At 52.9% G+C, this 141,622-nt stretch overlaps 3 protein-coding genes and 1 long non-coding RNA gene across 8 annotated transcripts in view; 1 reads left to right on the top strand and 3 right to left on the bottom strand.

Moving 5' to 3' along the window:
- The window catches only part of LOC127037191 (uncharacterized), a 2,133-nt gene extending 1,739 nt beyond the window's left edge, over nt 1–394 (bottom strand). Inside the window, exon 1 of the long non-coding RNA XR_007770307.1 lies at nt 316–394. This is a non-coding gene — a long non-coding RNA (uncharacterized LOC127037191). The remainder of the gene's footprint in view (nt 1–315) is intronic.
- Nucleotides 395–37,317: 36,923 nt separating this feature from the next.
- On the bottom strand, nt 37,318–87,029 carry PPP5C (protein phosphatase 5 catalytic subunit). The gene is made up of 13 exons (XM_050928542.1): nt 86,894–87,029; nt 67,623–67,864; nt 66,643–66,790; nt 62,449–62,570; nt 61,984–62,049; nt 57,875–57,973; nt 56,469–56,574; nt 54,061–54,203; nt 53,042–53,129; nt 44,334–44,374; nt 43,432–43,610; nt 42,104–42,185; nt 37,318–39,592 (listed from the first exon to the last, which is right to left on the bottom strand). The coding sequence occupies exons 1-13, from the start codon at nt 87,012–87,014 to the stop codon at nt 39,530–39,532; spliced, it is 1,500 nt and encodes a 499-aa protein (XP_050784499.1). The 5' UTR covers nt 87,015–87,029; the 3' UTR covers nt 37,318–39,529.
- A 9,398-nt stretch (nt 87,030–96,427) lies between these two features.
- On the bottom strand, nt 96,428–118,851 carry HIF3A (hypoxia inducible factor 3 subunit alpha). 5 transcript variants are annotated; one of them, XM_050928443.1, is made up of 15 exons: nt 117,071–117,216; nt 109,305–109,498; nt 108,730–108,866; nt 108,329–108,413; nt 107,792–107,898; nt 106,907–107,118; nt 106,003–106,109; nt 104,863–105,010; nt 104,111–104,271; nt 102,907–103,139; nt 102,251–102,328; nt 101,593–101,975; nt 101,140–101,251; nt 100,761–100,857; nt 96,428–100,221 (listed from the first exon to the last, which is right to left on the bottom strand). In XM_050928443.1, the coding sequence occupies exons 1-15, from the start codon at nt 117,214–117,216 to the stop codon at nt 100,070–100,072; spliced, it is 2,352 nt and encodes a 783-aa protein (XP_050784400.1). In that variant the 3' UTR covers nt 96,428–100,069. The 5 variants fall into 5 exon arrangements, with proteins under 5 accessions (XP_050784400.1, XP_050784401.1, XP_050784404.1 ...); XM_050928444.1 differs by lacking the exon at nt 117,071–117,216 and adding an exon at nt 118,780–118,851 and having other exon boundaries at nt 96,429–100,221; XM_050928447.1 differs by lacking the exon at nt 117,071–117,216 and adding an exon at nt 116,058–116,187 and having other exon boundaries at nt 96,429–100,221.
- Nucleotides 118,852–136,595: 17,744 nt separating this feature from the next.
- LOC127036837 (forkhead box protein G1-like) lies at nt 136,596–137,743 on the top strand. The gene has a single exon (XM_050928087.1). The coding sequence runs from the start codon at nt 136,651–136,653 to the stop codon at nt 137,473–137,475; it is 825 nt and encodes a 274-aa protein (XP_050784044.1). The 5' UTR covers nt 136,596–136,650; the 3' UTR covers nt 137,476–137,743.
- The last annotated feature ends 3,879 nt before the right edge of the window (nt 137,744–141,622 follow it).

Raw genomic sequence — 141,622 nt, 5'->3', positions numbered from 1 at the left:
GGCTGGTGGATGGGGGGCGGTGTCAGGGCTTGGGGGCAGGGGTGTGTGGTAGATTAGGGAGACAAAGACCCTTAAAGCCTGTCCTGGAGGGCAGTAAAATCAAGCTATTCTGCATGGCAAACAGCCAGCCAGCAGCATCTCCCGCCACGGGACCCCGGCTCACGACCCCCTGACCCCAGCCAGGCAGGATGGCCCAGAGGGAGAGGCTGTCTCTCAGGGAGATCCCAAGCCACTTGGGCTTTGTAGGTCCAAACTACCGCCTGAGCTTTCACCCCAAAAGGCAGATAGCTGCTAGCCCAGAGGTCCTCTATTTACCCATGCAGCAGGTCCGGCCCAGGCTGGGCACGTCGCTCGCTGGCAGCTCCAAGCCCGAACGTTGTCCGCAGCATGTGCCTGGTTAACACTGCCTGGCCCCTTGGCCTGCCACAGGCTGGGTGTCTCTAGACTGCTGCGTGGGCCGGCAAGCTGGCTGGCTTCCACGGTTTCCTGAAGCACGCACGAATCTGTCTCCATCTGCTCCAGCCACCTCTGGAATGTGCTGGAGCCCAGCCAAGAATCACAGTGCCCTACAGAACAAGCCGGGGGTAAGGGCCGGTCCCTTTCCATATTGTGATAACAGCCAGAGGGCTCAGCTGAGATCGGGGGCCCACGGAGCCGGGCGCTGCCCGGACCCCACCCAAGATTAGGGGCCCCACAGAGCCGGGCACTGCCTGGACCCCAACTAAGATCGGGGGCCCCCATAGCACGGGTGTGGCACAGACCCCGGCTGAGATCAAGGCCCCACTGTCCAAACCCAACTGAGATTGGGGTCCAATTGTGCTGAGCGCTGCTCAGGTTCCTGACCGTGCCCGGAGCTGCCCAGACTCCAGACGAGATCAGGGCCCCGTCGTGCTGGACGCTGCCCAGACCCAGAGTCGGAGACAGTTTCTGCCCCAGAACACTCACAAACCAATCTGATGACAGAGGGTGGGGGACCGATGGGGTATTCTCCTCACTCACGTGGGTGTCACAGGAATAAACCATTAGTGCTTGCGAGGTGCTTAGCTACTGCTCCGCTGGGAGCCCGTCAAACCACGACAAGAACGCTAGGCAAGCCGGTGAGCTGTTTCACTTCGGGCTGTTTTCCTGGCTAGGTGTGGTCACCGACTCGTGGGATGGGGAGGTGAGCCCGACACCGTATCTGATCTGACTGGGGCACTGCCAGCCTCCCTCCAGGGTGGCACACGCCAGTGCTGTGATCTGACCTCCTGCCCGGGCTGTCTTCACCTTCCCTCCCCAGGGGCATTTTTTGTTTCCCACGTTGTAACAGGGGCGTGGCCTCGTCCCACTCCAGCGCCTCCTATTGGCCCATCTGGGGATTAGCTCACCCCCTGGTCTGATGCCCTGTCCTGCAGTTGCTGACCTTGTCATGCGTCCTAGCTCCCCACCAGGTGCAGGCTCTGGCTAATTGGTCTCTCTTGCCTATATTAACCCTTCCAGGGCTAGCATGGGGGTGAATAGCACCTGTTCCCTGACTGTGGGGTGGCTGCCTCACATCACCTGTGACAGGTGTGGAAGAGGAAGCTAAGCAGAGAAGAGGTCATCACCACCAAGTCAGAGACAAGGCAACCGAGCCAAGAGAGGCAGCGATTGAGTCCCGCAGGACACATGGACGGCATGAAACCAGGACTTCCCCAGCCATTTCCAGCCCCACAACACCAGCCTTGGAGATATCATCATGGGAACTCCTTCAAAGCCGGTGGAAGAACTGGTGGCTCACTGGGCACTAACAACCTCCCCGGTCTTTGCTCCTCACCGGTAATGCTTCTCCAGCCGTTTGCCTAATGACCTATGGCCCAAAGTCAACATTAGAGCCAGGATCAACCCACCTGCGAGACTTGGGCGGGGACACCTGCTGTTACCCGCACACTCTGGGACACCCCACCTTTACCCTTCCATGGGCTCAAGACCTACCCCAATTAATTTAGGCACCTCGAGGTGTACCCAGTTCCTAGGGCTCAGGGCGTACTCTTCTGTGGGTTTGCAGGGCCTTTTCCCAGTGAAAGAGCCTTACACAGTAATATTCGTAACCTCTATTTATTAACAATCACCACACGCTAAGCATACACCCAGCATGAGCATGCAGACGGACTTTCCTTGTTGGCCAGGCAAGGTTGGGCTCATCTGGGTTCTGGTCACGGTCGTGCAGAGGATTCTAGCAGTTCTGATCTTGGGCTGTGTCTTGGAGATGGGTTTTTCTTCTTCATCGTCTTCCAGATCTTCCCTTCTTTTTTTCTTTTTCTTTCTTTCCCAGCTGGTCTCCTTCTTGGACCCCAGTTTATATAGTGAAACTTGAGTACCGCTCAGCTCTCCCTGAACAAATCATTTCCCTAAACTATTACGAAAAAATCCTTTGACCAATCCTAACATCTTGTGAAACAATTATTTAACTAATCCTAGCCCACTTCCTTAGTTTATTTAAATCTGACAAAATTATTTATGCAACAGACAAATAGTGAATAAAACCAGACGGAAACCATTCAGATCAACGACAGCGAAGTAGGGACCATAAAGAAGGAGAGATTTCACATTCACACTGTTGATAAGTGATTCCTTGCCGGACAGGATGCCGTCAAACCAAGTTTTCTTTCAACATCTTAAGATCTGTTTCCAGAGGCGTCAACTTCCCCAGTTCATAGGGGGGTTGGGCGGATGGGGCTTGACCCCCGTTCCACCCCTTCCCCCAAGCCCTCACCCTACCACACCTCTTCCTGCCCCTACCTGCCCCATCCTCTCCCTCCGCCCCAGCGACTCCTGCCCACCGCTGAACAGCTGAACACTGGCGGGCAAAAGTAGCTGGGAGAGGAGCTGATCTGCAGGGCTGCCGGTGGATGTTGAGCATCGATGTCTGTTTCTTTGCCTGGTGATGGTGGGCATTGTTAGGACAGGGGCCTTCTAAACAGGCCGATTCTACGTTGTTTTAATGGAATTTAGGTAGACTGTGAAGATGTGACTTTCTGCTTTTTAGCTCACGGCTGCTGCTGTCGTACTGTAGCTGCAGAAAAAGGCCTCAGGCCTTACATCTGAGACTGTTTGGGTGACTCTGGGTGACCATCTCAGAGGGGCATCAGCCAGCACCTGGCGTGTTTGGGGCACCCAGCTGAAGACACCTGATATTCCAGAAGTGCTGAGCACCCACCACTCTGGGAATCAGGCCCATGGCCACCCGGGGGCGGGGGGACTAGAGGGGCAATTTGCTGCAGGCCCGCGGCCCTGCAGGGTCCCCCATAAGAGTTTTTCGGGGCCCCTGGAGTGGGGTCCTTCACAGGCTCCCAGGTCCCAGGAAAACTCTAGTGGGGCCCAGGCCACCGGAGCTTCTTCCGCTTCGGGTCGTTGTTGGCAATTTGGCGGCGGGGGGTCCTTCCACTCCAGGACCCACCACCGAAGTGCCCTGAAGACCCATGGTGGGGGGTCCTTCTGGCACTTCGGTGGCAAGTCCTGGGGTGGGTCTTCGGCAGCAATTCGGCGGCGGGGGGTCCTTCCGCCCCGGAATCCACCGCCGAATTGCCGGGTCTTCAGCGGCGGGGGCCCCCTGCCGCCGAAGACCCCAGACCCCCTAAATCCTCTGGTCAGCCCTGATCAGGCCTTTTTCAGGCAGCTCAAGCAGGGAAACCTGCGTAGACTGGATACACCCAACCTCACAAGCTGCCTGTTGAGAATCTTGGCTGCTGTTAGCATCACAAAGCCCTGGAATGCAGCAGTGGAAAAGTCCTGTTAAGCCATCTTGCTCCTGCCCCTGTCTGGGATTGCTCTCTGCAGTACATTTGCTCCAGATTTCCCCAGAGGAAGGCCACCTCCACGGTAAACGGCGTCTCATGCACTGTTTACCATGGGGGTGGCTTTTCCCTGGGAAAATCTGGAGAGAATGTGGGGAATGTTCCTCTGGCACTCAGCTAACATTCTCCGAATTCTGCAGTGCATTCTTCAGTTCCCACTAGCTCTGAACCACCTACGAGTCTTCCCTCAAGCCTTCCTGAAATCTGCAGATGCATTTCCATCACCTCCCCAAAATACCACACAGGATTCCTCTACACTCTGTTCCCCCCCTCCCCCCACGCCCCGCTGTGACAAAGTGGGGATTTTCCCTTGTTAGGTTGTATGTGAGTCTTACTGTTTGAGTTTTACTGTTCTGCATGAATAATGTGGGTGCCTCAGTTTCCCTGTGTGCTGGACCAATAACCCGGTGGTGGGAATAGGGGTGTGTGATTTTGGTTGAGACCTCTGGGGTGGGTGAGGCTGCTCCAACTGTCTGCATGGATGGTATGACTGGGGCCCTTTGTAACCCGAGACCCAGGAGGGGGACGCAACCAGGTGATGACCAGGTGCATCTTTGCCCAGGAAACGAGATAAAGCCAAGGAGGAGAAGCAATGGGGGTGTCTGAGGTCAGGTTGCTGGAAGCTGGGCAGTCTGCTTGGGGGGACTGAAAGAGGGGGAGGCCATGCCGCCTGGCCCAGGACTTCCCAAGATGGACTTGGCTGAAAGTCACTGATTTCTATGCTAACGAGTTCTGTTCTACACTGTGTTCCTCTTGACTAATAAACCTTCGGAGGGTCACCAAAAGAAATGACACCATCTGCTCAAGAAACTCCCTGCTATAGCACAGGAACAAATCTACAGGGACACCCCTAGAGCCCCGAGCAGGGGTATTCTATCTGCTACCAAGATCCACAAACCTGGAAACCCTAGATGCTCCATCATCTCAGACGTCGGCACTCTCACAGCAGGATTATCTGGCTATTTGGACTCTCTCCTAAAACCCTACACTACTAGCACTCCTAGCTATCTTCGAGACACCTCTGACTTCCTGAGGAAACTACAATGCATCGGTGAGCTTTCTGAAAACACCATCCTGGCCACCATGGATGTAGAAGCTCTTTGCACTAGTATTCCACACAAAGATGGACTACAGGCTGTCAGGAACAGTATCTCTGATGTGGCCATGGCACACCTGGTGGCTGAGCTTTGTGACTTTGTCGTCACCCACAACCATTTCAGATTTGGAGACAACTTATACCTTCAAGTCAGTGGCACTGCTGTTGGTACCCGCATGGCCCCTCAGTACACCAACATTTTTATGGCTGACTTAGAACAACGCTTTCTCAGCAATCGTCCCTTAGCGCCCCTCCTCTACTTGCGCTACACTGAGGACATCTTCATCATATAGACCCATGGGAAGGAGGCCCTTGAAGAATTCCACCTGGATTTCAACAATTTCCACCCCACCATCAACCTCAGCCTGGACCAGTCCACTCAAGAAGTCCACTTCCTGGACACTAAAGTGCAAATAAGTGACGGTCACAAACACCACCCTATACTGGAAACCTACTGACCTCTATACTTACCTACATGCCTCCAGCTTCCATCCAGACCACATCATACAATTGTCTACAGCCAAGCCCTAAGATACAACCGCATTTGCTCTAATCCCTCAGGACAGAGACAAACAATATTCATAGATTCACAGACTCTAGGACTGGAAGGGACCTCGAGAGGTCATCAAATCCAGTCCCCTGCCCTCATGGCAGGACCAAATACTGTCTAGACTATCCTTGACAGACATTTATCTAACCTACTCTTAAGTATCTTCAGAGATGGAGATTCCACAACCTCCCTAGGCAATTTATTCCAGTGTTTAACCACCCTAACAGTTAGGAACTTTTTCCTAATGTCCAACCTAAATCTCCCTTGCTGCAGTTTAAGCCCGTTGCTTCTTGTTCTATCCTTTAGAGGCTAAGGTGAACAAGTTTTCTCCCTCCTCCTGATGACACTCTTAGATATCTGAAAACTGCTGTCATGTCCCCTCTCAGTCTGCTCTTTTCCAAACTAAACAAACCCAATTCCTTCAGCCTTCCTTCATAGGTCATGTTCTCAAGATCTTTAATCATTCTTGTTGCTCTTCTCTGGACCCTCTCCAATTTCTCCACATCTTTCTTGAAATGCGGTGCCCAGAACTGGACACAATACTCCAGTTGAGGCCTAACCAGCGCTGAGTAAAGCGGAAGAATGACTTCTCATGTCTTGCTCACAACACACATGTTAATGCATCCTAGAATCACGTTTGCTTTTTTTGCAACAGCATCACACTGTTGACTCATACTTAGCTTGTGGTCCACTATGACCCCTAGATCTCTTTCTGCCATGTTCCTTCCTAGACAGTCTCTTCCCATTCTGTATGTGTGAAACTGATTGTTCCTTCCTAAGTGGAGCACTTTGCATTTGTCTTTATTAAACTTCATCCGGTTTACCTCAGACCATTTCTCCAATTTGTCCAGATCATTTTGAATTATGACCCTGTCCTCCAAAGCAGTTGCAATCCATCCCAGTTTGGTATCATCCGCAAACTTAATAAGCGTAATTTCTATGCCAACCTCTAAGTCGTTGATGAAGATATTGAACAAAGCCGGTCCCAAAACAGACCTCTGCGGAACCCCACTTGTTATAGCTTTCCAGCAGGATTGGGAACCATTAATAACTACTCTCTGAGTACGGTTATCCAGCCAGTTATGCACCCACCTTATAGTAGCCCCATCAAAATTGTATTTGCCTAGTTTATCAATAAGAATATCATGTGAGACCATATCAAATGCCTTACTAAAGTCTAGGTATACCACATCCACTGCTTCTCCTTTATCCACAAGACTCGTTATCCTATCAAAGAAAGCTATCACATTGGTTTGACACGATTTGTTCTTTACAAATCCATGCTGGCTATTCCCTATCACCTTACCACCTTCCAAGTGTTTGCAGATGATTTCCTTAATTACTTGCTCCATTATCTTCCCTGGCACAGAAGTTAAACTAACTGGTCTGTAGTTTCCTGGGTTGTTTTTATTTCCCTTTTTATAGATGGGCACTATATTTGTCCTTTTCCAGTCTTCCGGAATCTCTCCTGTTTTCCAAAGATAATAGCTAGAGGCTCAGATACCTCCTCTACTAGCTCCTTGAGTATTCTAGGTTGCATTTCATCAGGCCCTGGTGACTTGCAGGCATCTAACTTTTCTAAGTGATTTTTTACTTGTTCTTTTTTTATTTTATCTTCTAAACCTACCCCCTTCCCGTAAGCATTCACTATGTTAGACATTCCTTCAGACTTCTCAGTGAAGACCGAAACAAAGGGCAGGTCCAGACTAGAGCTTTAAATCGATTTTAAGAGCGCTAAATCGATTTAAAGCTGTAACCGTCCACACTACAGAGTGCATAAAATCGATTTTAAGGGTCCCTAAAATCGATTTTGGAACTCCATCTAAACGAGAGGAGTAACCCCAAAATCGATTTTTTAAAATCGATTTTATGATAGTGTGGACGGATATCAAAGTTAATGGCCTCCGGGACGTATCCCACAGTGCTCTAGTGGCCGCTCTACACAGGTAAAGTAACTCTACTGCTGGCCAGGTAAACAGGAAAAGCCCCGGGAACTTTGAAATTCCATTTCCAGCTTGCACAGCGTGGAGCTCTCAGCAGCAGAGAGTAGAATGCAGTCTCCTGAAAATAGGAAAAGAGCTCCAGCATGGAGCACACAGGAGTTACTCGATCTGATAGCTGTATGGGGAGAAGAGTCAGTGCTTTCAGAACTGCGCTCGAGCAGACGAAATGAGAAAACCTTTGAAAAAATTTCTAATGCCATGCGGGAGAGGGGACATACCAGGGACTCGTTACAGTGCCGAGTGAAAGTGAAAGAGCTCAGACAGGCGTATCAGAAGACCAAAGCAGCAACGGGCAGGTCAGGCTCTGCCCCCAAAACATGCCGGTTCTACGACGAGCTTAACGCAATATTGGGGAACAGCGCAACGACGAACCCCCCCTTGTCTGTGGATTCAGAGGTGGGCGTCGTGATTCCTGCAACTACGGAAGATTTATTTGATGGCGATGATCAGTATGATGAGGACCAAGAGGAGGAGGCTCCAGCAGAGAGCAAAGAGCATTTTATCCCCCCAAACAGCCAGGATCTTTTCCTCACCCTTAGTGAGGTTCCCTGCCAGCCATCTCAAGGCAGTACTCCAGAAAATGAAGCTGAGGGACCGTCCTCTGGTGAGTGTAATTTCTTTTAATAAAAGCTTCGGTTTAATGTAAGCCTTTTTTACTGGGTGCTTCAAATCACTACCTGTACTTAGAGTCACTGGAACAGCCTGTTAACATGTCTGGGGATGGAGCGAAAATCCTCCAGGGACATCTCTATGAAGCACTCCTGGAGGTATCCAAAAAGCCTTTGCAGAAGGTTTCTGGGTAGGGCGGCCTTGTTCCGTCCGCCATAAAAGGAAACTTTACCACGCCATGCCTGCAGCACATACTCAGGAATCATCGCATGACAAATTCTAGCTGCGAATTGCCCTGGTGACTGCTGACATTCAAGAAGCATGATTTCTCTTTCTCTGTCTGTTATCCTCAGGAGAGTGATATCCTCCAAGGTCACCTGTTAGACATTAATGTACTTTTAGTAAAAGGGAACAGAGATGTGCATACAGTCGGTCCTTCTGTGCTGACCAAGTAGATTAAAAACCTTTCCTAAAACAGTGACCCATGAGGTGGTTTTTAGAAAAGTCTCCATTGTAACAGGGCGGATTCATCCTGCACTTGGCCATCATGACTCACGGCAATTTGTTGCCATGGTAGAGGGGGGATGGGGTGAGGTACATGGATTTCATGCGTGCTGTGAAGTGCAGCACAAGTGGGAGGGAAGTGGTAGCATGTCCCTGTCCATGGCTTAAGAAAAGAAAGCAATGTTGTTCCTTAAGGCACTTTGCTCCGTTCATGCTACCTGACAGTACAATCGACTACAGGGATTACTAGCCATTAACTTACCATTTTCTCCGGACACGGTCTGTGTGCTCCCCTGACCTGCGTCTGAGCAGAACTCTCTGTCCTCAGCCACAAGCAATAAGTATTAAAGGAATCCTAAGGCGACCTTGTGGTAAAGTAACATGTTCAAGGTTCGGTAACAGGCACAGGTCAGTGAGGAGAAAGACTGTATGCATTGTTGTGTGAAATGTGTCTCTTATGATTCTTTTATCACTCTTTCCTATCCCCACCCCCCCACACACAGCTGCACATTTCTCCAGCCTCCCTCTCCCTTCTCCTCTACATGGGGGGGGGTATCATAAGAAGACTGAGGAAAAGGAGGACGCGTGAGGACATGTTCACCGAAATTATGGCAGTAACCCGTACAGAGAGAGCTCAGCAGGGGGACTGGAAACAATTGGTCGCAAAGTACAGGGAGGCTGCCAGTCAACACGAAGACAGGAGGGACCAACGCGAAGACAGGAGGGACGCCAAAAATGATGTCAGGTGGCAGGAAGATCAGCGCTGGCGAGCAGCAACGGTGGATCTTCTTCGTGATCAGACTGACATCCTCCGCGATATGCTGCAAGAGCTCCGTGGTTTCAGAATGCCCCTACAGCCCGTGTATAACCTCCCTCAGTACTCACCCTGTCCCACACCTTCCAGAACCAGGCGTGTAAGAACGCGTGGGGGAAGGCTTTCTGCACCAGCCCCCTCCACCGCTGCGGACACTCCAACCAGAAGGCTTTCATTAAATTGAAAAGCCCTTTGTGTCCTGTTTTTTCCCTCCTCTAATGATCCAAACTTCTCCCATGGCACCTTTGCCTATTTTTACTCTCAGGTCATGCTATTAAGGCAGTGTGACTGTAGTTTGGTACTGAAGTAAAGCAAGCAGCTTTGGAAAGCTGCACGGAAGCTAGTTATCAGCATCAGGATTTGACAATTGGGGATATGGGTAATAAAGGGAAAACAAAGAAAGCAGCCATACCGTACCCTGGTCCATGAGAATTCTTGTTCTGTCTTCTCTGATGCACTTTCTTCTTTCCAACCTCCCTCCCCCTTCCTCCAAACCTCCCTCGCTCCGTCCCCCATAGAACGCTGAGTTATGAAATTTCATGCACAGTATTGTAACAACAAGCATGATGCTTGATTGCTCAAAGGGTCTGATTTTAAATAAAGAACACAATTCTTTTAACAAATAATAGTAACTTTATTTTCAATAAAAAAGCAGTTAAGGAAGGTTGCAGGTACGGTGCCTTGCAGCAGACGGAAGCAGCTAATGGTGGAGGTAGGTAATAATTGGGAAATACAGAATTATATGTTTTTCAATGGACAGCTCTAGCAAGTAACCTAAGCAAGCAGTTGAGGAATGCTGCAGGGAAAGTATCTTGCAGCAGCAAGACTGCATAGACGGGGAGGGCAGCAATCAATTGAAAGGAAAATCAGCATTCAAACTGTACCCTGGCCCATGAGGAAGCTACTTTTCAGTGCTTCTCTGAGGCGCACAGCATCCTGGTGTGATCTTCTAATTGCCCTGGTGTCTGGCGGCGCATAATCAGCGGCCAGGTGGTTTACCTCAGTCTCCCACCCCGCTATAAAGGCCTCCCCCTTGCTCTCACAGAGATTGTGGAGCACACAGCAAGCAGCAATGACAAAGGGGATATTGGTTTGGCTAAGATCTGAGCGAGTAAGAAGCGTTCGCCATCTCGCCTTAAGCCTGCCAAATGCACATTCTACCACCATTCTGCACTTGCTCAGCCTGTAATTAAACAACTCCTGAGCACTGTCAAGGCTGCCTGTGTATGGCTTCATTAGCCAGGGCATCAAGGGGTAGGCTGGGTCCCCAAGGATAACTATAGGCATTTGGACATCTCCGTTATTCTCTGGTCAGGGAAGTAGGTCCCTTGCTGCAGCCGTTTAAACAGTGTAGTGCTCCTGAAGACACATGCGTCATGAACCCTTCCTGGCCATCCCACGTGGATGTTGGTGAAACGTCCCTTGTGATCCACCAGGGCTTGCAGAACCATCGAAAAGTACCCCTTGCGGTTTATGTACTGGGCACCCTGATGTTCCGGTGCCAAAATAGGGATATGGGTTCCATCTATGGCCCCCTCACAGTTAGGGAATCCCATTGCAGCAAAGCCATCCACAATGGCCTGCATGTTTCCCAGAGTCACAACCTTTCGAAGCAGCAGCTTAATGATTGCTTTGGATACTTCCAGCACAGCAGCCCCCACAGTAGATTTGCCCACTCCAAATTGATTACCGACTGACCGGTAGCTGTCTGGCGTTGCAAGCTTCCATATGGCTATTGCCACTCGCTTTTCCACTGTGAGGGCTGGTCTCATCCTGGTATTATGCCGCTTCAGGACAGGAGAAAGCGAGTCACAAAGTTCAAAGAAAGTGCTCTTACGCATGCGAAAGTTCCGCAGCCACTGCGAATCGTCCCACACCTGCAGGACTATGCGGTCCCACCAGTCTGTGCTTGTTTCCCGTGCCCAAAAGCGGCACGGAACGGGTAGAACCTCACCCATAACCGTCAGGAGCTCCAACGTGCAGGGGCCCGGGGTGTCAGAAAACTCGTTCTCCAGTTCGTCATCGCTGTCGTCCCCGCATTCAAGCATTCTCTCTGGCATTTCTGCATCATGGGTCAGCATTGATAGAACGAGAATGCGTGAAGTATTTACAGCATTCGCGATCAAGGACAAGAGCAGACCTGGATCCATGCTTGCTGCAAAATGGCGTTTCCCTCACTGCAGCCAGTAAAAACAGCGCGAACTGACTGTGTGCCGTTTACAGGAAGAGGGGGGGTGAAGCTGTACCCAGAACCACCCACGATGGGGACTTTGATTCCATCATGCACTGGGCTAGTAACCCATAATTCCTAAGGGCAGGGACCCGTGCAGGAACTGTGGGATAGGTACCCAGAGTGCAACGTTCAAGCAAAAAATGGACGCCAGGGAAAATGGATGCTCAACATCGAGGTAAGTACCTCTAGTGTGGATGCACAAAATCGATTTTATAAAACCTGCTTTATAAAATCGATTTTAAGCACATCGATTTTAGGCTGTAGTCTGGACGTGGGCAAAGAAGTCATTAAGCATCTCTGCCATTTTCAAGTTTCCTGTTACTGTTTCTCCCTCCTCACTGAGCAGTGGGCCTACCCTGTCCTTGGTCTTCCTCTTGCTTCTAACGTATTAATAAAAAGTCTTCTTGTTTCCGTTTATTCCCATAGCCAGTTTGAGCTCATTTTGTGCCTTTGCCTTTCTAATCTTGCCCCTGCATTTCTGTGTTGTTTGCCTATATTTATCCTTTGTAATCTGACCTAGTTTCCATTTTTTATATGACTCCTTTTTATTTTTTTAGAACATGCACGATCTCATTGTTAAGCCAAGGTGGTCTTTTGCCACATTTTACCCAGTGGAATAGCTTGCTTTTGGGCCCTTAATAGTGTCTGTTTAAAAAACTGCCAACTCTCCTCAGTTGTTTCTCCCCTCAGTCTTGATTCCCATGGGACCTTACCTATCAGCTCTCTGAGCTTACCATAATCCGCCTGAAATTCCTGAAATCCATGGTCTCTATTTTGCTGTACTCCCTTCTACCCTTCCTTAGAATTGCAAACTCTACGATTTCATGACCACTTTCACCCAAGCTGCCTTCTACTTTCAAATTCTCAATGAGTTCCTCCCTATTTGTTAAAATCAAGTCTAGAACAGCTTCCCCACTAGTAGCTTTTTCAACCTTCTGAAATAAAGAGTTGTCTGCAATGCAGTCCAAGAACTTATTGGATAGTCTGTGCCCCGCGGGGTTATTTTCCCAACATGTATCTGGATAGTTGAAGTCCCCCATCACCACCAAATCTTGGGCTTTGGATAATTTTGTTAGTTGTTTAAAAAAAGCCTCATCCACCTCTTCCACCTGGTTAAGTGGCCTGTAGCAGACTCCTAGCATGACATCACCCTTGTTTTTTACCCCTTTTAGCCTAACCCAGAGTCTCTCAACACTTCTGTCTCCTATGTCCATCTCCACCTCAGTCCAACACCTCCTCCCTTTTTCCCCTGTCTATCCTTGTTTTTTACCCCTTTTAGCCTAACCCAGAGTCTCTCAACACTTCTGTCTCCTATGTCCATCTCCACCTCAGTCCAACACCTCCTCCCTTTTTCCCCTGTCTATCCTTCCTGAGCAAGCAATACCCATCCACACCAACACTCCAATCACGTGTATTATCCCACCACGTTTCAGTGATGCCAACAATGTCATAGTTGTATTTATTTATTAGCACTTCCAGTTCTTCCTGCTTATTACCCATACTTCTCGCATTTGCATACAGGCATCCAAGATACTGGTTTGATCTTGCCTCTCAGTTTTGCCCTGACCCTCCTTTCTCTCTGCCATTATAGCCCACGCTCCCTCTTATTTCCGACCCATCTCCCATGTCTCCATGTTCCCCACTTACCTGTGGGCTTTGCTCACCTGTCCCCATCGAAACTTGTTTAAAGCCCTCCTCACTAGGTAAGCCAGTCTGTGTGCAAATAGGGTCTTTCCCCTCCTCGAAAGGTGAACGCCATCTTTATCAAGCATTCTTAAAACTACAATAGCCACCTGTGGAAGTGAGGAAACAGATTGACAGAGCAAGACAGGTATCCAGAAGTCACCTACTACAGGACAGGCCCAACAAGGAAAATAACAGAACACCACTGGCCATCACGTACAGCCTCCAGCTAAAACCTCTCCAGCACATCATCAACGATTGACAACCTATCCTGGAAAACGATCCCTCACTCTCACAGACCTTGGGAAACAGACCAATCCTCGCTTACAGACAGCCCCCCACCCGGAAGCAAATACTCACCAGCAACTACACACCACACCACAGAAACACTAACCCAGGAACCAATTCCTGTAACAAACCCCGTTGCCTACTCCATCCCCATATCTACTTTGGCGACACCATCATAGGACCCAACCACATCAGCCACACCATCAGGGGCTCGTTCATCTGCACATCTACCAATGTGATCTATGCCATCATGTGCCAGCAATGCCCCTCTGCCATGTACATTGGCCAAACCGGACAGTCTCTACGTAAAAGGAGAAATGGACACAAATCAGACATCAGGAATGGTAACATACAAAAGCCAGTAGGAGAACACTTCAGTCCCCTGGCCATTCAACAACAGATTTAAAAGTAGCCATCCTTCAACAACAGAACATTCAAAAACAGACTACAAAGAGAAACTGCAGAGTTACAATTCATTTGCAAACTTAACACCATCAATTTAGGCTTGAATAAAGTGGCTGGCTCACTACAAAAGCAGTTTTGCCTCACTTGGTATTGACACCTCCTCCTCAAATATTGGGAGTGAACCACATCCACCCTGACTGAATTGGCCTTGTGAACGCTGGTTCTCCACTTGTGAGGTAAGCCCCTTCTCTTCAGGTGTCAGTATATAATGCCTGTATCTGTAATTTTCACTCCATGCATCTGAAATGGGTTTTTTACCCACAAAAGCTTATGCCCACATAAATCTGTTAGTCTTTAAGGTGCCACCGGACTCCTCGTTGTTTTTGCAGATACAGATTAACATGGCTACCCCTCTGATGATAAACCTTCCGTTTTACCAGCTGGCTGAGAGTCACATCTGATTGTGGAACTGGGGTGCAGGGCCCTCGGGCTTCCCCAGGAGCCCTGCACGGGAAGACTCACTGCAGGAAGTGCTCAGGAGAAAAGCAGTGAGGAGTAGAGGTAGTGGAGAGGGAGCCTGGAGTACAGGACCTGGGGCAAGACAGCAAAGCCAGGCCATGTTAGGAGCCAAAGTCAGGTCCTGTCTAAAGCAGATGCTTGCTTAGAAGTTCACCGTTTGGCACATGAACTTGGCAAAGGCACGGCTAGCAGGGCTAGCCAGCAGGGCTAGCCAGGAGCTCCTAAGGACTAGGCCCTGGGTGTTCGTGAAACCTCATCCCAGAAGGTGGTTGGCCCAGGTTCACCCCGGCCCAGAGGTGCAGTACACACACACTCCTGGGAGATGGCACAGGGAAACAGCGACCTCAGGTCAGACCAGCATGGGAGGACAGGACGGTGCACCGGGAGATCTGGTACAAGGCCTCGGGTTGGAGTGTAATATGTGATGTGTTTGTAGCAACGGGTACAAGGAGAAGTCATGGGCGGGACACCTTTGTCCAGCGGCGAGGGGGCAGCTGCGGACTGAGCTGGTACCAGTGTTGTGGGCACACATGCGTTGGCGTACCTGAGTGCTCGGGCTGTGCTTCGTCGGCATTAAACCTGGCTGAGTACCTTCATCGCCCAACCGAGGCTTTGGTCTTTCTGTGTAGTGCTATCGAGGTCTGCTGGGCCGGCACCTGGAGACAACTGACAGCATAGAGTAGGTCAAACCTTGGCTGCCAAGGAGAGGGCCCCAAGCCTTGCCTACCTCTCTGTCTCTTCTCATTCTCCGGGTCTGCCAAGCCCCAATCCCTCCTCCCAGGGAATAACAGTAGGCTACTTCCCTCCAGATCCAGACACCCCACTCATCCCTCCAGACCCTTCTGTTGCCAGCTTCCCCTGGCTTATCTAGGCCCCTCCAGTGGAGTCTGTTTCCAGTCAATTCCTGGCTGTCTCCTTCTCCAGATGCAACCTGTGGTGTTAATTGGCCCATTTGGCCATTTTAACCCCTTCCAGTCCTGTGGATGGGGTGGATACCTCATTGCAGTACCCCTGATAAAACGAGAGACTCTATCCTGGAGCGCCATGACTCGGGAAAAGACCCCGGGGGCCGGGGAGGACAATGAGAGGAGCGGTTAGTGGAGGTGCCGGCTGAAAGCAATAAGAGCTGGACAAGAGAAATGAAATCATGAGCTGGAGACATCTCAAGAGACATTGGGTGGCTTCTCAAAAGACAACTCGCTGGCAGACATAAAATCTTCAATGAAACAGAAGCTACCAAGTCTCTGACTGGACTTGGAAAGCCCAGCTGCAACATTCCCAGCCTGGCCTGGCAGGACAGATCGACAAGGAAACCGGCTGGATGGCTGGGAGTTATCCAGGAAATAAGTGTGGCTATGAAAGCATTGATCATCTGGGTACTTGCTAACAGACCAGGGCATTGTCTGTGCCTTTCCCAGCCCCTAGGACACATTCAGTAGCCAGCTCCTGCTGGGATCGTTGGACTGCTCAGATCCAGGCCGTGGGTTGAGGGGAGAAGGCTGGGGCCAGACTGCTGTACTGCTTGCAGGGTTAAGGAAGCCACCCCAAGGAGTGGGCCACGTACAGTGTGTGTTGGGGGAGGGTTTGTGCCACAGGCTGGGAGTGGTAACTTCTCACAGGCAAGCCCAGAACCACAACCGATCCAGATTGTTACCAACCAAAGGGAAGGGGAGGGGGTGAGCCTCTATGGGGAACATCCTTAATAATAATATGCTCTTACCTAGCGCTTTTCAGCTACAGATCTCAACATGTTTTACAAAGGAGGTTGGTACCAGCACCCCTATTTGATACATGGGGAAACTGAGGCAGAAAGCAGGGACGTGACTTGCCCAAGGTCGGCCAAGCCAAGAGTCCTGAGTATCAGACTGTTGCACTACCCACTAGGATCCTGTAACAAAAAGGAGACTTTTGCTGTAATATTTTTATGAACTGTCTGTCCAACTCTGTGCCTAACCCTTGGCATTGCAACCCCTTGGGGTGGGGAGCAATGGATTTACTCCCTGGGACATGAGAGATCAGGACTAGGTGTTTGAGGCATGTAGCCACTGGGGGTACGTCTACAAAGCAATCACACACCCGCGACTGGCCCGAATCAGCTGACTCCAGCTCAGGCTGTGGGGCAATGAAATTGCAGGGCAGACATTCGGCCTTGGGCTGGAGCCCGGGCTCTGGGACCCTCCTGCCTCATGGGATCTCAGATTCCCGGCTCCACTGCAGTTACTCAGCCCCAGAGCATGTGCCCCACAAGCCCAAGTCTGGAGAACCAGGCTCGGAGACAGTCATGGAGCCCATGTGGCCTGCCTTGGTGGGACCACGTGGCTGCTTCGGCTCCAGCACGTGGCGGGGGCTAACCCCCAGAGACCAGGCACAGGGCAGGCACTTAGCAGCGACTCCTGGCTCTCGCGTCAGCTAGGGCTGTCCAGGTCAGGGCTTGCGCTGCTCTCAGCTGTGCATGGCTGGGATGGGAGGTGGGAGGGGACTGGCTTGGCAGCTTTCATTTAAGGCTGGATGGTACCTGGCAGATTCCTGGCTGAATCCTAAAACTCTGGCTCTTGTCTTCACCCCTCCCTGCCCCCCAGCCTCAACAGCTCTAGGGCTGGAAGGTTGAACATGAGATCTGGCCTGAATCGTGCAGCCCTCGATGGAGCCCGTGCGCAGGACCTGGGCGGGAAATGGGAGCGGGGACGGGCGTTCTGTGGAGAGGAGCAATTGGGAGGGAACACACTTACAGCCTTGAGTCTCCCTGATCACACACACACACAAGCCCCAATTCTCCCCTGGTGTCTCCCTCTCTCTCTCTCTCTCTCTCACACACACACACACACACACACACACCCCTGATTCTCCACTGGTCACACTCTCTCTCTCTCTCTCTCACACACACATATACCCCGATTCTCCCGTGGTCTCACACACACAGCCAGGAGTCTCCCCAGTCTCTCCCACACACGCACTCCTGCCCACTCCATACCAAGGTGAGAGGCATGAGTGGGCAGGAGTGTGTGTGTGTGAGACCGGGGAGACACCTGGCTCTGTGTGAGAGACCAGGGGAGAATCGGTTGCGTGTGTGAGAGAGAGAGAGAGAGAGCGTGACACGTGGAGAATTGGGGCTGTGTGTGTGTGTGTGTGAGTGTGAGACCAGGGGAGAATCGGGCCTGTGTGTGTGTGTGTGTGTCTGTGTGCATGCACATGCATGAGAGACCAGGGGAGAATAGGGGCTCTGTGTGTGTGGGTGTGACCAGGGGAGGTGTGTGTGTGCGAGCAAGAGAGAAATAGACCAGGGGAGAACTGGGGCTCACTCAGGGCTGTGTGTGTGTGTGTGTGCAAGAGACCAGGGGAGAATCAGGGCTGTGTGTGCATGTATGTACATGTGTTTAGAAAGCAGGACTGGTGTGTGTTAAGCACGTGGGTCGTGCTGCAAGAGGAGTGTGACGACATGTGTGTGCACAGTGTGTGCAGTGGAGCCTGGCCATGTGGCGCACAGCTGGACAGTTTTGCTGACTCAGCCCACTGCTCCGCATCCAGGATCACCGACAGCCTCTCCGCTGCCCCGTGGGCAAAGGCACCTCCGGGGGTGGGTAGCGCATTGAGGTTGGCACTGAGTGGCAAGGGGGAAAATTGGGGGCGAGCTATCAGGGAGCACTGGGGTCAGTTTGGTGTAGAAAATGCAGTGGAGTTTCTTAACTTGTGTTGGTGTCAGTCAGGTCCACCCCCTCCTGGGTTCTGTCTCCAGCTCTGGGAGGAGAGTGGGGTCTAGTGGTTAGAGAGGGGAGATAGAAGCCAGGCTCCTCTGGTATGCCCACCTCTGGAAGAGGAGTGGGAGGCGGGGCTGGGAATCAGGACCTCTGGGCTCTATTCCTGGCCCTGATGGGTGACCTTGTCCCCTGCATATGTCTCAGATTCCCCAGCTACCAACTGAGGTTCTGTGGTCAGCATGGGCCGTTCCTCCTGCCTCGGGCCATCTGCGTGTGACATCTCACCATCCCTGACCCCGAGGCAAGATCCAGATTCCAGCAGCGGCTCCTAGGTCGCTTGCCAGCGAGCAGGACCCAACAGCTGTTCTCAGCTTCATCTGGACTCTCAAGAGAACCCCACCCTCCCACCCCCAGAGTCACTGATAGGAAACCAGGCAGCTTCCAAACAGAAAGAGCTGCATTATATACCGTAAAAAACCACCGCTACCACCAGCCAGCTCCAACCCCTTCTTGTGTAACCCCATTTCCTTCGCAAGCTCCATGGGCAGCAGAGCCAGAGATGACGCAGGACAAGGGCCAGATGGTTCTGATAATGCAGCTGCACATGGTCAGAATGCAACATCGGCCAGGGAGTTTGGGGGCTCAGGGAGAACCCCTTCCCCCCTCTTTGCCATCTTCAGCCAGGGGCCCCTTTCTTTGTTTCTTAAGGGATGGGAAACCAAGGAAGTAATTGAGCCCGGTGAACTAGCCAACTGTGGGAGAGGGAGTCTTCCTGAGTAGGGAGAGCAAGGGGGGTTGAGAATCAGGACTCCCGGGTTCTTTTCCCTGCCGGTCAGAGCAACAGGTTGGGATTCAGGATGCCTGAGTTCCAGCCCCAGCTCTAGGGCAACAGTCTAGTGGTTAGAGCAGAGGGATCAGCTGTCGGGACTCTAAAAACGTGCAGCACCTTGCACCATGAAGGCCTGGGCTAGGACTGCTCTGGGGCTCCTCGGTGCTACCGTAATACACCTAATAGCAATAAAAATATACAGCACCAGGCACCATGGGAGCTGCTCCGTGCTTGGGGCCTGTAGAGGTGCAGACTCACCCCTGCAGCGCCTCCTGCTAGTCGTTGTTGCGAATTAGCTCTTCCAGCTCCAGAGCGCCCTCTGCAGGCCAGTGATCCACCTGTCCTCTGACCCCATTTCCCTCCCTGGACCTGGTGCCCTTTTACCTGGGGTGCTGCCCCTCCCTGGGTCTCCCCTCCCTGGGAAACCCCCCACCCTCTCTCCCCACCTTGCCTCAGTATCAGGCTACTGCCAGTCATCGTCTAGCCCCACGCCCTGGGGCAGACTGCAGTGTCAGCCACTCGTCACTGGCAAGGAGGGTTTGGACCTGCTGCCTTGGCCTACCCTGGGCTGCCCCCTGCAACCTTCAGTACCTGTTAGCCCAATGCTAGGCCACAGCCTGGGGCTTTCCAGGCTGGAGCTCCCCAGCTCCTCAACCTTTCCCCAGCCCTGCCCCACTCATGTACCCTGTCTGTAGCTCCCTGCAGCCAGGCCCTTCTCCCTCTACAGGCAGAGAGAGACTTCTGAGCACCTGGCTCCCAGCTCTTTATACAGGCCAGCTGTGGCCTGATTGGGGCATGGCCCAGCTGCAGCCACTTCCCAATCAGCCCAGCTTAGTAGCTCCCAGCCACAACCTTCCCCCAGGGCTGTTTTAAGCCCTTCAGGGCAGGAGCAGGGCCCCTCGGCGCCATTCCAATACAAATCAGTCATAGCAACGGTCGTTTCTGAATCTCGGCAGCAGTTTGGGCAGGCCCTGCCCTGTGCAGCGACGAGGATGATGATGGCCCACGATTTAGATCCTGAGCAGCAGCCATCCTCCGTGGTTCGGCGCGGGTATGCCCCCGGTGGCAATGGGGCTGCAGCGGTTGCTTTGTGGCTGAGGGGCACAGGTTGGTCCTTCAACAGAAAAGTCTCAGGGCAAAAGGAAAAAGCAGCTCCACTGCCCGTCACAGGCTGCTAGCCCCAGCCCTGGAGCTCATCACCCACCTGCAGTGGAGATCGGGAGTTACTGAGTGCTGCAAAAAGCAGCAAGAAATACCCCTGGCCAATGGCCACTGTGACTGCATTTGAGAAGCGCCACACTAGGTCATGATTCAGGCTACGATTTAGTCACGGGTATTTTTAGGAAAAGTCATGGAGAGGTCACGGACAAGAAACGAAAATTCACGCCTTGTGACCGGTCCATGCTTGGTACTATAAATACCCCTGACTAAACCTTAGCTGCCCCCAGGGCACTGCTGCTCTGCGAGGGCCGCTGCAGCTGCAGAAGTGTCACAGGATCCGTGACTTCAGCAACCCTGCATAACAGACCCGCAGCCTTAATCAGGATGGTCCCATGGGACTTTAAAGTTCATGTGTCATGACCCCTGGGGCATGAACCCAGCCCCACAATGTTCATAGGAGCACCCACCCACCAGCCGCCGGCCTGCTGGCTGTGGCTGCTGGGCCCCTCGAAGCCCAGCCCTCCCTGACTGGTGGAATCCCACCTGACTGATGCCAGCAGATGTGCTGGAACCTGTGTGAACAACTGGGCTCCACCCTGCTCCTTGATTTCCTGGCATCCAGAGCTGGCTTGACGCCTGGCTTCTGACTGTAGCTCCCAATATCCAGTCTGCCTCCTGCTTCTGATGTGCCAGTGTCTTGATCTGTGACTGTAGTCTCTGGCTCTGAGGGTGATAGCTGGCTGCCCACAACCCAGCCATGCACGGGGAGTCTATGAGCTGAAAAATTCTGTTTTGCAGTCGAGCCTCAAATGAATTTTTTTTCCTGGATTTTTCAGACTAGCAGCCAATGAACCAATCAGTCTGTCAGTCTCCTGGCTCTAGATAGAGCGATGGTGGGAAATCTGCCCTTGGGGACACAGACAAGACAGACAGACACAGATGCCTGCTAGCGTGTCTCCTGAAATTAGGGGTTCCTAAATACAGATGTGTGTTTAAGCCTCTTGTTCTTTTAAGATCCTTTTCTCTTATGGTCCCCCTGGGTATTAAATTCACTGCTGGAGACGTAGCTTAAGTTTCATAGTGTATGCGGCCGGAAGGCACGCCGTTACGGCCCAGGAGCAGCAAAGGGGGGTTTTGCCAGGGAGCTCACCCAGTAAAGGAGCTGTTACGTGACCGTGGAGGTGAGTTTTTAGTTTTCGTGTTGCTGGATGCTTCTTTGCTTGCCAGGTGTCTGCTTGAGATGAAATTCAGTGTCAATAAATGCATAGTAATGCACACAGGGGAAAACATAATCCCAGCTCTACATACGAAATGATAGGGTCTAAATTAGCTGCTACCACCCAAGAAAGATCTTGGAGTCACTGTGGATAGTTCTCTGAAAACATCTGCTCAACGTGCAGCAGCAGCCAAAGAAGCGAACAAATGGAAAGAGACAGCTAAAAAGACAGTAAATATCATATTGCCACTAGATAAATTCATGGCACACCCGCACTTTGAATCCTACGGGCAGTTCTGGTCACCCCATCTCGAAAAAGATATATTAGAATTGGAAAAGGTACAGAGACGGGCACCAAAAATGATGAGGGGGATGGAACAGCTTCCATATGCAGAGACATTAAAAAGTCTGGAACTGCTCAGCTTGGAAAAGAGACCAGTAAGCAGGGATATGAGACAGGTCTATAAAATCATGACTGATGTGGAGAAAGTGAATAAGAAAATGTTATTTACCCCCTTCACATAAGATAAGAACCAGGGGCCACTCAATGAAATTAACAGGCATCTGGTTTAAAACAAACAGAAGGAAAATCTTCTTCACCCAACGAATTGTAAACCTGTGGGACTCATTGCCAGGGATGCTGTGAAGGCCAAAAGTATCACTGGATTTAAAAAAGAACTGGATCAGTTCCTGGAGGACAGGTCCACCAGTGGCTATTAGCCAAGATGGTCAGGGACGCAACCCCATGCTCTGAGTGTCCCTAAACCTCGAACTTGCTGAACCTGGGACTGGACAGCAGGGGATGGATCACTTGATAATCACCCTGTTCTGTTAAGTGCCTTTGACGCATCTGGCACCAACGACTGCCGGAAGACAGGACACTGGGCAAGATGGACCATTACTCTGAGCCAGGAGAGTTATGTTCTAGGTTACATCACGTCCATTAAATTAACCACTTGTCCAAAGACAGTCAATGAGTAAGTTGCAACGCTGGGAAATGAACTCAGGCTTCCCAAGTCCACAGTCAGTGCCTTAACCACAAGCCTTCCCTTCCTTCCGTCGGGTCTGGAAAAAAACTCCCAGGCTCTGCCACCCTCTGGGAAGAGGTGAGTGGGATCACATCCAGCTGCACTCGGGGCTTTCTCAGCAGATGGGAACCTGCTCTGAAGGACGTCTCGGTCACCTGGAACCGGTCGGCGTCACACTCAGACCAAAGGAGCTTGCTAGCAGACGGGGGATGGGTCTTGAGATTAAGGCCCCTGCCTGGAATGCCGATGACTCATTTTCCCTTTGTGTCTCTGTCACCCACCACATAACCTGGGGCATGTCCCTTCAGCCCAGATCCCAGGACCTGGTTTTTAAGTATTATTATTTTTATCTCTATTGCCCAGGAACACCAGCCAGGGACCAGGACCTCATTGTGCCAGGCACTGTACATTTCTATTGCTTTCACAGCTCACAAGGGGACATTGACCCCAGCTCGGGAAATCACAGCCTCTGCAGCTCAATTCCCCTGCTGTGAAAGGGTGATTCCCACGCGCCCTTTTCCCCACCTGGCCCGGTTAGGCAGGAAGAGCTTGTCTGCAGGGGGATGGTGTCCTGGCAGGAGGGAGGGAGGGAATTTAAAGTGCTGGAGCTATTCTGAGATAAGTGTATCCGGGGTGGGGTGGGGTGACTATTTCAGAATAGCTACTCTAGGCAAGGCCTCAGCGCCCTCCTCTGGGGATGGGCAAAGGTGCTAAATTGATCAGTATCCTTAAAATGCTTTGTGAGAACATAAGAAAGGCCATACTGGGTCAGACCAAAGGTCCATATAGCCCAGTGTCCTGTCTTCCCACAGCGGCCAATGCCAGGTGCCCCAGAGGGAATGAACAGAACAGGTGATCATCGGTGATCCATCCCCTGTCGCCAGTGGTGCAAGTGGAAATCATTTCTTGCTGGGACTGCATTCATGGGAGGGACACGAGGGGCAGTACGCGCCCTCCCCACGTGACCCTCCATGTAATACCTCCCTGTTCCCCCCAGCCTGAGTCCCCCATGCTCTCCCGTCCCCTCCAACACCCCTCTTTGTATATACAAACATCAACATGCTTAACGGCTTACTTTCCCCCCACGTATGTAGTATTCAGTCTGTTTATATGGAATATGGCAGTTGGGTGAGGAGCCATTTCCACATATGTCTGACTTATTCAAAGACAAATTTTAAGTAGAACTGTATCCTAAACTGCATTATGATATTGCACCCAAACATTGCATTTCAATGGGCGATTCAACGTCCTTTATAAGAACAGAACAGACTCCTAAAACTCTTAGCACAAAAGTGATCCATAGTCATGCAAATAGTCCCATTGTCTTCAGTGGGATTGATCAAATGATTACGGGTTTAGGGGACTAGGTTCCAAGTTTGTAAATTGTCCTCAGTGAAACTGACAATGCCTGAGCTGTCAGCTCAGAAGGAGCGTCATTCAAATAAAGGTGGACAGATGTGTGCTAAGTCTTAGCTCCGTTGTTAAGATGAGGAACATATTTTCAGCAAAGTTCTTGGCAGATTCCTGAGGTTTAAGGCCGTCAGCGTGTGGCATTATAATCTTCACTTATAGTTCTCTCACCTACAATGCTGGGAAATGAGGCATTTGTTTTCTTTGTTTTGCTGCTTCAGTTCCAGTTAACATAATGTATGTTAGATTAGATTGGCTGCAAAGAAGAATTCTATGTACGCTGGGGACAACACATGATTCCCATCAGGCTGCAGAACTGGGCTGACATCAGAATCCAAACATCCTCTGGTTAGCGCAAGCAGAGGCATTCCTCTATTGAGCCAGACTCGATGTGATGCAGTATGGATGTCATGGACAATTCAGATCAATGGGGAGAAACAGAATCAAAAACACTCTTTAAACAGCTTCCCCTCCCCCACACCCTCCCGCTCTTGAGGACTCCTGACCAAAGCCTTTGTTTAAGTTTGTTGGCATATGTATTGTGCTGCTAAAGCCATTTAAAGAAGGAACGTCCTCTTTAGCCACGTTCTGCTACTTTAAGGAGCAAAGAGTAGCCCCCCACTCTCCGAAGGGCGAGGTGGGCTAGACCTAAGTCTTTCCGGTACTCTGTACCTGCTAAAAATTTCTTGCCGGTACTGCATACTGGAGGGTACCGCCCTATTTGCATTCTTGCCTGTCATCCATTCCCAGCTTCTGGCAAAGAGAGGATAGGGCAGGGGTGGGCAAACTTTTTGGGTGGAAGGCCACATCTGGGTATGGAAATTATATGGTGGGCCATGAATGCTCACACAATTGGGGGTTAGGGTGCAGGAGGGGATGAGGGCTCTGGCTGGGGGTGCGGGCTCTGAGGTAGGGCCAGATATGAGGAGCTCAGGGTGTGGGAAGAGGCTCTGGGCTGGGGCAGGGGATTTGGATGTGGGAGAGGGTATCATCTCTGGCTGGAGGTGCAGGATCTGGGGTGGGGATGGGGATGAGGGGTTTGGGTTGCAGGAGGGTGCTCAAACCACTGAGCTATCCCTCCCCTCCTCCAAAGTAGAGGAACTGGCCGACATTCTCCAGTGCCACTCCATTGATTTTGATAGCTGGGGCACGTAACACCTCATTTGGAGAGGGCTGATAGAGCCCTTTAGTCTTCTTGATATTACGAGCAAGACCAAGACATGTGTAAGCATCGGCAAACACATTCAGGATAGTTTGAAGATCTTTTCTCAGAGTGGGCCAAGATTGGGTTGTCCTCTTCATACACAATTGATGTTGTGGAAATCTTACTCTTGCCTTTCAGCCTAAGCCTGAAAAACTTTCCATCTCTCCTGTAAGTGATTTCAACGCCAGCTGTAAACTTCCCAGTAATTAGGTACAGAATGACAGCAATAAAAAGCACAGACATGGTTGGAGCAATGCTACAGCCCTGTTTGTCCTTTGAAAGGTTCATTCTGGGAGCCGGTGCTGCCCAGAACAGTTGCTTTCATGTTATCATGAAGCAATTTTAGGACATGGATGTATTTATCAGGACATCCAACATCAGAGAGTCCAGTCCACAGGGCGCGGCGATTCACTGAGTCAAAAGCTTTAGTTAGATCAATAAAAGCCATGTACAGTGGTCGGTTTTGCTCCTCACACTTTTCTAGCAGCTGCCATGCTGTGAAGATCATATCTGCAGTTCCATGACATGGTCAGAAACCACTCTGTGACTCCAGTAAAATTTCTTCTGACAGGGGCAAAAGGTGGGTTGCAAGGATCCGCGCCAGAACTTTGCCTGCAGCGGTTAGGAAGGAGATACCATGATAATTTCCACAATCCACTTTATCCCCTTTCTTGAAAAGGGTGACAGTCAAGGCACCCCTCATTTCACTGGATATCTCCTCCTTTCTCCAGAGTTTAAGGATAAGCAGGTAAAACTGCCGAATTCACTCTGGTCCACCGGTTTTGAAGATTTCAGCGGGGATCCCATCTAGACTTGCTGCCTTGTTGTTCTTCATCTGCATGGTGGTATTGTGCACCTCATACAAAATGGTCGTTGAGCGATTTGCTCAAGGACTTCATCTGCCACCATAGAATTATGGTTAAGGAGATCTTCAGAATGTTCTTTCCAGCAAGAATTGATGGCTTTGTTGTCTTTCAGAAGTGTACTTCCGTAATTAAGATACATTATAGCTCAAAGATATAGGAATAGGGATTATAAATTATAATTCTGTAGTATGAGACAATATATTCATGTCATGTTTAAGAAAAGTTTTGTACGAGTTCCAATAGTTCATTGATTAGGGACCCATCTTATGGGGTTCCAGGGGCTTCTGTAGAGATTATTTAGGTTAATCTTCCTATCTACCCAATGGGACTCAGTGCTCAGTCTAGAAGATGCCATCAGAGATGCTTAGTTTTGCAGATCTCAAACTGTGGATTTGTGTCTCCAGAGATAACGTGCTTGTTAACAGCAAAAATGTTTTAAAATAAATAATACATAGAAATGAGAAATAACAGACTTCAACCCTATGAATAGAAGATTGTTGGGTGCAGAATAGATCTGGACAAGGAGAAGAAGTCTGGAGATAAATGTGAGAAGGGAGGGACATATGCTTGTTTTGTTAAAATATCATATGTTTGCTGTTGAAGAAAAAAATCCTGAATACATAACATTGTTGTTTTAGTTAAATAAAACAAGTTAAATATCTGTCTGGTGATGTTCTCCTCCTGATACAGCCTGGCAAGAAAATCCTCCAAATATTAATGATTAACCTGTTGAATTGGAGATAGTTCACCTCCCAGTGACTTCATAAATATCTGCGTCAGTTATCTTTGGTAAATGAAATAACCAATCATTCGTTTTCTGATATAGCTGTAAAATGAATCTAAAAAGTTTTCAAAATAAATCACTGTGTAAGGTACTGTGTGCACCTTCTAAAAACGAAACTACATCTATCTCTGAGTTGTGAAGACTATGTACTATGGTTATAACAACCAACAAGAATGCACTTGTATGTAGAAATCCATAATTAAATCGAGGCTTCCTGACTAGTGATTTAAATCAAATCCACCCTGCTTTTTCGCTGTCTCCCATTACGTGATGTAATTAAATGGGCCTCTTTTTCATGTGGCTGTTTCTCATCAGACCCTACCTGTATTTTATCATCTTCCATCCTCTCCTCCTTACTAGGACACAGAGAATCTCCATTAATAGATCCTCCCCTAAGGGATGTCAATGTCGGCTTTCCCCCAGCCCTTAGTTTAGAAACTGTTCTACCACCTTTTTAATTTTACATGCCAACAATCTGGTTCCATTTTGGTTGAGGTGGAGCCCATCCTGCCTGTCAGCGGTGGCTCCAGGCACCAGCGCTCCAAGCACATGCCTGGGGCGGCAAGCTGCGGGGGGCACCTTGCCGGTCCCTGTGAAGGAGGTAGTCAGGCAGCCTTCGGTGGCGCACCTGCGGGAGGTCCCCGGTCCTGCAGATTCGGTGGCGCGGCTGCGGGAGGTCCGCTGGTCCCATGGATTCAGTGGCAATTTGGTGGTGGGTACGCCGAATCCACGGGACCGGGGACCTTCTGCAGGTGGGTGGCCGAATCCACGAGACTGGGAACCTCCCGCAGGCAAGCCACCGAATCCGCGGGACCAGGGACCTCCTACAGGCAAGCCGCCAAATCTGCGGGACCAATGACCTCCCACAGGCCAGCCACCGAATCTGCGGGACCGGGGACCTTCTGCAGGCATGCCGCCAAATCTGCGGGACCAATGACCTCCCGCAGGCCAGCCACCGAATCTGTGGGACCGGGGACCTTCCGCAGGCATGCCGCCAAATCCACAGGACCGATGACCTCCTGCAGGCAAGCCACCGAATCCGCGGGATCAGGGACCTCCCGCAGGCAAGCCGCCAAAGCCGTGGGACTTGGGACCTCCCGCAGGCAAGCCGCTGAATCCGCGGGACTGGGGATCTCCCGCAGGCAAGCTGCTGAATCCGTGGGACCGGGGATCTCCCACAGGCAAGCCACTGAATTGATAGGACTGGGGCCTTCCTGCAGGCAAGCTGCCAAAGGCAACCTGCCTGCCGTGCTTGGGGCAGCAAAAAGCCAGAGCCGCCCCTGCTTCCTGTATAGGCTCCTCCTTTCTTAAAAGGTTCCCCCAGTTCCTAATAAATCTAAACCCCTCCTCCCTACACCATCGTCTCATCCACACATTGAGACCCTGCAGTTCTGCCTGTCTAACTGGGCCTGCACATGGACCTAGGAGCATTTCAGCGAATGCCACCATGGAGGTCCTGGACTTCAGTTTCGTACCAGGGCAGTGGGTGAAGCTTCCCCTGGGGGATGTTAGCTCTCTGTCCCGCCTCTTCCGCCCTCAGCCCCAGCCACACTCCAGGCACTCCCGCCCAGCTTGGACCCCTCTCTGCTCAGCCCCAGTCCTGGTGCCGTGTTCCTCCTCACCCCCCTGCCTGTGGCGAGATCCCCCCAGCCTGCCGTTTGCCACGTCCCTCCTCACTCTCCCACCAGACCCTCCCCCTGCTGCGAGACATCCCCCACCCGCTTGCGGGGGTGGAGAGTGAGGAGGGACGCTGCGAGCGGCAGGGACCTCCGATGGTCAAGGGTGGAGTAGAAGACAACTTACCAGGCAGGCAGCAGCAGGCGGTGGGGGCCTCTGCGAAGAAGTGGAGCAGGGAGGGGAAGAGGCAGGGCCACCACGGTCCTGGTGTCCGCCGGTGGCTGCACCTTCCGTGGCCTATTATACTCTCCGCCTGTGATCTCTTACCCTGAATATCTTAAGAGCATCATCATGGCAGGCTTTTGTATTGGGCCATGCCTGGTGCCCGGACTCATGTCTCTCCATGGAGCACAGGGTGAGGTTGTATCCACCGCCCATCTCATAGCTGGCCCGCTAGAAGATAACAGCCTACTGCTGCCACCGGCGATGGGAGCCACACCTTTAGCTTCAGCAGCAGACCTGCCTGTGCTGGAGGTTCAACACCTGCCGAAATCCCACACAGGGACTAGTGAACCTGGGTGATAAAGCGCAGGTGGGCCCCACCCCAGAGGCAGCATCCTGCAGCAGGCACTAGAGGCGGAGAATGGTTTCTGGCTCAGCCACTGAAGGGACTTGCCAGGAGTCCTCTTCATTTCCCACTCCTACCCTTTGGTGCCTTCGCTCTGTTTGTCTGTGCAGCACGTGGTGGGTTCCCATGGGCTAACATCCCATCATAATAGCAGCTGACTTCTTGCTTGAGAATAACTCCGGGAAGGCAGGCAGGGAGTAGTGGGAGTAAGGGGGTGGGCAGGGAGAATCCTCTTGAAATCAAAAGGGCACCAGATCCTGTCATGCAAGCGCTGGGTGCTGAGGGGCTGATGACAGACTGAAGGGGAAGAATATGGTGCCATTGCAAGGGCGGCTGGCGGGTTAAATTTAGGGCGGCGGCAAACACAAGAATGTTCCCAGGGTTTTGTTTCTTTCTCGCTTTTCTCTTCTTTTCCCCCACTCAGAAAAGGTTTGGGGTTTTTTCCCCCTCCCTTCCTCCTTTATGGGAAGTCACTTCCCTCCTTGCTGCAGCTGGAATGGCAAACATCTGGCCGGCTCGGGAAAGTGGCGAACAAACAGGACGCCAAGCGGCCGGTTTTCATCATCCCCCCAAGGGAGGAGCGGAGCTTCCTCTCCAGTGCGGTGGATTTCTGCACCACTTAAGCTGAGGAGGAAATTCATATGATTGTTCTAGGCATTGCACCGACACCAACCAAGAGTAGAGTCAGGGGAAGGTGGAGCCTTCCCAAAAGTGGGGGCCAGGAGCTCCACCTCCTCCATGGCCCCATCCCCTCCTCTTCTGCCCAAAGCCCTGCCAAGCCAGAAGCTGGAGTGGGCCAGGAGCGGTGGATCCTCTACCTGCCCAGGGTGGGGGGCCCGAGAGCAGACCCTGCCCATGTCCCCACCCTACGGGCCCCCCTTCCTGGGCAAGTGGAGGGTTTGCGGCTCCCCACAGCTGCCCACGCGGTTCTTACCTCGAAGCCGCAACCTGGCCATGGTAAGAGCCACCCGAGCAGCTGTGGGGAGCTGCAGATCCTCCACCTGTCCAGGGTAGTGGGTCCGCGGGGCAGGGACATGGGCCTGGGGCTGCTCTCACAGGTGGAGGGTCTGTGGATCCCCACAGCTGCCCGGACTCCCTGGACAGGCTCCTGCTGCCAGCCTAGCCGTGGAGGGGGTGGGGGGGAATTTGGGGTGGAGAGGAGGAGAAGGGTTGGGGCCCATGCTGAAAATTGGACAGGCCAGGCCCATCCACTTTCAAAAACTGGGAGGGCCAGGGCCCCCCTGCTGTATTCCGGGGCCCTGCTCAGGGACTCCATTGTGCCAGGGGACCCTGACCAAGATCAGGGCCCAGTGATGGGGGGTCCACCCCACACAGGACTGGAAGGGGTTAAGATGGCCAGGCTAACCAATTAGCTCCACGGGGTGCATCTGGAGGAGCCAATTGGAAGCAGGCTCAGCTGGGCAGGAACAGGTGGGGCCTGTATAAAGCCAGGAAACTGGCAACAGAAGGCAGCTGCGGTCACCCCCCTGGGAGTCTGGCAAACCCGGGAAGGCAGGAGAAGGCTCAGGGGAACAGCAGTGCAGATCCTGAGCTGGAACCCGGAGCAGAGGGCAGGCCTGGGTGCCCCTACCAGCCACTGGAGACCTGGCACAAGCCAGGCAGAGGAGGCAGACTGCCTGGGAAGCCTGGAAAGCCTGTGTTACGGCTTCCCCGGAAAGGGGGAGTACGTAGGGTGATCTGGCCGGAGGGCCGAGTCATGAAGAGGAGGCTGCGGTTCCTGGAGTGAGAGGGGTCCACAATGGCTGGCCAGAGCTAATCCCCAGGATGGCCAGCAGGAGGCGCCACTAGCAGTGAGTGCACCCCGAGGCCAGGGCATTGTACCTGGCATGGGGTTCCCGCCCGAGGCCAGGGCCCCGGCTGTACCGGGCACAGGGCTCCTGCCGGCTCCCGCCCGAGGCCAGGGCCCCGGCTGTACCGGGCACAGAGCTCCTGCTGGCTCCCGCCCGAGGCCAGGGCCCCGGCTGTACCGGGCACAGAGCTCCTGCCGGCTCCTGCCTGAGGCCAGGGCCCCGGCTGTACCGGGCACGGGGCTCCCGCCCGAGGCCAGGGCCCCACTGACACAAGACGTGAGACAGTCCCGGCCCAAAGAGCTTCCAGTCCCAGTAAACAGGCAAGACAGAAATACTATCCCCATTTCACCGCTGGGTGAACTGAAGGTCAGAGAAGGGGAGGGACGTGCCTGGGCCGCACGAGGTGTCCGTGGAAGAGCTCAGCCTTGAGCCTACAGCTCCTGAGCACCAGCCTCGAGGCCTCGCGGGACGGCACTGCCTCTCGTCGCTCCTTCCACCTGGAGCAGCTGCTCCACAGATGGGGTCAGCAACTGTGGGGCAGGCGACCGCTCGGGGGGGGGTGCACTTCTGATTCTAAAGCCTCTGCCTTTGGCACCAGAGGGGCTGGTGATGCCAGGAGTAAAGAGAGACATGTCTGCTCAGGAGCAGGCAGGGTCCTCTCCCTGCTTTCAGCTGCTGGCCATACGGCTTCTGCTTTAACACGGGATTCTTTTTTAAACCCAGCTGTGTCCCGTTAAGGGCAGGTTCTGTCCCAGCAACGCCGCCCCAAACCACCGGGTGCTCTGTCTCCTGCAGCCAGCCGCTGCCTCTGGCTTTACTCCCAGCAAGCCTCAGCGAAAGGTCTGGGTTTGGAGGGCCCGTCCCCGCCCGGGAGCAGGCGAACCGAGCCAGACGATCTGGTTCGCAGCTGTCATGGCTTGTGCTTCTTGAGTGATTTCAAAGAAGTCACTCTGATGCCTTCAGTGGCTTCGTACTAGTTTGTACATGTGTATTTTATTAAATCACCAAGGATCAGAGCAGCAATGCTGTGGGGTCCAGCGGCTGGAGCAAAGAACTGGTTTTCAGCTAGGGTGACCAGACGTCCCGATTTTATAGGGACTGGCCCGATATTTGGGGCTTTTTCTTATATAGGCTCCTATTACCCCTCACTCCCATCCCGATTTTTCACACTTGCTGTCTGGTCACCCTATTTTCAGATATCTGGGTTTTTCCTGTTCCCAGTTTTGGGCTAGAAGGGGAGTGGGGTCGAGTGGTTTAGAGCGAGGGGAGAGGGGATCAGGACTCCTGGGTTCTATGCCTGGCTTGCTTTGTGGCTGTGGCCGAATCCTTTCCCCACCTGTAAAGCAGCGCTAATGGTCTGACCCCTTGGTTTGGAAGTGTGTCACATCCTTTCCGGCCAGCAGCAGTCTAGGAATTTGCTGAACGCGCTCTGCCAGCTCCGGTACGCACCCAGGAGAAGCCCTGCTCCTGATCCACGACTAAGCCCCATTCCTGGGAACCAAATTCCCAGCTCCCACATGCAGCTAGGGCTACAGCTGGGCTGCTTATCAAGGCACTTAGACGCAAGAGCCCATCTGCTGGGACCGCAAGACCTCTGGTTCTCGGGAATTGGCTTCCGTCAGTCATGACGTCCCTTCACTTTCATGCACTGAGGGTGCCACTGACACGTTTAGGGTTATATTTTTCTAGAAGGGCTCATGATTTTGGGGGCCCAACCAAAATCCTCCTAAAGGGGCCTGATTTTTAGATATTCGGAATAACCCCAAGCCCTCAGAATCGGTTGATCTCAAAGGGAGAAATCCAAAGATGCTGTGGAGGCAGGAGCGGCGCCAGAATTTCTGGCGCCCTAGGCAGAATTCGAGGGGTGGCATTTTGTGCGCGCCCCATGGGGCACGCGGGAGCTTCCGCTTCCACTCCCATCATGCCACCGAAGGACCCTCCGCTGAAATGCCACAGGCGACAGCGACGGTCATTGAGCTGCTCAATTGCCTGCCACTGTTTTCCGCGGCACGTCGGCAGATCCTTCTTCGGCAGCGCAACGGGAGCGGAACCGGAAGCTCCCATGCCGCCCCCCAAATCCTGGTGCCCTAGTTGATTCTTATGGTAGGAGACCTGCAGCACGAACAGGATGACTTTGTGGGACCAGCTATGACTGCTCTGGGGGGGAAGGTACCTGCCCACTCAAGGGTTGCAGTCTTGAGGGGGAGGGTTTGTAAGGGGGTGTCCACCCCACACAGGACAGGAAGGTGGCCAGGTAGGCCTTAATGCCACAGGCTGCACCTTGAGAAGCCAGGGAGTAGATCGCAAACAGGTCCTGTTGGGCAGGAACAGGCAGGGCCTCTAAAGCCAGGAAGCTGGCAACAGACAGGGGCTGCAGTGCTGGGAAAAGGCAGCCACTCCCTGGGTGTTGGAAGTTGGAGGGGGTACACCCATAGAAAGCAGGGGGGCGAGGAGTGGTGGGAAGGAGCAGGGAGGGCAAAGAGACTACAGCCCAGAATTGCTGGGTTGAGGGGTCCGGGTTCCCATACCCGCCCCGTGGGAAGTGGCACTGGCGGGGCAGTGAATGGGAAGACGAGGATTCTCTGCAGCTTGAGCTCTTCAAACCACCATTTGAGAACTTCAGAACCTCAGACATAGGTCAGGGGTTTGTTACGGGAGTGGGTGGGTGAGATTCTGTGGCCTGCATTGTGCAGGTCAGACTAGATGATCATAATGGTCCCTTCTGACCTTAAAGTCTATGAGTCTATGAGACTGCCTGGGTTACTGTGGGAGTGAGAGAGAACATGAAGGACCCCGGAAAGGGGAAACCACAGCCGTGATCGAGCCAGAGGGCTGAGTCATAGAGGCGGCTGCGGTTCCTGGAGTGAGCGAGGGGCTGCAGAGAGACGGCATGACGACGGGCTAACTGTGGGAAGGGGCGTAACACCTGGCAGAACTAATCCCCAGGACAGCCAGGGGGAGGCGCTAGCCAGTGGTGAATAGAGCACCCCATGACACTGGGTCAGACCAACGGTCCATCTAGCCCAGTGTCCTGTCTTCCGACAAGGCCTACTGCCAGATACTTCAGAGAGAATGAACAGAGCACAGAAATTACCGAGTGATCCATCCCATCATCCATTCCCAGCTTCTGGTCAGCAGTTTAGGGAAACCCAGAGCAAGGGGTTGCGTCCCTGAGCATCTTGGCTAATAGCCATTGATGGACCTGTCCTCCAGGAACTGATCCAGTTCTTTTTTGAATCCAGTGATACTTTTGGCCTTCACAGCATTCCCTGACAATGAGTTCCACAGGTTGACTGTGCGCTGGGTGAAGAAATGCGTCCTTCTGCTTGGTTTAAACTTGCTGCCTATTAATTTCATTGGCTGACCCCTGGTTCTCATGTTATGTGAAGGGATAAATAACACTTCCCTGGTTACACCGTTCATGATTCTCTAGACCTCTGGCCTATCCCCTTTGCTGTATTTTTTTCCAAGCAGAACAGTCCCAGGCTTTTAAATCTCTCCACATATGGAAGCTGTTCCAACCCCAGCTGCAAAAAATAACCCTTCACACTATAACTTTTATAGTGCTACTATAACTTCGCTGGTCTGCTCTCTTGGGACATCTTTCTGCTCTGTCTTTGTACAGCACCTGGCGCAATGGGGGCTGGCTCCTCGGTGCTAACACAAAATTAGGAATAATGGACTACAGCATCAGGAAAAGGAATAGATCCCAGATGTCCTGAACACCTGTCCTCTCCTCTAACCACTAGTCTCCATTCCCGTCCAGTCCTAGGAGGGGAACCCAGGCATCCTGTGTGCCAGCTGGCTCCTCTCATTGCTCGTTCTCTCCTTTTGAGTCTCTTCTGGCTGCACATTGCACAGAGCGACCAGGCTGCAGTGCACCCCCAGGGAGAGTGTGAGTGGAAAAGCGTGACCAACTGAGCCTGGTTTGTAGCTTGCTTGTGATCTCAACCCTGGCGTGTGCTGACAGATCCGTGGTGGTATCTCTGTGTGTGTGTCACTCACGTAGGCAGAGCAGAAATGATTCAGCAAATTGGACCGGCTCTGTTCAATATCTTCATCAATGATTTAGATGTTGGCATAGAAAGTATGCTTATTAAGTTTGCGGACGATACCAAACTGGGAGGGATTGCAACTGCTTTGGAGGACAGGGTCAAAATTCAAAATGATCTGGACAAATTGGAGAAATGGTCTGAGGAAAACAGGATGAAGTTCAATAAAGATAAATGCAAAGTGCTCCACTTCGGAAGGAACAATCAGTTTCACACATACAGAATGGGAGGAGACTGTCTAGGAAGGAGTATGGCAGAAAGAGATCTAGGGGTCATAGTGGACCACAAGCTTAATATGTCAACAGTGTGATACTGTTGCAAAAAAAGCAAATGTGATTCTGGGATGCATTAACAGGTGTGTTGTAAACAAGACACGAGAAGTCGTTCTTCCACTTTACTCTGCGCTGGTTAGGCCTCAACTGGAGTATTGTGTCCAGTTCTGGGCACTGCATTTCAAGAAAGATGTGGAGAAACTGGAGAGGGTCCAGAGAAGAGCAACGAGAATGATTAAAGGTCTTGAGAACATGACCTATGAAGGAAGGCTGAAGGAATTGGGTTTGTTTAGTTTGGAAAAGAGAAGGCTGAGAGGGGACATGATAGCAGTTTTCAGGTATCTAAAAGGGTGTCATCAGGAGGAGGGAGAAAACTTGTTCACCTTAGCCTCCAATGATAGATCAAGAAGCAATGGGCTTAAACTGCAGCAAGGGAGATTTAGGTTGGACATTAGGAAAAAATTCCTAACTGTCAGGGTAGTTAAACACTGGAATAAATTGCCTAGGGAAGTTGTGGAATCTCCATCTCTGGAGATATTTAAGAGTAGGTTAGATAAATGTCTATTAGGGATGGTCTAGACAGTATTTGGTCCTGCCATGAGGGCAAGGGACTGGACTCGATGACCTCTCGAGGTCCCTTCCAGTCCTAGAGTCTATGAGTCAACCTCATTCATAGACCTAAGGGACTTTGATAAGCTTGGCAACTTCCTAGCTTAATGAGATCCTAATCAAAACCTGGACAAATGACTAAAAGCCAAGGACATTTACAGGAAACAAACCCCAAAGAGTTCATCAGACTGGGCCATGGCTGCCATGGGGTTAAGAGGCAGCGGTACTGCACTGAGAATTTGAACTAGGCTGAAAATCCCCATCCACCCACCCCGGAAAAGGTCAACAGAAACAAATATTATTTTTGAACAAGCTTCTCAAACCCCCAAAATGTTCTTTCTGCAGCAGCCAAAAGACAACATTTCTTCAATTTAAAACAGACACTGCAAACTCAGCTATTTTGAATGGCAAAAAAATGACACACTGAGGAAACGGAAGTGGCTTTCCCAAGGTCAGCCAATGGGAGACCCTGGAATAGAACCCTGGGTTCTTGAGTCTCAGCCCACTAGGCTACGCTGCCTCTAAAACAGCATGTGATAGACTGCTCCCAATGATGCAGACAAGGTGGGGCAGCATTAAGGTTATGGGGACATCCTTAAACCTAGGGCTGATAACAGCTGTGTGCTTGTCTTTGCAAGCTTGATAAGGTTCTTTCAGTGTCACTTTTGGGGGATGGGATTAACTACAACAAAAGGAAAGGGGGGGCAGAGAGGACGGACTAAGACTCCCCCACCTGCCAAGCAGGAGATACCCAAGAGGCAGGTTAGAGGGTGAGGCGGCCATGTTTGTTGTGAGCGAGGAGTTCTGAGGTTTTTCTGAAGCAGATATGCCGAGGAACTAAATGCAAAGGCCATGTTCATGGCAGCACCAGAGTATGGATGTAGGGTATCAAGTCAGTGAGTCTAGACTTGGGCAAACAACATTTTTTTTTCAGTCCACTGGCAATTTCAAAAGGTCAAGGGGAAAAAATCATTTGGAGTCAAACCAAACATGAAAATTTTCAACCAATAGAAAAGTTGAGGGAAAAATGAGGGTTGGATCAAAAGCAACATTTCACTTGGATAAAATGTAATTTTTTTTGCCAACTCTGACCGAGTTGGCAACTCTCCCCATTGCACAGAGCCCAGCTAAAGTCTCTTCAGGGGCCCCTTTGCATCCTGTTCTATTGTCTTCAAGCCCCTCCGCCAACACGAACGCCAGCAGCAGTTGTGTGATCAGTGGCTGGCTGATGATATCCAGGGCAGGGCCTGGGTGTCAGCTCTGGGCTGAACTGCAAGCCAGCACCCAGCAAGGAAAAAGCTCCATTATCCCTTCCCCAGATCCACCCACTCTTTCATAGCAGCTGATCAGGAGCCCTGAGCACCATCCTGCAAAACCCCACTGCTCCGCCAATGCACAGCCTGAGGAGCAGGAGGTAAGCTATGAAATGACTAGGGGAAATTGATTGGCATAACTAGGGAAATAGAGTCATTCTGCTCTAGCTCCATGGGTCAATTTCCCTGTGTAAATGGGGGCCTTTTGCAGCCCAGGCAGAACACCAGGGGGCGCTACAGCCACTCGGGCCAATCGATCTGCTTGCGGGCAGGCCCGGGACACAGGAGTGGCCAGTTAGCCTGCAAGGCTTATAATAATTACTTTATTTTAACATCTTTAATTACAGACAGTAAAATAACTCGAAAGGTGGCGGTGGGAGGCGGGCTCCTGGATCCGGTGGTGCACACGGAGACACCCAAGTGCTTTGGACGCATCTGCTGTTGGCTTGCGCATGTGGCACAAAAGGTCGGTCACGCTTCCTCGAGGAGGTGCCCGACACTCCCCAGGCTGAGAGAAGGGGGCAAAGGTTGGGGTGGGCAACTGGGGTAAAGCACCCCACAAAATCCAGTCTGGTGCCCCTCCACTGCCCCTGCCACACACACACACCCACACACTCCTGGCATGAGTTGGAGGCTGGGCCTCTGCCAGCCCAACACCCACACACCTATTGCTTATCTGTAAGGCCAAGATTAGGTCACGGATTCCAGGACTTTCCGAGACCTCTGGGACATTTTCCGCTTCAGCCCTTGGGCGGTGGGACTTCAGCTATCAGCCAGCAGGAGGCCCCCTGGAGCTCTGAGCCATCATGGGGGGGGGGGCCCACATCTCCCAGCCGCTGCAGCCCTCCCCCTTACCTCCCCCGCAGCAGGGCTCGGACTCTCATCCCACCCGTCAGCCCCATTTTGTCTCAGTTCTGTTGGGCGAAAGCCAGGGCCGGGTCACAGGGTTCTGTGAATTTGTGTTTATTGCCTGTGACCCGGCCCTGGCTTTTACTAAACAAACTGTGACAAACTCTTAACCTTACTTCTTGGTTGTGGAGGGCTAGAGGCAGATGCCCAGGGAGGAGGAATGTCACATGGGAAGGGAGGGGTGTATGCTGTCCCTGTCCTCTGCAGCCAGGAGCTACAACCAGAAAGCTCACAGGGGACCTAGAAGAGGGGCACCCCAGGGTGAGAGCGCTCCTGTGAGACTGGCAGCTGGTGGTCCTGGGACCAAGATCCTGGCACCCAGGGGTCCTGGATCCAGATCCTGGCGGCCAGGGGTCCTGGGACTCAGATCCCAGTATTAGGGAGGTCCTGTGAGACTGGCAGCCAGGGGTCTCGTGGCCCAGATCCCAGCAGCCAGGGGTCCCAGGGCCCAGATCACAGCAACCAGAGGTCCCAGGGCCCAGGTCCTGGTATTAGAGACCTCTTGTCAGACTGGCAGCTGGGGGTCCTGGGACCTATATCCCAGCAGCCAGGGGTTCCAGCCCCAGATACAAGCAGTTAGGGGTCCTGGCCCAACAGATCAGCAGCCAGGGGTCCCAGGGCCTAGGTCTCGGTATTAGAGACTTCTTGTCAGACTGGCAGCTGGGGGTCCTGGGACTCAGATCCCAGCAGCCGGGGGTCCTGGCCCCACATATCAGCATTAGAGAGGTCCTTGAGACTGGTAGCCAGGGATCCCAGGCCAAGATCGCAGCAGCCAGGGGTCCTGGGAGCCGGATCCCAGTATTTGAGAGCACTCGAACGACTGGCAGCCAGGGGTCCTGGGGCCCAGGTCTCAGCATTAGAGCCCTCTTGTCAGACTGGCAGCTGGGGGTCCCAGGCCCAGCTCCACCGAGCACCGAATGATCGCATCCCTGGAGGCAGAGATCCCTCCTGTGCCCAGCTCTCACCCCGCCTCTCTGAGCTGACACAGGGAGTGCCTCCGAAGCTGGTGACAGCAGAGCCCTGCCTGCCCACCCTGGGTTTCTGATGCAGAGGGAAAGGATGACTAAGGATGGGACCCTCCCCCCCGTCGACACCTTGCTTCTGCTCGTGACCTGATCCTAATCTCTGACCCCACCTAGCCCCCTCGCCTCTCCTGAAACCCCCAAGCCTAGAGACCACCCATCAGAGTCATGCCTCAAAGCCAGAGCACTTAAGGAAGGGAGGGGAGGCCTCCGCGCTCCACCCTGCAAGCCGTCTGTCGGAGAGATCGGGCCACAGACAGAGCCGGCTTGCACCCAGCGGCCTCTCTGCTCCAGGCCGGAGGCTGAGCGAGCCCTGGGAATAAATACAATCTTTCCAATATATTAAAAAAAAAAAAAAAAAATACTCCTGCCTCTCAGCTGTGCGGCACCAGCTCACGGCAACACTACAAATGGGCTCGGCCTGGGGGGAAGAGAACCACAGCAACCCCCCCACCCCACCCTCGTGATGGACGCTCCGGCGCCTGGGCAGCCTGGGCTGATGGTGGAAGAATGTAAAAAGGCCGAGGGGCCGTCTCTGCCTAGCATGAGGGGCCTCCAGGCGGGAGCGGTGGTGACAGGGGAAGTTACATCATCCCCAGCTGGAGGAGGGTGTTGGCGTAGGCCATCGGTTTGACGTTCGGGTGAGGCTGAAAGAGAAGAGGCGGCCAGGTTAGGGCCCGGCGGGGCTCTGGGGGTAGCACTGTCCCCCCTCCCATGGTACCTGCGGATTCCCCCACCCATTCGAGAAGCAGAAGCACAAACCAAGAGGCTGTAGGGAGACTGCGACGGTGGCGCTGTCCTCTCTCAAGCAATGTCCCAGTGTGGCACTAAGGGGCGTCATGCTGCAGGAAGCAGGGTGGGGGGCGCTCTCCCCAGCAGTCAGTGCTTGCCCCAATTGCCTGGAGCAGCAGTAGGGGGTGCTGTGCTGCACAGAGTGTTTTTTGGGGTAAATAGGTAATATCAAGGTCTTGATTGCTTGTGGCTGGCAGAGGCGAAATAGGATCTCCCCTCCATACACAAGCTGGGGCATTTGCCTCTTCCCAGATAAATTCTAATTGGATAAATATGTCAGGCCCAGTGTTTCTGTTCACTTCCAGCCCTGAACAGGTGTGGTTTTGCTGACAGCTGTTGGCAAACTTCTGTGCTTGACTCCAAACACAGCTGTGCTTCTGCGCTGGGGGAAGTGACTGTGACACACACATGCTGAGCCATTAAGCACTCTGGGATCTCAGATGCTCCAGATGGGTAGTAAATTAATTATTACAGGGGCTCACCAAGGCCCCAGTGCAGAGCCGGGGGGTGCTGGGCAGATCCCAATGCCCAGGCAGGGTGTCAGGAGGCACTGGGGGGGGAAAAGGATTGCCCACACAGCTGGTCAAAACGTAACATGGGGCACCACTACAGACACGTGGAGCATGACTCTCGACTGGGGATTAGAGCTGAGTGTCAAAAAAAAGGAAAAATGGGGGAGGGGGGGGAATTCCATTTTGGGCAGAATTAAAGGGTCCGTTTTCTGGTGAGTTAATGGATGTTTTCACTCTATGTTTCTGGGGGTATGTCTACACTACTCCCCGGATTGGTGGGCGGCAATCAATCCAGCAGGCGGCAGTCAATTTATTGCATCTAGTTTAGACACGATAAATCGATCCCCGAGCGCTCTCCTGTCGACTCCTGTACTCCGCTGCCAGAGGTGCAGGCAGAGCTGACGCAGGCAGTTATTCACGTAGCTGAAGTCACGTAACTCAGCTCAACACCCCTCTCCGCAGCACAGACCAGGCCTAAACTATTCAACTGTCTGGACTATTTTTTACCTGTTATTCTTTTCAGCTGAAACTATTATCCAAATTTGACTTCAATTCACAAACAGTTTCGCTCCACCTGAAACTGCATTTTTCACCCAGAACTGCTTATCTCTCTTAGCCAGGGCCAGGGCTCCTGCCCCTTCTCGAAATCAGACCCTTTGGGAGTCTCGAATTGGCCCTTGAATCACTAGGCACCTTGGCAAACATAACCCCGGAGGGCCTGTTTCCCCTACAGTTACGGGACACCTGTCTCTCCCCTTCCCTTTGATGGGGCAGAGGCTGCTCAGCTATTCTGAGAATCGGGCCCTGTCCCTTTAAGACCCCTCAGCCCCCACTGCCCCACAGGAGGGGTTTAAGTGCGTCCCAGCCTTTGTTTCCCATGGTTCATTCCCCTCAGGAGCCTTGTTGCCAATGGCTGACTCCCCGCTCAGGCAGCAGGGCTGGAAAACTCCCTCTAGCCCAGAGATCCTGTGGCTGGGACGAGGTGACCCCACCCCAGTGCGATGATTTCATTGCAGCGAGGAGCAGAGACAGGAGAAGGGTAAACATCCCTTCACAGCCAAGGGCTGATGAAACTTCAGCACAATTCCTCCTCCCTGCAGCTCCCAAGCAGCTGACGCCTGGCTGCTGATCGGCCTGTGTCCAGAGCATCCGAGGGAGGCTGACTCCATGGGCTGGGAGATTCAGAGGGGCACATGGTGGGCAGGTTTTTTCAGGATTCGGCCTAGCTCCCCTGTCCCTGTCACTGGGGAAAGGGGCTGCTTTACGCCCCCTCTGCGCTCCCCATATTCTGGGCCCCTGGTGTAAGACCAGCCCTGAAGCTGCTGTAATTAACTCACACTCTCTGCCCCTATGGGCCCTGGAGGGTAGAAAACAGCAACTGCGCCGTGTGCTCTGAGCATAAACCTGATCTCCCTCTTCCACGCTCCACACCTGCTGGGCAGGCCCCTAGTGCGGGAGAGGTGAGGGGTGTTCCTGTCGCCCTCAAAGGCCTCTTCACGTTGCCAGAGCGGCCTATAGGGCCCCAGTCTGTCTGCACACTGCAGCACAGGGTGGTGTGGGACAGAACAAGCACATCCCAGAGCCCAGGACAAGCTCAGAGATTTCTCACCCACCCGCCCACCCTGCTGCCCCAGGTCTGGTTGCTGGAACTGGGTCTGGACAGGCAGAGAACCCCAAGAGGCAGACGGAAGGAGCAGGGGAAGGCCTGGGATTGTCTGCCTAGCCACGGAAACAGGCCATGCCCGTGAAACTGCACCCGTGGGCAGCGCGACGGCCGGAGGGAGTTGCTCCAGGCGCACAGGGTCGGGTGCAGTCAGTGCCCAGAGGCCCCGATGGGACAATCGAATCACTCACCACGGCTGTGAACTGGTGGAATTCGGGGCGCAGGTCCGACCCCCGCAAGTGGATGTATGAACCTTTATTCCCCATCTGGTCGCTGGGGAGAGAACGCACAGAGGGCTGGTCACGTCCAGCAAAGGAAAGGGGAATCCCATCCCCCGCCCACAGAGACCTCCCTGACCTTTACCCAGCGGGCCCGGACCACCCGACTATGCTGCTGCGTGGGAGAAAACCACCAGACCTGTCTGCTGCATCTGCTTCAGGAGTAGGGCGAGCAGCGCTCAGCACTTCCATTGAAACCTCAGACGCTTCACCAGCAGGGCTGGGACCCCCATGGGGAAACCGAGGCACAGAGCAGTACAGTGCCCAAGCACTTGCTGAGTTGGGGATAGCACCCTTGAGTGACTCCCAGCCACCTCCCCTGCTTTAACCACTAGACCACACGTCCCTCCCAGCTCTAAATACTAGATAACGCTGCCTTTTACATGTGCGCACAGCCTGTTAGCTGCTTGCTGGCCGCACTGCTCCCTTTTCCCAGGCAATGCGCCCTACCCGGGGGTGGAGGTGGGATATGCAGACGTTAACCAGGCCGGCTTTGCTCCTGCACAGAAAAGACCAGCCTGAAGCCCAGTAGTGTCATCCCACTGAATCTCACCCTTGAAGCTGGGCTAGGTCAGTATTGTACCATGATTTGAGACCTTTCGGAGAAAGCCAGAAACTGCTAGGAGCAGGGCAGAAGGTTCAGCAGGGGGTGCGCTCCCTGCTGGCCACAATGTCCCAGTACGGAGTTAGAGGGCGCTGTGCTGCAGAGGGTGGAGACTCACCCAGGGGTGCTCTCCCCTCACACTCAGTGCTGGCCAGTGGTGTTAGGGAGTGTAGGAAGCGTGGACAAGATTGAAGCCTGAGATTCTGACCTCCTGGGGGTTATTAAGAATCAACAGCACTTCTCACAGGAGCTCAAAACTCGGCTTCCTGGGAAAATCTAGCAAATTCCCTCTGGCCATAGGATTCTTTACTTCCTGCCCTAACCTTGTAGAGTGTTGTGCTATTGCTGTTAAATAACTGCCAAGCCCCAGAGGTGGCTGCATCTCAGCAGCAGGTGAGCCATCCCTATACAAGCAGTGGCCATGTTCCACCTCAGATGTGGCTGCATCTCAGCGGAGGGGGAGAGGGAGGGTGGGAGCAGTGATCCCTGGGGTTGAGACATCACGATGCGAATGCAGCAGGCTAGACAAGTGGCAGGGGCCCATACAGGCCAGGCCCTGAAGAAAACAGAGACGTGCCCTGCTCACTCTGTGGTGTGGCCAGCCAGGGGTCCCCAGGGCACGGCCCAGAGCACTCACCAGTAGTTGGGTGCCGAGAAGACGGTGATGCACTTGCCCTCGTGCGTCACCTCGTAGCCCTCGGGCTTGACCTCATGGCTCCGGATGATGTAATCTAGCTGGTTCCGCTCCAGGAAGCTTTTGGTGACGTCAGGCCCGAACTGACAGCTCACGCCGCGCTTACTGACCGACCGGCCGTTCTGGAAAGGCGGGGGGAGGGGATCCCGACGGAGTCAACGAACATGTCCTGACGCGGCTGAGCGGGGTCTGCACGTGGCGTGGGGAGCAGAGATCCCACAGACACAGGCTCACAATGCAGGGTGGATGCCCCCACCAACTCCCAGGCTCCTTTTCGATCTCCCAGATGCAGCTTAACTCCCTCCTGCCTGCCAGAGCTTTGGGCTGGCGTCAGGTGCTGCAGACAGCCCTGGGCAATCTCCCTTTCGCCCCTGTACTGATAAACCTCTAGGGGGCGATGTGGATTCAATTTCCATGTCCCTCAGCCTCACAGCAAACGCGCCTGTGCCAGCGGAGACGGGCAAGCCCCTGCCACACCTCTGAGCTAAGCCCACCCAACTTACCCACCCCAGCCACTGCCAGAGGGTAGGGCTGACCCTGGGCTAGCACCAAGCAGAGCAGCAGATGGTCCCTCCTTCCCCCGCAGTGAGCTGTCAGCTGGGGCGGAGAACCAGCATCGGCTGCCAGGCGTTGGGGGGCCCCACACAGCTCCCTGGATGCCCCACACTGGTGAGGGCCAGCAGAGGCCGCTCTGAGTGAGCCCACCCGGAGCAGTGACCCGCTCGGCCTGTGATCAGCACTTCCGTGCAGATGGGGGGGCAGAGGACAGCGGCTCGGTGCAGAGCCCGCACCGGGAGCGGAACTAGCCGCACGCCCGCAGTGCGGGGGATTTCACTGGCACTCACCTGAGGCTGTGGGTCGGACCAGAGCAAGTCGCACATGGGACCTGCCAATAAGGAAAGAGCACACGTCACTCCACGCAGGGTGTGCTGGGGGAGCGCTGTCCTCGTGCAAATCCTACACCAGCTATCGGCTGTGACTGAGTGAGCCTTCCTCCCCCGCCCGCCCCGGCTCAGTCCCCTGGGCCCCTCCAGCCCAGACCCTTCCCCCACCCTCCCCGGCTCAGTCCCCTGGGCCCCTCCAGCCCGGACCCTCCCCGGCTCAGTCCCCTGGGCCCCTCCAGCCCGGACCCTCCCCCCACCCTCCCCGGCTCAGTCCCCTGGGCCCCTCCAGCCCGGACCCTCCCCCCACCCTCCCCGGCTCAGTCCCCTGGGCCCCTCCAGCCCAGACCCTTCCCCCACCCTCCCCGGCTCAGTCCCCTGGGCCCCTCCAGCCCGGCCCCTCCCCGGCTCAGTCCCCTGGGCCCCTCCAGCCCGGACCCTCCCCCCACCCTCCCTGGCTCAGTCCCCTGGACCCCTCCAGCCCGGACCCTCCCCCCGCCCTCCCCGGCTCAGTCCCCTGGGTCCCTCCAGCCTGGACCCTCCCCCCCTCAGTCCCCTGGGTCCCTCCAGCCCGGACCCTCCCCCCGCCCTCCCCGGCTCAGTCCCCTGGGCCCCTCCAGCCCGGACCCTCCCCGGCTCAGTCCCCTGGGCCCCTCCAGCCCAGACCCTCCCCGGCTCAGTCCCCTGGGCCCCTCCAGCCCAGACTCTCCCCGGCTCAGTCCCCTGGACCCCTCCAGCCCACACCTCCCTCTCCCTTATGGGAGGATTTACTCAAGTGGACACTCTGCATCAATGGTTCTCAACCTTTCCACATTTCTGAACCCTCTTCAGGAGTCCGGTTTGTCTCACGTACCCCAAGCTTCCCCTCGCTTACAAAAATCAGACATCAAAACACACGGGTGCCCCAGTGCACAGTTACTGACCAATTGCCGGCGTTCTCATTTTTACTATCTAATGATAAACGAAGGCGACTGGACTATGAATATGGCACTTTCATTTCAAATGTAATACCTGAACCTGGTTTCCCCTCGTGAGCCTGGTCACTCCAGGAGGCGGTGGAGCAACACCAACAATTAGGTTTCCCCCCCACACTGAATCTCTTCCTGTTCTTTGACTTGGCTGGCAGTCAGGGCAGAACACGAGACTACTGATATGTTAACCAGGAAGGTAACAGACCACCTGAAGCCTGGCTCCCACGGTCAGTGTCCTCTCTCTGTACGAAACACCAGAACTGGGCGAGTGAGAAGTCATTAAACATCATTGGCAGACCACGGTCTGAGGCTAGCTCAAGAAGGGATTTTCTTGCTGGCTGGCAAAGCGCTAACATCTGACAAAAGGAATGGGTTTTTTACCAACCTGAGCCGAGCTGTGTTGAATGTTGGGGAAATGACGAACTCAGATGTCTACTATTATTTCTTTAATTTTGTTCCGCTCAAATTTCCCCTGTGCAGACATCAGTGACATATGTGTGATGCAGTGGAAAACAGGTATAGTCGCTGCCTCTGCACCTGGACTTCCAGACTTTCTTGATAAAAGCACACATTTTGCCATAGAGAGTCAGAATGTTGGTGTCACAGCCTAGCGTGGACAAATCTAAATCATTCCGCTTGCTGAATATATCTGTGAGGCAGGCAAGTTGAGCTAACCACACATGTTGTCAAACACAGAAGCAAGAGAGGATGAATGATCAGAAAGAAACGTGAGCTTCCGTGCGTAATTCAAACAATCTGTTAAGTACTTTCCCTCTTGAAAGCCAGTAAACCTCTGGGTGAAGCAACAATTGCTGATGTTTGAACTCCACCTCTTTGCAAAGAATGGGAACCAGGTGAGCACTGAGTGGCCTGGACAGGAGAAAGTTGACAAGTTTTGCCAGACTCATTTAAAACTTCATGCAGCTCAGAACTCATCTCTTTTGAAGCAAGTAGATGGCACAGTGCAGGCTCTGCAAGGAAGGGTTTTTTGTCCTGATTCTAGCTATTAAGTCTGTTCACTCTCCGGGTCAATGCACCAGCCCCTTCAGGGCAGATGAATCTGCATAAATTCAAACTCAGTTTGTGTTCAGAAAAAACAAGTCAATTAAACATGTCCTCTCCAGTTGAGTGGGCCCTGGGCGGTGTGTGAACACCCACGCCCCCCTTTTGGGGAAGCTAGCCCCCCCCAGCCTTGACCCTGTCGCCCGACGCCCTGATGCCCTCACCCGCTGAAGCCCCAAGTCCCTCTCCCCCATGGTAGGAGGAGCCCCTGCCGGCTCGCCCAAGCACTGTCCCCGACCCCTGGCCAGCCCAGACAGTTCTGAGCCCCCAGCCGTTTTGAGCCCCGAGCTCCAGGCCGCCAGCTGGAGTTGTGCCCCCACCGGCTTCAGGGGATGGGGGGAGTGGGCGGGGCCTCAGGGCGGAGCATGGGTGGGGCCACGGCCTGGGTTAGAGGAGGCATAGCCTCCCCTGGCCTCTAATACCCGCCACCACCCATGGAGTTGGCCTTTATCCTTTTGCAAAACAGTATGTGCTCATTGGTATCAGTGGTTTCAAGTATCAAATGTGAGCAGCTGAGCATCTCCGCTGATATCCATGGACTCGTCAAGCTGAAGAGCAAATGTTTTTGCCATTTTAAGTTTCCCTATAAGCTGAGAGACAATATCCTCAGCCACTTCTTCACTTCTACAGTACATGGTGTCATTTCATCAGGGTACTTTCTTGAGTGTATCGGCTGCTTTTTTTAAAATCAAGCATGTTTTCTGCAGGCGCCACAGCGGCAGGCAGAATCAGATTTCCTGCACTTGTGTACATCTTCTTTGATTTTGAGACCGCAGATGAAGCTTTTAGTGCATCTGTGGAAGCAGTTGAAGCTTTTTTCATTTTAAGCTGGTAAGCCTGGACCTCAGAAAGCCTTCTTTGAAAAAAATTCTACTCACTTACCCACATGCACAGGGTGTATCTTCACACGTCATTGCAAATGCCCTGGCTTCATACTGTTAACTGATGGTTTCTCCGCAAACAAAACACAAAGCTTGAGGTGGATCGTTCTGTGTAGATGTGCATCCAAAAGCAATATACTCCTCACAGATCTGAGGATGGCGTTTTTCCAGTCATTTTCAATTTCCTACAATTTTCACCATCGCCACTTCCAGCTCATCGTTTTAAAAAAAAATCTAGGCACTTTTACATCACAGCCGCATACACACCATGACAACTTCAGCCTCATTAACGTGCTCGAATGCCTCAGTGACATAAAACGCATGTCTAATACAGTGTGGATACGCAGGTTATGTTATATAAAGCAGTCTAAACAAGTCATTGTCTGTATGAAACTTAAGTTTGCATTGCCTTTGCTAGTGCTTTTTATGTAGCCTGTCGTAAAACTAGGCAAATATCTACATGAGTTGACGTAACCCCTGGAAGACGCCTATGTACCTCTGGTTGAGAAGCACTGCTCTGCATCCTATTAAAGAGGAGAGGGTAGAAGTTGGTAAAGTACAGGTAGGAACTGAACAGAAACAATCAAATGAAAGACAGTCCCATTCAATTACATCAGAGGAAGGCAGACAAACTAGCACATTCTATAAGTAATTGTATACCTGTGCTAAAAGTCTAAACACTAAGATGGGAGAACTAAGGGGTGGCATTAAATGAGGATATTGCTATAACAGGCATCAGAGAAACTTGGTGGAACAATGACAACCAATGCCACACAGTCATACCAGGGTACAAAATACATAGGAATGATTAAGTAAGTTGCGCTGCTGGGAGAGTGGCACTGTATGTGAAAAGAAGCAGAGTCCAACATAGTAAAAATCTTCAATGAATCAGACTGTGCCACAGGATCTCTACAGACAGAAATTCCATGCCTGAACAGTAAGAGCATCCCTTCAGGAATATACACCAACCACCCGACCAGGATGGTGATGGTGAAATGCTCAGGGAGATTAGAGAAGCCCCAAAACCAACAAATAAGGGGGGATTCCAATAACCTCCATACGGACTGGGTACAACAAGATGCTGAAATAAAATATCAAGACGCCGTTAATGACGGCTTCTTGGAGCAGCTAGTCCTGGAACCCACAAGGGGAGAGGCAATTCCTGATTTCGTCCTAAACAGAGTTAGCGGAACCATCCAGTAACAGCAACCATAAAATTATTACATGAACATCCTTCTAGGGGGAAAATACCAAAAAACCCACATTTCAATAGCATTTAACTTCAAAAAGGGGAACTAAACAAAAATGAGAAAGTTAGTTAAATGGCCATTAAGAGAGAGAAATGCCTGCAAGCTGCAAGGAAACTATTTAAAACCACCATAACAGAGGCTCTAACTAAATGTAAACAATCAATCAATCCACATATACATACATACAAACTGTAAAAGGAGCAAAAAAACAAAGGCCACTATGGCCAACAGCAGAGTGAAATGGCTATTAGAAGCAAAAGGACATCCTTTTGGGAAGTCAAATCCTAGGGAGAAAACTAGAAAGGAGCATAAACTCTGGCAAGTCAAATATAAAAGTATAATTAGGCAGGACAAGACAGAATCTGAAGAGCAACTAGCAAAAGGCACAAAAACTAGCAGCAAGTTTTTGTTGTTGTTGTTGTTTTAAGTACAACAGAAGCAAGGAAGTGGTCTGAACAATGAGTGGGGCTGCTGGACAATTAAGATGTTAAAGCACCACTCATGGAAGATGAGGTCATTGTGGAGATGCTAGATGGATCCTTTGCATCGGTCCTCACCACAGAGGATTTAGGGAGATTCACACATCTGAAACATTCCTTTTAGGTGACAAATCTGAGGAACTGTCCCAGATGGAGGTGTCGATAGAGGAGGTTTTGGAACAAACTGATAAATTAAGCAGTAATAAGTCACCAGGACCAGGTGGTATTCACCCACAACATCTGAACGAACTCAACTATGAAATGGCAGAATTGTGGCATGTAACCTATTGCTTAAATCAGCCTCTGTACCAAATGACTGGAGAGGAGCTAATGTAATGCCAATTGTTTAACAAGGCTCCGGAAGCAATCTTGGCAATTACGGGCCAGTAAGCATGACTTCAAGACAGATTTCCTAATTTTCAGGCAAACTAGTTGAAACTATAGTAAAGAGCAGAATTATGAGACACACAGATGAACATGATATGTTGAGGAAGAGTCAGCATGGCTTTTGCAAAGGGAAATCACACCTCAATCTATGAGAATTCTTTGAAGGTGTCAACAAGCATATGGACAAGGCTGATAGAGTGGATATAATGTACTTGAAGTTTCAGAAATCCTTTGACAAGATCCCTCCCCAGAGGTTCTTAAGCAAAGTAAGCAGTCCTGCGATAAGAGGGAAGGGCCTTTCATGGATCAGTAACTGGTTAAAAGACAGGAACCAAAGAGAAGGAATAAATGGTCAGTTTTCACAGAGAAAAGACGTAAACAGCCAGGTCCCCCAAAGATCTGTATGGGACCAATGCTGTTCAACATATTTATACATAATCTGGAAAAGGAGGTAAATATTGAGGCAGGAAAAGTTTGCAGATGATACTAAGGTATTCAAGATAGTCAAATCCAAAGCAGGCCATGAAGAGTTACAAAAGGGATCTCACCAAACTGGCTGACCGGGCACAAAATGGCAGATGAAATGCAATGTTGACAAATGCAAAGTAACGCGCATTGGAAAAAAAAATAATCCCAACTATTCATACAAAATGATGGGCTCTGAATTAACTGTTACCACGCAAGAAAAGAGACTTGGAATCATTACGATTTGTCCTCAGAAAACAACACGCAGTGGCAGTCAAAAAAGCGAACAGACTGTTGAGAACCATTAGAAAAGGGATAGATAGTAAGACAGTAAATATTATGATACTGCTCTATAAATCCATGGTACGACCACCCCCAGAACACTGCCTGCAGTTCTGGTTACCCCATCTCGAAAAAGATTTATTAGAATTGGCAAAATGATGCGGGGGATGGAACAGCTTCCAAATGAGGAGAGATTAAGAAGGATGACAGGGGATGGAACGCTACATAATTGCCCTGGCTGTGTTCATCTAGCACCAGCTACTGTCGGAAAAGAGGGTACTGGGCTAGACAGACCACTGGTCTGCCCCAGTATGGCCACTCTTACGTTCATTCTCCCCCTCAAAAAATATTGGGATTTCATCCAAAAAAAAAAAAAAAAAGCTTTTTGGTTTCCCAATGGAGAACAGAAGATTTCCCAAGTCACTTTCCCTCTCCTGGTACATAAGAATGGCCATAGTGGGTCAGACCAATGGTCCATTCAGCCCAGTCTTCTGACAGCGGCCGATGCCAGATGCTTTGGGGGTGTACACAGAATAGGGCAGCTGGAGTGATGCACCCATCTGCCCCCTCCCACCCTCCAGCAGCTGGCAGTCAGAGGTTTAAGGTTGTATTCCTGACCATCTCGGTGGAGAGGAAGGAGGGTCCAGTGGTTAGAGCACTAACCTAGTACTTGGGCTACGTGGCCAATTCACTGCTCTGCCACAGATTGGTCTAAGCACCTTATCGGCATCTGTAAAACGGGATTACGGCACTGCCCTGCCCTGCTGGAGGGTTATGAGGATAAATATGGTAAATATTGCGGGGTGACGAGGGCAAGACAAAAACCTGAAAGAGGCAGAGTGACTCCCCGGGACTTAGGATCACAGAGTTGTAGTGCTTCAGAGACAGGCTGGGCACTGATGCCTTTTCAGGCTAAATGTAGGATGTGGCAGGTGGTGAAACTACAGGAGGGTGAAGGATCCAAGTGGGCCGCTGAATGTGGCTGGAACAGTGCAGCTAATTGAAACTCTGGTGAAACTGTTACCAGAGCTGAATCTGAACCAGGACACCCTGGTTAAATAAATCAGTCTTGGGAAAAGCAGTCGCTAACCGGTTTGTTTTGTCCTTAAAACAGCATTTCCTGCAGTACAGTGCCCCCTAGAGCGCTGGTGCTGTATTGACTCATGGCAGCTACGTACCAGCCCCACTTCCCGCAGCACGGCGCCCCCTAGGGCACTGCTCCTGTACTGATTTACAGGGGCAGCTACCTAACACCCAGCCCCACTTCCCGCAGCACGGCGCCCCCTAGGGCGCTGCTCCTGTACTGATTTACAGGGGCAGCTACCTAACACCCAGCCCCACTTCCCGCAGCATGGCGCCCCCTAGGGCGCTGCTCCTGTACTGATTTACAGGGGCAGCTACCTAACACCCAGCCCCACTTCCCGCAGCACGGCGCCCCCTAGGGCGCTGCTCCTGTACTGATTTACAGGGGCAGCTACCTAACACCCAGCCCCACTTCCCGCAGCACGGCGCCCCCTAGGGCGCTGCTCCTGTACTGATTTACAGGGGCAGCTACCTAACACCCAGCCTCACTTCCCGCAGCACGGCGCCCCCTAGGGCGCTGCTCCTGTACTGATTTACAGGGGCAGCTACCTAACACCCAGCCCCAATTCCCGCAGCACAGTGCCCCTTAGAGCACTGGTCCTTCCTGTATTGACTTACAGGGGAAGTGACCTAGCACCCTGCCTCACTTCCTGCAGCACGGTGCCCCCTAGTGCACCGTTCCTGTATTGAATTACAGGGAAGGTTACCTACCACCAGCCCCCTTTCCCTTGGTCTCCCATCCACACACTGACATGGCCTGGCTCTTCTAAGCTGGGGGTGGGATGAGACATATTACAGCATGCAAAATAAATCTACAACACCAGCTCCCTGACCCTTTTCCCGACCCCCCGCCTGCCCAGACAGTTCCGAGCCACCAGCCATCTTGAGCCCTGAGCTGAAACCGCATCACCCTCCGGACTCCCATGCAGGTTGCGTCACAACACCGTGGCCTGGAGGCAGCCCCGGGTGACTTTACCGAAGGTGGTGGGTTGACAGCAATGATCAGTTCGGCCCAGTGCGTGACCACAGAGCTGAAGATTAACTCACTCCAGTTTCCAAAGGAAACCGCTCCACTCTGCAAGCCAAGCAGTCCCGCGTGGAAATGAGCAATGGAAAGTCCGCAACATATGTGATCGCTTTCCATTCAGTGCAGTCAGTCCTCAGCCTGTGTTTTCTAATATCTTATTTAGCCTTGTTTCAAAGACCCCCAGCTGCCCTAGGAAGGGGGCCATGTTATCTGGCCAAAACGTAATTCCTTTACATTCCTCAGTCCTGCCTCTTTAAACAGCACGTTACCTCCTCCAGATTTACGTCCTTCGATTGGGTTCAAGGCAACTGATCCAGGGGATCCCTCAGTGGTTTCCACACCTTGCTGCATCACCTGACACCAGCAGGCCTCTGATAAGCCCGGAATTCTTGAAGCCCGGTCCCATGGGATGTCAAAAGCAGCAGGGGAGGAGGATCTGGTGCGAGACGGCCAAGCTGGGGACAGGGGTACGGTCATGTCCAGCCCCTGAGCATTATGTGGGCCAGTTCCGCACTGACATAAACAGCACAGACCCATTGTAGTCACTGAGGCGACATGGATTAGCACCAGCAGAAGTGCCCATGTACTACAGGGACGGGTGCTTCACAAAAACAGGTGGCTCTGCTGCTCAGTGTGATCCAAGGAGTCTTCCCGTCTCTCCCCATGGGCCAGGATCTGTGCACTCAGAGGACTGTCCCACCCCACCAGTGCAACCTCTAGTAGCAGGAAAGGCCCGGCCCGAGACAACACCCCACCCCACGCATGGCGCGCCTTCCTATCCTGACCTGAATCTGGAGGCTGCCGATTCCTCTCGATCTTCCGGATGTCGTCCAACGTGACCCCGTCTTCACTGAAGAGCCCGCCGTGCATTATCTGGCAGGGAGCATAGCACAGGTCAGGGGTGGGGAGAGGGCGCTCGGATAGGTCAGGCCCTAGCAACGAGTTGGCCTTAAGCTTCCACACCGCCCAACAGGAATTGGGTAGGAACAGCTGGGAAGGGGAGTAAACGGCAAGGGTGCACATCGGAACCCTAAGACACTCAGTGCCCTCCCAGACCAGCTGTGAGGGAGGTAACGGAGAGGATACAGCAGGGATAGGCAAACTTTTTGGCCCAAGGGACACATCTAGGTATGGAAATTGCATAGTGGGCCATGAATGCTCACAAAACTGGGGGTTGGGGTGCGGGAGGTGGTGAGGGCTCCATCTGAAGGTGTGGGCTCTGGGGAGGGCCAGAAATGAGAAGTTCAGGGTGCAGGAAGGTACTCCAGGCTGGGACTGAGGGCTTCAGAGGGCGGGACGGGGATCAGGGCTGGGGTAGAGGGTTGGGGCGTGGGAAGGTGTCAGGATGCAGGCTTTGGGTGGTGCTTAGCTCAAGCAGCTCCCAGAAGCAGCAGCATTTCCCCCCTCCAGCTCCTACGCAGAGATGCTGCCAAGCGGCTCTGTACACTGCCCTGTCCGCAGGTGCCACCCCTGCAGCTCCCATTGGCCACAGTACCCGGCCAATGGGAGCTGCGGGGGCAGCACTTAGGACAGAGGCAGCATGCAGAGCCCCCTGGCTGCCCTTATGCATAGGAGCCAGAGGGGGGACATGCCGCTTCTTCTGGAAGCTTGAGGGCCAAATTCGAACGTCTGGGGGGCCGGATGTGGCCCCCAGGCTGTAGTTTGCCCACCCTTGGGCTACAGGTAGATCCAAGCCATGGAGGTGCCCAGGATTACACACAGGGCCTTGGTACTCTCCATGCCCACTGCCGGTCCGGACACATGCCGCCCCCGCACCCCCCACGGTGCTGTATTCTGCTCTCACCAATACTTTGCCATTGATGCATTGCGCCAGGGGCAGCCACTCAAAGACCTCGCTGAAAAGCGCAAACATCTGGGCTGTGTATTTGGCTTTCACTTCCCCCTCGAACCCGTAGATCTGGTTCATGTTATCCGTCTCGTGATTCCCTGGGGGCCAAGGAGACGGGGGAAGGAGGAAAAAAACAAAAATCAATCAACCAACGGGGGACCAGCTGGAGAGAGGAGAGCTGCTGTCGCCCCTTCCCCAGGGCAGAGGGAGGGATGGGGTCTGAGGAGTTCACTGCAGCAGTGTATTAATAAAGGTCAGTGTGGCTCATCCCCAAGGAAGGCCCCTGGTCACTGGGCTGATTTGACAGCTCTGCTGTTCCCAGGCTTCGTGAATGGGCCACTCACAGCCAGCGGTAACAAGGGGGAAGGGGTGAGTTTTACTGCTTTAGAGATTCACCGATGCCAAGGCCAGACGAGAGCATCTAGTCTGACTCCTGCATGGCACAAGCCAGAGAACTGCTCCCAAACAATTCCTTGGAGAACTTAGCCATTCGAGTTGGGCCCACTGGAGCGAGACGGAGGGGGAAACGGGGTGTCATCTCATTAACCCTGCGCTACCTGGCTCCCTCATGCATTTCTGAGTGAAAGTCAAGCGGTGGCTTTTAACCTGAAGTTAAACCTCGCCTCCCACACTCTAGTATCTAAAAGCACCTCTTAATCCTTAATGCATTTATACTCCCAGCTCTGCAGTGAGGCCAGGGAGGACTAATAGATGATGATAGGACTGAGAGATGGGGAAATGGAGGCGCAGAAGGACTAGGGGACTTGCCCCAGGTCACACAGGGAGTCTGTGGCAAAGCTGGGACTTGAACTATTGTGCCCTAACTACTGAGCCATCCTTCCTTCCTCTCTGGAGGCTCTACTGAGCCTCAACTGGCTTGCGAGCTGGGACGCTTTCCTGTGTTCATACAGGATTGGAAAGCAGCTCCCACATCTCCATCTGTTTAGCTGAAAGAGAAGGTGAAGGGGTGACTTGATCACAGTCTGTAAGTACCCATATCAGGAACACATATGGGATCACAGGCTCCTCGATCTAACAGATAAAGGTCTAACAAGAGCCAATGGCTGGGAGTTGAAGTGAGACAAATTCTGACCAGAAATGAGCTAATTTTTAACCATGAAGAGAATCAGCCAGTTGCACCAGTTTACCAAGGGCTGGGCTGGATTCGCCATCCGTGGCCATTTTAAAATCAAGACTGATGGTTTTTCTAAGGGCAGGTCTACATTACAGTGACGCTCTGAGATTGATCCACAGGGCGGTCGATTTAGCGGGTCTAGTAAAGACCCGCCAAATCGACTGCAGATCGCTCTCCAGTCGATTCCCTGTACTCTACCCCAGACGAGAAGAGTAAGGTAGGTTGATGGGAAGTTTTCTCCAGTCGACACCCCCGCGGTAACTCGACCTGAGGTACGTTATTCATGTAGCTGGAGTTGGGTCGTGTAGCTCGACTTATCACGGTAGCATAGACATAGCCTAAGATACTGGCTCCAACAGGAATTGCTTGAGGGAGGCTCTCTGGCCCGTGCTATAAGGGGGGGCAGACCAGATGATGCCTTGCAGGAAGCAATCAATGAAACAAAGCACTCTGGGACTGGCAGGTCTTAAATGTGGACCTCGTGGCTGCTGCTCAGTGGAGGGCCTCTAGCTGTGGTAATTGCTCCTCTCACAAGAGTCACCCAGAGCCTGAGTTGGTTGGCAAAGTTCAGCTTCTCAAGCATGCAGAAGGGTGAGAGTGGTGGCACCTTTCTCTCGTTCCTGGCAGGGAAGAGGTTAATATTGCTGCCCAAGGGGAGTGGCAACAGCTGCTATACAGGAGTGATCGCTCTGGGGAACTTGGTTCTTTTGTGGACGGGGGCGTCAATTTCAGTGGGTTTAGCTCAAAGCAGATTCTGTGATTGGGCTGGTGAATTTTCATGCCCGTTTGGTTCGGCTGAGTTAGCTTTAGGGCAGGGGTGCGCCCAGGTCTTTTCAGTTACGCAGACTTAGCTAGAACCATGAAATATCAATGGCTTGGAGACTATGACCCACCCAGAGACCAACTGAAAGGGCGCGAGAAAGCTGGGAAAGGAAAGGAAAGGCGCGAAAGCTGGAGCATCCAGGAAATTCTGCATTTCCATGATGATTCCCATGATCCTCTGCAGCTGGGGAATCCCAGAGACAGAAGGTAGATCTGGAGAAGCCAGTTTTGCTAAGAAGGGAAACGCCAACTCTGGGCCTCAGCTGCAGGCTGGGGAAGCACCAGGAAAACAGTCAGCGGAGGGGATAGTCTGGGGGGTTCTAGCCCCGACTTGAGTACAAAGCAGGGCTCTCCAGTGGCTTATTCCCCCTTCCCCATCCCCAAGGTGGGATGGGACTGCACTTACCACGGAGTAAGTGGAAATGATCCGGATACAGCAGCTTAAAACCGAACAGTGTTAATATCACTTCCACGGAGAAGGAGCCGCGGTCAACAAAATCCCCATTGAATATCTGCCAAGGGGGCTGCGCTCAGGAAAAAGGGCCCAGGCATCACTCTGGGATGAACACTGCGATCCACCTTAGGTACTCGTGTGCCCCACATACACACCCTCCACACTACTGCGGTACTGAAGCAAGCAACTCTGGGAATTGCCATTTTACAGAACCAAAGCACAGAGAGGCTAACGGATTGGCTCAGGATCACACAGGGACTTATACCCTGTCTCCAAGCCCTAGGCTGGTAGCCCTAGCCACTGGGCTGGGCTTCCTTCCCGCCCTTTCAGCACCTTCCCTCTCCCCAATGCTGCTTTTCTGGAGCCACTTTCCCAGTCCCACTCAAAGGTCTGACAGATGGTGGGTAGCCCTCCTCCAGCTTCTCTCCCCGGAACGCATCTCAGAGGCATCCCAGCACGCCCCAGCACCAGTGTTGCCTCTAATTTTTCCCACGCATGTGTGGAATGAATTTTGTTATGTGCACCAATATGGAGGTGATGTGTGACACACCACAATTCATGTGGTGGGGGTGGAGCCAAGGGGTTCGGAGTCTGGGAGGGGCCTCAAGGCTGGGGCAGAGGGCTGGGGCACTGGGATCTCCAGCTGGGGGTGTGGGCTCTGGGATGGGCCCAGGAATGAGGAGTTTGGGATGCAGGCTGCCCCGGGGCTACAGTGGGGAGAAAGGACTCCTCCAGCTATCTCTCCCCGCAGCAGCACCTGGGCTACGGGGGAGAGATGCCTCTCCTGCGGCAGGTCCGGGGCTGCACTGGGGTCAGGGCACCTCTCCCCCGGCCGTGGCAGGTCTGGGGCTGGGCTGGGGTCAGGCTGCATCTCCCCAGGCCGTGGCAGGTCCGGGGCTGGGCTGGGGCCAGTGGGGAGAGGTGCCTCTCCCCACCATGACAGGTCTGGTACTGAGGAAGAGGCATCTCTCGCCGCTGCAGCCCTGAGCACCTGCATGGCACTTAACAGGCTGCTGAGTGACTGTGCAGCTTAGAAGGAATTTAGCCCAGCACCAACAAGATGTAGTTTTAACTCATTCCCGACTCGTACTCTGTTGTCAAGCTCAACAAAGAAATTACCCACCCCAGCACGGCAGTCAGGAATGCGACACAATGGGAGAATAACCTCTATGCTGGTCAGGACTGTTTCCCGCACAGTACAAATGGGGAAACCGAGGCACAGGGAGGGGACGCGATACATCCCAACACTGGAACAGAACCCAGGTCTGTCTCCTAGCCCTGTCACCTCCTGTTCTTACAGAGCTCCTCCATCCACACACGTCACATGCTGGATCAAAGGGGGAACCAGCCAAGGATACATATGGGTTCGTTTCAGACGGCAGCCCGTTGAGTTCAAATATATTCAGCAAGTCATAATACTGCCCGTGGGTGTCTCCACACACGGTGACCTTCTCTGTCTGGAAGAAGAAAGGCCGAGAGAGGAGAAGAGGAAAAGGAGACAGAAAACAAGTAAAAACTCAAGCCAGACAGAGCTCCTCTCCCCCTGCAGGATCCCACAGCACTTTGCAAGAGTGGCTTCAGCCCACTGTGGATACACGGTCACCTCTGAGGTGGGACGTGGCAGCTGTTTATACTGGGATCCCTCACCCAGCACAGAAACTCAACCACGTCTGGGGTGGAGCGTGGCAGCTGTTCATAAAGTGATCACTTCCCCATCCACCTCTGGAGGGGGCGTGGCAGGTGTTTAAACAGGGACTGCTCACTGTTCTAATAATTGGGCCTATAAATTTACCCTAATTGCAAGGTCAATTCTAAAAAGTGAGTATATGTTTAATAAGCTATAACGATGACTGTTGATGGGAAAAGGTGCCAAAGGAAGACAAAAAGTTTGAATCAGTCTAAACCAAAGGCCTACTGACATAATTCAATGACTGTGTTACGATCGTGCCTGGTAAACAAGTGTGGGACTAGAAATCAACAAACCAAAATTGTTGTGTCGGAAAACAGGCTGAATGGCAGATAAAATAATGAGAAGTCGGGTTATTCCAGCCATCACATCCTTCCAAGGTCCTCCAAAAGAGACTTCAGGGAAGGAGAAAGCTGGCAAACATGGGAACAGTTTACCAAGAGTTGTGGTGGATTCTCCATCACCGACAAGTTTTAAAACCAGAGTGGCTGGTTTCCCAAAACATCTCATAGACTCTAGGACTGGAAGGGACCTCGAGAGGTCATCGAGTCCAGTCCCCTGCCCTCATGGCAGGACCAAATACTGTCTAGACTATCCCTAATAGACATTTATCTAACCTACTCTTAAATATCTCCAGAGATGGAGATTCCACAACTCCCCTAGGCAATCTATTCCAGTGTTTAATTACCTTGACAGTTAGGAACTTTTTCCTAATGTCCAACCTAAATCTCCCTTGCTGCAGTTTAAGCCCATTGCTTCTTTTTCTATCATTAGAGGCTAAGGTGAACAAGTTTTCTCCCTCCTCCTGATGACACCCTTTTAGATACCTGAAAACTGCTATCATGTCCCCTCTCAGTCTTCTCTTTTCCAAACTAAACAAACCCAATTCTTTCAGCCTTCCTTCATAGGTCATGTTCTCAAGACCTTTAATCATTCTTGTTGCTCTTCTCTGGACCCTCTCCAATTTCTCCACATCTTTCTTGAAATGTGGTGCCCAGAACTGGACACAATACTTCAGTTGAGGCCTAACCAGCGCAGAGTAAAGCGGAAGAATGACTTCTCGTGTCTTGTTTACAACACATCTGTTAATGCATCCCAGAATCACGTTTGCTTTTTTTGCAACAGTATCACACTGTTGACTCATATTAAGCTTGTGGTCCACTATGACCCCTAGATCTCTTTCTGCCATACTCCTTCCTAGACAGTCTCTTCCCATTCTGTATGTGTGAAACTGATTGTTCCTTCCTAAGTGGAGCACTTTGCATTTATCTTTATTGAACTTCATCCTGTTTACCTCAGACCATTTCTCCAATTTGTCCAGATCATTTTGAATTTTGACCCTGTCCTCCAAAGCAGTTGCAATCCCTCCCAGTTTGGTATCGTCCGCAAACTTAATAAGCGTACTTTCTATGCCAACATCTAAGTCGTTGATGAAGATATTGAACAGAGCCAGTCCCAAAACAGACCCCTGCGGAACCCCACTTGGTATACCTTTCCAGCAGGATTGGGAGCCATTAATAACTACTCTCTGAGTACAGTTATCCAGCCAGTTATGCACCTACTTAATAGTAGCCCCATCTAAATTGTACTTTCCTAGTTTATCTATAAGAATATCATGCGAGACTGTATCAAATGCCTTACTAAAGTCTAGGTATATCACATCCACCGCTTCTCCCTTATCCCCAAGGCTCGTTATCCTATCAAAGAATGCTATCAGATTAGTTTGACACGATTTGTGCTTTACAAATCCATGCTGGCTATTCCCTATCACCTTACCACCTTCCAAGTGTTTGCAGATGATTTCTTTAATTACTTGCTCCATTATCTTCCCTGGCACAGAATTAAACTAACTGGTCTGTAGTTTCCTGGGTTGTTTTTATTTCCCTTTTTATAGATGGGCATTATATTTGCCCTTCTCCAGTCTTCTGGAATCTCCCCCGTCTCCCATGATTTCCCAAAGATAATAGCTAGAGGTTCAGATACCTCCTCTATTAACTCCTTGAGTATTCTAGGATGCATTTCATCAGGCCCTGGTGACTTGCAGGCATCTAATTTTTCTAAGTGATTTTTTACTTGCTCTTTTTTAATTTTATCTTCTAAACCTACCCTCTTCCCGTAAGCATTCACTATATTAGACATTCCTTCAGACTTCTCAGTGAAGACCGAAACAAAGAAGTCATTAAGCATCTCTGCCATTTCCAAGTCTCCCGTTACTGTTTCCCCCTCCTCACTGAGCAGTGGGCCTATCCTGTCCTTGGTCTTCCTCTTGCTTCTAATGTAATGATCTGCTCTAAGAATGACTGTGGGGAAGTTTGCTGGCCTGGGTTATGCTGGAGGTCAGACTAGATGACCACAATGGTCCCTTTTGGCATTGGAATCTATGAAACCATGAGGCTGGCTGACTTAGACACATGCTTCACCATCATGACTGCTACACTCATCATCTCCTGGGACCCTGGAACGTCTTCATCCCAATCCTGAGACGTATCCTGACCGGCCCGGCCCAGAGAGAGGAAGCCAAACGACATCGTCACCTCCAGCAGCTCCGGCTAAATCCTGAATGCTACCTAGGACATGAGACTTTATCTCCTTCCTCCAATATGCCCTTTTCCTTCCCTACTTTATTTCTTCTCTTTCCCGTGTCTCTCCATTTTCCTTCTGTATAAGGGTATGTCTATACCACCCGCCGGATCCATGGGCAGCGATCGATCCAGCGGGGATTGATTTATCGCGTCTAGACTAGACACGATAAATCGACCCGAGAGCTTTCTCCTCGCCTCCTGTACTCCTGCGCGGCGAGAGGTGCAGGCAGTCGACAGGGGAGCAGCAGCAGCAGTCAGCTCACTGCAGCGAAGACACCACAGTAGGCCAATCTAAGTACGTCGACTTCAGCTACGTTATTCACATAGCTGAAGTTGCGTAACTTAGATCGATCCCCCCCAGTGTAGACCAGGGCTAATGAGAGTCTGGCTTAGCCAGCCAACACTACTGTAAGCCTTGGACCAGAAAGAGGCAGCCTAGAGCAAGGCCCTAAACAGCCCGATGCTAGTACGAGTTTGCCGGGTCTCAGAGTGGCTGATCAGACCACGGGCAGGGCCTGAGTTTTTCCAGCAGCGAGGCTGCAAGTGAAAGTTGACCGCAGAGACAGAAGCTGCCTTTTCTGGCTTTCCTCTTGCGGCTGTTTGTCTGGTCTCCTCTTATCTTTCAGACTGTAACAGCAGCCGCTCAAGCGCATCTCAACTAACTTTGTCTCTTTTCCCCAAATGTATAGTAACTATCATCTGTAATGCCACCTAAAAGACTGGCAGGGACGGGGAGTTTCTTTCTAAAATCTGACCAGCGAGAGGGAAAGGGAACAAGGGATACCATTAAAATGAAAGCTTGATTTAATATTTTACATTTCAAACTGTTTTTCCTTATTTTCTGTATCTTGAATAAAAGATTAAAATGACGTTTAATAATGTGCCTGCCGTGGTGCTAAGCCGGCTGCGGTCCCCACACGTTGTTTAACTCTGTTTAACGCTGGACAGTTGCAGGGCCAGGTTAACGCTTTTGACTCGTTGGGCCCATACGCTCCATCTAAATTAATACATCGGTGGTGAAATGCTCAAGTTACACCACAGGTATTTTGGTCCCCAAGCAGCCTGTGGGGGTGGGGTATGAAGCCACCGGAGATTCTGCTCACCCAGCACTGCGGGTTTGGGATCCAAACCTGCTCCCTGGTTATACAAAGTATGTCCCAGGACCTGCCACCCCAAGGCTGCAGAGAAGGGTACCCACCTCTTTTAACGTGGTTTCTACTAGAGTGGGAAGTTTAACGAGCACCTCCTTCACCTGCACCAAGATCTGCCCAAGGTGAAAAGGGAAGAGTTAGCAAGGGCAGGAAATGAACGACACAGCCCTGTCTCCAGATACAACAGGTCCCCTCCCTTCGCCAGCGTCTTGCTGGCCGAGTCCCTGCCTTGCAACCAAGGGGCCTGACACACAGGGTGGACAGTTCAGCTCCCAGCATGCAATGTGCAATCTCGATGACTTGGAAGCACTGCATGCTGGGACATGTAGTCTTGGTGGCTTCCTCTATGGTTGCAAGCGGGCTCCATTTTACACCCTGGACTCCTGTTGGCCTGCCGTGGCAGTCTTTGTCACCCACAGCCAGGAAAGATGATGCCAGCTCCTTCCAAAGAAGGGGGCGAAGGATTCCACCCATGAGCCTTCTCCCCCATGGCAGGACAGGCGGGCAATTACCTGATAGGCACATTTTCTGTGGAGTTTCTTTTGATCCTTGTACCATTGCATTAACTCCTTCATGAACGCTAGCGTCACCTTCCCGTTGTCCAGCTTGGGCCCACTGTACTCGTCCTCGATGGCTGGCAGAGGCGGAGACGGGAGAAGAGGAGAATCACTCATTAGCAACAGGATGGCACCCAATAGTCCAGAGCCCTGCAGGCACTGCCCCACCTCCCTCCACTGCTTACACGGGCTGCCCACTTCCACCCTACACATCCCCAGCTGCACAGGAATCCTCTCCTTCGTGCATCAGCTCCGAGTATTTAGAGCCAAGGCTGCCACAGAAAGGTCGCCAGGGGACTGATCCTGCCAGAGGCAGAGTCTCCTTGATTCCCACTCCAGAGGGTGTTCGACACATCATGGGATGAAGCCCCATCGGCTTAAACAGGCCCTGGAACCAAAGACATTCATCTGACAGAGGGACAAGCCACTGATCAAAAAACCTCCATGAATTGTCCAGGGGAGCTCGGCAGAGGAGACTAAGCTGGCACAGGCAGAGAAGCGGATTAGGTGCATGTTTTGGGCACTGGAGCTGCTCTCAGGTAGAAAGAACTGATTCCTACCACAAGCACAAAGCTCTGCTGAGCGGATGGATGGTCCTGTAGCCATTTGTTCGGTAAAGGAGCCGGCACTTGGAATTTGTAAGCACTCCTCTTCCCAAACGCTGAACAACACGGGCAATTAACCACTGGAACCAACTCCCAAGAGAAGGGGTGGATTCTCCATCTCTCGACGGCTTCAGGTCAAGACTGGACGACTTTCCGGGAGAGACACGTTGTGGTGGGCTAAGTTAAGGGGCTCAGCACAGGGGTAGCGGGATGGGTGTTATACAGCAGATCAGACTACATGACCTAACAATCCTTCCCGGCAATAAAATCAAGGAATCTGTGCCCCCAAAGGGTCAGAATTTCAAGAGCTCTCAGCACCCAGTAGCATGAGTTCTTCAAAAAACTGGTCTAGGTGATGATTTGCTATGATTCTTGAATCATCAAATCATGTTTCCTTGTAATTTTCCGGGGGGGGGTGGGGTCTATTTATAGACGCCCTGGGATTGTTGCTTTAACTGCTCAGCTTTTCCTAACGGTTGCTTCCTAGCTACTTCTTGGCCTTTCCCCGTATTATTTGCATGACTCTAGCACCCTGGAACCCACCCCATTTACTCAGCTCAGCAAGGCAGGAATGCCGGTCCAATTCCAAACAGCGCGTCTTGCATTTACACAGGCGCTGACTTTTATCATCTCGCACGACACAGTTCACTTATGGGTGAGGGATGTTAACCGCAGTTTGCGGAGTCAGCTCTGACTCAGAGAACCAAAAAGTTAGAGGTGAAGAGCCCCAATAAACCGGAGCTACTCCAGTGGCTCCCAGCGAGCGGTCTGTCAGCAATACATGACAACACATCTACTATCTACCGCAGACACACCCTTGAAAGCAAAGAAGTAAAAAAAGGGTGAAACCATCAGCGGTGCTCTGGCCCCTTTACGCCGAAGAGCCAAAGTGGTGTAAAGGGGTCTAAACCCCCCAAGATCCAGCCAGGCCAGGATTCTCCCCGGCGCAGGCACTGTGGAAGCTAGCTGTAAGGCTGTCAGCAGAGGACCCTCTCAGAAGCGCTGGCATAAGGGGGTGTTGGGGTCAGGACGCAACCTATAGTGCTGTGACTTAGACAGGCCCCCAGGACTATCTAAGATATGCTGGCAGGGCCCTTCCAGCCCCTGAAGCACCCTAAGATTGGGAGGGCATAAAAGTGGCTTAAAGCCACCCTAGTGCCCCCTCTACTCTCAGCTGTACTCTAGCTCTCAGCAGACCCCCCAAAGGCACCCAGAGTGTGTATCTTCTACTCCTCCAGCCAGACACCACCCTCCACAGCCAATACACCACAGCCTTCGCAGCCATGTCTCACCCTCATCCTCCCAAACACACCCTATGAAGGACACGGTCAAGTCACGGATTGTATAAATCTGGCACTCTGTAGTTGGAAGAGGACACACATTCCTCTCTTGCCTGGCCAACTGAGTGGGTTGACACAGGGCCAGGCTGACAAATCTAAGATCCCAGAATGTCTGTAAATAATCCAGAAGCCAGGAGGTTACAAGGAAAAATGATTTGGGTGATTCACCCAAAAAAACAAAAGGGGTGGAGGGGGCAAAGCCTAGCCACCTCACCTGCATGGTGTGTGAAATAGATGGCTTTGATCCTAGAGCCTGGTTCCCCGAGCCACCAGACTACCTGGGCCTCTTCCTGAGACATCTGAAACATCAAGGGGAAGAGGGAGCCTTTTGCTCTTACAAATGAAGCAAATTGGATCTAAGTCACTGACAGAAAACAGCCCACAAAGCTCTTCTGGCAGAACCCCTTTTTACGAGCTTGGCACGGCACTCACTCCAAGGGGCTAACCAGTCTGAGTGTGGTTTCCAGAGTCGGGAAGCCTGGGTCCCTGCCATAGATGACGCAGGCCCTTCTGATACTAGCAGAATGGGGGAGAGGGTTACAGCCCCTGATCGGGACTTGGCAGAGCTGAGTTTAGTTCCTGCTTCCGCCATGAACTCGCTGTGTGCTCTGGGGTAAGAATTTTCAGAAGTGACTAAGCAGGTTTTCATTAAATCAACAGGAGCTGGGTGGCTCAGTCCCTTAGGGCTGGGTTTTCAAAGATGTTTAGGAGCCTAAAGATGCAGCTAGGTGCTTAACTAAGGTGGGATTTTCCACGGTGCCTGGGCAGGTGAGGTGCCAAAACCCCCACTGATTTCACCTGCTTCGGTGCCTCTGAAAATCCCACTAGGTGCCAATCCGCGTCTTTAGGTGCCTAAATCCCTTTGAAAACCTGCCCTAAGGGTCTGAGGCGCCTGAGTCTCGATGACTTTGGCTGTTTTACAAACGGGGTTAAGGTGCTTTTGAAAGATTTATTCCTAATCTTTCTGGGCCTCAGCTCTTCATCTGTAAAACAGGGATAGCGATTGATCCTTTGTCCCTCGCCTTATCTATTCAGATTGCAAGCTCCCCTAGGCAGGGACTAACTCACTGTGCCTAGCAGAACGGGGGCGCTGATCCCTAGCACATGTTACTTACTGTATAGATAGAGTCAAAAGCAACCGTGATTTCCCAGTTTCCAATCCTGGGTTTTGGTCATGAATCAGCAGCCTTTGTGGTCAGGGTAACACCACTCCAGGATGAATCTGCCCCAATTCTCTGCAAGGATGCCAGAGGCACACGGGAGAGCTCGGCTTTGTCAGAATCATATACACATATTCCTCTCCAGCAACGTCCTTGCAGTCTCATGGCAATCACACACACGAGGTGTGGCGCGTGTGATTGTGGCATGTGAGCCCAGATTAAAACTACACAGAGGCCAACTAGCTATTATGTTAGGCCCAGAGCCACATCTTTTGGTAGCTGCGTTCATGAGACATGCATCATTTGCGAGGCACTTATGGCAAGATACCCATGCAATAGGAAGCAAGACCAGATCGTAGTCTCCTCTGACTTCCTGTACAGCACATGCCAGAGTATTTCCCCTGTACCGAGCCTAATCACTTGTGTGTGACAGAGGCGTCTTTCAGCAAGGCAGCCGGGCTGGAGAACCCACCACTTCCCTGAGCTGTTTGTTTCAGTGGTTAGTCACCCACACTGGTAAGCATTGGTTCTGATTTCCAGCTGGAATTTCTCCAGCTTCACCTGCCAGCCATTGGTCCCTGTTCTGCCTTTCTCTGCAGATGTCAGAGCCCTTCATTCCCCCGGGATGTTCACCTTGGGAAGGAGCTTAGACACTGTAATCAAGTCACCTCTCAGTCGTCTCTTGGATCAGCTACCCAAATCGAGCTCTGTCCGGCCCTGGCCCGCATTTCTCCAGCCCTCAGATCGATCTCCTGGCTCTTTTCTGCACCCTCAACAATTCTGCAACATCCTTTTTTAAAACGCAGGCACTAGAGCTGGAGGCAGCATCCAGCATCGGCTCACCAAGGCCGGGTACAGAGGGAAAAGCCCCTCCCCGCTATCCCCGTTTCAACATCCAAGGATCCCATTAGCCCTCTGTGCCCCAGCGCTGCTCCGGGAGCTCATGGTAACTGCCCCTCCCCCAAGTTAGCCAGTTCTCCCCCAGCACCCCTGGAATCCATGTGACCAGAGAAGCCAGGCCTGGAGACCCGCAGCCCAACTCACTCATGCTCTCTATGTCCAGGGAGTCAACCACGGAGCGCTTGTGCTCATCGCTGGCGATGGCGCGCTCAAACGCCTTCTGCTTCACGATCTTGTTGCACTCCTGATACTTCATCTTGGCATCTTTGTCGTTTGGCTTCACCTTCACCACCTGGAAGGGAGAGAGCACAGAGCCCATCGCAGGCCAGCGTCAGGCAGGAAGGGGAAATGGAGGGAAAGGCAGACACAGGGGCATGGCAAGGAGAGGCCCGGGAAGTGTGAGACTGGCATTAGGCTGGGAGGCACGATTCCTGGGTCCTATACCCAGCTCTGGGTGGGGAGTGGGGTCAAGTGCTTAGAGCAAAGGGGCTGAGAAGCAGGACTCCTGGGTTCCATTCCCAGCTCTGATAGGGGAGTGGGGCCTAGTGCTTAGAGCAGGGCAGGCTGGGAGTCAGGACTCCTGGGTGCTCCTAGCTCTGTAGTGCTGGGCACACCGTTTAGTCTCACCCACTGAAAACACGGTGACCGCCTTAATAGACAACGTCATTATTGAGGGAGGCGGGGCCTGCATCCTACCTAGTGGCACTATAACGCTGCTGGGTGAACCATGAGCAGGTGGGACCTGGACACACATGGGGCAGAAGTTAGGGGGCTATTTTTCTGGACATCACCACACCTATGTGTCCCAAACAATGGGACCTCTCCCTTTCCCCAGGGGAGACAGTTCACAGTCTAGCCTGACCAATGGGAAACATTCCCCAGGACAGGGGCTAAAGATCCCTTTGTTCAGTTCATCCCCGTCCTACCTGTCCCCCATCCTGTTTCAACCCATCACCCTCCTGGATGCAGACGCCCTCCACGGCTAGCTCTGCTCTCAGCTACACCCAGGTGAGGTTACCAACCAGGTGGTGGCAAAGGCAGAACTCGAGCCAGAGCGTTGCAACGCCAGAGCGGACCGCGGCGCTGACGCTGGGTTCACCGCACAGCGCCCTGCTCACACTCACCGTCTCGTAGTCACGCAGGGCGGCCTTGAACTTGCCCAGGGCCATGTTGCTGGTCGCCCGCCGGTAATAGCCTTTGATGTACTTCTTGTCCAGCTCAATGGCCTTGGTGGCGTCGGAGAGCGCGTAGCCATAGCACTCTGTCCGCAGGTAGGCCAGGCTGCGGTTCCCGTAGTAGATGGCATTGGCGGGGTTCAGGTCGATGGCCTCGCTGTAATACTTCACAGCGTTCTCGTAGTCCTTGCCTGGCGAGTAGGGGCAGAGCGGAGACGGGGCGTCAGCAGGATGACCAGGCCCGAGCAGCTCCGGGGGAACCATGAGCATTTTGCAGGGGTAACAGATCCATTCAGGGGCAGCAACAGCAGCAGGAGGCTGCCTACAGGCGTGGGCTGTTCCCGAGCTCTCTCTGATGCACCAGTCAGGATCGAGGGCACGAGTCAGCAGAACTGAGGCTCCCTCCACCTCAGCAGTGACAGTGAGGGCACTCGCCCCCGACTCTCCCCAGGGCACTGCCAGATACCTCCCCAGTGGTGCAAGCAAGGACTTCCAGAGGGGGTGAGCCTGCCTGCCCCAGCCATGGTAAGCCAGCAGGGCCCCTTTCCCACTCCTGTGGCGCCTCCCCACTGTAAAGGTGGCACCTACAGGTCCATCGTAAGGCCCAGCACTCACAACAGCCCTCAGGCACCCAGGGCTCCCCTGCACCTCTCCAGAACTCAAGCTGTCTCCATAGAGGCTGGTCCCCAACCCTAGCGATTTTGCCAGAATGTGGCCAGGGGCCTCTCCCCACCCTGAAGCAGAGCTGCACTCAGTAGCATGCTGGGATTGGCCCAGCCCCACAGTGCTACATCAGAGGCCCAGAGAGGAAGGCAGAGCCTAGAAAGCCTTTGTCCACCCCCAGCCCCCTCAGAGAGGCTCTCTCAAGTACAGTGGAATAGAGAGAGAGAGAGCCTGGAGCAAGACCTGAGGCCTGAAGCACCGTCAGCAAAGCCAGGTCACGCTAGGAAACAAAGTCAGGCCCTGCCATCAAACAGATGCTTACAAGTTCACCGGCCGGTACATGAATTTGGCAAAGGCACGGCTAGCGGGGCTGAGACCCAGGTGCTCCTGAGTACCAGGCACTGGGTATTCATGTAAACACATCCCAGAAGAGAAGACTCGCCCAGGTTCACTCTAATGGAGCACAAGATAAGATGGCTTGACAGAAGTAATGAATAGAGATGTTTTGTTCAAGACATCAGCAGCAAGGTACAAGGGGGGGTAACCAACAGATGTCAGGAAGCAAGGAAGGTGGTACATAAGTTGTTTGTTCACCGTACAGATATCAACGTACCACCCCCTGATTCTTCATGCTGGCTTAGGGGACTACTTGACGTTGAACATGCTGGTACCTTGCCACGAGCATACAAGCAATGCTCCCATGCAGCGTATGGGATGCTGATAACGTGCTTTGGAGACAGTAAACCTGGCCAAGCCTTTCTGCCACCAAACCGAGCCCATGGGCGTTCTGGGTAGTACTATGAGGTTCTCTGAACCAACTACCTGTGCAGAGATGGGACAGCATGCAGCGAAAACTCACACGCATGTAGATGTGCAAAGTGAACATGAGTTCAAAAAGGGCAGTGGGGAAACATGGCCTGGAATCTGTAAAGTGGACTAACACTTAGACTTGATGCATTAAAGTCTAATGAACTAACTGCTTTAATGGGAACCATTAGAAAATTGTAATGAATTTCTGTTGCGGAGACACAAATGTTCCCAATTGCTGCAAGAGGGGAGAATCCATTTGGAGGAGGAGCCATTGCTTTTTTGAACAGTACTAGGCTCTTTAAGCACCCACGCATTTGGGTCTGAGAAATAACATTACTCAAATGATTACTCAAAACCATCCTGCGATGTAGGAACATCACGGGGAATTGCACCTGCCGGAGTTCTTTCAATGTAAACTGGATAGAGGGGAACACCAGTTGCAAAAGTAGCTGCACTTAGACAAGTGTGAAAACTAATGAAAGGAAAACAAATTAAAGTAATTATTGGGACCAATTCGGACGATGTGTACAAAGGTGTTACAATCTACCTTCCCTGGTAGAGTACTATAAACTGTACAGGAATGGACGGGTCTGAGATTAAACACACGCCACTACGGCAAAGATTAGAGAATCTGGCAATTAGTTATATATATAAAAAATCAGAATAGTTAAAATAGTCACATTAAAAAGGAGGCGGGCACTGCAGTGGGGGAAACGAACAAGTAGATAGATTTGAGTATACTTAGTGTGAAACCACACCTGTAGCTGTAACCACCCATGCTCGGGCCAGGGAAGAACAAAAGAGAAGTAGAGAAAATCAGGAAGGAACATGGACGCTGCAGAAAAGCAAGATGACTTATCAAGCAATGGATTTCAGAATGCCCTTCAAAGCAGCATGGGGTTACAATAAATAAAAAAGAATTTACTCTTGGCCAATCCAGAGAACGATTGGGTTTTAGTAATTCCACAGCAACTACGACATTGATTGGACAGCTGGATACGTGAATCTCTTGTAGGGGGACATCTCAAGTTAGAAGAGGCTATAGGCTGGTGGCCAGGGATAAGGGAAGATGTGGAAATGCATACACACAGCTGCTTAACATGTGCAAAACAAGATCCTGCACAACAAATGCATCAGCCTTCGAAAGGGCTGTTCCAAAGCCTGCGGGTAGATTTTGTAGGGCCACTGCCTATAACATCTAGGAAGAACTGATTTTTGTTTGTCATTGTGGTTAGTTTCAGTAAGTGGGTTGAGGGATTCCCCACAAGAAAGGAAGGTAGCAACGTCACCGCAAAGCCTTAATGAGAGAAGTATTTCCAAGATGGTGCTTACCTCACAGTGTCGATTCTAATAATGGGCCAGCATTTATTTGACGTGTACTGAAACACGGGAGCTCGGGCTGGTATTCCCTTACCATTGCATATCCCATACCACCCTCAGGCGAGAGGACAAGTAGAAAGAATGAATAAATCTCTTAAAATTGAGTAATCTACGGTATGTGATGAACTAGGCACAATTTGGGATCCAGATCTCCCATGGGTGCTCATGAGAATCCGTAGTCGTCCAAACCGTACGACTAGGTTTAGCCCACATATAATACTGTTTGGAAGGCCTATGCCTGCATGGGAAAATCTATTCTATCCCTCAGATTGACAAGCCACAAAAACCTGGATGAATAGTGTTAAATATTGACTGGGCCCAGTCTAGGGGTCAGCCTCAGCATAAGCAGCTGTGCAACAGCAAACAGTGACCCAAGTCTTTCATGAAAATAGTGACAATCAGGAACTAACTAATGCAGGGGTAGGCAATCTATGGCACGTGTGCCGAAGGCGGCACACAAACTGATTTTCACTGGCACTCACACTGCCGGGCCCTGGCCACCAGTCCGGGGGGCTCTGCATTTTAATTTAATTTTAAATGAAGCTTCTTAAACATTTTTAAAACCTTATTTACTTTACGTACAACAACAGTTTAGCTATATATTACAGACTTATAGAAAGAGACCTTCTAAAATATTAAAATGTATTACCAGCACGCAAAACCTTAAATTAGAGTGAATAAATGAAGATTCGGCATAGCACTTCTGAAAGGTTGCCGACCCCTGAACTAATGGTTAAAACTGTCCTACCACCCAAAAAGAAATGGAATGGTGTGGTCCACATCAGACTATAAATAAACTGGGACCATCACTGTACCTGGTCGAAAGGGAGAACCAACCTCGGGGGAAACACGCCATGCAGTTCAAAGAGCTCAGGGCTTAAACTGTATGTTACATCTCTTGCGCTTGTTTTTACAGACGATCTCTAAAGATAAGTAAAATGGAATCTTTTCAAATGGGATGGAGTTTTATTAAATTTGGACCCAAGGGCTATATCGGCGCCCCAGGCATTAACACAAGTAGCCTGGAATCAAATGACAACTTTTGAATTAAGCAGGCCTTATCCTGTCAGACAGTTAACCGGAAAAGCATGAATATGATGGAAAATAGACAATGTACTAACTATTTGGTGAAATAATAGATACACAACAATATGGAAAATGGAACAGTAAGGAAAGAAAACACTCTGGATGCTGGGCTGGCTGGACAACTGCCAGGTCTATAATCCAACCAAATCCTAGACGGTTTTTTTTATTTTATTTTTTTGGAAATCCCATAACAGAGGATGAAATTTTGGTTGAATTGGATGTGGAGTGCTGGCAGGAAAATGGTGCCCTTTCCAATGTACCTCAAACAAATAAGGTTTACAATACATACAATTAAGCCGCTTTTAAAAAAACACCCCAAAAGTGATTGTTTTTGTTTTCACAGGTCATGAAATTAATCTGGATAAGACGACTGCTGAGTGTAATGGTAGCGATCCAATGTGCAGAGGGACTGGCTAACACTCAAACACTAAACCAGACACGTTTCGTGACCAGAGAATTTGGGTAGAAATTTCAAATAATCCCACTGTACTGGAAGCGGCCAGCCAAGCTCATCCTGCAGGAACTGTTCTAAATGTAATATGTGAAACAGAAGGAAGACTGTAGTCGGGCTACATCAAAGAGCGGCCGAGGGGCTGGCAACAGAGCCCTGCACCCTGGCCGGCAGCAGAGTTCTGGGTGCGGGGCGTTAGCAGGGAACCCAGACCCAGGCCAGAAGCTGGGATGCCAGGTGCGGGCAGCAGTGGAGCCTTGCATAAGATGTAGGGGTGCTGCAGCACACACTTCTGCACTCCTATTTTCCTGCTTATGTGAACTCCTTAACAGTTAATGTTAAACAGATAGAATTTTAACAGGTTAAACTGTTATTATTTTTAAACTCTGTTAACATCCCTAGCCATTATCCGTACTTTAACTCTCAACACTGACTCAGCTGTTACAGAAAATACTGACACACCTGCAATTAATAGCCCCATTGTACAGGAATTCCCGCAAGCTAAGGAAAAGGAAGCAGGAATTCAGGAGAGGGAACAAATCTCACTTACAAAACATCAAAGAGTGGAATGTCCAATTACAGCTATAGCAGGGGATAACCTTACTTTGCCGTGTAATGTTAAATCATTCCCATGTGAGAATGCTGATGGACCAGTTGATTTTATTTTAAAGCAGTCAACCCAGTAACGAACCACATGGAAGGAATTACTAAAATATACAGGGCCTTGACAGACAGAGTAATTTTTATCAACGTAGAGGATAAGTGTAGTGCATCCATTTGTCTTAATTATCTCCAGTTGGAAGATGAGGCTTTATACACAGGAATTTGGGGACGTCTCCAGGTATTAGCAAATGTATTTATCGTGTGAGGGTATTACTGACCTGTTCGACCGTGGTACCAATCTTATACCCGCAACTTAGTCTACCGCTATCACTGCTCCATCAATGAAATGCCCACATTTACAACTGGAATCGGGCATCTTCCTACATCCTACCACTGAGTTCCTGGTGGAAAATGTGGGATAGATGGATGGATGTGCCACTCAAATTATAATTTCACCAGTATGGCTATGCACATCTACCAATACGACTGGTTTAATACAGAGATCAGGGTACAGATACAATATTGGAAAGGTTTTCAAAATCCTTTAATGAAGTGACAAGGATGGGAAGAGAGAAGTGTCACAGACACAATGTGGGGAGGCTCAAGCCTCGGCCTGTCTGTGTGGAAGACAGGAGATATTGAAAACCTACATCTAAAAATGAACAGCATCATCAATGGGATAGGAAAGCAGTGAAACCTGGACGACGTATTCACCTGTTGCTTTATCAACACGCAACAACCATTGATAACATACATTTGATTACTCCCGGGTTTGAATACCTCAACGCCGCTATCCTTTCAATGACTTACGCCTGGATGATTTCTGCGCCAAAAAATTAAAAATTCTGCAATTTTTTTGTCAAAGGAACGTAATATAATCAAGGTGGTTTCAATTATTATGGTCACTTATTTAAACTATAGCACAATACATGGAGAATGGGAGTGGGGAGCATTGGCAGAAATCTCCAAGCCCCCTCTGTCTAACAGTAATGTACCTAGTATTGACCCTTTACTTCTAGTTATTAGTCAACAAACAAATGCAGCCATATGCTCAGTGTTACCTCACAGGAAACTGAAGAGCAGACAGGCTGCTACATTCTGCTCTGCCTGAGGGAACAGAGCCTGCCCAGCCCATACGTACCTCTTCAGAACCATCCCCAAATCCCTGCCCTTCCATGCGGAGCATGCCGTAATAGCAAGCGAGAGGGAAAGTGCATGTGTGTCTCTCTCTCTCTATCACACAGGCCTGCCCAGCCCCTCCCCACCCCACCCCAGGTGGTGATTTACATTTCTGCCGGCTGCTCTGGGTGCCCAAACTGACCTGCCTGCACTTCCGGGGAGGGAGCTCATGACCACTCTTGCAGCTTCCTTTTGCTTCCCCGTCAGAAGTCATTTTTCTACGGGGAAGCAAAGAAATATGCAGGGGACCATGAATTCTGCATGCGTGCAGTGATTCAAAATTCCCGCAGGAGTAAATAATCAATAGTTGGGAAAATAATGGTATTTCATTGGCAGTGGCTTGAGTAACCTATGGAGACAAACTAATTGAAATAATCAAACAAGGGTTATTACATATAAGGCTACAAAAATGGCCCCACTTATTAAATGGCACCACTTTTATAAAACAGATACAGGAGCAAGAAATAAAACTATTACCCCAGATTTCTTAGTATTTGTTTTCTAGACAGTTGTAAGAAGAGTAAAAATATTCAAATTATGATGGCTATCCCAAGGTGGACCCAAGCTCCAGTAAAGGTATCTTACGCCAACAGTGTAGGAACCCTTAGTAAACAACACTTATGTGCAACCCTATCGTAGTGTGCCAGGGTGGATTTGATTTAAATCAAATTGATTTAAATTATGACTTAAATCACCAGCCAGGAAGACCTGATTTAATCATGGATTTCTACTTAAAAGTGCATTCTTGTTGGGTGTTGTAACCTTAATACATATTCTACACCGGCAGAGGAACTTCATTAAAACTTCATTCCCAAACTGGGTCTCTTTTACAGCCTGCTGCCATTATAGGTTTTCCCTTCTAGTGGGAGAATGGTATAGTAGGTCTCAAATCAATGAAGGCTACACTCAGAAAGACCTCAAGACTTCTGGAATACGCTGCTCAAACAGTTTCACTTTTGTTTCTACTGCCTGTCCCTCCCTTCTCACATTTATCTCCAGACGTCTCCTTGTCCAGATCTATTCCGTCCCCAACAATGTTCAGTTCACTGAACTTTTTGAAACTTTGCACTTTTAGAGAGAGGTAAGAGATTGACTCTGTGTACGTAAATCTGCAGAGGGACAATAGGGTTGAGGTCAGTTATTTAAAAACATTTTTGCTGTTAACAATCATGTTATCTCTGGAAACACAAATCTACAGTTTGAGACCTGCAAAACTAAGCATCTCTGATGGTATCTTCTAGACTGAGCACTGAGTCCCATTGGATAGATAGAAAGATTAACCTAAATAATCTATACAGAAGCCCTTGGTACCCCATAACATTGGGTCCCTAATTCATTAACTATTGGAACTCATGTACAAAACTTTCCTTAAACATTACATGAATATATTGTCTCATACTATAGAATAAGAATTTATAATCCCTATTCCATGAGGAGATATCTTTGAGCTAAAATGTATCTTAATTAAAAACTAATCTTTAGATAAAATGCTTTTTAAGGAAAGAACCTATCAAAAAATCCTATTTAAATTAAAACATCTGATTTTGTTTAAATATACATTTTTTAAATCATTGATTGTTATCCACCCTGGTGTGCAGCACCTGGTGACAGAAATAGGTTCTGAAATCAACCAGGCTGGCTGCACAAAGAATAACAAGTGGTAGATGTTCGAATGCTACGCGACTATTGACATTAACCGTACAAAAAAACGCTGGCCTTGACTGGTACAGAAAGAATTGGTCAAGGATTTGGTTTGTGCATTGGGAGTCTAATTTCACAATGAATGAACAAACTTGTCCTGGACTCTGCATAAAGGTAACGAACACAATCCAAACTGGAACTCACTCTTTCTGGCCAACCAGTGGCATGAACACTATCACTCTTCTCAATAACATAAATCATGTAGCAATCAGGTTATTTCCGACCATTATGCAATTACATTTAAATATACAGGACTCAGTAGCACAAACCAAGGAAGCTTTGGTACCCATAGCCAATCTAATTTAACAACAATTAGAGGAGATGGCGTACAAGAGGGGGCGGAAACACCTTGGTGGGCCATTCCAGAGGACATCACTTCACATCCTATAGCAAGGGTTCTCAAAGTGGGGGTCAGGACCCCTCAAGGGGTCACGAGGTTATTACTTGGAGGGGGGGGAATCACAAGCTGTCAACCTCCACCCCAAGCATTCATAATGGTGTTAAATATATTTAAAAAAGTGTTTTAATTTATAAGGGGGGGGTCACATTCAGAGACTTGCTATGTGAAAGGGGTCACCAGCAAAAAAGTTTGAAAACCACTGTCCTATAGTCAGAACACTCAGCCTAACTCTTATGGTGGTAGAAGTAATTGCCCTCATTGGACTGTGCTGCTCTATCCATTATCAAATGAAAACAGCAAAATTACAGCAGCAGATTGGAAAAGGCTTGGCTTGGCTTGGCTAGGCTATTAAAGCCGCGGTAATGGATGAGGTTTAGACACTTATAATCATACGACCATGGATGATCACTAGGTATTATGTTATTCAATGTTTTACTATTTTATAATCAACTATAAGCATTATACGTGGTGTTACTCACATCACACAAACTACACATATATTATTTGTATATAAATCATTATTTTAGGTACATGGAAGTGTCTCCCAGGCTCAAGCATAAAACACCCTTCAATCAAAGTCCCAGACCTAACGTTTCCAGGCCCACCATATGGGGCTAAGAAAAAACTGGAAACGAAAATCTGCCTACCGGTCGTATGTGGGAATGTGTAGCCCAAAGGACAGATGGGACATGAATATGTGGATGGGAACGTAAGGTAGAGCCATATAACAGCGTTTAGCACACTGGCTCGTCTTCAGTCCAAGCATTAGGTTCTTCTGGGATGATGAGTAAACATGCTCCCCATAAAAAGAACAAAAACCCCATAAAAAAAAAAAAAAAGAATGTAAGAGAGAGAGCGCGCGAGCCTGGAGCAAGACCTGAGGCTTGAACCAGCCATGCTAGGAGCCAAAGTCAGGCCCTGTCATCAAACAGACACTTGATACAAAAAAAGAACAGGAGGACTTGTGGCACCTTAGAGACTAACAAATTTATTTGAGTATAAGCTTTCGTGGGCTACAGCCCGCTTCATCAGATGCGCATGTTCCATTCTATGCATCTGATGAAGTGGGCTGTAGCCCACAAAAGCTCATGCTCAAATAAATTTGTTAGTCTCTAAGGTGCCACAAGTACTCCTGTTCTTTTTACGGGTACAGGCTAACACAGCTGCTACTCTGAGACTTGCTTACAAGTTCACTGGCTGGCACATGAACTTGGCAAAGGCACGGCTAGCTGGGCTAAGACACAGGCACTCCTAAGTACAGTAACTCCTCACTTAACATTGCAGTTATGTTCCTGAAAAATGCAACTTTAAGTGAAACGATGTTAAACAAATCCAATTTTCCCATAAGATGTAATGTAAATGCAGGGGGTTAGGTTCCAAGAAAATTTTTGGGGGCAGACAAAAGGCATTATATCCTGTACTGTACTGTGGTTGGGAGGTGCCCCTGGCTTACCCCCTACAGGCACAGCCCGCTGCAGACAATGAGGCAGGCAAGGACACTAGGAAGTATTATGTGCAGCAGCAGCAGCTTCCCCCTGAACAGGCGCCGACTTTGCTGGGGGATGCTCCAGGCCTGTCTCTTCCTGGTCCCGCTCCACTCCAGGCCCACCTCTTCCCATCCCCACTCCCCCTCCTCTCCAGTACACACTAACTCCTCACTCCTTCTCTGCCCTCCCAGTGCTTCCCCGTCACCAAACGGCTGTTTGGCAGCGCTTAGGACTTTCTGGGAGGGCTGGGGAGGAGTGGAGACATGGCTCTTCCCCGCTCCCCACCCCCAGCTGTTTGGCGGCAGGGAAAGTGCTGGGAGGGAGGCAGAGAAGAGGACCTTCTGCAATTTTCCCTTGTAAAGTCGCTCTCTTCCACAGAATCCTACAAGCAGTGGACAGAGCAGGCAGCCAAATGACATTATAAGGGAGCATTGCACAACTTTAAACGAGCATGTTCCCTAATGGAACTGCAACGTAACTTTGAAACAACGTTAAGCAGAAGGACGTTCAGTGAGGAGTTACTGTACTAGGCACTGGATGTTCATGTAAACACATCCCAGAAGAGAAGACTCGTCCAGGTCCACCCCAACCGAGCACAAGATAAGATGGTTTGACAGAAGTGATGAACAGGGATATTGTGTCCGAGACATCAGCAGCAAGGTACAAGAGGAGGTAACCAACAGATGTCAGGAAGCATGGAAGATGGTATGAAAGACGCTGTTTGTTTCATCCCATGAATATCAAGGTACCACCCCCTGGATTCTCTGTACTGGCTTAAGGGATGACTTGACGTTGAATGTGCTGGTACCTTGTCACAACCATTCATGCAGCGCACCCACGCAGCGTATGGGACGCCGATCACGTGTTTTGGAGACAATAAACTTAGCCGAGCCTTTCTGCCACCAACCTGAGCCTGTGGTCTTTCTGGGTAGCACTGCTGAGATCTGCTGAACCAACTATCACTGAGACAGCCTACGGAGAAAACTCACACGTTCGCCAACTGACAACGCACAAAGCCCCTCACATGCTGACCACTTCCTCCCAGAGATCAGGCTGAAGTCACCGAACAGCCCCCCAAAATATCCTGCAGAGCCTGGACAGCCCAGAGTTGGACACAAAGCCTGGAGATCGTGTCCCTTGCTGAGGACTAGGCACCCAGCTCCTCTTCCTCCAGCAGAGCCCTGGCTGACTGCTGCTTTCCCACAGGACACAGCGGCTGCTGTATTTGGAACACTCACTCGCTGGCTGGCACCCTGTTCTACATGGAGTAACCTGGCATGGACAGATGCCCAGCCTGGGCATCCCCAACTCCCCACTCATCACCTTTTAAATGAGGTCATTGATCAACACAAAGGTCACTGAAATCAGGGAAGGGCGCAAGCTACTACAACCCACTGAATCCAGCATGCAGCTCCGGCCCAGACTGTCCCTTCACTATGGTGATTCCTCCAGAGTTTTGTCCCCTTCCTGGGGTTGAGATCCTGTTATCCAGGAAACTTCTCTCTGACACTCACCCCTTGCTTTACTTCATCCCCTTGCACTGCAGTAACGTTCTCTGCCACGAATGCGACTAGGTCATTATGTACCACTCCCCACCTGTGGTCATTTGGCCAAACTAGGCAAGTTTCCCTCTCTCGGCCTTTCCCTATAAATCCGTTCCCCTCCAGCCCCTTGACCGTTTGTTTGCTTTTCTCTGAAATCACTGCAATCTTATTGACACTCTCTTAGCACTGATGCCTCCAGAAATTAATATCGTATATTTTAAAGGGCTGTGAAGGAAGCCCCCTAGTGGCCGATTCATTGCAAGTCACAAACCGGAAGTTTTATCAAACTAAAAATAGGACTAGATAAGATGCTGTATGTAACCCTTCAGGACTGAAAATCAATTACCTGATCACATTAAACATAAAATGAATTATTTCTCTCCTGCCAAAACAGTACTTGAAACACTAGACCAGGGGTAGGCAACCTATGGCACGCATGCCAAAGGCGGCACGCAAGCTGATTTTCAGTGGCACTCCCACTGCCCGGGTCCTGGCCACTGGTCCAGGGGGCTCTGCATTTTAATTTAATTTTAAATGAAGCTTCTTAAACAGTTTTAAAACCTTATTTACTTTACATACAACAATAGCTTAGTTCTATATTATAGACTTATAAAAAGAGACCTTCTAAAAATGTTCAAATGTATGACTAGCACGCGAAACCTTAAATCAGAGTGAATAAATGAAGACTCGGCACAGCACTTCTGAAAGGTTGCCAACCCCTGTACTAGACAATACAGCAGTCACTTGGAAGGCTAGGTCTCTGATCCTCTCTGCATTTGTGGTATATCTTGACTTTATATATAACTTGACTTTAGCAAAGCTTTTGATATGGTCTCCCACAGCATTCTTGCCAGCAAGGTAAAGAAGTATGGCTTGGATGAATGGACTATAAGGTGGACAGAAAGCTGGCTAGATTGTCGGGCTCAACAGTAGTGAACAATAACTCGATGTCTAGTTGGCAGCCGGTATCAAGTGGAGTGCCCCAGGGATCGGTCATGGGGCCGGTTTTGTTCAACATCTTTATTAATGATCTGGATGACGGGATGGATTGCACCCTCAGCAAGTTCGCAGATGACACTAAACTGGTGGGAAAGAAAGATACAGTGGAGGGTAGGGATAGTGTCCAGAATGACCTAGACAAATTGGAGGACTGGGCCAAAAGAAATCGGATGAGGTTCGACAAGGACAAGTGCAGACTCCTGCACTTAGGAAGGAAGAATCCCATGCACTGCTACAGGCTGGGGACCGACTGGCTAAGCAGCAGTTCTGCAGAAAAGGACCTGGGGACTACAGTGGACGAGAAGCTGGACATGAGTCAGCAGTGTGCCCTTACTGGACAAATTGGAGAGAGTCCAGCACAGGGCAACAAAAATTATTAGGGGGCTGGCGCTCATGACTTATGAGAAGAGGCTGAGTGAACTGGGGTTATTTAGTCTGCAGAAGAGAAGAGTGAGAGGGGATTTGATAGCAGCCTTCAACTACCTGAAGGGGGGGTTCCAAAGAGGATGGAAATAGGCTGTTTTCAGTGGTGGCAGATGACAGAACAAGAAGCAACGGTCTCAAGTTGCAGTGCGGGAGGTATAGGTTGGATATTAGGAAACGCTATTTCACTAGGAGGGTGGTGAAGCACTGGAATGGGTTCCCCAGGGAGGTGGTGGAATCTCCAACCTTAGAGGTTTTTAAGGCCCGGCTTGACAAAGCCCTGGCTGGGATGATTTAGTTGGTGTTGGTCCTACTTTGAGCAGGGGATTGGACTAGATACCTCCTGAGGTCTCTTTCAACCCTGATAGTCTATGATTCTATAATACCTCTCTCTCGTACAGCTCTTTTTATCCCTAGATCTCAAAGCATTTCCCAATCCTTAGTGTACACACTCCCATAAAACCTCAGTGCGGCACAGCCCAGAGAGGCAAAGTGACTTTCCAAGGTTACACAGGGAGACTGTGGCAGCACAGGGAACTAGGCCTGCATCTCTACAGTCCTAAACTAGAGTGCCACGTTCAGTGAGCCATCCTTCCTCTACACACGTTTAACCTCGACCATTAGCCTATGGAACTCAGGGGGACCAGTCACAACATGTGGAACTTTGTGTGTGCAGTATAGGGGCTTCACTTCTAGTAAAGACATACCTGATCATGTGATCTCACCGGACACTAAGCCAGGTGATATACTTTCCTATTTCTGCTCTCCATACTTTGGTTAGACACGAGAAAAAGCATTTTTTAGAAGTGCTACCAGCAAGAGCCAAATCGCTGACTAATAGGGAAGAACCTACTGCTCTAATCAGGTAATTCCATCATTGCATGTTCCTCTGAAGCAGCTGGTGATGAACACTGTGGAGAGATGGGAAACGGGAACTACCCTCATTGTGTCTGATCCAGTCTGGCACATTCTCTGTTTCTAGAGTCAGTGGCGGTGACAGGGTGTGTTTAAGTTCCAGGACAGGAAGTGCAGACTCCATCCTGCCTCGGAGGGATCATATCTAGAGGTAAGAGCGGTACCTGGGGTTGGGGACATGACTTCCAGCCTCCTCCTGAAGGGCTGCCTGCAGAGAGGATGGTTAAAGTGATAAAGAAATGACTGACCGAGCAAGGAAGAAAGGAGGTTGTCTCCTGCTGAAAAGCTCTCCAAGCTGGGGAGATGGGGTCTCTTTAGCACAAGGCCAGCCAGACACTCTCATGGACAGAAAGTCAGGCCTAAGGACAAGCAGCCTTAACGAGCTCACACACATGGCATATTCCAAGAGGGTCGTGGTTGCTCTCAGACTGGACATTAACCCCTCCTCATACAGAAAGAGGGAAGTTAAGCAAAGCAACAATCAAGTTAAAGTATTTCTCCAGGCGGCTCCCAGCTGGCAGGGCACAGCCAGGCTCTTCCTGTTTATGCCAAAGAAACAGGCCAGGCTGCTTCTGAAGCATTCAAAACCAAGCCACAAGGTGGGAACCTCTGGGAACCAGTGCCCTATTTGTGACGCCCATCAGCAATATCTTCCCTCTCCCGCCAGTCGCTTGCTCCAATAATGTATTTCATTTCACTCACTATTACGCTCGGCTCCACAAATCCTCCCCTGAGGGAATATGCCCTCTGTTGCATCAGACGGTACTTCCCTTTCCTTACCTCAGGTCTTGTCTACACATGAAAGTCACTCTGGAATTAGGTAGGGTGTGAATTTAAAGCAGAACAGCCATTCAGGAATAACTCCATGTGTGCATGCTCTTATCCAAGATCAAGAGGGCCTTCTTCTGGTTTGGCTTAATCCATTTCCAAAACAGACTAAGCTAATTTGGAAAAAGGCACCCTTATTCCAGAATAAGAACTTGTCTACGTAAGATACTTTGCAATATGGTAGGATGTGAATTTAAAACAGAATAGCTACTCCAGGATAACTGTGCATGTGGATGGTCTTATTCTGGAATAAGGATTTGTCTACACAAAAATGTTGCACTGGTTTAACTTAAATCTGATTTTAAACCAGTTCAGTTAAACCAGTGCATAGTGCCGTGTGGATGTCTGATTTAAAAGGGGCTTACTTTGGTTAAGAATCAGTTTAAATTAACCAGATTTAAGATAAACTGAAATAAGCCTGGTTTAAATGGAAATAAGTGTGTCCACACACAGAGTTTTCACTGGTTTTATTTTAAACTGATTCAACCATGGAGTTATTCCAAAATAGCGCCATATGTAGACAAACCCTCTGACACATCGTCTCCTCTAACACTAACTCCATCAACAGATCAGATCGTTATGCTAATCACTTCAGCTGAACACCTTTCCTCCCACCCCACCCCACCTACACATCCTGAGGCCCTTTGCTAGCTCAGCCTCTCTTACTCTGATTTAATACCCCAGTGATGGGTATCAGGGAACATCTACACATCAAACGTGAATCACTGAGTGTGCCGGCACAGTTACAGCAGTACAACCCTATTGTGTGGACACACTTACATCTGTATAAATGCGCTTAGACCAGTATAGTTTATTCTCCTAAATGACCCCAGTGCAACTGCTTCTACGTTAGGGCTTGTACTGGTGTAACTATTTCAGTTAAAAAAAAAATCACTTTCCAAATCACAATAATTATACCCATAAAACTTTCCTATGTAGAGCAGACCTCAGCAGTTAGAAGAGGGAACCTGGAACTGGAACTCCTGGCTTCTACTCTCAGCTCTGCTACAGACTGCCTGGGTGACCCTGGACAAGTCACTTCCCCTGCCCCATGCCTCAGTTTCCTCAGCTGTGAAGTTAGGATGCCCAGGGAGATGTAGGGGCGAACAAACAAATCCTTGCAAACTGCTTGGAGATCCTGGATAAAAAGCAAGAGAAGGGGAAAAGCATTCGCTCTGAAACCATAATGCCCTTTCTGTCGGCACCCCTGCAAACGGAGCTGAGTGTGTAGGGCAGTGTGCTTCCACTGTTGGCATGAGGCCTCTGCCCTGAACGTAACAACAAATAATAGCGATGGTGATAATCCTGAGCATTTCTCCAGCACTTTTCAGCAGTAGATCTCAGAACACTGTACAGAGCAGAGGAATATCATTATCCCCGTTTTACAGACAGGGAAACTGAAACGCACAGCAGGGATGCATCCTGCTCACGGTCACTCCACACACCATTGGCAGAGCCAGGAACACAAACCAGAAAAGCAGACTTTGACTCCCTCAGGAAACTGATGCGCAGGATCCCGTGGGAGAACAACATGATGGGGAAAGGAGTCCAGGAGAGCTGGCTGTATATTAAAGAATCCTTATTGAGGTTGCAGGAAAAAACCACCCCGAAATGTAGAACATTGAGGTCTGTCACAACTTACGTGCATTTAACATGTGTGATTTCAGCTTTACGCTGAAGGGCTGGAGTCGAGGGGCGTGGCCTCAAATGGAAGAGGCGTGGCCTCAAGATTTAAAGGTACTGGAACACCAGCTGTGGCTGGGAGTCCCAGGGCCTTTAAATCACCCAGGGGGCTCCCAGCAGCAAAGGTGGCTGGCAGCCCCTGGGGCAAACTAAAGGACCCGAGGCTCCAGCCACCATGGAGCACCAGGCCCTTTAAATGTCAGCCCCAGCCTGGCTGCCAAAGCTGCGGGCGGGATTTCAAGTGCTCCTCCAGGCTCCCCACCGTGGCGGGAAGCCCGGTGGAGCCCTTTAAATCTCGCCAGCAGCGGGGCAGGGGCCAGCATTTAAAGGGCTCCTCACGGCAGCAGGAGCCAGGAGGAACCCTTTAAATGCTGCCCCGGCCCTGCCGCCGGAGCTGCGGGAGGGATTTAAAGGGCTTGGGGATATAATTTTCAGTATATGCGGTTTTTGCTTTATGCGATAACCACAGAACGGAACCCCACGTATGATAAGACTTACCTGTAGTAACTACGGCAGGCAACCAGCTTCGCTTAACAGTGAAATCCTTGCTGATCTTAAACACAAAAAAGAAGCTTACAAGAAGTGGAAGACTGGACAAATGAACAGGAAGAAGTATAAAAATATTGCTCGGGCATGCAGGAGTGAAATCAGGAAGGCCAAATCACAAGTGGAGTTGCGGCCAGCAAGAGATGTTAAGAGTAACAAAAAGGTTTATTCAGGTATGTTAGCAACAAAAAGAAAGTCAAAGGGCCAGTCAGCCTCACCTCAGTCCCTGGAAAAATCATGGAGCAGGTCCTCAAGGAATCAAGTCTGAAGCACTTAGAGGAAAGGAAAGTGATCAGGAACAGTCAGCATGGATTCACCAAGGGCAAGTCATGCCTGACTAACCTAATTGCCTTCTATGATGAGATAACTGGCTCTGTGGATGAGGGGAAAGCAGCGGACGTGTTATTCCTTGACTTGAGCAAAGATTTTGATATGGTCTCCCACGGTATTCTTGCCAGCAAGTTAAAGAAGTATGGGCTGGATGAATAGACTATAAGGTGGATAGAAAGCTGGCTAGATCGTTGGGCTCAACGAGTAGTGATCAATGGCTCCATGTCTAGCTGGCAGCCAGTTTCAAGCGGAGTGCCCCAAGGGTCGGTCCTGGGGCCGGTTTTGTTCAATATCTTCATTAATGATCTGGAGGATGGCATGGACTGCACCCTCAGCAAGTTTGCTGATGACACTAAACTTGGAGGAGTGGGAGATATGCTGGAGGGTAGGGATCAGATACAGAGGGACCTAGGCAAATTAGAGAATTGGGCCAAAAGAAACCTGATGAGGTTCAACAAGGACAAGTGCAGAGTCCTGCACTTAGGACAGAAGAATCCCATTCACTGTTACAGACTAGGGACTGAATGGCTAGGCAGCAGTGCTGCAGAAAAGGACCTGGGGGTTACAGTGGATGAGAAGCTGGATATGAGTCAACAGTGTGCCCTTGTTGCCAAGAAGGCTACTGGCATTTTGGGCTGTATAAGTAGGGGCATTGCCAGCAGATTGAGGGACGTGATCATTCCCCTCTATTCGGCACTGGTGAGGCCTCATGTGGAGTAGTGTGTCCAGTTTTGGGCCCCACACTACAAGAAGGATGTGGAAAAGTTGGGAAGAGTCCAGCGGAGGGCAACAAAAATGATTAGGGGGCTGGAGCACATGACTTATGAGGAGAGGCTGAGGAAACTGGGATTGTTTAGTTTGCAGAAGAGAAGAATGAGGGGGGATTTGACAGCTGCTTTCAACTACCTGAAGGGGAGGTTCCAAAGAGGATGGATCTAGACTGTTCTCAGTGGTTCTCAGCAGATGACAAAACAAGGAGCAATGGTCTCAAATTGCAGTAGGGGAGGCTTAGGTTGGATATTAGGAAACACTTTTTTACTGGGAGGATGGTGAAGCACTGGAGTGAGTTACCTAGGGAGCTGGTGAAATCTCCTTCCTCAGAGGTTTTTAAGGTCAGGCTTGACAAAGCCCTGGCTGGGATAATTTAGTTGGGGGTTGGTCCTGCTTTGAGCAGGGGGTTGGACTAGATACCTCCTGAGGTCCCTTCCAACGCTGATATTCTATGAGTCTAGGAGTCAATCCCCTGAAATAATGACTAGACCCCACAAGCCTCCCAGTTCCATCCATCCCACATAAGGCATGCATTTTTAACGGTGAGGGTAAACCACCTTTGGAGCAAGTTACCAAGGGTCATGGTGGATTCTCCAAGATGGGATGAGTTTACATAAGAACAGCCACACTGGGTCAGACCAAAGGTCCATCTAGGCCAGTATCCTGTCTTCCGACACTGGCCAATGCCAGGTTTCTAAGAGATCTGCTCTGGAAATAATATGGGGCAGTTCTCTGGCCTGTGCTGCATGAGGGGTCAGACTAGATGATCTGTTCCCTGCTGGCCTTGGAATCCATGACTAGAACACAGGAGCTCCAAGTCCCACTTCTCTTCTCTAGCCACTAGACTAGGCTGCCTCTGGCGACCTACCACCTTCTCTGCTCCCCACACAGGACTCACACTCTGGTAGCCCCTCCCTCACAGCTAGCAGGACCCTCCCACCATCATCCCTCCCACATGCCTCTTGCTTCCCCATCTAGCTGCCCCCTCCCTACAATGGCTCCCTGTGTGCCAGCCCCCTCCCCGCTATGACTCTCCTCTATGTCTCCCATCTGGCAGCCCCCCCACCCAGACTGCCCCAATGGCTCCCCATCCGGCAGCCCCTCCCTCAATGGCTCCATATCTGGCACCCCCTCCCCCTATGACTCTGCTCAATGGCTCCATATCTGGCAGCCCCTCCCCCCTCGACTCCCCCGTGGCTCCATATCTGGCAGCCCCTCCCCTCCAGCTCCCGCGTATGGCTCCATATCTGGCAGCCCCTCCCCCCTCGAGGCTCTATATCTGGCAGCCCCTCCCCCCAGCTCCCGCCCATGGCTCCATATCTGGCAGCCCCTCCCCCCTCAGCTACCCCCAATGGCTCCATATTTGGCAGCCCCTCCCGACTCCCCCTATAGCGCCTTATCTGGCAGCTCCCCCCCGCTACCTTTGAAGAACTCGTTGGCCTGGGTCTTGAGCGCCTCCGCCCGGTCCAGCGCCCCCGCCTCCCCCTCCCGGGGGGGCCGCCCGAGGCCGACGCTCTGCTCCGCCCGCTCTCCCTCCGCCATCGCCGGGCCGTAAAGCGACCCTAGCAACCGCGCGCACCCAACGGCCCCGCCGAGCGCTGCCGCAAACAGCAAGGGGGAGGGGCCGAGAGGGGTGTCGCAAACGTGCGCGCGCGCTGAGGCGCCGGGCCCCTGTCAGCGAGGGGGCGGGGCTCGGAGCTCAGCCATAGAGAGGCGGGAGAGCGAGGGAAGGACGACTCCGCACCATAGAGTCCAGAGAAGGGGGGGGCTAGAGTGGCCATGCCCCCCAAGGCTCCATTGGGCAGTGGTCAGTGGGACGTCATTGGGCAGCACCTGGGCCGGGGGGACGGGCATGATTGGGCAGCATCCGGGGGAGGAGGCGTGATTGGGCGGCATCATTGACTGGCACCAGGGGAAGTTGCAATGATTGGGCAGCACCCGGGGGAGGAGGTGTGATTGGGTGGCATCATTGACTGGCATCAAGGGAAGGGGCATGATTGGGTAGCACCCAGGGGAGGAGGCATGATTGGGTGGCATCAGGGGGGCACATGATTGGATGACATCAAGGTGCAGGCACGTGATTGGTTAGCATGGGGGGACCAGGCCAGGACATGGCATGGTTATGACTGGGTGGCACCAAGGGAAAATCTCTGAGCCCACGTGGGGGATGCCCGCCCTCCCCGAGTCCCGTCCTGGGGCGCGTGGCCGTGGGGCCACAGGACCTCAGCAGGTGCAGCGAGATCCAGCGTGCGGCCCCATCCCAAAGCACTGGCTTTGATGAGTGCCATGGGCTCGGAGCTGATGCAGAGTGGGGCTTGGGGGTGTCGTCCCCTGAATGAGCCCCCCTAGCCTGAGAGCTCTGCTGAGGCCGTGCTGAATACTGCAAGCCCCAATCTGCTGCACGGGATCATTCCCCCACAGCATCTAATCTGGAGTAATAAAAATGTCATCTCTAGCTCTTATCTAGTGCTTTTCACGGCTACACCTCAAAGCACTTTGCAGAGGAGGTCAATATCATCATCCCTATTTTACAGATGGGGAAACTGAGGCACGGAGCGAGGAAGTGACTCGCCCAGGCTCACCCAGCCGTGGAGCCAGGAACAGAATCCAAGTGCCCTGAGTCTCAGTCCAGTGCTCAACATGCTAGGCCATGCTGCTAGATATCACTGGAGCTGCCCCTGGGGCTTTGACCGCAGATGTTAGGCTCTTTCCATGATCATCCAGACCCAATCGTTAGGTGCTCAGGTTAAACCTGCATCTTGGCCCACCTCCCCAGGAAGTTCTCCAAGGGGAGCGTTTTCAGTAGCGTGAACCATCTAGGGAGCTGAGAAGCCAGAGCTGGTGGTTAGACATGGTCATGTTGTGCGAGGGCCCAAGAGAGGGGTGCAGGGTAAGCGGGTCTGGCAGCTGCTCCTCATTAGCTTCTCTGTGGCTCATGCATCCTGAAAACAGTGCACAGAGCCAGGGTCCTTTATGCTCGCTTGAGGGTAGACGTCTGGTCTACACTACAGAGTTAGGTCGACGCAAGGCAGCTTTAGTTGACCTGACAATGGAAGTGTCTGCACTAAAATTTTGCTCCCGCCGATGGGGCTTTGGGGGAAGGGGCAGCATGAGGGCAGGGCCTTGGAGAGAAAGGGGGGTGGGACTTTGGGGGAATGGGTGGCAAGAGGGCGGGGGCTCTGGGAGAAGGGGCAGGGCCACAGGCGGCAACTTTCCTTGGTGCCAGTGAGTGCTTATGCCCCCGCCGGCCCCACCCTGACTCCACCTCCTCCCTCAGGAGCGGCGCCAGGGTTTTTGGCGCCCTAGGCGGGGGTCCTTCTACGCTCCCGGTCGTTGGCGGGAATTCTGCGGCGGGGTGGGGTCCTTCCATGCTCTGAGTCTTCGGGGCACTTCAGCGGCAGTTCCCAGAGCGAGTGAAGGACCCGACGCAGAATTGCCGCCGAAGACCTGGAGCGCGGAAAGACCCCTCGCCACTGAATTGCCGCCGAGGGCTGCAAAATGCCGCCCTCCCAAATCCTGGTGCCCTAGGCGACTGCCTAGGTCGCCTAAATGGAAATGCCGGCCCTGCCCTCCCTGCCCCATTGGACCCTTCCCCAAATCACTGAATCTTTCCCGAGCATGCCACGTTCCTCTTCCTTCCCCTCCCTCCCAGCGCTTGCCGCAAGAAACAGCTGTTTCGCCGCTCAAGTGCTGGGAAGGACAGAGGAGAAACAGGGAATGGGGCCCAGGGGACAGGCAGAGCCCTGGCGGATTCTGGGGAATGGGGTGCTGGGGATGGGCAGGGCCCTGGGGGATTCTGGGGAACAGGGAATGGGGCGCTGGGAATGGGCAGGGCCCTGGGGGATTCTGGGGAACAGGGAATGGGGCCCAGGGGACAGGCAGAGCCCTGGAGGATTCTGGGGAATGGGGAATGGGGTGCTGGGGACGGGCAGGGCCCTGGGGGATTCTGGGGAACAGGGAATGGAGCGCTGGGAATGGGCAGGACCCTGGGGGATTCTGGGTAACCAGGAATGGGGTGCTGGGGATGGGCAGGGCCCTGGTGGATTCTGGGTAACAGAGAATGGGGCACTGGAGCTTGGCAGGGGGGTGAGACCTAGCATGAGTCTGTCTCAGAGCTGTGATTGGAACCCAGGAGTCCGGGTGCTCGCACCACTGCCCCGCGCTTTCCTGATGCTGCGCACAGACTCCCCTGCAGGCTGAGCGGGCTTTACTCTGCCCCAGGGCCCCCCTGTTGTTCCCGGTGTCCTCAGCACAACCCCCCCCCTCCAGCCATACGGGCACCTCTGCCCTGTGACGGGATGTGAGCGCGGCATCCCGCCTGTCCTGGCCCCACAGCTTTCCGTCCTGGGCCAGAACCAGGGCGTGGAGCTGGGTGTGTTCATATGAACCCACTTGGAAAAGCCAGCGCCAAGGGGTGAAAGGAAAGGATTGGTACAGGGAGAGAGGTGAGGGAGCGGGAGGAAAGGTGTTTTTAGTGGCTGTTGCTGGATTTGAACACCAGGTGCCACTAAGCATCCACCAGCCAGGGCTCAGCCCTTCTGTAGGGTCCAGCAGAAGCCACTTTCGCCAGAGGGCGTCTGTGCCTGAGGCGTGCAGGACAGAGTGTGAGCATGGGTGTGATGGAGCGTGAGTGTGATCATGGGAAATGGTCTGTGTGCATGTGTGTGAGAGAAAGCGTGCATGTGATTGTGTGTGACAGCTTGTGTGTCTGTGTGATGGAGTGTGCTCGTATATGTGCGTGATACAACAGGTGCATGATCGAGCATGTGTATGTGTGATTGTGCATGAAAGAGCATGGGTCTGATTGCGTGACAGCTTGTGTGTGTGATGGAGTGTGCTCGTGTATGTGTGTGAGAGACAACAAGTGCAGGATCGAGCGTGTTTTGTGCGTGATTGAGCATGTGTGGGTGTGATCATGTACGCTGTGAGAAAGTTGTGTGATAGAGCGTGAGTGTGTGGCAGAGTACATGCCTGTGACCACGGATACATGTCTACAACAGACCACGCCAGGTGTCCGTAGTGATGTGGCTAAAGAAAAGGTGACTGGCTTGTAGCGTCCCCTGCACCCTCCCAGAGCAGCTCTTGGGCGCTGGCTCCCAGCTGGGAGGGGGCCGAGGACGTGGGTTTGACCCCTTCTTTCTGTTATTCGTTTGCAACAGAGGCAAAAAAGGCCAAGTTAGCCAGCTTCTACCGCAGCGACAGCTGGGGACCTGAGTCGGGAGGCCCCTGTCGGAGCCACTGCATGTTTAGTGAAGGAGAACAACCTCCCTTATCCCTGCAGTAAACCTGCCGACTGGAGTGGGGCGGGGAGGGTGTGTGGGGGGTGTTGGTTTGGGGTCTTTGTGCAGTTTAGCGAGGGGAAATTATCAAGCTTGGAAGGGAAAGTCAGTTGCAGTCTTGGAAGTGTGGAGCATCTTCTGTTCCTCCATTTTGTGTGTGTGCGTGTGTGTCCTTTTTGTGTGTATCTGCGTGTGCGTCTCTAGATATCTATATAGCTGTGTCTAGGGGTGTGTGTGTGTGTCTGTGTATCCATGAGTGTCTAGATATCCGTGTCCATGTGTATTTCTAGATATTTGTGTAGCTCTGTCTGTCTGTATCCTTGTCTCTGTGTATCTCTGTGTGTCTAGATATCTGAGAATCAGTGTGTGTCTGTGTATCCATTATCAGAGGGGTAGCCGTGTTAGACTGGATCTGTAAAAGCAGCAAAGAGTCCTGTGGCACCCTATAGACTAACAGATGTTTTAGAGCATGAGCTTTCGTGGGTGAATACCCACGTCGTCGGATGCATGTAGTGGAAATTTCCAGAGGCAGGTATATATATGCAAGCAAGAAGCAGGCTAGAGATAACGAGGTTAGTTCAATCAGGGAGGATGAGGCCTTGCGATGATGGAGGGATGATAAACGGGAATGTGGATATGGAAGTGGATATTACTGCAACTGAGGTAGAGGCCGTACTTGAACAGCTTGATGGGTCGAAGTCGGAGGGCCCGGACAATCTCCACCCGAGGATATTAAAGGAACTGGCGCGTGAAATTGCGAGCCCGTTAGCGAGAATTCTTAAGCAATCGATAATCTCGGGTATTGTGCCGTATGACTGGAGGATTGCTAATGTAGTTCCTATTTTTAAGAAAGGGAAAAAGAGTGATCCGGGTAATTATAGGCCTGTTAGCTTGACGTCTGTAGTATGTAAGGTCTTGGAAAAAATTTTAAAGGAGAAAGTAGTTAAGGACATAGAGGTCAATGGTAATTGGGACGAACTGCAACACGGATTTACTAAAGGTAGATCGTGCCAAACCAATCTGATCTCCTTCTTTGAGAAGGTGACGGATTACTTAGATAAAGGAAATGCGGTAGATATAATTTACCTAGATTTCAGTAAGGCGTTCGACACGGTTCCGCACGGGGAGCTGTTAGTTAAATTGGAAAAGCTGGGAGTGAATATGGAAGTTGTAAGGTGGATAAGGAACTGGTTAAAGGGGAGACTCCAGAGGGTCGTATTGAAAGGTGAACTGTCGGACTGGAAGGAGGTCACCAGTGGAGTCCCTCAAGGATCGGTCTTGGGACCGATCTTATTTAACCTTTTTATTACTGACCTTGGCACAAAGAGCGGGAATGTGCTAATAAAGTTCGCGGATGACACGAAGCTGGGGGGTATTGCTAACACGGAGAAGGACAGGGATGCTATTCAAGAAGATCTGAACCACCTTGTAAACTGGAGTAATAGAAATAGGATGAAATACAATAGTGAAAAGTGCAAGGTCATGCATTTAGGAATTAATAATAAGAATTTTGGATATACGTTGGGGGCGCATCAGTTGGAAGCGACGGAGGAAGAGAAGGACCTTGGGGTACTGGTTGATAGCAGGATGACTATGAGTCGCCAATGTGATACGGCTGTTAAAAAAGCAAATGCGATTTTGGGATGCATCAGGCGGGGTATTTCCTGCAAGGATAAGGAGGTGTTAGTACCGTTGTATACGGCATTGGTGAGACCCCATCTGGAATACTGTGTGCAGTTCTGGTGTCCCATGTTCAAGAAGGATGAATTCAAACTGGAACAGGTTCAGAGACGGGCTACGAGGATGATCCGAGGAATGGAAAAACTGCCTTATGAAAGGAGACTCAAAGAGCTTGGCTTGTTTAGCCTGGCCAAAAGAAGGCTGAGGGGGGATATGCTCGCCCTATATAAATATATCAAGGGGGTTAACGTTAGGGAGGGAGAGGAATTATTTAAGTTTAGTACTAATGTAGCCACGAGGACGAATGGGTATAAACTGGATATTAGGAAGTTTAGACTTGAAATTAGACGAAGGTTTCTGACCATTAGGGGAGTGAAGTTCTGGAATAGCCTTCCGAGGGAAGTAGTAGGGGCAAAAGACTTTCCTGGCTTTAAGACAAAGCTTGATAAGTATATGGAGGGGATGTTATGATAGGATCGTCAATTTGGGCAATTGATCTTGAATTACCACCAGACAGGTCTGCTCAATGGTCTGCGGGGAGATGTTGCATGCGATGGGTACTGAGTTGCTGCGGAGAACTCCTTCTTGGGTGCTGGCTGGTGACTCTTGCCCACATGCTCAGGGTTTAGCTGATCGCCATATTTGGGGTCGGGAAGGAATTTTCCTCCAGGGCGGATTGGCAGGTGCCCTGGAGGTTTTTCGCCTTCCCCTGCAGCGTGGGGCACGGGTCGCTTGCTGGTGGTGTCTCTGCAGCTTGAGGTCTTCAAACCATTTTTGAGGATTTCAATAACTCGGTCCTGGGATAGGGGTTGTATAAAATTGGATGGGTGGGGTTCTGTGGCCTGCCTTGTGCAGGAGGTCAGACTAGATGATCAGATTGGTCCCTTCTGACCTATGAGTCTATGAGTCTATGAGTCTATGAGGCCCTCTTCTAGCAGTTGAGGTGTGAACACCCAGGGAGGAGAAACTGCTTTTGTAGTTGGCTAGCCATTCACAGTCTTTCTTTAATCCTAAACTGATGGTGTCAAATTTGCAGATGAACTGAAGCTCAGCAGTTTCTCTTTGAAGTCTGGTCCTGAAGTTTTTTTGCTGCAGGATGGCTACCTTTAAATCTGCTCTTGTGTGTCCAGGGAGATTGAAGTGTTCTCCTACAGATTTTTGTATATTGCCATTCCTAATATCTGATTTGTGTCCATTTATCCTTTTACAGAGGGACTGTCCAGTTTGGCCGATGTACATAGCAGAGAGGCATCGCTGGCATATGATGGCGTATATTACATTGGTGGACGTGCGGGTGAATGAACCGGTGATGGTGTGGCTGATCTGGTTAGGTCCTGTGATAGTGTCGCTGGTGTAGATATATGGGCAGAGTTGGCAGCGAGGTTTGTTGCATGTGTATACATTTGTGTCTAGATATCTGTCTGTGTGTAGCTCTGTTTGTGTGTATCTGGGGTCTGTGTGTATCTGTGTGTTGGGGAGGGGGGTGTCCATGTGTGTACATTCCAGAGTTATGCTGGAGGCAGAACCGCTCCCATCTCTGCCTGCTGCTCTGACAACGGCTCTGGCCCGGATGCTGCTGACCCAGCTAGTCCCCCTGGCCTGTGCAGGCACCGGCTGAAAGCTCCTGTGGGGCCTGGGAAGAGCAGCGAGGGCTGGGGAGAGCAGCAAAGAACTCACCCCTCCTTTTCCCTGTTCCACGCCCCTCCAGGTGCCCTTGGGAGCAGGGTCACTTCCACCTGCCTTCTGCCCCCCCACCTGCATTGGATGGGAATCCCATTGCCAGCCACCTCCCAGCCTGGAGCAGCCTGGGCACTGGAGGTGGAGAACGGGGACAGACGTCAGCCCTATGGCAAAAGGACCCTCCACTGGGGGGCCAGGCTGTCTGTCTCTCTGTCCAGAGACAGGTGGAGGAGGGTAGCTCAGGGATGCCAGGTGGCTCAGCCTTGAGCTTTGGGCTAGTAGCTAGGCCAGTGTTATGGCAAAGCCCAAGAAATGCTTTGTAGCTGAGCCAGCAGGGGGTGCTCTCCCCTTGCAGGCGGGGCTGGCGCCAATGCCCCAGTGCAGCACTAGCGGGCACTGTACTGCAAGGCGTGGGGGGGGGATCAGTAGGGGGCGCTCTCTTGCTGTCAGTGCTGACCCCAATGCAGCACTAGGGGGCACTGTGCTGCAAGGAGCAGGGCTGGGGTTCAGTAGGGGGCGCTCTCCCCTCACTCTCCCAATGCAGTGCTGGGGGTGATTAAACAGGGGGTGCCCGTCACTCTGTTTAGCACCTGGACTCTGCCCCATCCCTGGGCTAACACCACCCTATCCTGCGGACGTAGCCCATAGGGACACGCTGAGCAGGTGCTGGGACTGAGACCCCCCGTGCAGTGCTCTGATGCCCTCTAGTGGCCGAGAGGTTGATGGCATGGCTCCAGCTGGCTCTTGCAGCTCTGGCACGCTGGGCCCCAATCTCGGTCACTGTGTGTCTCGGCAGTGCCTGGCACGACGGGCTCCTGATCTCAGTCACTGTGTGTCTGTGCAGCGCCTGGCACGACGGGGCCTTGATCTCGGTCACTGTGTGTCTGGGCAGCGCCCAGCACGACAGGGCCCTGATCTCAGTTAGCGTGTCATTCTGCCCTCGTCCAGGGCCCAGTACCATGAGGTCCTCTGCCCAGCTCCTCCAACCCAATAAACCAACCCTGTGGTGAGGTTTTCATTGGCTTCCTTGGATTCTGAGTTGGGACAATGACCAGGGACCTGCCAAAGGCCTTGGCTGGTGCATGTCCTGGCCCAAAACTCCCCTATACCCAGGCAGGCCTGGTGCCTTGCCACGGGGCGAGGAATCTGTGGATCGTGGCCACTGCCCTGGCTAGGCAGGGAATGGGCACAATGTCCCATTCCTCACCATGCCACGCTCCAAGGGGCACTGGAGCCTTCCCCGCTGGGATGGCAGAGCCCTAACTGTGGGGGACAGAGGGGGAGGCTGAGCTTGGCTGACCCTTCACCATACCACTCCCCAGTGCCCCCTATTAGCACCGCATCCCTCGCCCCAGGGTAAGACTGCACCTGTGCAGCTCCAGCCAGCTGCTCCTCTCTGGCCAGCTGGGCCAGGGCCTTGGCCGTGGAGCCCATGGCATACCAGGGGGCTCTATGGTAAAGCGGCAGGGAGGAGGAGGGGTTTTGCCCCCGCCGGCAGTACTTTGGCAGGCACAGGCAGCCAGTTCCGGGTTCCCCCCGTACTCCCTGGGTTCGTGTCCGCAGTGCAGTGCGCAGACACTTGGGAGGGCATGAACCCACAGACCGCACAGCTGACTCCCACCCTCCTCCTAGGAGGCAGGTCAGATGTACCCAAGTCATTGGGCAGGCATGGGGGGAGAGGAACTGAGGCACAGAGAGGGGAGAGGACCAACTGCAGGTCCCATAGCAGGGTAGTAACAGAGCTCCTCCGTGCCTTAGCTCTGGTCCCAAGGCCATGCCCCCTCACCGCCTTACTTCTGAGGGGCAATTTGTCCAGACTAGGGCTTCTGTCAGACTGTTGGTGAGTTAGAGCGGGGAGGGCTGGGAGCCAGGACTCCAAGGTTCTCTCCCCAGCACTGGGAGGGAAGTGGGGTCCATTGGTTAGAGCAGCGGGGCTGGGAGCAAGGACTCCTGGGTTCTATCCCCAGCTCTGAGACTGAGGTTGAGTGATTAGAGCAGTGGATGCTAGGAGCCAGGTCTCCTGGGTTCTCTCCCCAGCTGTGGGAGGGGAGTGATGTCTCGTGGTTAGAGCCATCGCAATGAGGCACCTCCAGGTGCCAAGTTCTCCCCAGATTGATTTTGTAAGAAAGCCAGCCGAGAACAGAGGTGTCTGGCAGCCTCAGCCTGTAGGCTCCTAGAGCTCCCCTTTCCTAGTGGGCTTGGCCCAGGGGGGTTCTCCTGACCCCCAGATCAGATCCCCCCCACCCCCGGCTTGGTCCTGCAGCCAATGACCAGGCGAGCCGAGGTTTGTTACCAGAGGTGTTTATGTCTCACAACAGTGATAGGTCCAGAGGGCGCCGGAGGACAGTCCGGCCCCAAAAGAAACCAGCCGCACACGGGAACAGGAGACAATAGAAAAAAATACACCCCCCCTCAAAGCCTGGCGCCAACCCCCCCCCCCGGGGGCTGCCCCCCTCACCTCCTTTGCCAGAAATCCCTCCTCTGGGTGACCCGATCCTGATCTTCCAGCACCTCACTGGAGTCATTCCTGATTAACATCCATAGACTTCAGTGAGGTCGCTCCTGATTCCCAAGGGGTCAGCAAGATCCGAATCGGACATTGCCCCAGCTCCAGGCTGTTAAACCCTGGGCTTCCTGGCTCAGAGGGGGGAGACAAAGTTTGGGGTGGGGCTGCAAGGAGCCAAGATACACAAGGCCAAGAGCTCTGCCCCCGCCGAAGAAATTGCTCAGCTCTAATGCACAACAATGCAGGGGGGTTCCAAGTTCTACTGGGGTATCCCCCTGCTCCACCATCTCCCCCAGATTCCCCCCCCCCATTACAGGAGGGAAAGAGGGGACCCAAGTCATAGTACTTCTAATCCCCCCTAATTAAAAACGGGGTGCTCCTGAAAGAGGGTTGCCCCGGTGTGGACTAGCTGCCATGGGGTAGGGTAAAGACCCCAGGGATATTGGAGGGCTAACTTGGATCCCCATTGCCATGTACCAGGCAGGTTGCTAATGGGGAAGTAATCAAAGAGGTAGGTGGGAAGGCGGCATCAGACACCCCCAACGGTGGGGCTGGCTGGGGGAGTCACCAGGCTTTGAGGGGGGGTGGGGTGTGTGCGCGTAACAACCCGACAAGAAGGAAAACGCTAACCCTACAATAATAACAAAGGACAAGAAGTAAAAATGAGCACCACAGTCTTGGAAAATGAAATCAACGAAATAAAACCAAAAATGCCGGTGCTGGAAGGGCGGGGCAGGGCCGCGGCCGGAGAAAGGGGCACATGGCCCTGCTCACCCCCCAGCCCTTGGCACGTCCTCCTCCAGGCTCGGAGAAGGCCGTCGGTCTGTGCGCGTGGCCATGTGCGGCTCTGAACAGCTGCCTGGGTGGGCGGAGCCCGTCTACAGATTGTGCGTGTGGGTGGGTGGGTGTGTTGCGTTCGCAACGCGATTAACAGTCGGTATTGAAACATGGCGCCTCACGCAGGGCTTGGCTCAGCCCTCTCTTTCCCCTCCCTCACCCCACTTCCCGCTAGGGTTGCCAACCATCTGGGATTGTCCTGGGGTCTCCAGGAATTCAAGATGAATCTTTAAAGATTATGTCAAGTGATCAAAGCTCCAGGAACACGTCCAATCAAAATTGGCAACCCTACTTCCCGGCAACTGGCATCGGGAAAGATAACTCTGGGGGGCGGGGTAGGCCTCGCAGGGAAATACGGTAGGAAGGGGGAGGTAGAGGAGGCATGTCCATCATTGCTTAAACGGAACATCTGTGGGAAAAGGAAAAACAAAACCCACTGCCATTAAGGAAAACAAAATGGGGCTTGAATTGCGCCTTGTGCAACCATCAACCCCAGTGCCCTGCGAGCCCAGCTGGGAGCGTAGGCTCTGCACTAGCGCAAGTGGTGGCACAAGGACCCAGGGTGGAAGCATCGTCCCCTGTCCCACCGCTGCCACCATTCCTGTAAATCCAATTTAATACCAAACAAGAGATTTTCCACTGAAGCAAGTCCTCACATCTGGGTTTGGTAAAGGAAAAAAAAAAAAACACCAATAAAACCCCCCACAACTTTCGTTCTCCCCAACTTTTGTTCAAAGAATTCAAATCATGGTGGAACTTTCCCGCTAAGTGGCTTTGAAAAGGGGATCAGTGAAAATGGACTTTAAATATAAGTCTAGTTCAATTTTCCCCCCCCCCCCCGGCGACCCAAGGGCTGGAGAAGTGGAACTGATTAGGCAGGGAAACAGAGGTTTATGTCACACAATAATTACTCCACCTTAACTACACTGGTGTAATGAATGCAGTACAACACCCCCTAGGGCTTATCCTGTATACCAAGGAGAATATGCTTCACGGGTTTAACTTAATCCAAGTATAATTGCATCCACATTCGAGATTGGACCAGTAGAACGCTACCAGTAAAAACCCAACCTGACACATTCATAAGGCCAGGCGGGGCTGCTGCGATCAGCTGGGCCCGCGGTTTCCAACCTGTGACAGACTCTTAAAAACATTTCAAATGGAGATGCAGACTCCTCTGAGAATCAGGCTGCAGACCCCCTAGGGGCATGCGGCCCACGGGTTGAAAACCACTGTTCTAGTCTGATCGATTCAGCCCTGTTTGAACCAGAGCAGAGCTTTTAGGAAAACATCCCATTGTGACTAAAAAAATTGTTCAAAGCGGGCAGGGGAGTCAGCATGAGCAGAATTGGATCCGAGCCTGGACTCGGACGCTAGAAGGCGGCTGGAGAGTCCCTTGCTCCCAGATCAACCAGAAACAAAGCTTAAAAATAACCCTTTTGAAAATAGAATTCTCTGCCCCCCCTTATGAAATAACACCCCCCCTTTGCCAGAACATCCTGGAAAGCCAAAGGAACACACCTGGTGCAGGATGGATCACCCTCATTCCAGGACCGCCCCCGGAAAATGGGGTCCCCTCTTAGGCAGAGCGAGGGGGCTGTGGCTACAGACTGTGGGAGCCGCCAGCTGGAAAATGACCATTCAGGGCCATGAGGCTCAGATGGGGAAACTGGTTTGGAAACACAATCCCGAGTGGCCACCGTTTTGGCCACTAAAAAAAATGGAGAGATTTGGGGTCCTAGGGCCAAATTCTGCCAGGGGGAAAAACAGCTGCCAGTTGGCGATTGATGGGGTGTCGTCCCTTGGGCCCCCCATTGTGCTCCTCCCCCCACGGGGGGCAAGAGGAGACGGCGTTGCTGAGGTAAATGTGGCAAGAGGCACCAGGAGGATTCTAGGTAAGGACTGGGGAAGGGGAGTATGAGCAACCCCAACCCCCCAGGGTGGTCCCAGATAGGGCAGGGAAAGATGTGGGGGTCTGGTGAGGTGAGCGGAACATAGGGAGAGCAAATCTCGACTCCCCTCGACCGCACTGAAGGAAGGGACCCCACCCTGCACCCTTCCCAGAGCAGGAAGGATGAGGGGGACTGTCCGTACCCCATCACCAGCCCCGTCAACATCCCTCTATTGGGGTCTGCCCCAATTGGGGCCAAGATCCAGCCAGCATGACAGCCTGGCTCCCTCATCCAGACATGGCTCCAGAGCACGGGGGGGGGGGGGGACTGCCCCCTCCCCCATTTGGTTGGCTTCTATTGCAATCCCAGTGTCACCCCTAGGGGACAGATTTCCCCCAGCACCATTAAGGGGCAGCCAGCATTAAAGGGAGATTTGCCTCTCCTCACACCCCAGGGCAGGGCTGGTGAGCTCCCCTCCCTGACACACCCCAATATTTCAGGGGGAGGGAGGCCTAAGGAACAGAATGCCCGGTTGGGGGGGCAGGGGCAGGGCTGAGGTAGGTAGCATTCTCTGGGCCCCGTAGGGGAAGGCGAGCAGGTGAGTGTTGCTGGTGGGGGGATGGCAGGGAGAGGCAGGTGCCTCACCCTGGAACGGACTGGGGTCGGGTTTGGTTCCATTTGTCCCATCTGCGGAGTGGGAGGGTCGGGCGAGAGCCCGACCCATCAGGTGGCCTGGTCCAGCTCCCCCAGGAGCTCTTCGCCCGGCTGGAAGTGCCCGCCGCTCTGCTCCAAGGCCTCATCCTCACCGTCGTACAGGGCCAGCTGGGAGAGCGCTGGACCATCCACCACGAAGGGCAGCATGTCACTCAGCAGGGCTGGAGGGCGCGGGGTGCAGGGTGTGAAAGATAATGGGATGGGGGGTGGTTAGGAGAGGACAGGGGAAAAAAAAGGAGGGAGGAATTAATCTCATGTGGCAGGGAGTTCCGCTGGTTAACAAGGCAGGCTAAACAAGGCGTGCCAGCCAAGGGGTGCAAGGAGAGAGCCAGTAAGTGTGCTGCTGCCCTCTGCTGGATGCAGCCAGAATTGCTCGCCTGTGAATGCCCTCTACTGTTACGGTTGATTCTCCCATAGCCCCAGAGGCAGGGGGCCAGGCCAGTTCCCGCTGGGAGCAGTGTCTGCTGCGACCTTACCTAGGGCAGCAGGTCCCTCCCCTCCCACATCGGGGCAGGAGTGGCTCCCCGGTGGGGGCTCAGGAAGGAAACCCATCCTGGGGCAGAATCTGCAGCGAGGTGCCTCCTGGGGGGACAAGATGGGCTGTGGGTGGTCGGATCTGCTGCCCTACCCCCCAAGGATGCCCCAGCTTCCCCCATCGTGACTCAGACTGAGCCCCGCCCCTACGCCGTGCAGCACTCACCCATTGGTTCCTCTAGGGCCAGCAGCTTCCGACCTAGCACCATGCCGCCCCGGGGAACCCCGGCGTCCAGCCCCTCCTCCACACTCAGCAGGAAACCCTGGGGGCGGGGGGGGGGGGAGGGAAGGAAGAGTAGTGCAGCTGAGAAGACAGGGGATCACCCAGCCCCATCTCCCCAATTCCCATAGGCTACCCCCCCACCCAGACTAACCCCACTCTACCTCCACCCTTCCCATTCCCCCAGCTGGCCCCCTTCCCAAGCCCCCCAACCTGACCCCTTCCCCCATCCTTTCCCTGATACCCCTGGCCTGCCCCCCACCCCTTCTGCCCCATGTCCCTGAATCTCTCAGGCCAGTCATCGCTGCCAGGGTGCCAGACGTACCAGGTTGAGGGAGGGCAACAGGAAGCCATCGGGTTCGGAGCCGTGGGCACGCTTCAGGGGGGCTGCCTCCAGGAAGTCGGCTCCTTCCTCCTCCAGGTTCAGCTCCAAGGCCCTGGGGGGTGGGGGCGAGCAGGGCAAGTAAGGAGCTGGCTGGCACTGAGCTGGCCAGACGGGCCCTCCCTGCCCATCTCACTCCTGGCACAGGAACAAGGAGGACCCAGGGCAGGGCAGCTACAAGGCAGACAAACCTCACAGGGACCAAACGGAAGCAAAGCATTTACCTGTGGGACTGCCTGCTGTAGGAATTTACTAGTTAAAATTTGGATGGGGGGGGGGGAGTGCCAGGCCACATGGGCACATGGGTCTGATCTGGGGTGGCAGAGATGGGGGGATACTAGGTTCATGGCCCCTGTGGTTCCTGGTCACCCTGTCCCCTTTGCCCCACCCTCTCACCTCTTCCTAGCCCCCAGGTGTGAGGCAGGGTGATCCCTGCGGCTGTCTCCTGGGGGTGCTGTTGGTGGTGACCCAGGCCCTTCCAGCTCCATGGGCTCCTCCTCTGGGGGCTGGAGGGACCGGGGCTGGCTCAGGCTGGTCTCGCTGCCCCAGCGGGGAAGGCCGGGCAGGTCGGGTTCGCGGGCAGACACCCCATGGAAGCTGCTGGAGCGAGGACGCGGTGGGGGCGAGGCAGATGGCAGCGGGGGGCCTGTTCCCCTGGCCACGGCAGGATCACCCCGCTTCTCGGCCAGCCAGGGGGGCTGGTCGGTGCTACTGAGCTGGAAATCATCGTCCATCGAGATGTACGGAGCCAGCATCTCCAGGTCGAGCGCTTCGTAATCCTGCAGGGGGAGTGTGGTATTAGCAGCAGCAGGGACTCCTTGCCCAGCACCAAGATGCAGCCACCTCTGGGGCAAGGCACAGGGACTGCTTATATAAGGACTGGGGTGGGATTACGCGTGGATCCAGGAGTCAGTAACTGGGTTTGACTCTCAGAGGCGACTTCCTGGCTGTGTCCAGTTGGGGAGCTGTCTGCCTGTGGGGTGCGGGAGCAGGGACTGGGAGCCCCAGGGAAACAAAGACCTCGGCAATAGGGGGCGTGCCCACCCCCAAGTACCTGCAGCACCGTCTCCACAGCCTCCTGGGTGGAGGCGAAGAGCTTCTGCACGTTCTCCATGTCAAAGAGCAGCTCGGCCTGGGGGGAGAATGGGAACACGGCTGGAGGGCTGGGAGCACAGGACAGCTGGCAGCCCCCTCTTCACAGCACCTGGCCCCCGACAATGCAACCTCGGTCCCCATCCTGCACTCCCCCAGCCCCTCCCCCCATCAACACAGCCCCCACCCCCATCCCGGCCTCTGCCCCCTTTCCTGCAGCCCTCTCAGCCCCTCCCCCATGCCCACTGCACCCCAGCGATGCAGCCCCACCCCCACTTCCCCCCACTCTACTCGACAGACCCCCTGCAGCCCCCATAGACACAGTTCCCTGCCCCCCATCCCTCCTCCCCACTTCCCCTCCTAGTCCCCCACTGACACAGTCCCCCTACTGTCCCCTTTGCCCCTCGCTGTTCCCGTCACCCCCTATTCCTGAAAACCCCACTCCCATCACCCCTGCTGCCCCCTAGAAGCACAGCCACTGCCCCTCATTCCCCCCCACAAGCCTCAGACACATCCTCTGTTCCTGGGATGTGATGCAGCCCCTCCCCCCATTCGTGAGCCCCCCCCTTCCCCCCACACTAGCCCAGCCCCCTTGTTGCCCTGCAGCAGGCTCCTTACCGGGGCGGTGCTCTTGGCAGAGTCCTGGGGTGGCCCGCCGGCCTTCGGGGGGCGAGGGGAGGACCGTGCCCGCGGGGCCCCCTCCCTGTTGGCGCGGGCTCCAGGTGGGTCGAAGATGGGTCCCAGCAGCCGCTGCAGGTCGGGGCTGCAGAACCGGCGCGGGTCACGCTGCAGCTCCACCTCGCTCACGTGGGCCGGGCGCAGGAAGGCCAAGAGCCGGGGGCCGTGCCGCTCTGGGGGGAGCGGAGGGTCACTGGGGTGACCGGCACCCTGTTCTCTGAGCGGTGCCCCTCCCGGCCCCCGGCCCGGCCTCCCCCAAACACCTCACACCGTGCCCCACCTCTGTCACCCCAACCTCACCGCCATAGACCCCACGCCCCACCTCTGTCACCGCCACAGACACCCTGCCCCACATCTGCCGGCCCTCACAACCACCCGGCATGCAGAGACCCCTAAAATCACCCTGCACCATGCCCCACCTCTGTCACTCTGCCCTCACCGCCACAGACACCCTGCCCCGCAGCCCCTGGCCTCCTCCACCCTGCCCCAGCACCCAGAGACCCCTAAACACCCCGTACCATGCCCCACCTCTGTCACCCTGCCCACACCGCCACAGACACCCTGCCCCAGCACCCAGAGACCCCTAAACAACCCGTACCGTGCCCCGCCCTCACTGCCCCTGCCACCCTGCCCCGCACCCCACCTCTGCTGGCCCTCATGCCCTCAGCCCCCTCCACCCTGCCCCAGCACCCAGAGACCCTCAAACACCCTACACCAATGCTCCACAGCAGGCTCCTTACCAGACCCCCACCTCGCACCCCACCGTCCCTTGACACCCTGCCCCATACCCCACTGCTGCCCCTCTGCCCACCTCTGCCACCTTGCCCTCACTATCCCTCAACGCCCTGCCTCATGCCCCACCTCTGCCACCCACCACCACTTCCAATGTCCCGCTCCCCACTCTCCCAGCACCTCGCCCTGCACCCTCTCTCTTCTGCCAGAAACGCCACTGACACCTCATCCCATACCCGACCAATCCCCCCACCCCATACCCCACCCCCACTACTCCACATGGCTCACTCCCCCGGCATCCCAGAGACCCAGCACACCCACCCCATACCCCACTCCCCTCAGGAACTAACTGGAGCCACACTGCTCCCCTTCCCAGTGACCACGACTGGCTCCCGTTCCCCATGCTCCGTACCGAAGCTGAGGTTGAGGATGGTCTCCCCGGTGTCTGGCTCCAGTTCCTCAGGGCTCCCGTTGGCCTGGTGGGCAGGGTTAGGCTCCGGTGGCAGGCGCCGCCCCTCACCCTGGCGTTCGGTCTGCTCCAGCGACAGAACCATGCCCGTCTCCTCCACCTGGCTGCAAAGGAAACGGGGTCAGGGGCAAAAGTGAGGAGGGGAAGACAAAGGTGTCAGGGTCCAGCAGCTCACACCAGTTCCAGTGCTGCAGGACACAGTCGGAGGTGTTCTGCTGTGTGTCATAGCCCCTATACTGTCAGCAGCTGATGGGGATTCTCCTTCAGTTCTGCTGGTGTAAGGCAATCTGGGTTCTGTCTGGGGGAAGCCGAGTGGCCACAAAGCACCAGCCACAAGATGGCCAGGAAGCCCCTGGTAACCGCAGGTTTGTTACAGCTCAGCTCCCGCCAGCACAACCAGGGAATACGGACCGAGCGGGGCTCAGTGTCACCCCTATCCCAACCAAGCCGAGCACCCCCCCACTCCGAGCTGGTTCCTGCACCCCTCTCCCCACTGAGTTGAGCCCATCTGGTCCCTGGGGTCAGCCCCTCACCCTGGGCCAAGCCAGCGGGGGCCACACAGAGCAAAAGTGGCCTGATGCTGGGTGGGCCATAACCCTGCTCTCCTCAGAGCTGCTGCACGTCTCTGGGGGGACCCTGGGACACAACCCCACCCAACAGATGCTCCCCCCCCCCGACATCCCAGCCCCTCCCACCTGAGGACGAAGTGGACGCAGACAACGCTCTCGGGCTGAGAGTTCTTGCTGTTGGAGATAACGGTGGCCTGTGTTTGGGCCCACAGGTAGCCCCCGCTCTTGGCCAGGAAACGGTACTGGCCCGTCACCGCCTGCCCTTTGCTCAGCACTGCGGGGAGGAGCGGAGGGGTCAGAGCCACCCGCAGGGAGACACTGGACAGAGAGAGAGAGACGGAGAGAAAGACAGGACAGGAGCGAGACGGGAGGGGAGGGGACGGGACAGAGAGAAATGGGATGAGACAGGATGGGTCAAGAGAGACGAGACAAGACAGGACAGGACGAGACAAGATGGGACGGGAGTAGGGTGACCAGATGTTAAGGGGAAAATATTTTACGCTCACCCGTCCAGGAGTTCGGCGGAGAGCCCTTCAGTCACAGATGGTCTTCCGCAGTATTTCGGTGGCGGGTAATAAACCTGGCCGCCAAAGACAGAAGCACCCGATGCTGAAATACCGCCGAAGACCGTCCGCGACTGAAGGATTCTCTGCCGAACTGCCGCCGAAGACCAGGAAACAAAATATTGGGACAAATGGCATCGTGACCGTACTCTGGTCGGGACGCGGGACAAACTACTCAGTCGGGACAGTCCCAATTTTATCGGGACATCTGGTCACTCTAGATGGGAGACACAGGAGAGAGAGGACAAGACAGGAGAGAGGGACAGTACGGGCGGGAGAGAGAGATGGGACAGGACAAACAGAGAGAGAGAGAGAGAAAGGAAGGACAGACGGACTGAGAGAGACGGCATGGTCAAATGGTTGGCGAGAGATGGGGAGCTGTAGGGAAGGAGGCTCTTGCACTGACTGGGTGGGGGAAACCAGGCTGGATGGGCCGTGGTCTGACTGAGGGGGCTGTGCCCCAAGCTAGAGGGCCACTAGTTGGATCTGGCACACCTTCTCCCATATAATGCACTGGCTAGGAGGTGTGCTTTCACCTCCTGCTGGATGCAATGGGAACTGCTCGGCCATGTGTCATAGCCCCAGTACTGCTCGCAGCTAATGGGGATTCTCCTTTAGCTGCAGCAGGGGAGGGGGATCCGGGGCTCTCTCTTCCATTGCAGGGGCACCGAAGTGGGGGAGGGGGAGGCTGGGAGTTACTTACAGGTGTGGATGCTCTTGCTGACGGCGTCGGAGTCCAGGGCGTGGATGTACTCGTAGATGGAGCAGCCCAGCAGCTCATCGGGCGTGTACCCCGCCACCTCCGCGATCCTGCCCGGGAGACCAGGGAGGGGGTGGGAGTGCAGTCAGTGAGACACTCCTCCCCTACTCCCGTATCAACCCCCTCCCGCCACCATGGCTGGATCCCACGTAGCGCTGAGTAATCCCCCACCCACAACATCAGGCCAGGGGTTCCCCCAGCACAGGGGTGGTGCCCCAGTATCCTGGAACAGCTGTCACCCCCAAAGCCATTGCAGCATCAGCGTGCTGGGGGAGGAGGGGACTTGGAGTAGGGGGCTGCGAGGGGCAGAAAGGAGGGTGCCCTGTGGGGGGGGAGGATGGACAGAGAGGAGCAGAGGGGACCCTTGGGAGGGCCAAAGAGCAGCATGGGGTGAAGAGAGGGGACCCCAGGGAAAAAAACCCTCCCCCAGGAGAGCAAGGTGGGGGAGGGGGAAGCAGCAGGGGTGGGTCAGAGGCTCCCAGGGGTGGAGTTGTGCCCTTGTGGGGGTGAGTCGGGGAAGTGGTGGGGGTGGGGTAGGAGTCCCTTGTGAGGTCAAGGTGGAGAAAGGGGAGGGTCCCTGGGGGCAGGGCTGAGCCCTCATAGAGGTGGGGCAGGGGAAGCAGTGGGGATGGGGAGGAGAAAAAGGTTCTGCATGGGGGCGGGGGAGGGGAAATCACGGGGGGAGGGAGGGGCCCCTCATGAGGACGGGGCCCCCTGTGGGGCAAGGATGAGGGCAGGGTCTCTCATGGGGTGCAAGGATGGGATGGGACAGCAGGAGAGCTGGGTCCCTCGTGGGGTAGGGGAGGGAAGTGTGAGGGCGGGGCCCCCAGTGGCCACGCCCCCTCACCTCTCGTCACAGTAGGTGAATTTCATGTCCATGCTGTGCTGGCTGAGGAAGGTGCTGCTGTCCAGGGGGGTCTCAATGTTGGCGGGGTGGGGGATGGCCTCGCAGATCAGCACCAGGCAGCGCAGCGGGGGCTCCGCATACCCCCCCTCTGCCTCCTCCGGGCCCTCCCGTGCCGGCGTGTAGGACCGCATGTGGCCGGCACAATGCAGCACCTGGGGGGGAGAGGGGGGCCAGTCAGAGCCCTCCTGCTCCAGACTCCACCCCCAACTCTCACAAGGCTCCGCCTTGGGACACCACGTTGATGGGGTCTAGAATCCCGTCTCCATGGGAACCTGCCCACCATTGATCCAAAACCACCATCCCCCAGCAAGTCCTCTGCTGCTGCTCTAGAACCCTGTTATGGTAGCAACCCCCCATTTCTCTTCTAGAACATTTCCATGGTGACCCACCTGCAGCTGTTCCAGAACCTTGTTTCCATGGTGGCCCATCCCCTACTGTTCCAGAAGCCTGTATCCATGCCAACCTCCTCAGCCCCCATTCTTGTCTCACCCTAGCGCGGCTCTAGAACCCCATTTCTACAGCGACCTACCTACAACTGTTCTGGAACCCTGTTTCCATAGTGACCAACCACTGTCCCAGAACCACATATCCATGCCGACCGCCCACCCCTGTTCTAGAACCCCATTTCCGTAACACCTGGGTACTGCCTCAGAACCCCGTTTTCACAGCCACTCCCAATACTGTTTCCATAGCAACCCTTCCACTACTGTTCTAGAGCAGAATTTCATGGCGCTCTGGACTGATCCAGAACCCAGTTCCATCTCTCCCCTCCCCCAGCTGTTCTAGACCCCTCCCGGTTCCAGACATCTCCCCTACCCCACTCACCTTCCAGGTGGCCGACTTGAGGTTGACGGTGCGCCCCCTGCTGGTCAGGGTGCTCTTCATGCGCAAGGAGAAGCTGCGCTCCGTCATCACCTCCTTTTTAGAGAAGCCTGCGGCGGGGAGAGGGCAGGGCAGCATCAGGAGGTGGTGGGAGGGGAGACTGGTGCCCGAGTGGGGGGGAAGCGATTGCGGGGCAGGGAGGAGCAGTGGAGGCTGTGGGACTGAGGGAGAGGGTAGTCACAAGAGTGGGGTGAGTGTGGGGGCGGTTACAGGGGCTGTGTGTGACAGTGGGGGTGAGAGGTCAGGTCTTGCTGAGTGGGGCTCCAAGATGGGGGAGCTGATTGGACAGGGGGCCTATGGGATAATGGGGGGAGGTCACTGACATGGGGGCACTCACCTTGCACAGGAGGTTGGGGGGGGCACTCACCCTGCGGGGGGATCCTGAAGGGAGGCGGAAGGAGCACTCACCCTGCGGGGGGATCCTGAAGGGAGGCAGAGGGGTCTGGGGGAGCACTCACCCTGTGGGGGGGGGGCACTCACCCTGCCGGGGGCTCAGCACGTCCTGCAGCTCCTCCTGGTCACAGGGGTGGATGAAATCGAAGATGCTGTGTCCAATCAGCTCCAGCTTAGCGGAGGGGGAGGGGGGAGAGGAAGCGTGGGGGGAAAAAAATCACCGCCAGTGTTGCGGGGGGGAGTCACACTATGCCAGACCTGCCCCCCCACACACACACCTCCCTCGCAGCCCCCTGGTCCCTGCCTACCGGAGCAGGGCGACCAGCTGATGGATTAAAATCCCCCCCCCTTAAAACACTCCCCGGCACTCTTTCCCATTCCCCCTCACACACACAGCGGGGGCCGAAGAGGGGATCCCAGAGTGGGGCTGAGGATGGAGCCCCCAGCCCTGCTCCCTGCCAGCGGGGGCGGAGGGCACACACACTCACCTGGGTCAGCCCCAGGTGCTTGCTGACATTCTCCGACAGGTAAGCCATGTCGCCCTCCTCCGTCAGCACCATGACGAAACCATCCAGGGCCTTCAGGTAACAGGCGTCCACCTGCTCCGGCTGCCCACGCCACTCCTCTGCCGGCCACAAGCACAGGGTCAGGGCGGGGCCCCTACCCCGGGGCAGAGCTCTAACGAAGGGAGGGGCAGGTTCCAGTCTGCCCCACAACCCTCCCCCAGTGATAACAGGCCCTTGCTGCCCTCCATCAGGAGCCCACCCAGCCTGGTATCTCTCTCACTTCCCCCACACCAGCTCAGACCCATGGGCCCCTCCAGCCCGTGCCCAGCAATGGCCAATCCCAGTTGCCTCCGCGTCAGCCGAGTCTCCTCCACGATGCCTGGAGGGGACAGGATCCCCTTCCTGACCCCAACCCCACCGGCGCCCTGAAGCCTGCGATCCCATGGAGCCCACCCGGCTGCTGGGAGCAGGCAGAGCTGCCGCCGCCCCTCACCCGTCCGAGCGCCAGCAGGGAGCCGGGAATGTCCTGGCACCCAAAGGTGGGGAGGGGGCCTCACCCGAGGTGATGAGTTTGTGCATCCGCAGGTAGCTGATGGTGAGGCGCATGATGGAGGCCTTGTCCAGGTGGGCGCTGACCCCCCGGGCGAAGGGCAGGGTGTGGGCCAGCTGGTAGAACACCTCCGTCTCCTTGCTCCGGCGGCATCGCGCCGCGTCCCGCGACTTCTCTTTGCGCAGCTCCGTCGTAGACTGGCTGCCAAGGAGGGGGGGGACACGGCACCAGGTCAGGGCACCTGCTCCAGGGGGATGCACATCCTCCCCCCCCCCCGGCCACCAGGGCAGTACACACACACACACCAGGCCCCAGAGCAAAGCTTGACACCTTGGTTCTATCCCCAGCGCTGGGAGGGGATGGGGTCTAGTGGTTAGAGCAGAGGGCTGGGAGCCAGGATTCCTGGATTCTATTTCCAGCTGTACTGCTGACTGGTTTGATTTTGGGAGGGGCTGGAAGGCTCCATGCTCTGACCCCACTAGCCCCCCCATCCACACATGCCAGACATGGCTCCCCTCACCCCTGACTGTACTCAACCAAACAGGGTCACCCCAAGCCCTGTTCACCCAGCTTCTCCCAGGACCCCTCAGAATATCCCTGTGGGACAAGGGGGACAGGGCAGGGGGCCAGGGCAGCCCCCTGCACAGGCACACTCCCCCGCAACCAGAAAGCCCCCAACACTTACCACCCCTCAGCAGCTGCAGGATTGCTCAGAGCCGGGTCCCGACAGACATTAATATTAGGGGTGGGGAACGGGGGAAGGGGCAAAGGGAGATGTGGGGGAACCTCGAGGGGAGGGGGGCAGTGTGTGATGAGGGGAGGGGAGTCTAAGCCAACTATGCATAGGAAAGAGACTAGGACCATTCCCCCCTCACAATATCCCAGCGCCCCCCATATCCCAGTGCCCACCTCTGTACCCCCAATATCCCAGTGCTCCCTGCCCACTTCCCACCTTTGTACCCCCAATATCCCACAGCCCCGTCCACTCCTCACCCCTGCACTCCAATATCCCACCACCCCCTTCCTACTCCCCATCCCAGCACCCCCCAATATCCCAGTGCCCCCTGCCCACTCCCCATCCCTGTACCCCCCAATATCCCACAGCCCTGTCCACTCCTCACTCCTGTGCCTCCAATAACCCAGTGCCCCTTCCCACTCCCCACCCCAGCACCCCTCAATATCCCAGTGCCTGCTCCCCACCCCATATTCCCAAATATCATGGTACCTGCTGCCCACCCCAATATCCCAATACCAGCCCCCCCCCACTCCCCAGCTCCTACCCAAATCATCCCCCGTCTCTGCGCCCCCAGCATCAGCCTGGCACCCCCTCAAGCCTGGCTCACCCTCCTCTGGCCGGACCCTCCCACAATCCACCAGGCCCAGCTGCCAAGCTCCCCCCTACTCTCCGGCCGTGAGAGAACAGCCTGTTCTGCCTCTGTCCTTGGCCCTTTGCCCACTTCCCACCCCACCCTGGGAGCCGGGCGCCTGGGGAAAACGTGGGGCTTTGCCAGAGGGATCCGCGTCTTAGCCGCCAGCGACGTACCGCGGGAGTGGGGCTTGGGACCAGCTGTGGGCAGAGGTCGGAACTTGGCACAGTAGTGGGGGGGAGAGAGCTTGCCCCCAGCTGGGGATGCTCCAGTGGGGAAAAGTCAGAGCCATGGAAGGGGGCTAGAATCTGGGGGTCAGCGTGGGGCAGGACAGCACCTACACACCAAGCCCTGCCATTGCAGGGAGCCGCTCACTCATACCCCAAGATGCAGAGTTCTCTGTCCAACAGGTACTGCGGGGGGGGATGCCAAGGAAGCCCTGGGAAGGCTGTTGCACGAGAGGGGGCGGGGAGGGAGGCGCGGCTGCGAGCTTCCTCACAGCGGTGCCCTGATGTCTGTCCCAGAGCAAGCGTGTGCGAGGGCGGGAGAAATCAAGATGTGTGGCTGCGGGCTTCCTCACAGCAGTGCCCGGACACCTGCCCCAGATGAAGCTTGTGTGGGGGAGGTGTCCGGGCACATTCCCTCCTCCACCCATGTTATGTTCTGACAGCTCACCGAGCATGTGACAGCAGGTGGCCCAGCCCCATGGAACAGACAGCTCAGAGGCCAGGACACCCTCCCCCAAAATGCGTGTGCCCCTCAATTTCACACCCTGAATGCTGGAGCTGTGAGCTTCCCCAGAGCAGTGCTCTGCCCGGCACCCAGTGTGGGACCCGGAGCCGTGAGCTTCCCCAGAGCAGCGAGTTAACCTACTTCTCCATCATCTGCCCATGAAATACAGCACCTCTGCCCCACACCTCCCCACATGGGTCCTTCACTCCCAATAAGAGGGCACCTGCTCCCCAGAGGGTACCCCAGATCTCAAAATCATGCCTCCCTTCCCCATCACAGCACAGACCCCCTCAAATCACCCCTCCTCCCTTCCCCCTCATGGCAGAGACCCCCATATCACACCTCCCCCCCCACAGCACAGACTCCATAAATCACAGCTCCTCTCCCCCCACAGCAGAGCCCCCCTCCCCTCTAGTCCACTCCCCCCCGCCCTCCTGCATGCCGTGTCCGCACGTGCACTTGGCAGCCTGTCCAGGACACCGTGTTCTGCACACCGGGCTGGGTGCCAGGTCTGGCTGCCTGGAGCTGCGGGAAGGGCGGGGGGGGGGGGGGGGGAAGCTGTCAGCCTCCAGCCCAGCCACTCTGCTAACCAATCCTCCCTCCACACCCAGCAGGTCCCTTCCAAACAGCCCCACCCTCCAGGGCAAAATCCTCCCCTCCCCTTACAGTCTACAGCCACCCGCTGGGGTGGGACTGGCCCCTACAGCCTATTCCCTAGCCTGCCTCCACTCCAAACAATAGACCCCTGGGCAGGGGTCCCCTCACCCAGCCTGCTTGGTCTCTTAGAAATGCCTGGGAGGGGGGATTCCCAGGACCCCCTTTCACCTACCTGCCCCATCTACCCCTGAGCGGACAAAAAGCCTGAGCCCCCAGCCCCTCTGGGCTGGGAACGTTCTGTCCCTGCTGCCCTACCCAAGGGGACGCAGTGCAGGGGGGAAGGGAGGGGGCCCTGTATCTGAGCTTCCCAAGGGCTAAGGGGTGTTAAGCCCCACTGCCCTCGCTCATCCAGCAAGGGGCTGGCACCACCCCCTTCCCAGCCCTCAATTCCCCTCCGCACCTGCCCAGCCCCCTCCCATCCACCAAAAAGGGTTGGGGGCAGTAGGGAAGGATGGAGAGGACTGCCCCGGCCCCCACCAGCAAGAGTGGAAGGAGGGAGGTGGTGCCCTAGGAAACCCCCACCCGCCCTGGCAAAGGGCACATCAACTCCAGCCACAGCAAGGGACAGACCCTTTTCCCCTGCTCCAAATGAGAATGGAGAATCCCCATCAGCTGGGAGCAGTATGGGACCTATGACACACAGCTGTGCAGTGGTACACACACACGCACCGCATTTTAAGGACTGGTTGGTACAAGGATCCCTCACCCAACTCTGAAATGCAGCCACCTCTGGGCTGGGGCTCGGCAGCTGGAACTTCACAACAACGTGCTTAGGAGAGGAAGAGACGTGCTGGGGCACTGAGGCCAGCACTGACTGTGAGGGGAAAGTGCCCCCTACTGAACCCCGGCCCAACTCCCTGCAGCACAGCACCCCCTAGCACTGCACGGGGACAGGCACTGGCTGCACTGGGAGAGCACCCCTACTGAATGACCAATCCCCCATCAAAGAGCCGACACCCAGCCCCGTGCATGGGTGCCGACCCAACAGCATAAGCCTGGATGGCCACAGGCCACGTTGCTGCATCCTGGCGCTGCCGGCAGCGGGAGGGACAGCCAGCCGACGCTGGCAGGCAACACAATCTTTCCTCGGCACGATTCCACAGCCCAGCCAACGGAGCCAAGAACACTGCGTGGGAATGAATGAACCGAGCCAGCACAGAACTGGGTCAGAACTAGCCCCAGCTCAAAACAAGATCCGAGGCAAACCAGAATCAGAGCCGAAGCAGACACAGATCCAGATCAAAACTAGATCCAAGCCAAACTAGAATCAGAACTGAGCAGCCTCCAGAACCAGAACCAGAGTCAGTGCTTTCTGGATCCCAAACCCAGCTCACGGCCCCCTGGATATATTTTCCTTTCCCTTCCCCATCGCTGGACCTCTAGCTGTTGTTTTCATTTAAAAGCAACTGAACTCGGAATTTGCTACTCAGCCATTCGCTGCTCAGGGCACCCAGTGTGTCCGGGTTGCCCCACCTCTGTCTCAGATAAGGCGGGAGTAAGGTCTAGTGGTTACAGCAGGGAGGGGGCTGGCAGTCAGGACTCCTAGGTTCTTTCCGCTCTGTGACCTTGGGCAAGTCCCGCCCATGGCACAGCTCCCCCCATAGTCGGAGGGGTGCCCTTTACCCACCCTCCGGTAGGGAAATGTGGCTGGGCAGAGCTGAGCTAATCCTGGGAAGTGTGGGGGATTGCCTGAGTGACGGGGAGTCATACTCTGGGGGGGGAGGTTAACCCCTTCCCTGGAGGGAGAGGGGTCCGGCCATCCACAGAGAGCACCGATGTGTGTGTGTGGGGGGGAGCGGAGGAGTGCTAGCCCCCGCTTGCCCCCTCACACCACTGCCCTTGGCAGGCAGCCCAGAGGCCCCTCTCCCGCCTACGTGAGCCGGGCGAGGGGAGGGGGAGGCAGCGGCCAGGCCAGTCCTTTTCCTGTTTGCTGCTCCCAGGGCCCGGCTAATTTTGGCCCGGAACAGGGTGCTGCCATAGGGCATCAGGGCTGTGCCCGAGCCCGCCATTGCCCTCCCCCATCAGCTCTCCCCGAACCACGGCCCCGCTCCAAGGCAGCGACAGGGGGATTTGGGGGCAGGGACCAGACAGGGCGAGGGAGTTTGCCCGAGGGGAGGGGTCAAACCCCTTTGCTGAGCTGGAGGGAACCCACGCACCTCCTCCCCGCTGGGTTATGGGGCACACATTGAGCAGGTGATGGGGACCTGCTGTGGGACACAGAGGACAGGGTATGGAGAGGGGCTGGGCTCTGACATGGGACAGAAGTGTGTGGGGTGGGGAGAGACAAACTGGCAGGAGAGTAACCCAGGGTAACCAAGGACAGAACTGAGGGGGAGCAGGAGCCATGTAACCTCCCAGAGACCCCCCCCCTCACCCCAAGTGACTTCCCTTGCACCTCTGCTGGGCTCCAGGGACAGAACTGGGCAGGTGGCAAAGGGTGCAGGATTCTGGGCTGCTGACCCAGCCTCCCCCTCCCCCCCGCAAGTGACCTGTCCACCCTCCTCCACTGCTTCTACCTGCCAACCTCACTGACCCCCACCAAACTCCCTGCCCCCAGGCCTAACTGGGAGCTGGGCCCAGCCGGGCACCATGCTGGAAGTTCATGGAAACGTCACCCACCCTCCAGCTGTGTGAAAGGAGAGGGGGTCAAGAGAGGACCCGGCTGCCCCACAGTCATAGACGTGTCCTACCAGACTCGGGGATTCATGCAGAAAAGGGACCCAGAACAACCATGGGCACGTCTTAGTGCCCGTTACACCAAGGTCTCCAGCTCTCTGGGCTCAGGACTGCAGGGACGGCCTTGGCAATAAATACAGGGTTAGGAGGCTGGACTCCTGGGCTCTATCCCCAGATGAGAGTAGGGTCTAGTGGTTAGAGTAGGAGGAGGCTGAGAGTCAGGACTCCCGGGTTCTATCCTCAGATCAGGGAAAAGAGTGGGGTCTCATGGCTGGAACAGGAGGGCCGGGCGTCAGGACTCTGGGGTTCTATCCCTCACTGGGTGATCTCGGGTGCGTTCCCTCCCACTTCTGGTTCCCCAGCTGTAAGATAGGAGCAATGACACTGAATAAGGAAAAGCACCTTCCATCAGAGGGTCACAAAGAGCTCGAAGAACACACACACACACACACACCCCCACCCACCCAGGGGCTGAGCAGCAATACTTCCACCCCCAATCCCGTCCCCTGCTGGTCACTCCCGCAGACAGCCCTGCGCACCCACAGTAACACGATCCCGTTAACCTTTCCGCTAGGAAGCCGGAGGTTCTGCAGAAGTGGGAACAGCGGCACAGACGGGGGATGGGAACTGGCCCAAAGTCCCAGAGTCGAGAATAGAACCCATATTCCCCCTGCTCTAACCGCTAGACCCCACTCCCCTCCCAGAGCTGGGGAGAGAACCCAGGTGTCCTGACACCCAGTTCCCCCTGCTCTAAACACTAGACCTCACTCACCCACCTACCCTGCCAAGCAGAGATAAGACCCAGAAGAATAAGGTGCCTCTCGAGTGACATGCCATCTGGATGGCTTCCCAGGCTGGAGCTGGGCACAGCCATAGGTGGGGGGGGAGCAGGACCTCACGCATGGTGCCCACAGCACCCCAGATGTGTGCCAAGGGGCGGCAGGAGATCACCCCTCTGAACTTGCTTCTTGATCATCCTTGCTACACAGCTCCCCACTTCCCGCCGGATCATGCCCTGCCCCCTCCCAGCCACCCCCTGACCGAGCTGGGCTCAGAGAATGCCACCTGCTTCGGTCCAGCCAGGGCAGCAGCACAAGCCCAGCTCAGCTGGCAGAAATTTACCTGCTGACGCCAGGCTGGGACCCAGCTAAACAGCGAAGCTGGGGGGCTCCAGAGGGCCATGAGTGGGGTAGGAGGGACAGGAGAGAGCGCGTGAGCGAGACAGAGAGGACAGAGGAGAAAAGGCAGAGGATGGGTGGAAAAAGGAAGGCAGGAGGGAGGAGAAGGAAGGAAGATGCTGGTGAGATACGTGAGGGGTGCTGACTCACCCCACAGGTGCCGCTTCCGTGTGGCTGCCATGCCAGCATCCCACCGAGTCGCCCCGCCGGCCCCGAATGCCAGCGCCTGCCGCCAACCACCGCCACCAGCCCCGGATCAGCGCCGCCCCGATCAGCAGGACTTGGCTGCTCCGTATGGCACCAGAGGGCGCAGCTCCTCCCCCCCCCACGTCACGGCTTGGCACCGGGCTGGAACATGTGATGTACACACACACACGTGGCGCGCTCCCCCTGCACCCCACCCCCCCATGAAGCACCCGTGGGCAGCCGGACAGCCGTGCTACGCTGGGGAGGAACCCAGGAGGGAAAGAGTCAGCTGCCTGGGCTGGACCAGGCTTGGTGCCAGGCGAGGGCACCCTTGAGGGGAGGAGGGAGCTGTGCCCCAAGGGATACACGCCCAGTTCTGGGAGTGCCACAGCGACCCAGGAGAGCACTGCGGGCAAGGGGCATCCCTTGGACCAACCACATGGCAGGGTAGGGGGAGAAGAGGGCACCAAGGAAATATCTGCCAGCCGCGACGGGGCGCGGCGCAGAGATGGACAGGGGAGCATCCTGGTGGCAGACAAGTGTGCCAGCTGCAGGAGCAGGGGGTGGGATACCCAAGTGCAGCTTGGGCACAGCGTGTCACCTCGACCTTCAATCCCAGGGCTGGGAAATCCCTTTCACGGGCCCACAGGCTGCAGGGACCCATGAGGGGCTGGGGAGGCTGAGATCCCCACCCTGGCCAAGAGGGGGCAGCAGGGAGGAGATTGGCACACGGGGCTTCTGGATTTCTGCTGCAGCCACAGTCATTCCCCGCACCAGGCAGGGCAGGGGTTTCTTGTGTGCCCCAAACACTGGAAAGGGTTACAGAGACACCAGCAGGATTTCAGAAGGGGACAGATCCCCAGCTGGCGTTGACTGGCCCTGCTCCATTGGCATCAAGGCCCCTTTACCCCAAAGGGCCAGGAAAAACTGTGACGGTGGCCTCTGATCCCAAAGAAACAACAATCTGACACACCCACCTGGCGCTCAGCCCGCTCCCAGCACAGCCCAGCACCTCCGGCCCGACAGCCGCTCTCGGATAACTTTGTTCCTTAAATGTCGGGGTGGCTGGAAGGCAAACTTCGGAGCTGGCCGCCCACCACTCGAGCCCCAGACCTGCTCTCATCTCCGTAAGCAGTGGAGACAGTCCCAGGACACAATCCCCGCCCCAGAGATCCAGGGAGAGCTCCGATCCTCACACCAATCTCACACCCTCCGGCCCCGTTCCTATAACAGCGAGGAAACTGGACACCCAGCCCCCGAGACCCAACCCACTCGCCCCACCCCCAGCGGTTCTGATCCAAGTGCTCATACAGGACGGTGATGAGCGGGGGGTAAGAATCCCAGGCAGAGTAAAGCTCCCAGAGCCATCTCCTGGTTGGGATCAACCTCAGGGAGGTAAGCCACACCTTTGCTGGAGGGAGTGTCCATTCAAGGCCAAACTGCTCACCTAACCCCTTCCAGTACCAGCCCTCCTCCCCCAGCTCTAGGGAAAGTTCTGATCTGGGCCCAAACTCCCCTGTCTCTGAAGGAATCGGACACCAAGAGCAGCTCAGGTAGATTTTGGCCCCCGCCCACGGGGCACTGCCTGGAAACCAGCAGGGTTTAAAAGTCTAGCAAAACTCAGCCCCAGGTTCAGCACAAGCGTGTCTAGATGCAGCCCCCGCCTGGCACAACCCTGGCACCAGAGAGGTCCCTGCTGTGATCAGACACCTGTCCACAAGGCTCTCGGGGAGGGCGGGGTGGGCTGCATTTCTCTTACCCACCCCTCCGCACACAGCACCCCAAATCCTGATTACTCCAGTGGGGGCAGCTCAGGGAGAGGCTCAGGGCAAGATTGCAAACAAGGAGAGTGTGTATGGGGGGGGGGGGGAATCTGCTTACACTCACTCCCTCCTCATGCCTTGGCTACAGAAGCAGAGCTTGGCCCTGGAGATGAGATGGGGGGGGTCTTCCAGCCCATTCTCTCCCCCCCCGCCCCATATTAGCCGATTAGCCGTGGCACAGCTGTAGCTTCTGCTCAGCTGGGTGCATCCCTGCTCCCCCCCCCCCCCCGAAACTATAACCCCCCTAAACCCCTCCCCGCCACATACACTCCCCTGGGGGAAATTCACCCGCTGACGTCACAAGGAGCCAAACTTTGGCATTATCAAGTCATCGCCCCTCCCCCACTCGCAATCAACCTCGTCTGCAAAGACTCGCCCCCCCTCAACCGCTCCCCCCGAAAGCAGCCAGAGAACTCAATGCAAGCCGGGAGAGGGGGCGCTTGTGACTACTGCCCCACTCCAAACAGAACTGGGGGGCGGGGGGGGACACTGCAAAGCGGGGTGTCATTTCAGACAAATTCCTGCGGGGGGGGCAGCCTTAAGAACCTTACAGGTGATTATCTTATCTCTGCATAGCCGGGGGGGGGAGCATAGAGACCTATGAAAAATCCAGGGGGGGGAAGGACTGCCCGCCCCGTGCCCCATAGTAAATACGCCCCTGCTTGGGATCTTGCTGACTCTGCAGTTCCCAAGACCCCCCCCGGGGGGGGCAGGGGCTGTATCGAGCCAGCCCAGCCCGGCTGCAGCCCGTGCATCTCCCCCCCACACCACTAGGCCCCGGGCCCCCAGATCGCCCCGCCTCGGGCGCCTCACGGGCTAACCCCGGCGTGTCTGGGCAGGGGGTACCCCCCGCCCCCCGGTACCTTGCACACTGGAGGCTGCTGCTCTCCATGGCTCGGCTCCGCAGCGCTTCCCTTTACACTGCTCGGTCCTCCCCCACCAACTCCAGCGAAACCCACTCCCCTGCAAGCTACTCCCCCTCCGCCGCCCCTCCCCCAGCCGTGCCATTGGCTCCCCCCCCAGCCCGGGGCCCCCTCCCCGCCGTGCAGCCCTTGCACACTCGCAGGGCCTTTGTGCTGCTGCGCGAGGGGATTGGGCGGTGGGGGTGTCACTCCGGGGTAACCTGCTGCTGGCAGATGGCTGCCCACGGGAGCCCCTCCGCGGCCGCCGCCGGGAGCTGCGGGCCACGAACGGGCCCCGGGTCAATCCGGAGTGACCCCCGGCTGCAATGGGGGCAGGGCCAGATTCTGCTCTCAGCTCTCCTGGCGTCAATCCGGAGTCACTCCCCGACTGCAATGGGAGCAGGGCTGAGATTATGATCTCAGCCCCTTCCCCCCCCCCCCCGTGTCAATCCAGAGTCACCCCTGATTGCAGTGGAATCAGGTTGGACTCTGATCTCAGCCCCCCTCCCTGCCAAGTCAATCCAGAGTCACCCCCAAGTACAATGAAGGCAGGGCCAGATTCTGATCTCAGTTCCCCTGGGAAACTGGGAAAACTCAATCCAGAGTTACCCCCGACTGCAATGGTGTTTAACAGGGCTAAATTCTGATCTCAGCTTGCCCTGGGGTCAATTCGGAATTACCCCCTGATTGTAACAGGGTCAGGCCAGACTCTGATCTCAGCTCTCCCAGAGTAAATCTGGAGTCCTCCCCTGGCTGCAGTTAGGGTTTGTCTACACTTAAAAGTTAATTCGGATTAAGGTAGGGTGTGAATTTAAAGGGGAACAGCTATTCCTGAATAACTCCATATGTAAATACTCTTATTCCAAATTACGGAGTGCCCTGTTCTGGTTTAGCTGAATCCACTTCCAAAATCATTTATGCTAAACCAGAACAAGGCAGGAACAAGAGTGTACACACAGAGTGGATCTGGATTAGCTCCCTGGGAAGACAACCCTTCGTTATTATAATTAATCATGTTTATTCTAGCAGTGTCATGGGACCAGCCAAAATCAGGGCTCCAAACACAGTCAGGACCAGATTCTGATCCATGACATTGAGTTAAATCTGGAGTGACTTCAGCGAAGAGGAGGGAGTCATGGCCCAATTTGGATCTCAGTTACACCATCTGGCCTCACTGCAGTAGGTTTAGGGCTTAATCCTGATCTATTTCCTGGTGGCAATCCAGACTGGCTCCATAGACTGCAGTGCAATTAAGAATGAGTTCTGACCCGATTGGGAAATGCAATGTGATCCCATTAACATCGGTGGAGCTGGAGCCTGATCCTGCTCGCAGTGACCCAGGCATAAATCTGGAGCGACTCTAGTGGGGGTCACTCTGGATTTACACCAGTGTAAATTGAGACCAGATTGACCCAGGAAGTTCCTGGCTACAGTCGAATCCTTTCTGAGTTGGAGGATTTAGGTCAAGCAAAATCCCCCTTTAAAATGTGATCTGCACAGCCAAGGCTAATCACATCCCTGGAAGTATGTGTGGGCACATGGCCCCTGACAGTGTTGTCCTACCCACAAGACAGAGGGGTGTCAGGGCTGCATGTCCCACGCTAGCACACATGGACCCGAAAACCACAGCACCACAACAAGCGTGTGTCATCCCCAACATAGTTGAATCATGCAACACAAAGGAGACTGACACATGTTGTAACCACGTTCCCATGACATGTGCACATGGCATGGCCCTGCAGTGGGGACAGGGATGGAGCCGGGGTCTAACCCTGTTCCCCTCTTGTCATTGCATGTGGACATCAGAGCCACACTCCCCTCCCAGAGCAGGGGATAGAACCCAGGACTCCTGGCTCCCAGCCCTCTTCCTTCTGGGAATAACCCCCACATGGGTCAGTCACAGCCACGGAGGCTACAAGGCTCATGATGAGGAAGAGATGGAGCCTGTATCTCCCAAGTCAGCTGCAGCACAGGATGCTGAGCTGGGCGGGTGCTAAGTCACAGAGCGCTGCAGCTACCAAACTCTCTGGGTTGCACCTGGAACCCCCAGGAATCCGCTGCCCTCCTATTCACAGCATCAGCTCTGTGCATGGCCTATTAGAGTTGCATTGGGAAAGTGACACAGAGGGTGAAATCCTGACCCCGTTAAAGATGATTTGGGGATCTAGTGATGAGAGTAGGGTGGGGCTGGGAGTCAGGACTCCTGGGTTCTCTCTCCAGCTCGCAGAGGGCAGTAGGACCAAGGCACAGAGCCGTTGACACCTAAGCCACTAACTCTCTAGATGACTTTAGGATAAGCCCCTTCCCTGTCTCATGCCTCAGTTTCCCTCCCTGAGGTCTCCCCCCCATGGCTGTTCAGGTCCTCAAGGGACCCAGTCCTATTCCTATGACTATGGCATTAACTGACAGACTGACCATCCCACTGTGTCCAGCAGGGGGCAGTGCAGCATCGTCACACCCCCCTTTTACTCTGAGGGAAGGGGGTGATCGAAAGAAGCCCCCATTGAGCAGGGAGTGGACCGAGCAGCCAGGGGTTGAGCCATTGTCCCCTGGAGATAACCAGGGTGAGGCAAGCACCCCAGGTGCACACCAGCAACATGCCCACACTGCTCCCCCTCTTTTCTGGGGGACCCTGGAGTGGGGCAGAGGGTCAGGGCATTTCCCCTCCTCCCCCTGCCCAAGGCCTTGGGGCTGGCTCATGCTGGCCCTTGCTCCAGAGCAGGGCCTGACCACGAGGAGACGGGCACACCCTGAGACTGGGGAGCCAGACTCCGACTTCAGGGTGGAGGGAGTCCAGCCCTGGGGGGTGGGGTCTTTGCTGGAGGGGCCAAGCTATCTGCAAAGCCCTTAAATCTCATCCCTCGAGCTGGGTTTGTGCGAGAGGGGCCCCAGGCCGGGGATCGAACCAGGGTCTCCAGCGCTGACAGCACAAGCTGCTCTGCTTGAGCTAAAGAGTCAGCCCACCTGCACACAGAGCCCCCCCATTCCCCCTTCCCTATGCCAGGGGCTTTGTGTGCCCCCCATTCCCCCTGCCAGAGGCTCTGTGTGCCCCCCATTCCCCCTCCTTCTTCCAGGGGCTTTGTATGTGTGTCCCACCTGCCAGGGGCTCTGTGTGCCCCCCCTCCCACCTGCCAGGGGCTCTGTGTGCCCCACATTCCCCCTGCCAGGGGCTCTCTGTGCCCCCCCATTCCCTCCCATTTTCCTTTCTTTTGTCTGTCAGCATGTCCACATTGTTAAGGTCCATTGGGAGGGAGAGCAGTGCTGAGGGGTCCGATTGTTGTACGGGAAGGTGTTGATGGCTGCACAGTTACAGAGCCAAAGTTGCTATCTCTGCTGCCAGATGGTGGGGCCCCGGGGGGGGGCTCTTTTGCCCCCTTCCCTGATTTTCCCCTAAATCAAAAGGGCTCATACATTCCAAGGCCATCAGGGCCAGTGAGGTCATCTAGTCTGAACTGCCAGAAAGCCCAGGCCAGAGACCTGCCCCAACGTAATCCCTAGAGCAGATCACTTAGGTAAGACTGTTTTGTAAAGGAAAATCATGCATCACCCATCTATTAGAACGCTTTGAGGGGGCCGGCAAGCATCTGGACAAAGGTGACCCAGTGGATATAGCGTACTCGGACTTTCAGAAACTTTTGACAAGGTCCCTCACCAAAGGCTCTTAAGCAAAGGAAGCTGCCATGGGATAAGAGTGAAGGGCCTTTCCTGGATCAGTAACTGGTTAAAAGATGGGAAACAAAAGGTAGGAATGAATGGTCAGTTTTCACAGTAGAGAGAGGTAGACAGTGGGTTCGCCAAGTGGGGATCAGAGCTGGAAAACATTCAGAAATGATGTGGAAAAGAGAGTAAACAGTGAGGTGGCAAAGTTGGTAAATGATACAAAATTACTCAAGACAGTTAAGTCCCAGGCAGACTGCGAAGAGTTACAAAGGGAGCTCACAAAACTGGGTGACTGGGCAACAAAATGGCAGATGAAATTCACTGTTGATCAATGCAAAGTGATGCACGTTGGAAGCCACAATCCCAACTCTACATATACAATGATGGGGTCTAAATTAGCTGTTCCCGCTCAGAAAAGAGATCTTGGCGTCATCACGGACAGTTCTCTGAAAATGTCTTCTCAACGTGCAGCGGCCGTCAAAAAAAATGGAATAAACAAACACAATGTTAGGAACCATTAGGAAAAGGGTAGATAATAAGACAGTAAATATCATAATGCCACTATATAAATCATGCACACCCACATCTTGAATACTAACTGGAGTTCTGGTCACCCCATCTCAAAAAAGATATATTAGAACTGGCAAAGGTACAGAGGAGGGCAACAGAAATGCCGAGTGGTATCGAACAGCTTCTGTGTGGGGAAAGATTAAAAAGACTGGCACTCTTCAGTTTTGGAAAGAGACAACTAAGGGGGATGTGATGGAGGTCTATAAAATCATGACTGGTGTGGAGAAAGTGAAAGTGGGAAGTGTTATTTACCCCTTTACATAACACAAGAACCAGGGGTCACCCGATGAGATTAACAGGCAGCTGGTTTAAAGCAAACAGAAGGAAGTATTTCTTCACCCAATGCACAGTCAACCTGTGGAACTCCTTGCTGGAGGAGGTTGTGAAGATGAATAGGTCCATCAGTGGCTGTTAGCCAAGATGGTCAGGGACACAACCCCATCCTCTGGGTGTCCCTAAACCTCTGACTGGCAGAAGCTGGGGATGGACAAAAGGGTATGGATCACTCTTCTGCTGATTCCCCCTGAAGCAGCTGGCACCAGCCACTGTCAGAGACAGGACACTGGGCTAGATGGACCATTGGTCTGACCTAGCATGGCCGTTCTTATGGTCTTACGAAAACATCCCATCATGATTTAAACAATGTCAGTGATGGAGAATCCACTACAACCCTGCGTAACTTGTTCTAATGGTTAATGACTCTCACCATTAAATATGTACGTCTTATTTCCTGCCTGGTTTTGTCTAGCTTAACTTCCAGCCACTGGATCATGTTACACCTGTCTCTGCTAGACTGAGGAGCCTGAATATGAGTCAATCTTTGTTCCCCATGTGTGTACTGATAGACGAGGATCAAATCACCCCTTCACCTTCTCTTATAGACTGAGCTCCTTGAGTCTCTCACTACAAGGCAGGTTTTCCAATCCTTTAATCATCCCCATCCCCTTTAAACATCCCTCTCTGACCCCGCCCCGATTTATCAACATCCTTCTTGAATTGTGGGCACCAGAACTGGACCCAGGATCCCAGCTGTGGTCACAGCCATGGCAAATACGGAGATGAAATCACCTCTCTGCGCCTGCTCCCCATTTACACATTGATGAGAGAGCAAAGGAGCGAGGGAGCTGCCTGCAGAAGTCTTGAACCCTGGCTCAGGAGTCCTACAGGAGCCACCTAGAGGCACCTGGCCCAGGGATGGGCTTGGGCCCTTAACCAGCCAATATTGATATAAGGGAGCCCCGATGGGGGAGCTGATTCTGGGATGTCTGCAAGGGTGTTGGCACCGAGCAGGGCAACCGCAAGCCCAACCCCAGAGCAGGTCACCTCATAAAAAACAGATCAAAAGATGTCGAAGAGCCCTGCCCGGGGAAGTGGGGGGGGGAGCAGCAGGGGGTTTGGAGTTTTACTTCTGACTTTAATTTCTCTGAATCAACCCAGACCCCGAGAAGGGGGTTGTGATGGGTGGCAGCTAATCTGGCTACAACATCCTAAGATGGCGTTAGCCCTCGTGGCCACAGAGTGGCAGTGGGAGCCCATGCTCAGCTGATTAGCCGCCTCCCTCCCCCACCAAATCTCTTTTGGAGTCACTGCTTCCCAAGAGACGGTCCCCGGCCGACATTCTCTGATCCTAGAGGTACCCGTTTAGGTGTGGCTGAATTCAAGCACATAGTATTTGCTTGTGCCCGGCTTCCCCAGCGACCCAGATCATCCTCTTCCTTATTTACCACTCCCCCAATTTCTGTGTCCTCTGCAAACCTGAACAGTGAGGATTTTATGTTTTCTTCCAGGCCACTGATAAAAACGTTAAATAGCATCGGGCCAAGAACCGATCCCTGCGGGACCCCCCTGGAAACAGACCCTCTCGATGTTGATTCTCCATGTACCGTTACATTCTGAGACCTGTCGGATAGCCAGTTTGTAATCTATTTAATGTTTGCCATGGTAACTTTGAATCGTTCTAGTTTTTAAATAAAAATATTGTGCGGTACCACATCAAATGCCTTACAGAAGTCTGAGTATATTACACCGACGCGGTTACCTTTATCCACCAAACTTGTAAACTCATCAAAAAAAGGTATCAAATTAGTTTGACAGGAGCTATTTTCCATAAACCCATGTTGATTGGCATTAATTACATCACCCTCCTTTAATTCTTGCTTAATCAAGTCCTGCATCAGCTGCTCCATTATCTTGCTCAGGATCGATGTTTGTCATATAATTCCCCAGGTCAACCCATTTACACTTCACGCAACATTAGCTTTCTTCCAGTCTTCTGGAATTTCTCTGGTGCAGCAAGACTTATTGAAAAATCAATATTAATGCTCCAGTGAACTCCTCAGGCAGTTCTTTTAAAGCTCTTAGATGCAAGTTATCTGGGCCTGTTTATTTTAAAATGTCCAACTTTAGTAGTTTCTGTTTAACATCCTGAAGAGATCCTAATGGAATGGAAAGAGTGGTATCATTGCCATATGATGAGACTATATCTGTTTTTCCCCAAATGAAGACATGTATTCAATAGTTCTGCCTTTTCTGCATTATTATTGATAATTCTACCATTTTGATCTAGTAATGGACCAATACCATTGTCAGGATTCTTTTTGTTCCTAATGTATTTAAAAACCTCCCTCTTGTTGTCCTTAACTCTGCTGGCCATAGAGTTTGCCTTATGTCCCTTGGCTTCCCTTATCAATTTTCTACAATTTCAAACTTCTGATTTATATGCACTATTATCAACTTCCCTTTTCTTCCATTTGTTATTTATATTTATGTTTTGTACAGTTGCCTTCACTTCCCCTCTAAACCAGGTTGGTTTTGTAATCATCACAGCCCTCTTCCTAGAGTGTGGCCTTTTGGCCATTTGCTAAGGTCTTCTTAAATGATTCCCAATTATCATTCACATTTTTCTGATTAAATTCTTCTTCTCAGCTGATTTGGCTCATGATTGTTTTCAGCTTTGTGAAACTGGCCCTATGAAAGCACCAAGTGTGTATAATACTTATCTGGACTTTATTGTGTATGCACATTATAAATGTGATCAAGTCATGATCACTTGTACCTAAGTTAAGGTTCATTTTTTAGTTCTGAGGTCAGTTCCTCTTGATCAGTTCAGACAATAGTATGACAGAACACATCCCTGTATTCACACCCTACACACTATTGTAATAATATTTGTGCAAAGTATGCCTTGTAAGGTATCATTTGAAAACCCATAATCTGCTGAACATTATTGTCCTGGTACAATATGTGTGGCAACATTGTATGTGAACTTATAAGATTCCCCTGTATGTTGCTATTAACATATGTTCCAAATCCCACAGCCCTGCTCAGACAGGTCATAGAATCATAGAGCATCAGGGTTGGAGGAGACCTCAGGAGGTATCTAGTCCAATCCCCTGCTCAAAGCAGGACCAGCCCCAACTAAATCATCCCAGCCAGGGCTTTGTCAAGATCTAAGGATGGAGATTCTACCATCTCCCTAGGGAACCCATTCCAGTGCTTCACCACCCTCCTAGTGAAATAGTGTTTCCTGATATCCAACCTAGACCTCCCCCACTGCAACTTGAGACCATTGCTCCTTGTTCTGTCATCTGCCACCCCTGAGAACTGCTGAGCTCCATCCTCTTTGGAAACCTGCTTCAGGTAGTTGAAGGCTGCTACCAAATCCCCCCCCCTCTTCTCTTCTGCAGACTAAATAACCCCAGTTTCTCAGCCTAATAAAGGTAATATACCAATCTCCTAGAACTGGAAGGGACCTCAAAAGGTCATGGAGTCTAACCCCCTGCCTTCACTAACAAGACCAATTTTTGCCCCAGATCCCTAAGTGGCCCCCTTAAGGATTGAACTCACAATCCTGGGTTTAGCAGGCCAATGCTCAAACCACTGAGCTATCCTTCCCCCTTGTAAGTCATGTGCTCCAGCTCCCTAACCATTTTTGTTGCCCTGCGCTGGACTCTCTCCAATTTGTCCACATTCTTTCTGTAGTGGGGGGACCAAAACTGGCCTCACCAGTGCCGAATAGAGGGGAATAATCACTTCCCTCGATCTGCTGGCAATGCTCCTACTAATCCAGCCCAGTATGCCATTGGCCTTCTTGGCAACAAGGGCACACTGCTGACTCATATCCAGCTTCTCGTCCGCTGTAATCCCCAGATCCTTTTCTGCAGAACTGCTGCTTAGCCAGTCGGTCCCCAGCCTGTAGCAGTGCATGGGATTCTTCCTTCCTAAGTGCAGGACTCTGCACTTATCCTTGTTGAACCTCATCTGATTTCTTCTGACCCAATCCTCCAATTTGTCTAGGTCACTCTGGACCCTATCCCTACCCTCCAGCGTATCTACCTCTTCCCCCACCTTAGTGTCATTGGCGAACTGCTGAGGGTGCAATTCATCCCATCATCCAGATCATTAATAAAACCAGCCCCAGGACCGACCCCTGGGGCACTCTGGTTGATACCAACTGCCAACTAGACATGGAGCCATTGATCACTATCTATTGAGCCCGACGATCTAGCCAGCTTTCTATCCACCTTAGAGTCCATTCATCCAGCCCATACTCCTTTAACTTGCTGTCAAGAATACGTGGGAGACCGTATCAAAAGCTTTGCTAAAGTCAAGATATATCACATCCACCGCTTTCCCCATATCCAGAGAGCCAGTTATCTCATCATAGAAGGCAATTAGGTTGGTCAGGCATGACTTGCCCTTGCTGAATCCATGTTGACTGTTCCTGATCACCTTTCTCTCCTCTAAGTGCATCAAAATGGATTCCTTGAGGACCTGCCCCATGATTTTGCCAGGGACTGAGGTGAGGCTGACTAGTCTGTAGTTCCCCAGATTCTCCATCTTCCCTTTTCAAAAGATGGGCATTACTATATTTGCCTTTTTCCAATCGTCCAGGACCTCCCTCAATTGCCACAAATTTTCAAAGATAATGGCCAATGGCTCTGCAACCACATCAGCCAACTCCCTCCACACCCTTGGATGCATTAGATCTGGACCCATGGACTTGTGCATGTCCAGCTTTTTCACATAGTCCTTAACCTGTTCTTTCACCACTGAGGGCTGCTCACCTCTCCCCCATACTGTGCTGCCCAATGCAGCAGCCTGGGATCTGACCTTGTCTGTGAAGACTGAGGCAAATAAACATGCAGTACTTCAGGTTTTTCCACATCATCTGTCACTAGGTTGCCTCCCCAATTCAGTAAGGGGCCCACACTTTCCATGGCCGCCTTCTTGTTGCTAACGTACCTGTAGAAACCCTTCTTGTTACTCTTAACATCCCTTGCTAGCTGCAACTCCAGTTGTGCCTTGGCCTTCCTGATTACACCCCTGCATGCTCGAGCAATATTTTTACACCCCTCCCTAGTCATCTGTCCAAATTTCCACTTCTTGTAAGCTTCCTTTTTGAGTTTAAGCTCACTGAAGATTTCACCGTTAAGCCAAGCTGGTCGCCTGCCATATTTGCGATTTTTTCTGCACATCAGGATGGTTTGCACCTTCACCCTCAACAAGGCTTCTTTAAAATACAGCCAGCTCTCCCGGACTCCTTGCCTCCTCATATTAGCCTCCCAGGGGATCCTGCCCATCAGTTTCCTAAGAGAGTGAAAGTCTGCTTTTGAAGTCCAGGGTCCGTATTTTGCTGCTCTCCTTTCTTCCTTTTGTGAGGATCCTGAACTCGACCATCTCATGGTCACTGCTGCCCAGGTAGCCACCCACGTCTACTTCCCCTACCAATTCTTCCCTGTTCGTGAGCAGCAGGTCAAGAGGAGCACGGCCCCTAGTTGGTTCCTCCAGCACTTGTAGCAAGAAGTTGTCCCCAACACTGTCCAAAAACTTCCTGGATTGTCTGTGCACTGCTGTATTGCTCTCCCAGTAGATGTCAGGGTAACTGAAGTCCAAGTCCCCCATGAGAACCAGGGCCTCTGATCTGGAAACTTCAGTTAGTTGTCCGAAGAAAGGCTCCTCTACCTCATTCTCCTGATCCGGTGGTCTGCAGCACATGCCCACCATGACATCTCCCTTGTTGCTCTCGCCTCTAAACTTAACCCAAATAGTCTCAACAGGCTTTTCTCCAGTTTCATACTGGAGTTCTGAGCAATTACTGGTCTCTTACACACAATGCAACTCCTCCACCTTTCCTCCTGTACCTGTCCTTCCTGAACAGTTTATGACCATTCATGACAGTGCTCCAGTCACGTGAACGGCTCTGCCAAGTTTCTGTTATTCCAATCACATCATAGTTCCTTGATTGTGCCAGGACTTCCAATTCTTCCTGCTTGTTTCCCAGGCTTCTTGTCAGGTACTAAACAAAGGAACATGTGCTCTGCTTAATTGGCATTGAAGCAGTAAACAGAGTCATCAAGCAGGGAGGGAATCAAAGCTCAGACAGGTGAGAAAAAGCCGGCAGGGAACCTCCTTCCACATAGACTCTTTGTCTCCTAGTGCCCAGCTGGAAATGTTTTTCAAGAGGGGCTCTGAAATGTTAAAAAAGGGACAAACAGCCCCAGGGACCCCTCTCTCTCTCCTTCTCCAGTGCATTCACTTTTCCTGAAGAAGACAAAGGAAGCAGTCTGGACAGTAAGATGTCTGAAAGCATGTGGTGAGAAACTTTGCTTGATTCTGATACAGTTTAAGTTAGGCACTTTTTATCTTTATTTTTCTTGTAACCATTTCTGATTATTATTTTTTTGCCTCATTACTTGTACTCACTTACAATCGATCTCTTTGTAGTTAATCAACTTGTTTTATCTAATCCTGTGTGTTCACGTTGAAACATCTGGATAAGTAGTTGAAATAAACTGGTATCGATTTTGAAACTTCTAGCTCTATGGAATTCCTCCTGGTCCTCTTCTCTGCCCATCCTTATCTATATCCAGCCATGTTGGATGGCACTGAGATCTCCTGCCTGTGGTGGGTTACAAGTTCCCAGGCCTCTTTGGTGACTCCCTCTCTCTCCAATTCCTTAGTGGTTCTTCCTTGAACCTGGGGCACTGGTATTGCCTGAGCCTGGCTGTCTAGGAACTCCTCAGCTTCTCACATTCACAGTAGCATCTCAACTTGCCTCTCCAATCCAAGGATCTCTGCCTCCTGCACCGCCACTCACTTGCACTTCCTGAAGAGGAAAGAGATTTCCTGGGCCTGGAGGAGAGAGAACATGGTACATCTGCTGCAGGTCCCCACCATTGTTCCATTGCTGGCCATCTTGATATCACACATAGTGCTGCCCCTAGAAGAGAAAGCTCCCAGCCTCCTGTTCCCAACTCCCTCCAAAACTCCCATTAGCCACCTCTGTTTGTGGCCCTCTGCTGTCTAGAACCTTCCCAGCCAGTTTGGATGTGGCATTCAAACGTTCTCGCATTGCCACTGAGTTGTTTTGAAGGCCTTTGTAAGCTTGTTATGGGGCTCAACAGAGGGGTGTTTGAGTGATGGTGCGAGCATAGGCTCTAAGGGAGTCAACTAGCTGATCCAGGGATCCCTACTGGCCCTAAAATCTATGTACCAATGAAGCTGGGCCAATTTAACACATTTTCAGCCTTAGCAACCCAACGAGGCCAAAAACCATGACTCGCATCCCCTCCAAACCTTGAGGTTGGCTTAAAAATCATGAGGGTTTTCTAACTTGGTCTTCTCATAAAGCCCCAGCTCTCGGAGTCACGGGATTACCCGAGAATCTCAATTTTCATTTTTAAAAAATTAAGTATCTAGCCGATTGGGCCCCTTACTCTGTCACGGCTCATCAGTCCCAACCAGTCATTGTGGAAGAAGGATTCAGAATCTTAGGGAGCAACTTCTAACCTCTCCTCCCCAACACATCCCTCCCAACACTTCCAGTGGCTTAAGCGGGACACTCCTCCAAGGCTCTCCGCCCCCCTCTCCCAGCCAGCTCCCCCGTGCGGGCCCTGACCGCAACTCCCCAGCCAGCGCCTGTGCACTGGTGCTGGAGCCAGCTCCACTGCAGTGGGCAGGAGGGGAAGCATTGGCCGCCCCTTGCCTGCTCACTTTTGGCCTTGCTGTCCCTCAGATGGGGGTGCTGGAGCCAAACTTGAGCAGCCATACGTCCCCCCTCCGCCAGCGGTCCCAACCTCAATGTCCAGAGCAGGGAGCCAAGCTCAGCCAGACCCCCAGGCCAAGAGCTGCTTCAGCTGGGCCAAGAAGCTCTGGGACATCAAAGAGGGATGGTGCCGTGAAACGTGGGACTTGTGGGACGTCTACACTGCAAAATGGGGGTGTTCTAAACTCCTCTTAGCAGCGGGAGCCTATAGGGCAGGTGGGGGTGGAACTCAGGCCTGCCCCTCCCAGCGTCCAACCCCACATTAAGCACATCCCTTTCTTTGCAGGGTGGCCACCCCAGCCAGCACAGACGTGTTTGCAGGAAGGGGGCAGATAGAACCAGATGCAGTCAAGGGCTCAATCCTGGGGGTTGAAGAGAAGCCGGTGGGAGCTGAGCAGTGGGCTGGGTTGGTGGGGATCCTGGCTGAGCACCCCAGAGGTGGGGTGGTGGGTTGGGGGGGAGGTGTTTCTGGCCGGGGAGCCCCTCCCTGCAGCACCAGGACAGCCCCTCTCTGGAAAACTCTGTAGCCAGGGTTGGCTCCCCACAGCTGGCCTCTGTCCAGCCCTGACGGCTTGGGGGGGGTGGGAAAGGGGTGCTGGGCCAAGCGCGAAGGGAAAGGAGGTGGCAGGGCACCCGGGGTGTGGGGGGGGGGCACAAGGGCTCGTAGCCACAACAAATGCTGGAGGGAAATGCTGGGGAGAGGCTGCGGTGGGCAGGCTGGAGGGCTCAGCTGTGAGGCTGCTGAGAGACAGGGCGAAGGGGGGCAGGAGGCAGCGGCAGGCATGGGGGTGCCAGGGGCAGGGCAGGGGTGTCAGCAGCAGGGAATGTACCAAGCGGGCTACAGGGAGGGAAGGGAGATGGGAGGTTGGGGGGGGGCAGGGACAGAGGTAGGGTGTAGGGATCAGAGGGATTGAGGAGGGGCAAGTGGCTATGGGGGTAGGGGTAGGGATAGGGAAAGCAGGAGATGGGATGGATTGGGGGGCAGGCCGGGGGATTATGGGGGAGCAGAGATGGAGGTGGGGGGAGGGGAGTGCATGGGGAGGGGCAGGGATGGTGGGAGAGGATGGGAAGGATTGGTGAGGAGCAGGGGCTCTGGGAGGGGGAGGGTGAAGGGGGGGTCTATAGGGCAGGGATGCGGAGGGGTTAGGAGGCTATGGGGGGCAGGGATGGGGATGGGGAGGGGGTAGGGGCTCTAGGGGCAGGGATGGGGGAAAGAGGAGGGGTTAGGGGGCTCTGGGATCAGGGATGGGGCAGTGGTTGGGGGTTCTGGGGGCAGGGATGAGGAAGGGGAGTGGTTGGGACTCTGGGGGCAGGGATGGGGGAGGGATTGGAGGCTCGGGGGCAAGGATGGGGATAGGTGAGGGGTTTGGGGTTCTGGGGGCAGGGATGGGGTTAGGGGGCTCTGGGGGCAGGGATGAGGAATGGGGAGAGGTTGTGGGCTCTGGGGGCAGGGATGAGGAAGGAGGAGGCATTGTGGACTCTGGGGGCAGGGATGGGGATAGGGGAGTGGTTGGGGGCTTTGGGGGGAAGGGATTAGGAAGGGGAGGCGTTAGGGGGCTCTAGGGGCAGGGACGGGGGAAGGGAGAGGGGGTTCTGGGGGCAGGGATGAGGAAGGGGGAGAGGTTGGGCGATCTGGGGCAGGGATGGGGAGACAGAAGGGTTAGGGGGCTCTGGGGGCAGGGATGGGGGAAGGGGAGGGGACTATGAGGGCAATGAGGACAGAGCTCAGCCCTTGTCTATACACAAGTGTATCCGGCTTCAGCCCCTGCAGTCAGACAGGTGCCATTGCCAGCGCGGACGCAGGGAGGTGGGATCCAGGCGCTGGCCCAAGGGAGCTGTCTGTCCCCATCCCCACATGGGGGAACCACTCCCTGTACTGCCCCCGGGCACCCCCGTGTCCCTGCCCCCACAGGCTGCACACGCTCTGCATGCAACACACTCTGCCCACCAACCTGACACTATACAACACACACACTGCACATGCTGTATACATAACACACAGCATGCACTATATACAGTAACTCACAATATACACACATGCTGCGTGCAGTCCACACACACACAAAATACACGCATGCTGTGTGTAATACAATATATACACAGTGCACACACTGTGTGCAGTACACAGATACAATACACATGCTGTGTGCAACACGCACACACAATCCACACTATATATGAATCAAGACACCATACAGAACATACTCTATACAAAGCACAATGCATACACTATATAAACAACACAACACTCACTGTTCACAGCACACACAATACACAGTAATTCACAATTCACACTGTACGTAATACACACATGCTGTGTGCAATACACACACACAGTACACTCATAAATTGTTCTTGGTAAGTGCACAAAACACAAAACACACACTGACCACAGTACCCACAAACAACACACTAGGTAGAAACAAACCTAGAGCTATAAAGAGTGTTATTGTGTGTTACTCTTGGGAGAATTCTGCACCACTGCGCAGTGCAGAATTTTGCAGAAATTAACATTGTACGCACAGAATTTCCTTTCCCCCACAGAAATAGGCTGCAGTGCTGCTAGCCACCACTAGGAGTCACTGGACCCAGCAGAGCCCAGCTCGCACATGTTTCTTCCTCTGGATCTCTGAGCTGAGGGGGGAGGGGGGCTAATGACTGGGCAAGGGGTGTCCCTGCATCTGGTCCCGGGGGCGCAGGGGGATGGGGTGCGGGTATCTGGGCTGGGGTGGCCCCATGGCTGGGCTCTGGGAGGGAGGGGGTTTGGAGGAAATGGCTGGGGAGGGCCCCGGGGGTGGGCTCTGGGGGGAGGGCTGTGAGTGTCTGGCCCCCTGGCTGGTCTCTGGGGAGGGTAAGGGGGCAGAGAAACAGGAATTGGCTTGTCATAGGGGTTTCTTTAACTGTCTACTCCTGGGTGAATTTCTCTGTGTCTGTATTGTTACAGACATACTTGCTGATGGGTATTTTGAAATAAATTACCAAAATAATTGGAATTGGCATGATTATATAGTGCTATTTTGACAAAATATTCAGAGTTTTAGATTACCGTGTGCAGAATTTTCAATTTGTTTGCACAGAATTTTTAATTTGTCGGTGAAGAATGCCCCCAGTAGTAAGTGTGTGTACATATAACGGGCTTATTTGTGAGTCTGGGTAAACTGTGCGTACGTTGTGTATATTTCGAAGGCCCATAAAGGGTATGCATGTGTGTCCCCACACCCTGCACAAATGTGTGCACACAGGGACGTGCGTACAAGGAGTGAGCAACTATATCTATTTGTGTATGTGACACACAAGCCGTATCATCTCCCCGCGCCGTCCACACTCTGCTATAAACAGCAACGCACTCAAAACACTAGCAGGGGACTAAGAGGACATTATTTCAAAGGTACCTTAAAGGCCTGTTATCTGGTGCCGTCAAGCCCCAGTTCGGTGACCCCTTAAACAGCAAGGGCCAGCCTTGTAAATATACAGCAGCTAAAGAATTGCCCCCAAGTTGCTTTTACAGGTCAAACGGAGCAACCGCATGAGAATGCCTCACCAGAGTAGCCTAGAACGCACCCGTCTGAATGTCAGTAGGGCTTGGTCACTTGGCATGTGGGTCTGAAAAATCAGTCCGCTTTATCTTGAGCGACCAGTTTGCATTTCTCGTGTGTTCCTTTCTGTTTAAGAGCTAAGCAGGCATCTTCGTTATTGCTATTACCATAGGGAAAGACAGTGCAAAATTAACCCTGAATTTCTTTCCAACAATCTACTCATTTCTTTCTTCCTTTCTCTGTGTTCTTCCCCTCAATGATCTGATCTTGTTGCCCACCAAAATCAAACTTTCAAATCATCCGGACCAAGCAAACTATTCCCGGGCCATGTTTCCCATCAAGGCTTTCTGATGCCAAATGTATTTCCTTCTCAATTAAAAAAATCTCGAAAAAGAGAAGGCTTCAGAATCTCTCTCTGCTTTCCGCCTGCTTCTCGGGTGGCAGGTTTTGTTTCGTTTCTGTTTTAGTTTCCTCTCCAAAAAGAGAAAGTGTCATTCTGCAAAAACTGTGAGCTTTGAAAAAATGACACATCGGAGATTTTAAAAGGACCCAATCTTTTACTTTTAAATGCAACTTGCGATGCAAGATTCTTACTGATATGAAACCATTTTAAAGGGCTCCACCAGGTCGGTTTGTTATTGAGTCAAAACACCCAGCAGGATAGGACTGTAAATAGAGTGAAATTCGGGCCCCACTAAAATCAATGGATAAACGCCAATAACTTCACACAGGCAAAGATTTCCCTAAAATATAAAAACCGTTTGTTTGGGGCTAGGATCAATCCTGCTTTATTGAAATCAATTGGAGCTGTCATCATGGGTTGTAGTGTTAGACTCTGACCTTAGTGCAGGAATTGAAACGAATCCCTAAAAATAATGGTAATTTGCATATTTTTCAGTGCCATAACGTCCTGTTTGTTTATAAAGTGACTTGTAATGTGAGCAAAGCTGGGTAGTAGATGGAAACTTTGTTATGATTATTATTTAAAAGCCTCCTTCACACAGTTCGAATAATCTCATGTGGAAAGTCAGATCTCGAATGAAGGGGAATTATTTTCAAATGGGCGAAAATCAGCAACTATCCATACCAAAAGGCACACAGGCCTCACTTCGCGGGGGCAGGGGGAAGGAACGATTTGATTTGATTTCCTTTTGAAACATACTCATCCCAGAAATGCCCTGTCACTGGCCCTCCGATCATCGGACAATTAAATCCAATCGCACAGCGATTTCTGATGCCGAAGTTCTATTTCGCAGCCACGTCTCAAATCCATACGAGATCTGTGTCAAATTACGGCCAATTAATTATTCATTCTGTTTTAAGCAGAGTGGATTGTTGAACCAATATCTCCCATGTGACCTAGCCAGAAAAGTCTGCTGGAAGGGGGAATATATTTAATATTTGACATGGATCAGAAGGGTAAAGCCAGCTCTGTTTTTTCTGATCACGACTCCATTCCTTGGGTTGGGCTGAGATTTCGCCATAGGCCGATGGTGCTGATTTACGTAGATTGCACTTGATTCCCCAGATGGTGTAAATCCAGAGGAGTGGGGCCGATTCACCTCTTGGTGCAAATCAGGTGCAACCCTATTGCACCGAGCAAGCTCCAGATCTACCCCCGCAGTCACCAGTCAGGCCGGTGCTGGCGATGTGAGAATCAGGCCCATTCTGCTGGTGAGGATGGTTCAGGGGACAAGAGATGAGGGGCTGGGCTAGTATAATCTGCTGGGTGCGATTGGCTCAGCAGCAAACCAGCAAGCCCCCGATTGGCCGGATGGAGAGGGAGCCCGAGTTTATAATGACCAAGCGTCAAGGGAAAGTCTCTGGCTGAACGCTGGGCTGGCTGGATGGGCCCCTTGGCCACAGGGTGCTGCTGGGGACCCAGGAGGCCATCCCACAGTGATGGAAGGGTTAACTGGAGCCAGCTTCACCCTGAAGTCTTCCTTCAGCATCACAAGCCTCCTCCAAGACGTGGCGCTGAGTGACAGGCCGGGGCAGCCTCCCGGAGGGGCTGCTGAGATGGATCCTGCCGTGGTCAGCAGCCATGGGGGGGCCGGGGAAGACAGGAGCGCAGCAGCAGCGGCAGGAGGAGGAGGCGAACCGGAGAAGGGAAGGGGGGAGGCGCCGGGGAAGCAGCATGACAAGCCCCCCTTCAGCTACAATGCCCTGATCATGATGGCCATCCGGCAGAGCCCCGGCCGGCGGCTGACCCTCAACGGCATCTATGAGTTCATCATGCGCAACTTCCCCTACTACCGAGAGAACCGGCAGGGCTGGCAGAACTCCATCCGCCACAATCTGAGCCTCAACAAGTGCTTCGTTAAGGTGCCGCGGCACTACGACGACCCGGGCAAGGGCAGCTACTGGACGCTCCACCCTTCCAGCGAGGACGTCTTCATCGGCGGCACCACTGGCAAGCTGCGGAGAAGGGCGCCCGCCGGGCGGGCCAAGGTGGCCTTTCGCCAAGGGGCCAGAGTGGCCTTCGCCAGCTCGCTCTACTGGCCCCTGCCTCCCTTCCTGGCCCTGCCCCAGCAGCCTGCCCCGACCGCCAGCTACGGTTCCTACTCCGGCTCCTACTCCTCAACTTTCTGCCCTGGGGCAGACGGGCTCTTTGGGGGAGGGGACGTCCCATACGGGGGGCATTGCCAGCAGGTCACCGCAGCCTCCTCCTTGTCCTGTGGCTTCTTGGCACCCAGCACCCTCAATTCCTTCAATATCCTGGCAGGACAGGCCAGCTACATCTTGGCCCAGAGACCACAGCCTGCGCCAGCCGGGGCCTCTCTGTTCCCAGGCTACTTGGCCTCTCTGAACCAGGGCTCTCCCTTTAACCCGGCTCTGCCCTGAATGCGCCCACCTTCTGCTAGATCCAAGCCCTTGCAGAAGGCATCTGGCCCTGGTTTGCATCTAAAGCACCCAACGGCGTCCAGCCGCCAAAGGTCAGTTCTGGTGGGTTCGTTTCTATCCCGCGCTGGGTCAATTTCCACCTGCTCTCCTGGGCACTTAGCAACCGTCTGAGACAACAGCGCAAAACAGGGCCAGATCTTCCGTTGATATGACTCCCGTCGTGAGGTGATTTCCACCTGCTGGAGATCTGGCCCCTAGATCCTCCTACTGCTTGCTCATATTTTGAATGACCAGAGCCACCTCCGTGTAAATCACCAGTGCCTTCAACAGAGCAATGCTGATTTACGCCAGCTGAAGATCAGGGGTAAAATTGTCAAAAGCCCCTCAATCCCTTAGGAGCCATTGGAAAATTCTCCCCCAGCTCCTGATTTTTCCCCTGGTCTTGTTGGTAGGAATGTTTTCAATCAGCAGCAGTCGGCTACATTTTGCATGTTCCTTCCTGATTCTTATAGTGGTTCGGTTGCTTTCATTTCTGTATTATGCTTTGAATTTTTCAAAAAAAACAAACAAATTCCGAAATGCCTCGGGGTCAGAATCCAGAGCCTGGTGCAAATCAGACTTCAGCGAAGCAACACCAGTTTACATGAGGTGGGCATCTGGCCTTGTATCATGTCTCTTTCATATCTAAGGACTGCAGAAATAATTCCCCGCGGTATTGTTTAAAGGGAATCCGATTCTTTGCATTATTGGATTGTGTTTTAAGAGGAAATCCTGAGGTCGTGGGGGGTTTTTTGCAGCGGGGGATATGCATGCACTTTTTTTAGGACCCTTTTGGTAAAAGTATTTATTTAAAAGTGTTCAGTATTAAAGAGAAAACCCTGGTCTTGCAGACACTTAACACACATGAGAAAGTCTATGTGTGTCCCATGGATCTTAGTGAAATTGAGTTACCCCTGCAGGACTCGAAAAGTCGATTTTGCTTCATTCTGCCTTTCTCAAGGGGAGTTTGGACAGAGTAAGACTTTCAGGGTCACTTTCCTAAATTATTACTATTTATGAACAGTCACATTAGTATTTATTATTCATATTATTTAACGATCACCTGAATTCTTATTACATATTAATGATCAGCCTTATTCCTATCTGGTGGCATGGTTGTTTAAGACATTGCATCTATGCAGACTATCTAGCTAATAAAACCAGATTCTCATCTCGGTGGTGCTAGTGTGACTCCACCGCCCACACCGGTTGTCCAGATTTGTGAGTAACCAGGGGATCAGTCCCACTGCTTTTCCATATCCTGACTATTCTTCTGTGAAGGGATTGATCCGGCATTTAAAGCAGCAGGCGGACTGCGGCCGAGAGCAGAATCAAGTCTGAGCATTCTTCTTTGGCGAAACGACCACGTTTGGGAGGTGTGGGGTGGGGGATTAGGGTGACCAGATGTCCCAATTTTATAGGGACAGTCCCGTTTTTTGGGTCTTTTTCTTATATAGGCGCCTATTACCCCCCACCTCCATCCCGATTTTTCACACTTGCTGACTGGTCACCCTAAGGGGGATCTCAGTGACAAGGGATCGGAAACGTTGTGAAATTAACAGGGCAGGCTAGTTTTGAGCCAGTTGGCGGTTGAGGGTTTTGGGGCTTATTTGTAATCATTAAAGAATATAAAATTGATCTGCAAACAAAGGCAGCAAAGCAACGGAGCAAAATGGCATGAGAATCTCAATAGAACCAAATAGCTAATGCGATTCACAGGAAGTGGTATCCAAGCTTTAAAAAGAATTCATGTTAAACAAAAAGATTTTTTTTACTCAAATACATTTTTTTTTCCAACTTTCAGGAAATGTGTTTATAGTTTAAAACAAAGAACAAAAGGGCCAGACTCCCACCTGGTGTAAATCGGTGTAGGGTCATTGAGGGAACTGGGGCCTATCGAAAACAGCTGAGAATCTGGTCCAGAGACTTGAAAAGGTTTTACTGATTTGTAAAAGAAATTAGATTGAGATTAATGGAAAGGACAAGTGACCTCCTCTGCTGAAATCTTACTCATGTGAGTAAATGTGTTACCATGAAGAGCCTCATGGAGTTTAAGAGAGTTACTCACGTGCATAGTTTTGTTTTCAGGATTGAGCCCTCTGCTTCTTGGATTTTGTAAATGTTGAAAACCTAAACCAAAATGTTGAATTTTTTGTTTAAAAAGAGACTTTTTCCTCAACCAAAATACTGTCCCCGTGGAGCGAGAAAAGCATTTTGTTATTTTTTTCTGCAGTGCATCCAAAATGTGTCTGTCACAGGGGGAAAGAAATTGTACTTATTTTGCAACGGTCGCTTAAAGTTTTGCTCCAAACTTAGAAGGGTGCTTTGCAAAATAACAACATCAAAGCCCTTTCTTGTTAGAAGAGAGATTTGGAGGCAGAATCCAGCCAGCTCTGGAAAAGTTCAGATCCATTACACTTCAGGGTGGTTTTTATTTTAAATATATAATGTGAAGCCCCAGTCCTTTAAGCATTGGAGGATCAGGGCTTGAGTCATGCATTGTTTTTAAATGCTACGGTTCTATTCTTGAGAATGCACCAAAGAAAATCTAGAGAATAATTTTTCAGAGGAAAATGATTGTTGTTTCTTACCTGGGAGGTTTGAAAAATGTGCCATCTTAGTGTCCTACCTGCATAAGATCATAATCTAAGGTCCATTCTTGCTTTCCCTGAAGTAGGTGACAAAACTCCCATTGAGCTCTGTGAGAATAGGGTTGTGCTTGGGTGTTGTATCTCTAGAGACAGATCCCCAGATGGTGCAAATCAGCCTCCTCCCTCAGAGAAGATGAAGCGACATCCATTCACACAACCTGGCCTGCTTACACACATGTTCAAGCAGCAGAATTGGGTGTATTGGGGGAGTTTTTTGTTTTTAAATCTAATAAATGTTGTTATCCCCATATTTGGGCCCAGTCCCTCTCCCACTGAAATCAGTGACATGACTAAGGACTATGGGCCTAATCCTGTGCCACTGAGATCTGTGGCAGCTTTCCCATTGCTGTTAGTAGAGCAGGATCTATCCCTCAGAGCTATCTCCAGCACAACTTACAGCGCCTTAGGCCCCGGTCATAGAGCAAGTTCTCTGCAGGAGGATCCCTGCACCCACGTGGAACTAGAGTGACCAGATGTCCTGATTTTATAGGGACAGTCCTGAGTTTTGGATCTTTTTCTTATATAGGCTCCTATTACCCCCCACCCCCTCCCTGATTTTTCACATTTGCTGTCTGGTCACCCTACGTGGAATCCCTTGGGCCCAGGAGTCAAACCCACTGCAGGACTGGGACCCTGCTCCCCCAGGGGTCCAGTCCAAAACCTTTGCCCATAAGGTGAAATCTGTTCAAACTCATTAATCTCCTCCCTTTACAGCTGCAAGGGCTGTGCACGACTGCCCCTTTTCAGGGGTTCCACAGGGCAGTCCAGGCGGTTTAAAGGGAACACCATAAGCTTGGGAACCTAGTCAGTTTCAGACACAGAAAGGTCGGGATTGCCAGACAGGATCAGAGCCAGGGTCCATCTAGCCCGATATCACCTCTCCCACAGCAGCTGCTTCAGAAGAAGGCAAAGGCACTCTGCAGCAGCAGACCTGGAATAATCTGTTTCCAGTGAAGACCTCCTCCTGATCCCTAATTGTTAGAGATTGGTTTAAACCCTGAAGCAGGAGGTTTTATCTCCCTTCTTAGTGTGGACTGTTCTAACGCCGGGTATCCTTGTTAGCCCTAGAAATGTCCGGTCCCTCTATGAATCTTGCAAAACGCTTGGCTTCTGCAACATCTAGTGACAGTGAGTTCCTCAGTCTAATCCCACGCTGTGTGCGCAAGTCTTTCCTTCGCTCTGATTGGAATTTTCAACCTTTTAATTAAGTGGAACATCCCCCTTATCCTTGTGTTGCTGTGAGAACAGAAGCTCCATATCTCCCTTTTCAAGACTTTTCATTATCTTACAGGCTTCTCAGATCCCTTCTCACGTGTCTCCTTTTAAATGTAACAATCACAATCTTTTTTAACTGTCCTCATAGCAGAGGGTTTGTTGTTGTTTTTTTTTCCAGGCTGCTGATCATTCTCAGGCAATGACTTAAATGTCATTCCAGGTCCGATTTCTGCCCCTGCCCA

This window comes from Gopherus flavomarginatus, chromosome 18, assembly GCF_025201925.1.
Source record: "Gopherus flavomarginatus isolate rGopFla2 chromosome 18, rGopFla2.mat.asm, whole genome shotgun sequence".
NCBI classification, from domain to species: Eukaryota; Metazoa; Chordata; order Testudines; family Testudinidae; genus Gopherus; species Gopherus flavomarginatus.
The sequence above is the reverse complement of the archived record's forward strand: the minus strand, read 5'-3'. Positions and strand labels throughout refer to the sequence as shown.

Excerpts from the sequence above, each read along its gene's own strand:
- PPP5C (XM_050928542.1), bottom strand. The coding sequence starts at position 87,014 with ATGGCGGAGGGAGAGCGGGCGGAGCAGAGCGTCGGCCTCGGGCGGCCC. Across the intron at positions 54,204-56,468 it reads TCATTTCCACTTACTCCGTG|GGAATCACGAGACGGATAAC; the intron begins GTAAGTGCAGTC and ends CTTGGCCCCCAG. Across the intron at positions 44,375-53,041 it reads TCGGCAGCCTCCAGATTCAG|GTCCCATGTGCGACTTGCTC; the intron begins GTCAGGATAGGA and ends CCTTATTGGCAG.
- HIF3A (XM_050928443.1), bottom strand. The coding sequence starts at position 117,216 with ATGAGAGCAGGTCTGGGGCTCGAGTGGTGGGCGGCCAGCTCCGAAGTT. Across the intron at positions 101,252-101,592 it reads CACCTGGGGGCTAGGAAGAG|GGCCTTGGAGCTGAACCTGG; the intron begins GTGAGAGGGTGG and ends CCCACCCCCCAG. Across the intron at positions 100,222-100,760 it reads GGCCCTAGAGGAACCAATGG|CCCTGCTGAGTGACATGCTG; the intron begins GTGAGTGCTGCA and ends CGCGCCCTCCAG.
- LOC127036837 (XM_050928087.1), top strand. The coding sequence starts at position 136,651 with ATGGATCCTGCCGTGGTCAGCAGCCATGGGGGGGCCGGGGAAGACAGG.